Source organism: Chlamydotis macqueenii, chromosome 16 (assembly GCF_036417535.1).
Source record: "Chlamydotis macqueenii isolate bChlMac1 chromosome 16, bChlMac1.mat, whole genome shotgun sequence".
In the NCBI taxonomy this organism is placed as follows: domain Eukaryota; kingdom Metazoa; phylum Chordata; class Aves; order Otidiformes; family Otididae; genus Chlamydotis; species Chlamydotis macqueenii.
Window position 1 is genome coordinate 10,214,916 of NC_141571.1, and position 140,711 is coordinate 10,355,626.

General features: G+C 42.7%; 7 protein-coding genes and 1 long non-coding RNA gene across 14 annotated transcripts; 6 read left to right on the forward strand and 2 right to left on the reverse strand.

The window, feature by feature from the left end:
- Window positions 1-26,426: 26,426 nt before the first annotated feature.
- Window positions 26,427-34,828, forward strand: MIMS2 (mitochondrial inner membrane scaffold 2). The gene is made up of 3 exons (XM_086761005.1): window positions 26,427-26,611; window positions 29,840-30,012; window positions 31,479-34,828. Exons 1-3 carry the CDS (start codon window positions 26,438-26,440, stop codon window positions 31,693-31,695), a joined length of 564 nt encoding a protein of 187 aa, XP_086617131.1. The 5' UTR covers window positions 26,427-26,437; the 3' UTR covers window positions 31,696-34,828.
- Window positions 33,056-42,134, reverse strand: AURKA (aurora kinase A). The gene is made up of 9 exons (XM_086761004.1): window positions 42,098-42,134; window positions 41,700-41,787; window positions 40,330-40,612; window positions 39,640-39,739; window positions 38,814-39,005; window positions 37,970-38,108; window positions 37,442-37,590; window positions 36,660-36,834; window positions 33,056-36,044 (listed from the first exon to the last, which is right to left on the reverse strand). The coding sequence occupies exons 2-9, from the start codon at window positions 41,775-41,777 to the stop codon at window positions 35,859-35,861; spliced, it is 1,302 nt and encodes a 433-aa protein (XP_086617130.1). The 5' UTR covers window positions 41,778-41,787; window positions 42,098-42,134; the 3' UTR covers window positions 33,056-35,858.
- A 147-nt stretch (window positions 42,135-42,281) lies between these two features.
- Window positions 42,282-51,892, forward strand: CSTF1 (cleavage stimulation factor subunit 1). 3 transcript variants are annotated; one of them, XM_086761002.1, is made up of 8 exons: window positions 42,282-42,555; window positions 42,699-43,423; window positions 44,020-44,190; window positions 44,892-45,087; window positions 46,537-46,814; window positions 47,636-47,833; window positions 48,411-48,801; window positions 50,296-51,892. In XM_086761002.1, the coding sequence occupies exons 2-8, from the start codon at window positions 43,304-43,306 to the stop codon at window positions 50,553-50,555; spliced, it is 1,614 nt and encodes a 537-aa protein (XP_086617128.1). In that variant the 5' UTR covers window positions 42,282-42,555; window positions 42,699-43,303; the 3' UTR covers window positions 50,556-51,892. The 3 variants fall into 3 exon arrangements, with proteins under 3 accessions (XP_086617128.1, XP_086617129.1, XP_086617127.1); XM_086761003.1 differs by having other exon boundaries at window positions 42,899-43,423; XM_086761001.1 differs by having other exon boundaries at window positions 42,282-43,423.
- Window positions 51,893-52,586: 694 nt separating this feature from the next.
- Window positions 52,587-76,102, forward strand: CASS4 (Cas scaffold protein family member 4). Of its 3 annotated transcripts, XR_015260357.1 has the most exons (7): window positions 52,587-53,072; window positions 64,986-65,414; window positions 68,492-68,596; window positions 69,598-69,747; window positions 71,454-72,788; window positions 74,361-74,929; window positions 75,293-76,102. XR_015260357.1 is itself a non-coding variant. In XM_086760962.1 (6 exons), exons 1-6 carry the CDS (start codon window positions 53,028-53,030, stop codon window positions 74,772-74,774), a joined length of 2,478 nt encoding a protein of 825 aa, XP_086617088.1. In that variant the 5' UTR covers window positions 52,587-53,027; the 3' UTR covers window positions 74,775-76,102. The 3 variants fall into 3 exon arrangements, 2 of the variants coding, with proteins under 2 accessions (XP_086617088.1, XP_086617089.1); XM_086760962.1 differs by having other exon boundaries at window positions 74,361-76,102; XM_086760963.1 differs by lacking the exon at window positions 52,587-53,072 and adding an exon at window positions 56,050-56,225 and having other exon boundaries at window positions 74,361-76,102.
- Window positions 76,103-76,498: 396 nt separating this feature from the next.
- Window positions 76,499-104,123, forward strand: RTF2 (replication termination factor 2). Of its 2 annotated transcripts, none has more exons than XM_086760829.1 (9): window positions 76,499-76,644; window positions 77,798-77,892; window positions 77,996-78,089; window positions 78,285-78,424; window positions 79,720-79,798; window positions 96,846-96,959; window positions 99,937-99,991; window positions 100,077-100,160; window positions 102,638-104,123. In XM_086760829.1, exons 1-9 carry the CDS (start codon window positions 76,576-76,578, stop codon window positions 102,823-102,825), a joined length of 918 nt encoding a protein of 305 aa, XP_086616955.1. In that variant the 5' UTR covers window positions 76,499-76,575; the 3' UTR covers window positions 102,826-104,123. The 2 variants fall into 2 exon arrangements, with proteins under 2 accessions (XP_086616955.1, XP_086616957.1); XM_086760831.1 differs by having other exon boundaries at window positions 102,641-104,123.
- LOC104487735 (putative beta-1,3-galactosyl-O-glycosyl-glycoprotein beta-1,6-N-acetylglucosaminyltransferase 7) lies at window positions 85,608-88,218 on the reverse strand. Of its 2 annotated transcripts, XM_086761046.1 has the most exons (4): window positions 87,208-88,218; window positions 86,665-86,760; window positions 86,087-86,134; window positions 85,945-85,987 (listed from the first exon to the last, which is right to left on the reverse strand). In XM_086761046.1, exons 1-3 carry the CDS (start codon window positions 88,181-88,183, stop codon window positions 86,100-86,102), a joined length of 1,107 nt encoding a protein of 368 aa, XP_086617172.1. In that variant the 5' UTR covers window positions 88,184-88,218; the 3' UTR covers window positions 85,945-85,987; window positions 86,087-86,099. The 2 variants fall into 2 exon arrangements, with proteins under 2 accessions (XP_010129094.1, XP_086617172.1); XM_010130792.2 differs by lacking the exon at window positions 86,087-86,134 and having other exon boundaries at window positions 85,608-85,987.
- Window positions 104,124-106,259: 2,136 nt separating the features above from the next.
- LOC147598714 (uncharacterized) lies at window positions 106,260-110,968 on the forward strand. Its single transcript, XR_015260362.1, has 4 exons — window positions 106,260-106,638; window positions 110,109-110,234; window positions 110,522-110,726; window positions 110,811-110,968. It is a non-coding gene; the product is annotated as an uncharacterized LOC147598714 (long non-coding RNA).
- A 19,215-nt stretch (window positions 110,969-130,183) lies between these two features.
- On the forward strand, window positions 130,184-138,607 carry TFAP2C (transcription factor AP-2 gamma). The gene is made up of 7 exons (XM_086760721.1): window positions 130,184-130,231; window positions 131,461-131,940; window positions 132,170-132,221; window positions 133,654-133,876; window positions 134,523-134,641; window positions 136,089-136,230; window positions 138,049-138,607. The coding sequence occupies exons 1-7, from the start codon at window positions 130,184-130,186 to the stop codon at window positions 138,332-138,334; spliced, it is 1,350 nt and encodes a 449-aa protein (XP_086616847.1). The 3' UTR covers window positions 138,335-138,607.
- Window positions 138,608-140,711: the final 2,104 nt, after the last annotated feature.

The window sequence follows — 140,711 nt, forward strand, 5'->3', positions numbered from 1 at the left end:
AGTAGCTAAAATGTCTAGTTTCACATCCCATAATTAGTACCTCACAGTAAAAACTAGCAGTTTAAGAACTTTCCATCATCATGAGTTAAACAATATGTATATTTACATATATATATATGCATTTATATACATATATGTACAAACCATATATTTGTTTCCCTTATGAAGGCACACTTTGAGTCAGACTGACAATTCATGGAAAATCTGGAACTAACTGGTTTTTGCAGCCACGTTTATTCTTTGCATGTATGAAAGTGTTATTTGCTTGTGCTCCTTTAGTAAGAATTTAAGCATCCTCTGTTCTGCTGCCTGCCTTACATCTAGATAGTTTTAAAATGTGAAAAACAAATGAGATCCGCAGATTTACAATGGTCATTTTAAGACAAACTGGCACAAAGCAACCCACAATTTACTTAGAAAGATTAACACTACCTACCTCTTGTGGGAAGCCTCAATCTCAATGGTTCTCAACCCTCAGTCAACTTAATCCAACTGCTGTTTCAATTTTTATCATATTATTTTGTGGAACTAGAAAATACAACTGTTTTAATTGAGAAATTAGAAAACAAAAGCAATTTTTTTGTTTTGTTTTGTTTTTCTTCCTTTCAGTTCTTCTGTGTATTTAAAGGCATGCTGGGGCCAAATTTCTTCAGAAAGCAGGGAACATTGAGTTCTGGAAGAGCACAGGATCTTGATCGTAAGGGCCACAAGATGTCAACTGCTGAGTGTCCCCTGTGCAAACTCAGCCAAAGTTTGATTGCAAATCTAACTGAGCAGGTCAGCATTTCTGAAGAGCTCAAGGCCCTGTTTTGGAGGAACAAAGGAAGTTACAAGCCTTTTGAGGAGCTTGGCACCGCTCCGTGGCAGAGCACAAACCTGCAGCTCAAGCTCAGTGGGGTGACTTGTACAAGCCCGAGAAGGGTGATCTAGGTTCTGATCTGCATTACATCTGCAGAAGGTTTGCTCATCTTTTCCCCAGATTGTCACAGAGCAGGCCGTTCACAGACGGCCACCATGAGCCAGCTGATGTGGTGAGCAGCTTGCTGTGCCACGCCACGGGCAGGACCAGAGGCGCTCAGCAAGAGCAATGTCTTGCAGGAGTGCCTGAATTCAAACAGGTCTAATCAGTGGTTCAGACTGGGCTGCCTCCTCCGCCTGGCCAGGAGTGCTATAGACACAAACAATATGCTAGTGTTTCCCTGACATTCATGCTAATAAACTGTGGAAGGAAATCAGCATCAGGAAGCAAAACAACATATAACTGCAAAACAGCCAATTTGTCTGTGATTCAAATGAAAAATTACTATTACCCTGCCTTCATTTGCTATATTCTGTATCAGAACCTGTTATTAATCATATCCACAGCCCAGACGCCAGGAATAATACAGTTTAATAGCCAGCAGGAAGTGGATAAGTTGACATAATAACCAAAGTGTATATATTTTCGTTGAATAATCACTTACTTACAAGGGAGGAGGGTTATGGAGCCATCGTGAATCTAGCTTTAACAAAAAAAACCTCCATTCTAAACAGAGCTAGACACCACTATGAGAAGAGTCACTCAAGTAGAAAAAGATAATAATTGGATGCAATAGTGTATGTTAAATGACAATTAGGGAAGATTCTTATTTAAAAAACAAAAAAAAAACAAAAAAAAAAAAACAAAAAAAAAAACCACAAACCCAAGACAAATTACAAATCAATTACCTCTTACTGTCAAGCACATGAAAATTAAGGCTTTCTTGACACCACACTGTGAGATACTGGCAGAGGGTTTTCTATTCTGTATAAGCAAATGCTTCAAGCCCTGACTCATTACACTGGCCAGCTTCATACCTCCAAATAAACTCCAAAAACAGTAACAAAAATGCTTGAAAGTGTCACCAATAGAGTGAATTATTAATTGAGGGGAAAATCCTAATAATCAAAAATCCTCTCTGGAAAAATTATCATGGTCAGCACTCTGGAACCTCACTGTCAGGGACCTCTCCATCCCGTTGCCAAACAATCATGTTCAAAAAGGAATTTCTGAAAACTCCATCTGTGGCTGCTCCTTTGCCTGAATTTGGGATCAATCTGCACTGCTACACAGCGAGGGAGCCAGCTTCCTGCCTTCTCACTCTGCATGGAGCAGCACAGCAAGTTCCACAAAGAAAAGGAAACTCTACCTACAAACAAACTAGGCTCCAGCGGTGCTGTGAACTCACACCGTTTAACCACCTGCAACAGTCAAAATCCGAGAGAGCAAAAGGCAGGAGAGAGACACAAAAACCAGGGTGCTGTGATTCAAACCTAGTGACACGACAGTATCAGGGGTATTGCCCTTTAGGCTTTGCCAAGTCAGATTTTTCAAAAGAGATCATCTCCCATGCAAGTATCTAAACAGCAAGTTCACTACTGAAAACATCACCACTCCCAAAAACTGTCAGTATGCTTTCCAGAGGGCCCAGCCTGCTGACTGCTTCTGGGAGAAAAGCCCTCCCAGAAACACTGACCAGTGGGAGTGGGACCACCTAGCAGATACAAGAGCAGTACAGGTGGCCCGTTTCCTCATAGACTCTTCTGAATTTGGTTGATAAAATGCAAGTCTCTACAACTGCTTTCTCAGAATAAAACCAAAGTGCCTGCATCTGATTGCCAAGTGTGTTGAAGGAAGTGTCCATGGAGAATGAATGAGAGCAAAGGCATTTTCAATGCATCAGTGTTTCTTATAATCATTCTAATTTCTTTTCATGCAGCTTTTATTTTCTTGGTTGATACCAATTGTACCTTTCCTGTCCTTTCTTTAAGAAGCAAAGATCTGCGCATTGGTTGTCTCCTGGCTGGTCTCGTTCATAACATGCTGCCGTAATTCCAGATTCATGCTTCTAATTCTATTGTTCTTGTTAGAAATAGTGTTACTTTTTGACAATAGATGATCATTTTGTCTCTGGGGTGCTCCTACAAAGCAAAAAAACAGATGCTCTGAGGCTCGCAGTGTTGTTTCTAAACAATGGAAAGAGGTCATGCAAGCTCACTCCAATTTACTCAGACTGCGCCAACCTGATAACACGCTCATCTCGGAGATGCTGTCACTGAAAGGTTTGTCATAATGCACTTGAAAGGGATTTTTTTCTCCAATTTTTTTTCTTCCAAAGGAAGAAAGACTGGAAAGATACTGTCATTTCTGTAGACAAAAGCAGACTCCGTACACTGTTTCCCAAATTGTATGACACTTCTTAAAATAAACAGCGCAGCAGGACTTTGATTGCTGCTACCAACCAGTAAGGACTGAGAACGGAGAGACCAGCAGAACTGTCAAGTGGATGTGCGGGATCTAATCTTCAGTACCATTATAATTTAAAAGAGGAAGGCCTGTGTCATACACAGTGAATATTTCATGCTGGATTTGTTGTAAAAGACCTGTTTTCCTCAATATCTTGTTCCAATTGCCATTGTAGAACAAAGGCAAGAGCTACAATTCATTCAGGGGTTTGGAGAGGGGAGGTGGTTTTTTGTGGGTTTGGTTGGTTGGGTATTTTGCAACACTCCTAATGACATCATTTCTCATTTGGCAGATTGATTAGTTAAAGATCAGTCCAATTTGACTCTCAATTTTCCATAAGAGTTCAAGACAGCTCACTTCAAGAGGAGCTGCAGAAGCGTTCCTGATGCAGTAACCAGAGTGAGTGGAGAGGCTCAAAGCACAGGCCTCTCTATCCCCTTTGGAAACTGAAGAATTAACTATTTTATTGCCCAGTGTTTTCAAAGAAAACTTGTTTTCAGATACCTGCTGAGCACCATAAATACATTCATTCTGGTTATGCCAATGCAGTCACACACAGACCTCCAACGGGGACTGTTCTGCTCACTGACAGGTGCTGAGGATGCTTTCATCATCTTTGAATATAACTCACTAGCAAATATTTCTGGTTTGGCGCAGTCCCAGAAAAACTCAGAGTGTCCACCTGGTGCCAGATTACACAGTTCATTTTCAGCATGTAGGAAACAGAAACAAGCGAAGAAAAATAATTTGTGTAGATTGTTTTTCATTATGGTGAAAACATGATTCTTCATGGCAGCTTCAAGTCAAGCGCTAGTTCAATAATCATAGAAAAAACTAAAGATGGGTAAACATTTGCAGCCATGTAGTTCTGTTGCACAGCACAAGTAATTGACCTCCACAACAAGAAAATCAGGTGAGTACTCGCAATGCCAGGTGCAAGCAAAACATGTAGAAGATATTCCAGCCTAACCAACTCTGGGTGACCTCGTTCATACTGTGCTAGAGGTTGGTTTTGGGGGAGCTTTGGAATATGTCTGGACCTATTTTGCAGACTGCATGTAGGCAGTATGTGCGTCGTTCTTTACCAAAGGAAAGGAGAAGTAGTTATATGTTTCCTATTGCTCTGAAAACCTTCCAGCTTCTCTTCCATCAGCAGAGGTCTCAACAAAAGAAAAAAAAAAAAAAAAAAAAAAAAAAAAAAAAGCTTTATACCTTGTCATTTATGTGCATCTCCTCCTTTGAGGACCTCAAGACAGAAGAGGGAAGAGTCCTTGTTCTCTTCCAGTGAAAGCCCCCACACCATAAAGTGACCCTATGGTGTATCACTTTACTGTATCAAGACATGGTACTTAAAATGTTAGCCACCAAAACTGAGGAATTTCTGTTCTTTTGCTCAGGCTTCTTACTCACTAATTTACAATCCTTAAGTATAGCTTTCTGATGTCTTTCAGAATCACAAACACATTCTAAGAAAATTACCTTTTTCTGTTTTGTAGCATGTAAAGATAAAGAACTTTTCATGTAAAAGTCAAGTGCTAGGCCTTCCCAATGACTTTTAGATGAATGGAAACGTTCCAGACAATAATGCTTTTTGTTTCCTGTGCAGATGACGTAGATTTTATGGCAGACTGCAATCTAAGCCACTTGCAGTAACCATTTAATGCTTTCATTTCTTCCATTATATGTAATTTGGGACTCTGGGGCAGGGAATTAGGGAGTGCATGGACAACCAACATAGCTAAAAGCTTTGCAATTAGCCCAGTACATAGTTCAGTGCAATTAACATTAGAATGAGTTTGGATTTATAGTTTTTTAAGCCAGTTCCTGAAAACAGCATGCAATGCTTCACTTTTGAAATAATTTAAGCATACAATACTATAAAAATTCCCATTGCAATGAAGAAAGTCTGAAATAGGTTTCTTTCCACTAGCATCAGTACAATTACAGTTGCCATAATACTTCCACAGCAAGTCTGAGGAGAAGAATGTGGACCTTTGATTTTCTGTCTATTTGAAACCAAGGTCAAAGTTATGAGGCCCTTTCTCCCTCTAAAAGCCTCAGGGAAGTAGGAAGTTTTGTGAGAGAAGTGGAGTAATAAAATGGAGACGTGTTAATCCCCTGGCCCACTGCCCTGTGCCACACACAGAGATAAAAGTCTTAAGAAGAAAAGAGGTTAATAGATGTCAAGGTGGAACATATGGACCCATCTTCTGGGGATTCCTACCCAAGGTTTCCTTCAAGATGGCTCTGCATCCAGGATGTTGACCATTGCTGGCGAGATAGCAAAGCTCCTTGTACAACATGTGGGAAAATGAGGTCTCTGAATAAGACGGTAGATTGCTTTACAGGAGCCCTGCAGTTTCTAAAGTCACACAGAAATGAGCAGACCATTCTTTTTCTCTGAGGCTAACCAGTCCTGCTAAGAGCAACAAAAGTTACCAGCGAACTCACTAAAAGCAATGCTAGATACTGTTTAAATATTTTGCATTATTAATGAGGGGAAAAAAAAAAAAAAATAACAGTTTCATTAAATGTCATTGCCCAGTTAGAAAAGTGAAGCAATACACAAAGATGCAACGCTACTTTGCCTGCTGCAATAGCTCATAAAAGAATGTGCTGTGTCCCGATTCCGAGCATAACATGGGATCTGTGTGAGTTTGTACAAACTGCCACTTTGCCAACTTGTCACAGCATCCATTATTCTTTTTGCAATACAATTGATCATTTAGCTGCAGCTGATGCTCTGCTTTTATGTGCTGTCCCCTGGCTGCAGCAGCTTTCTCTTTTCCCCACAGAGCACCCTTAATTAAATCACTCTGCACTGTATCCAGACTGCTCAGGGATGGGGAGCTAGAGCTAGGGCACAGCTTACATTCAAGCAAGGAGGAAGCCAGAAACAAAGACTGGCCTGTCTGGAGAACGGTGCAACCCCTGTGCAGTAGATTTGGGTCTTCCTGTGGGAGAAGACAGCCTACAACCACAGAGTACCCGGCTATAACTAACCTGGGAGCAGGACAGGGCTTGAGATATCCATCTGAAACCAAAAACTGGATTGGAGAGTCTTCTGGTACTCGGCTTCAATCTCTGTTCCCTACTAACCACATGGAGCCCTTATTGATATGATGGGGAGATGATAGAGTGCCTTGTCAGTCTCACTGCTGCTGTGGCAAGAGCCCACTGCTGAGAGCTTCGGTTAATTCTGAAAACTTGTACAATCTTTCCCATCATTTAGGAAACGGCCTCGCAAATATATCAGGTGCCTCCTTCAGGAGCAATAGCAGTTACCAACTAGCAGAACATCAGTCTCGGGGAAACAACACACATAATGGAAAATAAATATCCTCAGAAAATAATTTTTTCAGACTTGGTAAGGAAATGCTGGAAAAAGGTAGCTAATCAGGGTGACTGTTAGCACAAGCAAGTTCAAGTCTGATAGTTCAACCCATTTATTGGGCTTCTGGACGCAAAGCTGAACTGATTTGCATTGATTTGCATTAGCTTAAACATCTTGATTTAATGCCCAAAAATTTACTCAGAAGTTCAGTCCTATGATTTAAAATATCCTGTCCCATTCTCTTCCTCCTCCAAGTTTCCAGCACTGTGCCCTCATAAAGAACAGCACTGTATTGCTTGAACCTTAGCAGGAGGCCTCTCAGAGTGGGACAGCTACGCAGATTTAAAAAGTTTCTGAATGAAATCAATCAGAATGAAGGACATAAATGGAGATAAATGAGAATTAACTCATCAGATTAATCAAAATAATAATTTCACCACATTACAATTCAGACAGAAATAACACCCAGCACGTGAAGCAGTACATAATTAGACCTACTTCCAAGTAATATTGATGTTTCTAACAATCGGGTTAACATAACTGCTTTGAATACTCATTGATGTATGTAAATGTAATGGTTCTATTCTCATTAATGAATTTTGAGAGAAAACAACAAAACACGTTAAAATTAATGATATACAAGGTTAAGTATATAGCACTGACTGCACTTTTACCAGCCTAAATCAGAGCAGACTCACATATTCAAGCTAGATCAGTCAACTCTTGCACATCTCAGCAACAGATGTTTAGGACTCTTGCCTAACCTAGGAAAATGAACGGGGTTTGGCCTTCATTTGCACTGAGTGGAGCCTCAACCACCTGTTAATAGTTTAAGATTCCTGCTGAATTCTGAATATTGCCAGGATTTCACAGCAAACACCCGTTGCTGGTTTTCAGGGAAGATGGGATGAGATCTACAGAATAAGATGTTTACACAGAGTGTTCTAAAAAGCAGTAAAAGAAATCCTGCATAGTTTTAAAGAGCAGGAGAGAACAGAGGAGAAATGAATTCATCAGACCTAAGATGAATTTATCATACAGGTAAAAAACTTCACAATCTGATCATCGCATAAGAATCATCACAACATAAAAAAAACCCCACCTCTAAAATAATTAAGCCAATGCACATATCAGTTTCTGAATCAAGTAATTTTGCTAGACTAAGCCTAGAATTGAAATTATCTTGTCTGTGTATGACTAAGGGTCACTGCTCTCACAATTCAAATGGAAAAATGTATTCATCAAAACCATATCTATTAGCTTCACAATAGTAAGCACTCTGTGAATGCAAAGAAGTTTCTTAGGAATAGGTAACACTGAAGGGTTACCCAGAAACTACATAGCTGCCAATTTTCAGAAACAATTACTCAATTTGCTATCAAACATTTTTTTCCCCTCAGTGCTTTGGAAGGAGAGGCTTGGTTGTACTCACACACTAACGTTTGTGTTTGCAGCTCCATATACTTCAGTATTTTTAATTTTCTGGTAATTTGTCTCAATATAATTTTAGAGATTCTATTAAATATTTTATATAGCATCCCATTGTAAGTCAATCTCCAACATAATGTACTATCATTTCATATACAACTTTTTCTTCAGATCAAAAGCATTTCAGTAAAGCTCTAAAAGCACTAGTAATGACAATATGCTGTGTTGTTGTGCATCACCATGGCAGTGCTTCAGAAAATCGCTTTGATTTGGGATCAGAAAGATCAAATATTATAATAGATTGAAAGTACAGAGTTCATCTTGATACAACCTAAAACTATCATGCTCTCTTGTGTTCTCAGTTCCGGAGATTTGCGCAGAAGGCTAGATTCAGACAAGGATGCTGATAGATGCTAAAGGGATTCAGACCTTCTGTAAACAGGAGGCATTCAGAAAGTTTGGGAGCAGGGTTAAGGTCCAGTTTCCCAGAGCTAGGCTTTCAAAGTTTGAGCCAACCTATATCAAAAAGTAAGATTATACTTTAAAAGAAGAAATTCTTATGGATTGCCTGTTGTTTCATGCATCTTTTAATCCTTCACTTAATCCTTAAATTATGCAGCTGGACTACTCTAGGTGGTTAGAGTAGACTCTATCCTACAGCTAAGTACACTGAGATAACTGAGGTCAAGCATCTCTCTCAAGACAGTGAAATCTGGAAAAAAACTTTGATTCCTAAACCTGTAAGCTTCCCGTGGAGAGCACTGCTCTGATGATTGGCCATACTGCAAGAGATGTTCTACGTACGGAGCTGGCACAGCACTCTCACCAGCGTCATGCTGTGTTTTAGTTAGTAAGACCTGACCCTGGGCTAGAGTAGCTGGATTGCCCAGCATTCAGGTAGCTTCATGACTTGCCAGCTCAGAAAAGCCTGGTGAAAATGGTCCTACACTTGCAGCTGGAGTGTTACAACAATAAGAGATCTCTCACATCTGTCTGCTCCTGCCACTGTTGATACATCCAGCAAACCACACTTGTACATGAAGAGTAGCTTTGGGATTGGATCTTCCTGCTCAACAGCCAATCTCAACAACAAAGCCAAGGCCTTATCCCTTAATTTCAACAAGCCTCCATCCCCCACCTAGTTTATCAGACAGCAAGGTAAAGTTTTCAAAGGACGCTCTTTCAGTGGATACAGCCTCTGCCCACAACTCAAATGGTAAAAGCAAATAGCGTACTGTCACCTAATTGGGAATCAAATTAGGCACCTCCACTTGAGGAGTGCTCATGATACATGTTCTCACTCACAGTAAATCCATGCAGGCTTATGATTTATTTTGTCATTTTTCCTGTGCCGGTTTCTAGTCTGATTAGCTGTAACTCCATCTTAGTTCAGCCCCACTCGGGACTAAGCTACACAGTCTCTCACTCCCCACACCCTCCAGTGAGACAGAGAGGAGAATTGCTAAAGGAAAGCCAGCAAAACTCATGGGTTAAGATGAAACAAAAAATAAATTTAAGATAAATAACAGAAGAAAACAAAACAGAGATAGAAAACAAAAAGGAGACAGAAAACAAATATAGTATAATAGCTCACAGCAAAATCCTGATGCCCAGTTTCTCAGCACCCTCCTCACTGATACACTGAGCATGGTGTTACATGGTGTGGAACAGCCGTGGGGCTCATTTGGGTAAACTTACCCCAGCTGTTGGCTAATTAGTAACCTATCCCAGCTGTGTCCCCAGCTGGTTCCCCTCCCAGCTCAAGTGAATGTTTACTCTGTCCCAGCCAGAACCAGGACAAACTCAAAATTGGACAATTCACTGTCTTTACTACAAATCTATATTGTGTCTTGAGAAAGCTGCTTAGCCTTTATTTGCTTCTCTGTCTATAAAAGAGGGTTAAAGATTTTACCCATGTTTAATAAGTACTTTTAGAGTTACAGGTGGGGAAGGCTATCAGGTGTTGGCTGTAAGTGATGTTACTTTGGGAAAGGGCTGTGACACCGCGCTTGCTTTGGATGTGAAACTCATCTTCCTCCCTTAGAAAATAACATGTTATATTTTACACTTTTGTTGACCAGATCCTTTTTTCTTTAAAAAAAAAAAAAAAAAGGCACTTTTGGGCTTACAATAAAACAAAGGGTTTCTGTCTCAGGACGGGTTTTGTTTTGCACAGATGTTTAGCGCTCTGCTCCCTCTGCTCAGCCACTCCACCTCCCTCCCTGTCTCCACCGCCTGGAACAGAAGAGACTGCCGCCTGTGCCTGGCTGCAGCACAGAAAAGCTCAGCTCTTTTCTCTCTAACATCCCAGATTTGGCAGAGAACAATTACACTCTTATTCTCATAAGTTGTTTGTCTGGCTACCTTCCAGATTAACTGAGGGAAACACAACATAAAAGACTAGTGTATCTTGCAGACCTCTATATTAAGGAATTAATTTTGTCTTGCTGCCAAATTAGCTATGCAATTATACGGTAATACACCGTATCATTAGAGGACTGCGGAGTTATTTGTACGACTGAAGCGATGTGATGCCTAATGTTCTGTGCGTATACCGACTGCAGCACTGAGTCATTTAGCAGCTATGTTCTCATTCTCCTCACCCACTCTCCTACCTCTTGACTCAGTCCTCTCTGGATAGCCCCTGGATGCTGTAAACAGCCCTGGTGTGGCCTTGGGCAGAGCCTGGACGTGGTTTTTGGTCCTTCAAGTGCACTATCCTGAGCAGATTCCAGTCTGAATGCTTCTGAAATTCAGCCCTCTGAATTCCCAAACCCACAGAGATCTCCCCCAAGCTTTCAGCCCACAGTTAATCTCAGCCCTACAAAGGCATAACAGCAAGAAAGTAGGTGTTTTAGAAAGGCTGTTAGCTGAGAAGTTTTGAATGTTGTTTTATTGTTGGTTGGTTTGTTATTTTTTTTAAATCACAGATCCTTTCTAAAAAGGAAATTAAAAAAAAAATAAAAATCCCTGTTGGTGGGGTCAGGGTGAGTGAAAGAAGACCAGAGATTATTTCTTTCTTCTTCCCTCCCCATCTCTATGTGTAACTTTACCCCTTGATTGAAAGAAACAGTCACCACTTCAAGTTTAGTGACATTCCTTCCTGCCTTCTCTCTCCATGGCCATGGATTGGTCTCTCTTCATGGGAAGGTTCCCTCTTCAAAACTTTCTGATTCTTCCACGCCATGTCCAGGGCACCAAACCTCAGTGTTTCCCAGCATTAAGAGGCTGTTGTTCTGTGCAGACAGGCTGGTAATCAAGGAATCTCTGGCATAAATTTCTCTCTAGTCAGTCATGCAAGTGCTTTTTAAGCACTTTTCCAGAACTGGTAACCTGCTGAGGTCAGTTTTGTAATCCCAGGGTACAAAAGTAGAGGCAGAACAGAAAATGGAAGAAAGATACAAAAAATGGATGTGGAGGAGGCAGGGAGTCATCATTCAACAGTTACATCCCACTTGTGTGTTCTTTTGTGGCTGCTTAAATTAAAAAACTGCAAATAGGGGAGGTGAGAAGAATCCTCTCTATGTTAGTTTGGTATCGGATTAGCCACCCTTAGAGAGCCGGTGCAAGCTTTCATCAATGCAATATGAAAATCAAACACAAGAGACAAAGAAACAAATCATCAGAAGGGAGAATTCATCAGTAATATTTAGCTTCAGATTGAGGGTGATTCAGATCCAGAATATATAAAAGAGAGATGTCAAGTTTGTGGGAAAAAAAAAGCATTCCATTAAAGTAATCACTGGTTCTTCCAAAAGCTTATAAAGTTTCTCATCAATGTATTCCTTTATAAATACAAAAACAACTAAGATGATAAGAATTACCTTCAGCAGTATGTAAAGCTAGAAAGTAGAAGTAGTTTTAAGGGCACTTTCCAGCTACACTCCCTCCCAGATACATCAAGTGAGATGTGAAACTTCTAATTCATTACTGTCAGCTCTGCAAGACAAAGAGATGATTTATTTATTACTATTCTGTAAGACTATGACTTCTTCATGGAAAAGCTAGGACTTAATATGAGCTTTGCCATGAAGACTGTTGCAGGATCAGACATTCAACTTGTTTCCTCCCTCAAGGTATTCTAGGTGCACAGAATATCAATACGTATATCACTTCTTCACCTTACTTATTCCACTATAAATGAGTGGATGTTTGTCTAATTTCTGACAGGATGGGAAAGCTGACAAATCCATTAAATAAAGCATTTCTATCTAAAGCCAAATGGGAAAGAAAAAAAAACCTTATTATCGATAAATCCTTGAAAATAAATGTCAGGGTCTGTAACCATGTAAACTCTAGTTATTCCCAATTAAAGCTGTTGTGCCAGTCCACAGATCTTGTTAACAGCCCTCAGCACTCAGGCTACTAGCTCTCTCTGCTTCTTGGTTTATTGAATGTTAAAACCCAAGAGATTTTACAAAACTTAAGTTCTAACATCAAACATCAGAAGATGGATGCAACTGATGAAACAGAAACAAAACTTACAATCAATAGATGTCAAGCCATGTCAGGCGAGCATCTGCTCATTTTGAACATTAAAACAAGTCCAAGAAATGTTCATTCCATAATTATTGTTTTTGAAGGGGAAAAAGAGGAAAAGTTAGGTTAAAACTAACAGCCAGATATACCAGCTGCAGCCTGCTACTTTGCACTCCATTAACAAAGAAGCTGGAAAGCCCATCTAAATGCACAGTAAATCAGATTTCCTTCTGCTTTGCTTCCACTGAGCAGTCCAAAGCAGCTAGATTTTTTTAAAGGTTGAAAGTGTTCAATTGACTTAAAATACTTTGCTCGTTTCTATGGGAAGTTCTCTCTGTTGTAGGAGACTGGGTTTTTGTCTTGAACTCACTGAATTTAAATTATTTCAGCTAAAGGCAGATTATCTGATAATGGATGACTCACCTCTGGGTCATCAGCAACTGTATCTCCTAAAATTTGCATTGAAGTGAATTCCAAGTGAATTTTAAAGGAAACTTATGTTTTGGTGGTAACAAGAGCGTGCGTGTTCTAAGCCAAGACCTCAGCAGATCAAACACAGCATGAAAGTGGCAGCTGCCTTCCATGGAGGCTTGAGCCAAAGCCTGACGGAAGGTACAGTAGCTGTACCTGCGGGTTCAAAACCTTCTGCCTGAAGGTACAGTCAAGCTTTTGTGGCTTAGCCACTACCAGATAATTAGCCTTTCAGATCTTTCAGGATCTGCATATCGCATTAACTCTCTGAAGCAGCCGGCCAGCAAGAAACCATCCCACATCCCCATGTTAAAGCAGCAGGTTGAAAGGAACTCAGCACTATAAACAGCCCAGAGAGCACATTATAAAGCCATCTTGTTTTTTTAAATAAGAATAAAATTTCATATGAATGAGGAAGCAACTAAGTTCAGAATATTTTACAACAGTGGATAAATATTCTTTCTTTTTTTACAGAGCCTCAAATACTGCTATAAAGTACTTGCTCACTAATATAATATTTTTTATATTATGTGCTTTAAGAAATGTGCAAAAAGTCACCAAATTCTTCTCAGGTACAATGAAACATCTGCCTGAGAGCACACAGTGGTCCTATACTATGGTTTAAAAAAGAAAGTGAAAAATAAATCTGAATCTTTTTTAAATCAGAAGACAAACCTGTTAATCAATCAGACTTTTTCTCACAGTGACACCAAAAAAAACCCTAGTATTCATTACAAGCTATTGATCTAGTTCTGTTTTCTAGTTTACAAGGATCTTAACCTTTGAGCATGGAAATGTGCAACCATCAGGTCCTTTCATATTAAGGCAGATATGGGGATGGTAATGTTTCAAAATCTGTAATATTTATTAAATGTACAACTATATGTTTACAAGATAAAAATATTTGGCAGTGTTCCATGATCTTCAACGAATTTCCAGAAAGTTGAACACCTTCCCTGCTGGGCATTTGTGTACCCTACTAATATACAAATGCTCCAACTGCAAAAGAAAAATGTCTATAGCAGGAAATAACAAGCTGGACAAGATGGGTTTTTTAATTATCATTAAGTATTTTTCCTAATCACAAAGGTTCCTTCCTTCATTTGGAGCATTTCTAACTACAAAAATAAAAGCATGCAATACAGGTCTTAGAAATGCAATGCAGATGTCGATAACCACAAGTTAAATGTAATGTCTGTTCCGGAGAAAACTATTCCAAATCTTATCTTCAGTCAGTTCCATTTAGAAGATTTCAGGAAATTATTTTTTAGCGTTTTTTTAAAGCTTCCGTGGCTTATACAAGAGCTCCTATTGTTAATCTAGATGGAAAGCATTTTTCTAGCTAGCATTTTACATCATTTAAAAGAAATCTATTACCAAGCAAGAATATACAGCTAAGAATTTCAATTTGATTGGTATTGTCCACTAAAGTACATCCTGTGAACTGATTATCTCCTCATTCCTCTAAATAAAGATCTGAAAAGTCCCAAGGTTTTTTAAGCATCTCTTCCAGCACATGCTGAGCTGGCCACAAGGTCAGGCTCTAATTGCCCTGTTTGGCAACCCGTACGGAGGCAAAAGTTAGCATGTGCTTCAAGGGTCACATTTTTATATCTCTTTATCATAAAAGGGAAACTTTCTGAAATGAATGAGTTTTCCCTGGCCCAGTTCCAACCTGATGGTGTTGCTCAATGCAGAACAGTTCAAAGGAGCAGGCGGGAGATGCTGCCTGCACGGCTGGGCAGCTGGAAAGCTGGACGCAGCCAAAGCTGCACCTCTGCACCGGTACCCTCTGATGCCTGGGGTGAACATCCCATTCCAAGTGAAACGGCTGAAAGAGACTATTTCAAGACTATTTCTTTCCAATCGCACATGTGTAAAGGTGCTTGTAGGTGGCTGAGAAAATTTATTAGATAAGCTATTGATCTGGGGTCTATCAGCTCCTAAAATTAGTGTCTGCCAATGGCATGTGAGAAAGTCTATTCATGTATCACAGCTGGACCACAGTGTCACTGACAGAAAAAGACAGCTGGCCTTGTTTATAGTTAACATTCCTAGTTTCTGTTAGTTTCATCATTCACCAAGAGGGTGGTCAGACACTGGAACAGGCTTCCTAGACAGGTGGCCAAGGCCCCAAGCCTGTCAGTGTTTAAGAGGCATTTGGATGATGCCCTTAATAACATGCTTTACCTTTTGGTCAGCCCTGAATGGGTCAGGCAGTTGGACCAGATGATCACTGTAGGTCTCTTTCAACTGAAATAGTCTAGTCTGTTCTATCATATCCAGCACTGATGATGACATTCACTGGACCCAATTCAAGATGACACTGACAAGGCATTTTTCAGATCTTGCTGAATTAATCATTTATAGTTTCTGTTAGCCACTCTTCCCTGGCAGCCTGCAATGAGATTCTACTTCTGGAACCCATTCTGCCCCCCGTTCTCACCCTCTTTCCCTTCCTTGCACCCCGCAGCTCCCCCCTGTAAAAGCAGAGTGACTCAGAACCGCACAGGCTGCTTTCCCCCTTGCTCACGGTCGGTTTACATGCTGGATTATTATTCCAGGGTATTTGTGAGTGCTGAATGCCCTGGTTGGTTACTCATGTTACTCAACTTCAAAAAAGACCAGAGTTCATATTTTCTTTTCCTCCTGACTTCCTGACTTTATTCTGACAATAAAAAGAAGAAAATAATCTGAACTAAGCCTGAGCTCTTTCTGTTCACTGAGAATTAAATATTAATGTTTAATACTGGTTTAGGAAAGACTGCAGTGTTTATCACTACAGTTCCTCTGCACGTAAAGTGAAGACAGAGCAGAGTTATAAATGTTCATATAACTTCTGTCTGCACAGTGTTTGCCTGTCACAAGGATTTATAGAAACCCCCAACAAAAGCAGAATTAAACATCTCTGTGCACCATTGTGTCAGTGTGTGAACTGCTTCACACTAGCTTTTAGGATCAATTATTTTGGCATAAAAATCTACAAAAGATGTGTTCATTTTTCTTTCATTCGTTAAACAGCTTTGAATGCTATTCCTATGGAAACTGCTTACAACCACACGCCTAATGTTTGTGGGTTCAAGCATTATCCAGGAACACATTCAAATCCCAAAGGCTGCATCAAAAGGCTGAATTCATATGGACCGTTACCAGCAATTGATAAACACTGCTGTTTATTTACTTCATGAGTCAGTACAAAACAGAACTGCGTAACCTAGTGAAGTTTTCAGCAGACAAAGTATATTGTTAGATCTTTTTCTCCAGTACAATTACTTTGCCTGCAGTCCTGTCAGAGGCAGCTGAAGGCTTTTCTAATAATGGGCAAAGTTAGGTTTTGTATGACAAATACCTTATTTTCAGGCCAGCAAAATTCAGTTGCACTTTGGCAGCAGAGCAGCTTCCCAAAAACCGTTGTATCTTGGTTGTCTGCGGTGCGTGTTGCACCCATTAAAAATCTGACCCTCCTAAGAACACAGCAGATAGCACCGTAGGACGCTGATTGTTTCTGAATATTGGCAAAACCTACAGATTTGCAAGGGGTCAATATGTCTGACCCCCAGTTAGAAGCAAAATGGCCTACCAATGTATTATTTTTCTTAATTATCTTGAAAGTATTTCTAAAAGGCAAATGTCTATTAGTACGTGGGGGATGACGTACCACGCAAACCACTTGGGGTTTCCATAGAACGGAACCTGCTGCTACGGCAGACTGGTCATTGAGGCACAGATCACTCTTGGATTTATGTCAGTTTTATACTACTGCAACACTACTCACTTCACTTAACTGCATCCAGCTAAACAAAGAGTGTTATCAGGTCGAGTTTCTTTAGGAACTTTTGGAATCAAGTTATTTTTTTAAAACTCATCCAGGCTTCTGGAACAAGAGGATCTATTCATAGACAGCTTTTCTTCTAACCTTCCTCTTTCATTTTTTTCTGTCTCTTCTTTTCTTTGAATGCTTAATAATCTTCGTAGAACATCCAAAATCCTTACTGTTTTCAATTTTTCAGCTCTCCTTTCTGATTCCCCATTGAAATTCCCATTACTATATCTCCTTGTTCTTCTCTCCCGTTTTACAAACTCTGGGTTTATAAGTATGTAATTAAGAATTTGCTTCAGTGAGCTCAAGCGAGAAGCAGTCTATAATAAACAGATAAACTTGCTAAACCCATGAATAATAAGTGAATTCTCATGTACTATCCCACAGGATAACAAATAATGAAGAATGTCTTATTCATTATTAACAAGAAATAATGAATAATGGGAATGGCTTTCCTCTCTCTGTCCCTAGAGCTCAGGATACCTCTGAGTCCTCCTTCCTCCAGGCTTTCTACTATAGCAGATTTCATACAGTGGTCCTTGAAAGCAAATTTTGGCTCCTGGATGCACATCTGAAGAACAAGTAAAGAACCTTCTGCAGCAGTAAAAAAAACATTCAGCAATTTAGTTCCCAGCAGATATGTTCATACTTGGCAGCGGCTCCAAGTTTTATTAGAAATCAAGTAATCACATTAGCATGGCATTGAGCCTGAAATAATACAGCTTTTTCTCAGCAGAGCTCATTAGCTCAGCTCAGCCCAGAACAGCTACAAGACTCCTGGTTATCTCAGAGCCCAAGCAGGCTGAGTTCCTATCAGTAAAATGACCTGTAGGCCTTCTCAGTAAAAACAATCCCACTCTGTTTTCTGGACCTACACAGGATGAGGCACAGCAAGCCTTTTTCCTAAGGAGAACTAGGGCCTGTTGAATGAGGACTGGCCGGGGTCTCAGCTACATTTCCCTGACAGAGCTCCTCAATGGCCCACAACATCTGCAACCTCTTTGTTCCAGGGGAGCTGGCTGCATGACTACCACTGAAGTAACCACTTTGCAATAGCAAGTTTTCAGACATGGTTTAAACTGAACAATGAGTCATAGATGCATTGCACAAGCCAGTTCTCAAAACCAGCCTAGCTGTGAAAAGTCAGCAGTGCCATCCATTGACTAAACTTTGTAAGGCATGTGCTTGGCAGGGGAGGAATAGCCATCAGAGAACAAACAACATCCCTCCATTCTGCCTTCTTGCTATTGCAGATAATTTGCCAAAGAAAGTCTTTATACATTGGACTCTGGTCCCAAACAAGCCCCTACAATGCCTGCTCTCAAGCAACAGCTGCCAGACATGTTAAAAGATTTCACTCATACGGAGAGAATATCTGCGTTCACACTCGTTGGCTCGTGATGGATGGGTGCCTGTGCCAGCTAACCAGTGTCACAAGAACATGACAAGTCACAAGGTGATCACATGCCCAGAGCCAAAGAAAACAAACTCTTTTCTTTTCTCCTACTGAGATCGTACAAGCATCACCATAATGCAAAATCAGCGCCAGGTACAGTACCATGACACGAGTAATATGGCCAGTAACAGGGTGGTCACATGCCCAGCGCCCAAGAAAAGGCTCCTTGTTTCGTAAGAGCTAAAAGCTGACAACCCTATACAGAATTACTCTATTTACAGTGGTCCTACTTTACCAAATCACACTTGAAAATATTACATGAATCTTTTATAAGCGATAGGTTAGATGCTTTAAAAGAATATTCCCCATTGATGGGGCTTGTTAGAAAGGTCAGCGGACCAACAGGCTGCCTTTGACTGTGGTTTGTAACCTACAATGCTCCCTAGTTATGGGCTCATATTGTCAGCTAGTCGCTTCTATTAAATGCTTCTATCAATGCAAGTAAGATTATTATTATTTAAGGTTTGGTCATTTAAAGTAGTTACAATTTGGGGTGTATCTCAAATTCTGGCTGAGAAAAAAAGAGAAGACGCCAAACGAAGGCATGCTCTCCTCCTGCACCTGCTCCTTAGACCTGAAGCTAAGTCTCGGGAAGCTTATTGATGCAATTCTTCTGATGCAAGAACCGAGACCAGGTACAAACATGGGGACCCACCCTTCTGCAAAAGGCTCTCTTGTTGCTCTGCTCCTGAGCGCTGGCTCTGCGGAGCAGGCAGGAGTTACGGACCACCTTGGCCCCTTCACCCATGCTTTTAAGGAAGTTCAAGAAAGGTTTTTTTCTTTATGGCCAGTCACCTCAGAACCTCTTTAGCAAACTCAAGGTGTATATCCAAGAGCTGCAAGGCAACTCACATGTATTAGAGTACAGACCGGGTGCGTCACTCCCTTTGAAAGGATGTGTCCCAGCGCAGCAGCACAACCAGCTGAAAGATGTGGGAACAATTTCCAGTAACCTCGTACAAACAAGGGCTAATGACTGTATTTAGTCATCCACATCAGCCTTTTCTGAGTACACTGCAGATTGAATACTGCATGGCACTGAGCTGTTCGGCCAGAATCTCATTATGGCATTATGCAGTGAGAGGCAGAAAAGAGGGAATCTGGCCTTGGCTGTTACTTATTTTGTCTAAATAGGCTGACAATTTGCTTTATAGCAATATTGGTAAGGAGCAAAGGGTAGGAAAATCTGTATTGAGAATCTGAGTCATGGGCCACTACAACAGAATGTTATCAACTATTTACATAGCTTTTAAGCCTGGAGGGGAAGAGGACAACTGGCTTTTTTATTTGCGAAAACAATTTGAAATTGCTGAACATTTAAAAAACAAACTCAAAATATATCTCTTGCCTAATTTTTCCAAAGTGCTCATGAAGCTCAATTATGACCAGTACAGTAACAAGACAAATCAAAAAGCAAATCTAAAGGAGTCTTTGCAGATTTGAATGTCCATGGGAATCAGAAGAGGTATAGAACAACTTGAGCAGGCAAAGCAGTTTAAATATTCAGCTTCCAAATTTGACCCCATAATTTTTCACTTCTCAAAATAACAATTCACCCATTTTAATTGCAGTAGACATTTTTTTTTTAAAATCGCTAGACAGCATCATCTTGCGTCCCTCTCTGTTACACTCATCAGCACGAGACACTGTACTTTCGCTGAGCTAGCTGACTTAATCCATTTTAAAAGTCTGATAGCTCTTTTCCAGAGGTAAAGGTCTAAAGCAGGCACCTCTCCTCAGAGTGGGCTGCACTGAATGATAAACTAAACAGCCAGCTGAAATCTTACCCAAATGCCAAAGCCCAGGTACCTGGATGAATTGTTTGCACTTCACTGCAAAATAAATATCAGTTTAAGGGCAGAAGATGGTAACTTCTTCACAGATATGAGGAACAGAAACTTTGCTGGATACTAAAAAAGGTGGCTTGAGTTAAATGTTAAAGCCTGTCTTCCAAACTGTGAACGAGTGCATGATAACATGTCGCAAGGAACTGGCAGTGGGTGCAGCAATTATTGCTGCTTCAGGTGTCACCCAGGTTAACCGTTACTGAAAGGTGAGAACAGCCAGTGACTTCTATGAAGTAAGTTGTGTGTGTCTTCAGTGGCAGCATTACTGCATGGAGACAGGGCAAAAAAGCCAAGAGATGTTTGGACATGGAGACTGAGTTGGAGCACCTCTCCTGTGAGTACAGGCTGAGAGAGTTGGGGCTGTTCAGCCTGGAGAAGAGGAGGCTCCAGAAAGACCAGTACCTAAAGGGGGCCCACAAGAAAGAGAGAAACTCTTCAGCAGGGCCTGCTGTGACAGGACAAGGGGTAATGGTTTTAAAATAGAGGGAGGTAGATTCAGACTAGACATCAGGAAATTTTTTTTTACAATGAGGGTGATGAAACACTGGCCCAGGTTGCCCAGAGAGGCGGTGGATGACCCATCCCTGGAAACACTGAAGGCCAGGTTGGATGGGGCTCTGAGCAACCTGATCTGGCTGGAGATGTCCCTGCTCCGTGCAGGGGGGTTGGACTGGATGGGCTTTAAAGGTCCCTTCCAACCCAAACCATTCTATGATTCTATGTTAGTGGGTGCCAAGGAAGCTGCTTCTGCTGCCAGTCCCTGTAGCTTATCTGTTCCGTGAACAAATAACCTTCTTTCTTTGCTGGGGCTATCAATCTCACACCCAGCAGGAGACATTGGATGTGATTTTCACTCACACACCCAAATGGCTATACATCACACCATACAAATGAAAAAAATGTCTCATCAGATTACTGGAGAGGACTCTTGTGGAGAGTAGAATTAATGCTGCTGACTTGTTGTATCAACTGAGGCACAAAGATCCTGAAAGAACTACGCTTCCTCCATGAAACAGAGAGGGACCTTCACTGCTCAACAGGGACAACCTGCTCACCCACATGCGTACGAATGATGGGTATATGAAATCATCAGTGGCTCACATAAATACAAACAATTTGGATGCTTTCACTTCTATTTTCTTCTAATTTTATTTTAAAACCCATTTTGCTCAACAAGACTAGGGAGTCAATAGCAAAGAGCAAGATCTGCTTAGTAGGTGAAATTCATCTTTGTGCAGAGGCTCCCACAAAAGTCATCACATAAATTGCCAAATTCACTTTTAGAAGGATTTGGATTGAAGCCGTAGTTCCCCTTGCTTGGACAACCAGAGCTCTGCAATGGAAGTTCCCACACATCTCCACAGCACTGGAACGAAACAAGGTCACACAGCCCCATTCTTCAAAAATTTGCAGGTAAATAAAGCAAACCATTCCTTCTTTTCTGTCTTAGTTGGAGATTTTTCTCACCCTAAGTTCCTCTCTCATACAAAAATGTCTGGCTGGCTTCCTCTGGATTTGGCTATCCTAGCCAAATATTGGGAACACATATCCTAGTGTTGTCCCATTGAACAGAAGTTACGGAGTTTTAATGATTTTCCACTGTTTTTGCTAGAGAAGGAAGATGTCCCTGCAAGCTAACTGTATGTACTCCAGCATTCATGACACTGAAATTGTCTACTAAACATGTTTATAAACTGCATATGAATTCCTCAAATAATAAACAGGCACTGTGTTATTCTTTGCATAGATACAAATTTTAATTTCAAGGAAAGAAAATTTCCAGATAGTCCTTTCCTGATATAATTTTAATTCACGTTCATCTCATCAACTACCCACACTATCTCATCTTCATAATTTAAGCAACCTTGGAACATGATGTGAAAAAGCCAATGTACTAAATAACTGGGTCACTTAAAACTCTAGTTCACATGCCATGCCCTTAATTTACTATAATGTAAAAAAAATTCACCTTAGCTTCTTTTCTGAATGAGGTTCATGATCAGTTCCCATCTTCTCTCATTATATTTATGTACATGGCATTACTACATTTGTAGTAACACTACACGATACAGCTTCCATCACGTATAAGCAATTGCCTCCCACTCTCATACAGGAACCAATTCCTACTTGCCCACTAGAAGGCATTATATTTTGGAACTACCACATTCACGATCCCTGAATTATTTGTAGATTAAATGATTTTAAAAACGTGTAATGAATTTGCTCTCATGCAATTTATAAAACTTGGAAGACTTCTAAGATTTCCCCACCAACAAAACATTGCAGTTTGATTAAGACATTACTAAAAGTAAGCTGTTACTGAATTACTAATCACATTTATCCTTACAAATGAAGTTAACTCCTGAACTAGCTGACTGCAGGGTCCCAGAAGCATCAATGGCAGTACTCAGCTCGCGCTGTTGGCAAACCACAGATTGAACAATTCTGCAACATGGATTTCTAGTTACAGAAACTGCATGTTATAGCATACTTCAGTTCCATCACTGTTCCTACAGCGCTGTGAAACCAAGAGAGATTTTCACTTCAAAAAGTCACATCATGGAAGGCTAAGTGTCACGTAAGGGGTTTATAATAGATGTCTTCATAAAGAGTATCCCCTATAGTACTTAATTAAAAATGTTCTGATAAAAGCATGAAAAACATTTCTGGAAAATTATGGAAAAGTCTTTGCTTCACTGAAATCCAAATGCACCTTCCGGTGATGTTTTACTTACTGCCTATTTGGCAATCTCTCACCTTAATTCCCAGCTTTACTCTTACTGATGATAAACAATAACAATGCAATAATAACATAAATACCACAAAACTGTGTTGGCTGTTGGAAAATTGCAAAAGAAAAACAATAGTAAATGTACATAGCAACAGGCTGAGAGATGAAGCAGTGGTGCAGGCAGGACACAAATGTGGTAGATGAAGTGCATCATCATTCTCAGTCTATTTTTAAACAATAGATCCCTCAGCCATCTTGATATGGGGTTCACATCTCGACACATCATGGTCTTGTTTCAGGACTGCTGGACACACTTTGGAGATCTGTAAATATTTTAGCATTTGTACCATCCATTTTTTCAGTTTATCTTCTATTTACTATAGATACAAAAACATTGTAATACATGAGTGCTTGTGAGAAAATGAATGACAGAGAAATAAGTATATTTACTTAAGATAAATTATTAAGGTATTGCTTGAAAAATAGATGTATTATGAAGACTGATATTCTAATTATCAAAGAGCAATAGGACAATTTGAGTTAATTTTAGGAAAATGAAAATTGCTGGTCAGTTCTGCTCACTAACAATAGCAATCACCCCTATTTGCATGAAAGGTAAATGCACTGTATGAATGCAATAGAGAAATTCAGTAACCAAAAAGTGAATCTCTCCTTCACATTCAACTGCTATGGTGCTCACTCTGGGGGACACCACCTCAGGTCCTCCCATGGGCTTTGGTGTGTTAACAGCTAGGAAATACAAGTTCAAGGCAGTTCTTTGTGTTCTTTGTTAGGCCTAAAGTCTTGTTCTCCACACAGCCACATGAATTGCAAGTGAATTCTCAGGCTCACCAGTCTTTTCTTTAACTCCTTACTTGTCAAGTTGCCTGTCAGCTGCACCATCAGGATCACTTGTACGTCCAGGTTTATAGGTAAGATTCCAGGTGTCCTGGCAATGCCTGAAGATTTCAGGCTGTAAATAACAACTTGGTAGAATTTGCAAATGGAAGATGGCCCCAAGTCCTACTATTGCAGGCAACAAGAGGTAAATATAGTGACATGCAAGGAGTAACCATTGTTGTACGTATTACAGAGGGACCTGCGCACCCAGGATAACACAAATGTGTGTTTGTACAGAAATATTTTCTTGAGCTGTCTTTGAAAGCTGTACCCCTTTGTCATAGTTACAGTGAGCAGGATAGAGCTAATGTCTTTTCCTCTGCACTTGTAAACTATCCTCACATTAAGGTATCTTAAGCCTGAGTGTTTGCTTGTATTTCAATGAGCATATATAGAATAGAATTATAGACTATTTCAGTTGGAAGGGACCTACAGTGATCATCTGGTCCAACTGCCTGACCCATTCAGGGCTGACCAAAAGGTAAAGCATGTTATTAAGGGCATCGTCCAAATGCCTCTTAAACACTGACAGGCTTGGGGCCTTGGCCACCTGTCTAGGAAGCCTGTTCCAGTGTCTGACCACCCTCTCGGTAAAGAAATGCTTCCTCATGTCCAGTCTAAACCTCCCCTGGTGCAGCTTTGAACCATTCCCATGAGTGCTATCACTGGATAAGAGGGAGAAGAGATAAGCACCTCCCTCACCATTTCACATCCTCAGGAAGCTCTAGAGAGCAATGAGGTCGTCCCTCAGCCTCCTTTCCTCCAACCTAGACAAGCTCAAAGTCCTTAGCCGCTTCTCACAGGACAAGTCTTCCAACCCTTCCACAAGCTTTGTGTTTGATGTTTATGGTATTGTTCCTTCCTGATTCTAAGTGAAATCTCCCACTGAGATTCTGGAGACAACAGACAACCAGACTGTACATTGGAAACTGTTAACCCTAATGCTTTAATGCCTCATTAACTGACCTCTTGCTCTTTTCTCCACTTGCCCAGGATTTCTACACATCTAGCAGCAGCATAACACATGTGCCACAGGAGAGCAGCTCTGTGTTCTCTACCATGCAATGGCTCTAACGAGTCTGCCAGACAAACACCGGGAAGTGTGCAGTGCATGTGTGCAGAGCCCAGTGACAGTCCATGCCAGTGGAACTTGACTGACATCTCATTTACTGAGACCAGAATTAACTCCTGTGTTTTTTTATAATTTAGAAAAAAAAATGACAAAACTGTAGCGTGCTATGATTAGAGCATTGCCATCTTAATACCATCTGTCTACTCAGCTAGTGCTGGTGTATAAATAGTCACTGAAAACACATCAGCAAATTGCTTTGGAACAGTAAGAAACATAATAAATACATGAACACAATAAATATGTGAAATTGTGTTCTGAGAAACTATTCTTCTACAAAGCATTCAGAAAGAGACTAGATTTATGAAGCAAGAGCTGAAGTGTAAAACCCTGGAACTGGCAGTGCTATTTGTTGTGCCCAGAACAGACTCTGTTTTAATGCATGTAAAGCTCTCTCTCTCTTCCTCCAAGATACTCCTTGAAACCCATCTGTTCTGTGGCGCATTGCACTTAACAAGAGCGGCTCACCATGCCGTTTCAGCGTGGTACCATTCAGTGTTGTCCTGTGCAGTTCCAGCTCGTGCTCTTGAACTGCAAGCTCTTCCGGAGTGAAAACCTCCTATTTATCCCACACGGTTCTCCTGTTGTACTCAGCCCTGCACACTTGCCTCACTGTAAAAACAACAACGCGCCTGAAGAAGAAAGGCGTAGCAACCAGGAAAACAGAAGTATTTTATTGCCGGAGCTTCACATTCAGGTGCATTGTTTCAGGACATTAATAAAGCTGTGCAATATTTAGCCTCCCCCCGCGGTGAGCAGCCTTGTCCGCGATGGCAAGGAGCCACCATTTCAGAAAGCTGCAGTAGTTGCAGTTATGAAAAGCCTCGGCACTGTGCTGGGTAGCAGTCAGCTTGCAGATATTAAACCACGTTCAGTAGCACAAACGGCACAAAAGGTCTGGAAATCACCCGAGTTATGCACTGACCCAGTGTGGCCAGATCTTTCCCGTCAACCGAAGCACTGCTGTCGAAATAGAGCTCCCCAGGGCACTGGGATTCACCTGCCAGGAATATCCCCACCACCACCACCCCCACCCCCTCCACCAGCTGCAATTCTCCCACAGCGATGTTATTTTTCAACGGTATTTCTAATTCCTACATTTTTTGTTGCAGTTTTAACACAGAAACAAGGCTATAAATGCCAGACCTTCGTAGTGTGTGTTGGAAGACTTCTCATCTCGTTTCCAATAAATGAGAATGAACTCTTTGAGCTTGGAAAATGAGTTGCTATGGACTCTTTTGGGCCTGGAAAATTAGTTTATATGAACCCTTCGGGCCTGGAAACCCAGTTGCTATGAACTCTTCTGGGACTGGTAAAGCTCTGCGTTTGCACTCTGCCCTGTACCACGAAGCCTTGGCCAATTACTAGAGCTCTTTCAGATGAAGTCAGTAATTAAATAAACACAGCAGCAGCCATGACATTTGAACCACTTCTCCTCAGATTAAACGCGGGCAGCAACGCCTGCACCGCCCAGCCCGCCCGGCGGCGGGCGGGGCTTGGTGTTCGGCTTGTCAGGTCTGGTTGCCCGCCCCGCTCGGCGCGCACAGTCGGGGCTGCGCCGTCGTCGCGCCGTTGCTATGTACCGCCTGCTGCGCCTGGGCCCGCCGCGGCCGCCGGCGGTCCCGCGCGGCCCCTTCCCGCTCGTCACCCTCCCCCGCGCCCTCTGTTGCGGTCCCCGCCTCGGCCGGACCGGTTTCAGCCCGTCGCTGCCTCTGGTAACGCTGCGATCGGCCGCCGGCACCTCCGCTAAGGTATTGGGGGCGGGAGGGGGACGCGGCCTGGAGGAAGATGTCTTGGTGGGGAGACATCTTCCATGTTCGAACCACGAACCATGTTCGTGGTTAAAGCACAGATTGTCCAGGCCGGGAATTGTTATCCGGTTTTTGGAGGGGGTTGTCAAGATAAGGGCTGCGGCCGCTCTGCACCGCCTCAGCGGTGGGGGCTGCGGTGTGGTGTGTGTGTTTTCCCTGGAGGCTGCAGAGTTTGAGCCCTTCGGGTGAGTCAAGAAGAATTTAAAAAAAAAAAAAAAAAAAAAAGGAGGGGTTTCAGTAATTCAGGTTGTCACAGAGAAGCCCGGCTGTGCCCGGTGGCCGTGGCCGAAAGGGTTTTATCGAAGTGCCGTGGGTTTCAGCCCCCGCAAGTGGCAGCGGGTGGCAGCGGCAGAGAGGTGCCGTCCCTGGCTCTGCGCCCTCTCCTTAGCCGAGAGATTAACTGCGAGCATGCACCCCGGCACTGACGTGTTTTACCGTGCGTTCCACATTCAGCTGATTTTTTGGAGATGGGGAAGGTAAAATTTTAATTAATTTTTACCGTTCATTGTTTTGGTTTTAAATTTGAATTGACCCGGGGAGAAAAGCAAATGAAGGCCTCACATGTAACTGCTGTTTACACTGGAGTAGATTTTTAAATCATGTTTGTGCTGGATTTCTGTAGGAGGCAGAGACTTTCTTTACACCTGCTTGCACCAAGACCATGAATGTGAGCTTTCTGTACAAAGCCTCATTTACAGCTTAATTTTCAGGTTAAGTTCTGTAGCCTCATTACAAAACATACCGTGATGTTTCAGATTTGTTTTCATGCCTTAGTTCAGCCAGAAGCTGAATCTCTGCCAAATTATGTGAATAAAATTGGCTTTCTAGCAGAAATATTGTAGCAGAATTACATGGAAAATAGGTAGCTTTCATTGCTCAGTTGTACATTATTCGTGACATGACCATACTGCGTAGTCCAAATAGTATCTGTTGAAATGGTACTTTTTTTAATATTTTGCTTCGACACCATTAAGAAATTGCCTGGCACGTGAGCCTGAGAGCACGAGTGAATTGAAATGTACTTGGATGATGAGAACAAGCTATTTTTCGGTCCTTGTGATCCATTTTGCAAGTGTGACTGTAAGACACAGAGTTCCTCTGAGGCTTATGTGTCTCTGTAGTTTGTCAGCACTCGTTTTCGTGGCAGCTGTCTGAAGAAAATCTTCATATTTGGCCCCTTGTATCATCTTTGTTTGGAGGGAAAATTGACTATAAGCTATTAAATCTTAAAATACCGTGCGAACCGCACTTGGCTTTTAAGAAAATCACACTGTTGAATTAATGAGTTTTCTTGGCTAAGTATGTGATGCTGATTGAATTGTTAGGACAGCTTTTGGCAGGAGGTATTATGAGACTATTTTGTTCAGTGAGATCCATTCCATCACCCAGTATTTAAATTTTACAGAATGGGAGTTAAAGCAGCATTCTTCCCACCTCGCCCCTGCCCCCTCTTTCCTGTGGTAAAACTGAGGGGTAAGAGGAATGAGTTCTGAAGCATGGTGAAGTAGCGGCCGTGTAGTATAGCAGTGTATGGAAGCTAGTTACTTCCAGTGGCTGAGAGTAATTAGGTTATCTAACTATGAATCCATTCTTTTGCTTAATGAGCTTGCTTAAAAAGATAAGTATTTGAACATTTTTTTCCTCATTTATCTTCTACTGTTAAAACTGCTTGGCTTAAGCAATAAGGGATTTTTATTTTTTTTTCCCCACTGGATGCTTTTCTTTCTTAGTCAAGTTTTGGTTTCTATTCAAATATTACTTTGGCTCATGAGCTAAAAAAATAACCAATATTATCCATTGTGTTTGAAAACTTAAAAACTGCACCAATCCTAATAAGTTGAGCTACACAATTCCCTAAATACATATTTATGTATCAGTGTGATTTCCTATCAAAATGAAATGCAAAGTAATGCAAATTATGATTAAAAAAGAGAAAAACGGCAGCAAACAGGTTTCGAGGGGATGTGGGGGGTGGTGTGGTTAAAATCACTGATTAAAGCGAGTTCATCCTACCATGATGAACTCCTACCAGGAGCCTGTCTTGTATCCTGATTTACAGTCTTGCCAAGTCGAAGGATTAATCAAAAGTATTTTTCTTCTAATTTGTGTACCTTGAACCCAGTTTACAGTAGGACAAAGTGTTGCCAGGCACTCAGTAGCTGTACCTGTCCTGTGGGCAGCAGTGGCCTTTAGTCTGGCTGTCACATTGTCACAACTGCTGCTGAATTCAGTTGGAAAGAAAGGACTCTTCTAATCTTTCCTGGCAGCCGCTCACTAATTAGAGAAATGTCCTGAGGTCTTTCTGGAAACGTTTTTTCTCCGGTTAGTATTTCTTCTATGCCAAGTATGAGGAGGTATTCGAGGGCTGTCTTATTGCTAGCAGTGCATATGCCTTTCTTTGCCTGCATTATACTATTGGATTGCTTTGGGATGTATTTTAGTATGAAATTCTGCACTTTAAATTTACCCAGAACAAAAATTGTCAATACATTTTACTATGACAAACACTTTCAGTGAAGTTAGGCTATTTACACCAGCACTGGCATGTCTTTGTCATGCCACGTAGCTACTGTCTACACCGTGGCAACAGTATTGTTCGTTGCTGTCAACAGTAGGAGTTCCCCCATTCTTCCTTTTTTTTCAGCTGATCTACAGAAGGTGATTTATACGCACTTAAATGTTGGGCCTCTTCTATCACTAAGTTGTTAGGAAGCCAGCACCAGTGTGGTGTTGTGTAGGCTTCCAGTGCCGTCAGCTGCTTAGCTCTTGAACAAAAAGCTGTGTTACAGGAATCCACTGTATGAAGCTGAGCAGTGGGTGAAAGCAAAGATCTCTTTGGCACCTCAGTCTCGTCTCTCAAGCATCTGTGTGGGTGTGCCTTGGCACACATTTGGATCAAATGGAAGACTGGGACTATAATAATGCTTTTTAATTATGAAGCTTGCATTGTGTAAGAACTTACACCAAGCTCAGTTCCTCGATTTGATATGAATTGTTGGGAAAAGGGAGCTATCCTGATGTGAAAAAGCAAAGGTTACCCTCTTCCCAAAGCATTCTGAACAGCACTGTATGCAAGCCACTTCTTTCATTATTTCAGATTGGTTCAGCTGACTGGAATGTGATATTGCGCTTAATGCTAATAACAACTTTTAATTGTTTTCTTTTTAGGATGCAGGTGGATCCCCCAAAAAGGCAGTCACAGATCCCAGTGGTGAAAACAAGAAACTCAAAAAAACCCAGCAGCTGAAACAAGTTTTTAAAGAATATGGTGCTGTAGGGGTTTCGTTCCATGTTGGAATTTCATTAGTATCTCTAGGAATCTTCTACCTGGCTGTGTCAAGGTGAGGTTTGTACAGTTGCCTGTAGCCTCTAGGTAATGGTTTAGCCAAGAAAAATATCTTACATTGTACTTATTTCTGGAAAGAGAAATGTACTCTATATTGGTTTGATTTATACACGGTAATCTTCTGAATTTTGAGTATAGATGGATCCATAAACTGATCTAATCCCCCATAACACATGGGAGGTGTATGTGGTCTTTTTTGCACAAGTTCATGACCCATGGTGGGGAGGTAAAAACAGCAGAGTGGAGACTGCACCAGAGTATCTAACCAGATGAGAGAACTTATTTTTGTTCAGCAGAGGTATCTTTTGTTCTCAAACAGTAGTATGGTCTGTAGAGATAGAGCCGTACAAAAGTGCTGGAGCTTGGAGATAAATTTATTTTTCTGGACATTGAAGTCAGTTTTTGCAGTTGAACTGCAGAAGGCAACAGCCGCTAAAACAAGATTAGATTAAAAAAGAAAATAGTAGATACCCATATAGGAGTCAGGTGGGAAATTGTCTGTGTAGCTGGGAATGCGTTGGTTACAGATCTGTCTGTCGAGTATGAGGTATTTCAACTGAGGAGACAGGGAAACACGTTGTGTCTCAAAACACTCCCTGCTGCTTACTCTTGACTTAAGTAGGAATGTGTGAGTGCCTGATTTCTCTCATTTACTAAATGATAGCACAGGATGACAATGGCAGTTTTTTTCCTTCAGGTATGATTTAACTCCCAGTTACAAGATACTATACTGGCAAGTGAAGGGGGGAAAGTTACAGTAACAACTTCTTTTGGAAAATTACTCCAAACATGGAAACCTTGATGAAAGCTGCTATGTCTACAGAGAATTAAAATATTAATGGATTTGGTGGATAATGCTTATTTGAGATCCATAGTACTTCCTTCACTTGCTAGATTTTAGATAAGATACTTGTCATTTTAACAGCTTCGTACTCCTCTGTTAGAACCCCCTAAGGCTAAAAACAGCTCCTTATTTGGTTTGCGTTGACCTGCATTTATGTGATAAATTTTGGCAAGACACAGAATGGACTTTATTGTAAATTTTGGGAAGATGAATTTCCAACATAAATTCACTAATTTCTGACTCTTTTAAAATTCAAATGTAGAGAAATAGATTATTTTATCTCCAGAGGCTGAGCATGGGGGCTGAGTAATCTCCATGCACATGCTGCAGTTATACGGTTGTAAAACTAAGAACATAGTTGACTTCACAGGGAACTTGTCAATTTAGGGGAAAAAAAGTGAATCTGAAAACATTGCATGTGTTCTTGCTAAAGAAGTAACTTGAGCTGTTACTAGTGAAATAATTCATTGGGTTTATTATTTAACATCAAATTTGAACATAAATTCCAGAGTTGGAAGTATGCCATGTTAAATTCCCCTGAAAAAAATAGTACTTTGTATTTTTTAGTGTGCAACCTTAAAATAAACTAAAGAAATCTCGTTTTCTTTTTTCCCCAGTGGTGTGGATATGACTACAGTTCTCGTCAAACTTGGTTTCAGTGAATCATCGTTGCAATCTAAAATGGCTGCTGGTACAAGCACATTTGTGCTGGCCTATGCTATCCACAAATTGTTTGCTCCAGTACGAATCAGCATTACTGTAGTTTCTGTGCCGTTTATTGTCCGATACTGCCGGAAGATTGGTTTCTTCAAACCTCCTGCTCCAAATCCATGATGATTTCTTACTGGGTTTTACTCAAATTTTTAAAATGCTCTATATCCATGTAGCTTTTCAGGTTGTTAAATTTATTTCTTCCTTGTTCTTTCAGGTAAATGTTACACTGTGAAAAGTGCTGTCCTTACCTCCTTTCAGTGTTGCCACATCTTCTTTAGAAAAACCTGTTAAAATGGTATCTTGTTTCCACTGCAAATGATAATGTAAATGCTTGACAATGAGCAATCTCTTTAGAACACACTGTTTTAAGTCTTTATAATCTAGCCTTTTGGGCCTTATTTTTTTTTTTCTTCTTGTCAAAATAGAGTGGCAGCATTAGTTTATTACTCTGTAGTTGGGAAACAGAGTAGGGTTCTCTCCCTAACAGTCTGTGGAATAAACAATATCCTACTATAAGAATAGTTCTTTTGGTGGGTGTATATATTGGAATCTAAGGAGGTAGGTGGGTGTTTCTTTTGCTGTGAAAGGCATATATTGTGATCCCAGTCTTGCAGTACAACACACCTGCTGAACTAACTTAAGTGGAAGTATCTGTGTACTTAATTATTGCACAGTGATAATTGTTTTAGCCAAAATAGGCGATGCACTGTCCTGAAACTACAGCTCCTTTGTGGTGCTTCCACGTTTCAAGATTTTATTGTTTGAAAATGTGATTTATTTATAGGCTAGGAACTGGCCTTACTAAAGTCCTTTTTTTTAATTTTTATTTTTATGCCTGTAGACTCAGAAGGAATCCTGAGTCTACTGAAATCAGTGTAACCAGAATTACCTCCTATGAGAACATATTCCAAAGATTATCAAGTCAGAGGCGAGGTATCTGTGGGTTTTTAATATATTGAGATCTGGCTTTGTACTGGAGACACATTTTTATTTGAAAACCCTAGCAGCTTTCTGCTCCTGTCAGTGAAATTCAGATCTGCGCCTGAAGTCCAGACATTACAATTCAGAGCCCTCAAGAGCAATTCCTGTGCTTTTGTCTGACAGGCTGTTGAATGTACCATTTAGAGGTGCTTTTCATTTCCCTATTTGGATACTATTCCTCTTAGAATGTAGTTGCACGTGCATATATTCACATACCACCTTTCACTTAACCTAAAAACTGGATCCCAGAACTAGGTAGTCAGCCTAACATTCTGTGATAAACCCGGGTTTCAGACTTAGGACTGTGGTTCTGTGAGATAGCTCAAGCCAGATCTATCAGTCTTCTGGACCTGTTCCTCCTTCCAGGTCTGCTCTTTCTACATTGTCTTTCTCTGTCTTTGTGCTTGCACTTACCCGAAGGTGGCTCTGACACAGGTCTGTTCATACAGGAATCTGATTAAAGTAAAACAGCAAGAAATTACCCTGGTGATGAAAGGTTTTTGTTTTTTTTTTTTTTTTCTTCTGAAATCTAGTGAATTGAGAGGAAGGAGTCACATGGTTAGGATGAGAGTTGGCCAAGGAAGGGAAGGAGGATGAAGCCATTTATTTTTGTTATGAGCAACCTATCTGCTCCACTCAGCTGGAACATTAAATTGCACATTAATTCCTTTCCCATTCAAGGAAGTCCAGACCGTAGGCTAGCTGGATGCTCTGAGGCTTGCAAGTGAGCGAGCAGAATTTGTGCTCTAGGAAGATGAGTCACAGCCACATATGCCCTTGTATCTGTGTTATTACTACCCCTTGGTTAATCAGAGGCTGTCTCTAAGACAGGGGAAACAAAGAGGTGTAGCTTACTTCCTCTGCCCTGTGGAAGGAAGCTGATACTAGAGACTGCCACCTGAAAACAAAGGACAAGGACTTGGTCTCAGGGGGGCTCTGCTGTCAGCCCAGATGAAGGTTCAGTATCTGAAGATGGGAACAGCTGCAGCAGCAAGCAGGTACACATGCTAGAAGCTTGATGTATCATACAAACACAGCCATACATGGTGTAAAGGGAAAGATGCATTACATAGTTAAACACTGCTCAAAATAGCAACCTGAGGAGCAGGACATACAGAAAACCTTGCGGTGGGCCTGCTTCTGTGGGAGCTGTAAGCTGTGTCACTATCGGAGCTTTTGTCATGCACAGCTGCTCAGCTTGCTTGTTAAAATACAGAGCCAATGGTCTGCTGCTTCGTGTACACAGGTGTGCAGGAGGAAGGGCTGTCAAGTTCATTTTTGACTAGCTGTTTATTGAAAAAAAAGTGGACTGGATTGTTCCTGTTTTGTGCCTGCGTTGCTGTATGGCTGCTTAAACTTGCAGCTTGTCCAGAGTACTAGCTTCAGCTTGCTGCTCTCTGAGCCAGCTCTAATTAGAACACAAGTTTCAAGTCAGCTTGTCCCCTAAGGAAGCTCTGCCTTTACCCTTCACTAATCTAGCAATTATTATACCAAATACATAGATAGAAGCTTATTGCTGAGTGGTCAAGAACTGCACTATCTGTACAACAGTTGAAGGGTTACCATGGTGTGACAATGTGCAGCCAACACTACTGTAGCTTTCTATGCCCTACCACATTCCAGAACCAGCAGTCTTTCAGATTTCACGTAGGCAGTCAGTATTTCTTAAGAGTAAGTTTACTTGGGCTTTTTTTTTTTTCCTGCTCACAGAAGCCTTTCTGTATTTGGGTTGGTTTTTTTTCCTACATGTCCGCTTTCTTTGTATCAGTTATGGGCAATGTTCTATTACCAAGGATAACAAAAGAATTCCAGAATAATCCTGAGGCATCCTTGTTTTCTTCACTTAGTCACTTCTGATAAGTGTGTTTTGTCCTAAAGTCAATAGAAGAGGAATATTCAAGCTGCTGCTTTTTCAAAAAAGCAAAAAAAAAAAAAAACAACTTTCAAAAAGCAGGAATAATTTAAAGCAAATGCTCCTAAAAGTTATGAAAAGGCATCAGCACTAACTGGAAATCTTCTTGCAGTAAAGAAATAGAGCTTCATTTAAATTATGATCAGAATTCACATAGCCTATTAAGATGAGTTGTATAAACTACTGGCAGCTTGTTTAGATTAAGTTTTTTTGGAAAGTATATTTTAAGTTAATTTGATAATATATTTTCAATTCTAGAGTCCTTGCTTGTAAAAGGATCATTTTTTTAAAGTGGTTTGTAAAATAGTGAAGATGACCTTAAAGTCTTATAATGAAAATACAATAAACTGCTTTCTCTTAGTTTGGTTGAAGTGTTTTACTGGAAGATAGTTGGGTGGTATGTTTTGGTGAAGAGTGGCCTGACCCTTGCTCCATTTTAGGGAATAACAGCTTACAACACCAGATGTTGACATTAGTTCTTGTTACATATCCTGTTTGATAACAGTACTTTCCAGACCTCTCTTAGACGTGCTTTCAGATGATGTTGTCTATGAATAACTGCATTAAATTTAAAAAACAAAAAAAAAACCACAGCAGCCTAGGTCTCAATGGTTATAGAAAACCCACAATGTAAACTTACCTTGTCATCCTGTGTTGTGATTGTAGAAGAGTCAGTGACCACCCCTAGTTTGTAGTGCCACCACTTTGAGCCAGACCTTTATACCGGCTTCTTTTTTGACATAAGCAAGAAGTAAATTTATTTTGTGATCATAGACAAGGAGTCAAGCTGTACTAATGGTAAAGACAAGTGGTTAGAGATAGCCAGTTGAGGTGATAATGCCATAAGGAACTTTGCTGTGCTGCTGGTAGTAAATAACAAGTCTTTATTTAAAAAGTAGAGTACTCACATTTAAGACAAAATAGACAATAACACATACATCATTTTTAGGACACTTTGAGAAATGCATTCACCTCACTCAGTTTCAGATTACACCACAGTTACGATACCCTTAGCCACCCAGTAAGTTAGGAGGCAGGTATCTCCGGGATATTGCACTGTTCAATAAGCCAGAACAACAGCTTCCTCTTGTTGTTGCAACAATGAACCATTACCAGGACAGACCACATCATAAGAGCCCTGAACAGCTTAATACTTACATCAAACCTCGTCCACGTGTAACTGGATTTCAAGTATATTAAGTATTCCACAACCTCCAGCTAAGAGTCAAATAATTTTACATTGCAATTAGAGTTTAAGACAACTGCCAACCCAAAGATTTGCATTCCAATTGCCATTAGATTCCAAGACCTGCTTTTCATATTGTAAGCACTACAGTAGTCACAGTACAGGACTCCTCTTGTTGATCCCATGAAGTTACCCCCGCCAAGATTATGTTCTGGATGGGGCAGCAACATCACTCTTTCTGCTGTTGGGCATCTTCGTAGAGTTCGCTGTAATCCAGGGATGAAGTAGTACATCTTTCAGGGGCAGTCGATGGAATGGGTTATGCTTCAGAAGCTTTGAAATTAAATCCCTCGCACCTTCTGTTACAAATGGAGGAAACTTGAATTCCACCTAAGGAAGAGGAAGGACACTAAAGACAATGCAAAAGTTCTTTGGCAATAACCAAGCTAGAGAGACAGAGGGCTCAACCCTCCAAGGTAGATCTAGAAAGGAAAGCTGTGTCAGCCTTGTGGGCTATGCACGTTATGCCCTATTGAGATGACATTAAATCATTTCATTTCATGAAAACTTCCACAAGCAGTGAGAACCTTGTTAAGCTACTGTATTTTTCATTGTACTTCAAACAAGATTAGTTTGCTGGAACCTTTCTAGGTTATGCAACAGGAAGAGTTAAGCTCATGTATTTTTAGCAACACCTTGAATGTTAGACACTTGTTTTATAAGTGAGAAAATTAAAGATGTGGAGAAGATTAGTTGCTTTATGAAAGGCAGAAGTAACAGAATCAAGGAAGTAAGGCAAGGTATCTTCAGGTCTCCTATAGTTATTCTACTTAATGACTGAAGACAGCTTTAGGGAATCTAGTTTTATGCATATCATTATGTCTTGCTACAGTTCTAGTTATAATAGACACCTTTCTTCAAAATGACCACTTGTTAAGCTTCAATAAGACAACAGAACTGAAAGGCAGCACAATTCAGCTAATCTAAATAAGTGTTGACACATACCCTGGAAATAGCTCTGTAGGTTTCCTGATATGTTTCTGCTTCAAAAGGTGGCTTCCCTACAAGGAACTCATAGCACAGAACTCCCAGGCTCCAAATATCCACCTTTTCATCATGCGTTCTTCCCTCAATCATTTCAGGAGGCAAGTAATCAAGTGTCCCACAGAGAGTTGTTCTCCTGCAGAAAAGTCTCAGTTAATCATTTACCAACTGCTACAATTATAAGATCTATTTCAAGACCCAAACAGAAGCCAGTGCTGGCAATCAGCTATACCTCAGTGCAGTCTACCCTGGACAGACTCAGCACCACCGGAATACCTGGTAAAGAAGTGCCAGCAGTAATTTTTCACTTTTGCTTTAAAGCATCTCAGTCACTGCTACCAGTCTTGTCCCTCCTTTTTTCATCCCACTTGCTAGATCAAATGCAGTCTTCCTTAAGATAAAACATCTGCTTTGTCAGGTGCAATTCAAGTATATTGCTAGTTTGAACACAAGTGTGGTCTGTCAGCACAGTGGCCACTATAACCCTACAGCAGTACGCTAACCTTCTTCACTTGTGTCATGTTCAGCAAGTTTTGAACTATACAAGTTGAAAAAACAGAACAGCGCTTTTCTCTGCTACATCAGTTGACTATTAAGATCTTTGCTGTAGTGCCCCAGTTCTTAAAGGATTTTTTTCAGCCAGTGTTTTAGGAAATTCACATTTACCTCCATTCCACAACTATAACTGTGACAAGAAAGCTACAGAAGTATTTCTCTACATAAGATCTATATTGCATTCTCACCTAGAAGACGGAGCATGCACAGACCATCCGAAGTCAGCAATTTTTAATTCTCCATTTGAGCCAAGCAGCAAGTTTTCTGGCTTGATGTCTCTGTGAATCACACTCTTTGAATGACAGTATGATAGAGCATCTGCTAGTTCTGTGATGTACTGTATTTAGAAAGAGAACAAATTTTTAAAGTATAAAGACATTATCATTCTAGCTTATCTGGCTACAGTATAGCCTTTTCTAGGCATAATTAGTAGTTTAAGTTAGAGCAATTATTCCTTAAACCCTTGAAGTCAATAAAGGCTCTGCTTGAAGTGACCAAGCACTTGCAATATTAAGCAACGCAGAACATGATTATTTTAGTGCTGTGCAGTAATTTGTCTTCCCAACTTAGTCCTTGTTTCAAGTGCACAAGGAAACTAGCATCTAAGGAATCTTTCACACAGCAGAATACAGAACTTTATCTGAAGAGCTAACTTTACGCTGCAGATATTCCAGATACAAAGAGCAAGTAACACATGAGAAGTTAGAACAACCTACAGTAGCAGTTCTTTGCTCATCAAACTTGGTAAACTTCTGAAGTTCTTTGTAGACTTCTCCACGAGGTGCATACTCTAGAATAAGGTAGACTCTTGTAACATCATGGAAGTAGCCATATAATCTGAGAATGTTGGGGTGCCTGCAAAAAGATTTAAATACTCTTTTGAGCAAGGTATTTGTCCATGTAACTTTAATTTCCCTTTCCTGCCTTCCCCTCTTTCAAGGCAAGCATAGGAACTTCATCTTGTACGTACTCCTTCAGCTCATGACATATCCATTGAGAGCTTCGTAGCAGACAGATTGTGTTCATCAAAACAGCATCTTAAACTCCCTGCTAGCAAGCAGCTAGCTAAGAGTTTGGATAACTCCTATCTTCTTGAACATGCCTTTCTACAGCAGCTGGAAGGGTAGGTTGCCACTGGAGGTGCCAGTTCTTATGAGGTTTGGGATTTAAGCTTAAACACTTTAAGAAAACTAATTTCTTCAGCAAGTCAAGCTTATTTTCCAGGAAGCAGAATACCAGAAACAAGCTCAGACTCTTGAGAAATTGCAGTTACCCACATAAATCCAAGCAGTAGACAAGGTGGGGTTTGCTTGTTTTGTTTTGTTGTTTTTTTTTTTTTTTTTAATAGGAAGATTTGTTACCAGAGTTTACTTCACTGCAAGGTAGACAAAGGTAAATCTTGGTGCAGGAAGGCAAGAATCCTAACTAGCAATTTCAAGGTGTCATGTGTTTAAAAATAAACTTCTGTTTTCTTCAACAGGGTCTGTTATCATAAACAAGGTTACTTTGTTTATTTGAACACAAATGAAGCAGACAGTATAATTGGTCATTAAACTTTACCTAAGATGAGACTGTATTTCAACTTCTCTTCGTAGTTGATGTTCTACACCAGCTTCCTCAAGTTGTGTTTTAAAGAGCACTTTCAGTGCAAGAATAAATTTACTCTGCTTTTCACGTGCCAGGTACACATTTCCAAATTTTCCTTTTCCCAGAGGACGACCAATTTCAAAATCATCAAGAGACCATTGCCTTCTGCAAGAGGAGAAAGAAAGTTACAAAAGCTTGTGTGGGCTTTGACTCCTAGGTTTACAGTCTATAACATTCCTGTTCAATAGATACTTAGTGATCTGAGCTAGACTTTAGTCTTCAAGAGAACACCAAGAGGATAAAATACTCTTGAAGATTTCGTGGAGAGTTCTGAACACTCTTCCTTCCTAAAGTTTATGTACTGAAATATTAACATCAACCACCCTACTACAAAATCAAGGCTGTGTACACCAAGGCAGGCTCATTTCAAATCACTACAGACACATTACTAGTGCACATCAGAACTGTTTAAGGTAGCTGTACTACAAATCTAACTTCAGCCTTAGACTCCAGTCTCTTGCACGTACGAAGGAAGCTTTGTTTTCAAGTGTACTATCTTGCAATTGGAGCAGTGGCTCTCAGTGTTCTCTCATGGGAAGAGCCATTATTCATTTAGCCAAAAGTTTTCTTGAGATCAAAGGAAGTTCCTGAGAATTATCAGGAATTATCTGTGAAGTGTAGGGCCACTGGTCTCCAGAACCAAGGGACTCAAGTGGCCTTCAGCTCAGTCCTAGAAGTTAAAAACAAGCCTAATCCAACAGGACTCAGTTAGCTAGAACAATTTAGGCATGCAACTTACTTTTTAGTCTCTTCATTTTTCTTTTTAGTCTCCTCACTTTTCTTTTTAGCAGTCTCTTCATTTTTCTGTTTAGAGGTGCTTTCTGCTTCAGAGTTTTTTGCTATGTATACAGAAGTAGATCAATTTTGTGAACCAGACATGTGAACGCAATACAAAAATTCGCATGGGAGCAAATCTAACCTCTGTGCAGTATCTGAAGGAGTTCTTAGAATACATTCAATGGCATTTTAAACAACCTAGCATACCTTACTTTTGGCAAAGCCGCACAGCAGTTACCAGTGCTCTCAAAATGTAATTGTAAAAGCTTTCTTAAATTAAAAAAAAATAAGCTTCCCTCAAAAAAAAAAAAAGTAGTATTCTTGTGTATAAGAGATTAACATGAACACTGGAAAAACTGTGATGTATGAGTGCCAATTACATTAACTCCCAGCTGACTAGTGAGCATCTAAATTTTTAGACAACCATATTGGCTTTAAATGGGTAATCCTGGCAACAAGGACAGTGCAGTAACATTTAAGTTGAAGTATGTGCTGCTACTGTGTTTTTATTCTGTTTTGGAGCACAACTTCTCTACAGGACTGTCCCACATCATCAGCATCAGCTTTAGGTTTTCTGCACTGCATACTACTTCATAGAAGTATCCCAAGTGTCACAACTGTATAAATACACGTAAATCATCTTCAGAATTACCAGGTGCTGGAACCTGTTGAGGTTTTTCACTGTTCTTGCTTGGAACTTGAGGCCTAGCAGTTGCTTGGACCAGAAGCTTTGGTCGGGGCTGCTGCGTTGTCTGGTTATTAGACAGTTTTTGGTTTGACAGTACAGATTTTTGTGATTGTACAGGAACTCGCTGGGGAAAGTTTGAAGGACACAGAACACGTTGTGCTTGAATTCCACTGTTCAGTAGCCGGCTCTGAGCAGAAGGCTGAGATACAGGGACACGTTTCGGGCCATCCCCGATGGGATTAGCAGTCTGCAAAAAGAAAAGATTATACATTAATTGTGAAATAGCATACTGTAACCTTTATGGCCCCGCTTAATAGAGCGAAAAAAAAAAACAAAGCACAGATGATGTTAGGGTATTCTGATCTTATGTTTAAAGAACAAAAACATTCTTAAATTTCTACATTGTAGAAAACTGCTAACTTTTTCTTGTCAATAGCATGCTTATTTATAGCTAGCAGAAGAACTTTTCCACACACAGCCGAAGCGTATCAGCCAAAGGTGGTAAGACAGCAGATCCATACTATAAAAACGGACACTGCTGTGAGTCATTGCCCCCTTTAATGCCCTTCATCTTGATAAACCTTGCACTGCAGCAGTTCAGCAGAACAAAGCAAGTTTATTTAGTAAGGTTCATCTATCTACTTTTAATCTTTGGCTTCCAGGAAGGGAAGGTAGTTTAGGCTTATATTTAAGAAATTTTTAGTTGGTTTAGGATACTTTGCCTACAATCAAGTTCAAATGCTAACAAATAGTTTCTCACAATTTTAATCTTCTGATGGTACTTATGTAACAATCTGTACTTCTCCCTTCCCCTAGATATTATTTAATATTCTGGTTACTTTCATTGAAAGTGATGTATTAACAGCTTGATCTAAAAAATAATTGGTTTTAAGTTAAAATAAAGAGAAAGTGCCTGGCTTTCTATATACAAAAATATGTAATCAGAGTGATCTTGAGTACTCCTGCACAGGCATGAGAGTAGTGACATTAACACGATACTTGCTTTTGGAAGCTATATTTGAAATAAGTTGCCTATGCACACTTGCTCTCTTTAAAGGATCTTAGATTATATTTAAAATATTAGGAGGACTTCCCAATTGAAGATATACCAGTATTAGCAATTTAAAAAAATATAGCCTTGGGCACTGTTAACTCCAAGACAAAACTACTAAAAGATAAATTTGGCAGTTGTTTCCTGCACACAGATATCGTTGTTTCGAGACAGTTTTCCCACTTTTTGTAATTTAGCACAGTTAATAATCACCAGAGAGTCTGAAGCCTGTAGCTATTGTGCGATCAGGAGAAATACACCCCTAATCTAACAAGCCACTTACTTTCATAACACGACTGGGATATCCAGAATGGTTCTCTTTCGTATTCTTGTCCATAGTGCCCGCAAAGAAGAGCTGCATATAGCTTAACCTACGGATGAGACGGAGCGCGCGGGGTCAGTTCCACAGGGAACAGTACGTCTCGGAGCTCTTCCCCAAAACGCGCCCCCCACCCCGCACCCCTTCGAACACCGGGAGGCCCCAAGGCAGGCCCGGCCTGGCCCGCAGCCTCATGCCCCCGGCCCGCAGCCGCCAGCCTGCGCCCGCAGCCTCCCACGGGCCAGGCCCCGGGGGGCACGGTCGCGCCCCCGCCGCCGAGCCCGGCCGTGCCGCTCACCCCCGGCCTCCGCTCCCTCCGGCCGCCGCGGCTGTTTGAATTCAAACCGCCCTCCCTTAAATACCTTTAAACTACCGCCGCTCGCCATTGGCCTCTCTCCCGCCATTCGCGCCCGCTGATTGGCTCCTTTTCAATCGGCCCGCCCGCCGATTGGCTCTCCGCAAGCTCCGCTCGTTACGAGGCACGGCCTCGTCGCCGCGAGCCTCTGGGGCGCATGCGCAACGGCAGCCTGCTGCGTATCCGGAGTAGGTCCGACCCGCCCGCCCCGAGGGCGGTGTTTGCGCTACATGCGTATTCTACGTACCGTCGCTCCGCCGCTCGCTCCTTCCGTACTCCAACTGCGTGGATCGCCGCCCCGCTTACACACTTTTCTCCGCGAAGTCTCTGCTCGGCCGGGTCTTCCGTTACGCAAATCGCGTACGCCCAGACCACCCACCTGTGGCAACGCTACAACTACCGTCCCTTCCGCACCGCCGCCGAGGCCTGGGAGTGTGTCGCCGCCGGCGGGGGGCCGGGCGTCAGGTTAGTCCCGCATCCTGCGAGGCACCGGCCTCTTCCCTCTCCTCCTCCGCACACGCACCCGCCGCCCCAGGCCGAGGGAGAAGCGGTGCTGCCACCTCGCGTGAAGCCGAGCGCGAGTGGGGCCGGGGGGCCATTGTGTCCAGCCGGCGAGGTTAGGTGCCGGCGGGTGGCGGCGGGCGGCCCCGAGGAGCGGGAGGACGGGCGGAGGGGTGAAGCAGGCCTCAGCCTCGCGCTCATCGGCCGTGCGGCCCAGGGCAGCGCTCCACGTGCCGCCAGCTTTTGAGGACAAGTGCGAAGGGGACGCCCGCCTCGCGCAGCGCCTGGCCTGAGGTACCGTCGCCAGCCCGTGCACCCCTCGTGTCACACCGGTGGTGACCCCCCCCCCCCCCAGCCCGTGGCAGCTTCCAAAACCGCACGGGGTTCCTGAGGAGACGCTGAGCAGCGGCGGGACAGCGCTAGCAGCAGACGATCAGTGAGCGCGGTTTGTGAGTAGCAGCGTCAAAGGAGCGTGCAGCTGCTGTGCTGTCTCGGCTGCCGGCTGCCCGACTGGTCCTGCTCACACCCGTGAGGGGGACCTTGGCCGCTGAGTGACAAGCGGCAGCCGAAACCAGGTTCAGTACTTCGGGCCTCTGAAGAACCGTGATCAAAGGCAACTTTTAACTGTCTCTGCGGTGCTGAAAACAAGTGCGAAGGCGACCTTCTTGTGTGTGTTGGTGTTTACAAGCGGTACAGGATAGGTAAAAAGAAGATGTCAGGTCGCCGGGTGGCTGCAGCGTGCGATAGACGTCAGCTGCCACGGGGCATGGGTAGCATGGCATCCCCCCTCCTTGACCCGCGGCCGCTTCGACTGCCGTTTCTTGAGGCTGACGTGAGTAGGACTTCGGGGAGGGTGGCGGTGTGCTCTTGGGACAGGCGCTCGGCCTGCTGAGAGACCCTGCAGCCTGGCAGCGCGAGGGGCTTGCGACGGCGCTGCCTGAGTGGCTGAAACCGTCAGGGAGGCCTGCAGCGCTGAGCAGCGGGGCCGGCTGCTTGTTATTTCACAGCCCGTCCAGCCCCCCGCCCCCCGTGTTGGGCGTCTCACGGGAAGCGGCGTTTCGGAGCTGTGCGGCAGGGACACAAAAACACCCCGGCTCCCCCCACCACCCCGCCACCCTCCCGTGGGGAGCCGGCCCCTCGCCGCTCCCCGGGCCGCTCAGCCGGCGAGGCCTGGCGCCCGCATTCCCCCGCTCTGCCGGCCTCGGCCCCGGCCCCGACGTCCCCGGAAGGCGGAAGGGGGAGCGGGACCCCCGCGGGCCGCCGCCGCCCCCCCCCCCCTTCACCCCCCCGCGCCCCGCCCCTCCTGCCCCCGCCCCTCGGGGCTCCCTGGGCGCGTCATCCGTCACGTGGCGCGGCGGGACCTGCCAGTGCCCGGGCGCGCGCGCGAGGTGTCACGGTCATGTGATGCTGCCGTTCTCTCCCTTCAAGAGTCGCCTCCAATCGATTTGCGGGCGCTCGATGCAGCAGCCTTCGCGGAGGAGCATTCTTCGGTCCCGGCCGCCGCCGCCGCCTCCTCCCCTACCGCCGCCGCCAATCGATGCGCTCAGGGCTCCGGTCGCCATTTTAGGGGGAGAGCGAGGGAGGCAGAAGGAAGGGTCGGTAGGTACCGGGGCCGCTCCGTGCTCTCTCGCTTTCGCTTCCGCTGCCTGGGCCGGGTCTCGCCCGCCGCAGCTCCCGCCCGAAGCTGCCTGTCCCCGCGCGGCGTTCGAAGCCCACTTTCTGTGACCGCCGTGCTCCGGCTAAGCACTCCCCGCCCTCATTCAGTCCCGTTCCCCCACGCCCCCTCCCTGCCCGGTTATTGGTTTTGCAGCCCGGGGCCGGGAGAGGGTGTAGGGGCGGGTGACCGGCATCTGCCGGCCGGGCGGGGGTGCGGGAAGGATGCGGTCTCCCGGGATGAAAGGGAGGGAGCGGGCTGGGGCTGTGTGAGGGTGGCGAGGCGTTTGACTTCCCGGCACGTTGTATGCGGCCGCCCCGGTCCGCTGGTGCTGGCGAGGCTGAGTGAAAGGTACCGGCCCAGTCGTTTTGCTAACTAATGCCGCATTTTCTCTGTCTTCTCTATGGCTCCTTAATACAGTTCATGTTCAGCTCATTGGTGAGATTTTCATTTTTACACCAAACAAGTGCAACAGGTTTTTCCTTTTTGTGTGTGTGTGTTTTCATTTCTACGTCTCTGAATCTTACCTAAAATATGGTAGTATTTGGTGTCTGCACTGAAATGGAAGAGGATGTGCTTTATTTAAAGATTGTGGTTGTTTCATGCAACTCTCTTGTATGTGATTTTTCTTATTTATTTGTTTCAGGCCCCTCCAAGGCATTCCTTGCTTACAATGTATAGAACAAAAGTCAGTTTGAAAGACCGTCAGCAACTTTATAAACTGATAATTAGTCAGCTGCTATATGATGGATACATAAATATTGCCAATGGCTTGATAAATGAGATAAAACCACAATCAGTGTGTGCACCATCTGAACAACTGCTGCACCTAATTAAGTTAGGTAAGCTGGAATAAAAAACTAACATAAAAGTCTAGTTTCTAAATCCCTAGCTTAAATCCTTGTGAATTAAGAGGTTAGTATTACTCAGAAGACATGTTTTAGGCAAAGGTTGTCTCTCATAATAGCATAACACTTTTGTATATTTAGATACAGCCTTTGCCTCTGTGGCTTTTCTTGAAAGGCTTTCTAGTTCTATGTTTCATTCTTTATTATGCATTAAAAGCAAAACTGATCACTGGGTGTTTTCAAAATCTGTTTGTTTGAACTTCTTGTAACATGTGAGAATACCTGCCCAGGGTCCTGGATGACTGACAGCCTTCTAAAAATATGCTCCAGTAAACGGAATCATTGAGTCCACAGACCTAATAGAAAACTGACCCACACAGTTCTCTGCCAACTTTAGAAATATTTTTTATATGATTCTTCCTGGAAGTGTTGTAAAGGGAGCAAGCCCTTCTACTGGCAGTCTTCACTGGCCTTGTATGTCAGCCTCAAGAAAATAAGCTTCACAGTCTAGGGTCTCAACAAAGGTATCACCTGTTCTCTCTCTGTATCTTCCTCTCTGTAAGTACATCTGTGCTGGAGTACGTAGTCAAAATACCTGAGCTGCTGTTGAAGCAAGCTGAGTAAGGTACTGGAAGAGGTCTAGCCGTAACATCATGTCTTCTCTGTATTGTAACTGAACTGGTTCTGCTGCCTGAACTAGTTGAGTTCCAAGGGTATAAATATGTGAAGCCTTGTGTCTGAAATAAGAATGCTAGACCTGCAATTTGTAGATGAAAGCAACAAGAACTTTTATATTGCATTTGATCAGTTGACGGTCACAGTTGGGCACATAGCTGAAAATTCTTCTGTCTACCCTGTCACCACTGCCAGTGCTGAACTGTCTTTGTTCTGTAGAAGCATTCTGGAAATAAAAAACAAAGAATATCTGTAGAATGGGTGAGAAGAGGGGTGAAAACTTTCATTTGCAATGCTGGGATACTTCTTTGTGATGTGGGGTTTTTTCCTTCAGTGCGATAAAAAAAAAGAAAGGAAAAGAATTGGTAAATGCTTCCCGTTTTTACTTTAAATCTCATGTAATAGTGTTGGGGTTTGTTTCTCCCTCTGTGAAAAGCCGGCTAGAGGCCTGATGATGGCTTCAGTAACTGATTGTCAGTGTATTTATCAGTACTTACCGTCCTACAATATTTGTTGGTTGTATTTCCACAGTTAATTTTAAGAGCTGTGTTCTGCTCTACTGTAGCCAAAGTACCTCTCATTTCTCATGAGAAGTACAGCTGTATAACTAAATCTGCTCTGCTCGCGTAGCTTTGGTCAGCAGGGGCTGCCTCTCTTAAAACCTGACTCATAGCTGTTCCAGAAGCCTGTAGCATAGATCTGGCCACAGCCTATGTGTCTAAAGAGGAGGTTAACCTGGTTTAAGTGCATCGACTTCTCTCTTTTCAGGAATGGAGAACGATGACAGTGCTGTTCAATATGCAATTGGACGGTCAGATACGGTAGCTCCAGGCACGGGAATTGACTTGGAATTTGATGCAGATGTACAGACCATGTCTCCTGAGGCTTCTGAATATGAGACTTGCTATGTCACATCTCATAAAGGACCGTGTCGCGTAGCCACGTACAGCAGAGACGGACAGTTAATAGCTACAGGATCTGCTGATGCCTCAATAAAAATTCTTGATACGGAGAGAATGTTGGCCAAAAGCGCTATGCCTATTGAGGTAACATCTCAATCTTGAATCGTAACCACTTTGTGAATTCTTGAGGTGCTGTCTGTTTCATGCCATGTCTGTGCCTTGTGGCTGGCTCAGACTAAATATCTATGTCGCCGTATTTCCTACTCCAACAGCGGCTTGTAAAGTACTCTTGAAGAAAAGGAACAAGAAATAGGGCAAGTATACCTGTGCAGCTTCTGGCAGTGGTCTAGAGAATTGAGCCAGAAATTGCTTCTAGTAGTTGCTGATAATTGCTATGCCGTATTTTCTGAACACGGTTCATTTTTGAACCCACTTACATTTTTGGCCTCTACGGCCTCCGGTGGTGGTGTGTTTCAGAACTGTTCCACAGAATACATGTTTATTTGCTTCAGTTTTCCTCAAATACAGTTATCAGGTAGTAATTTAAAAGTGGGTTGTTTGGTTGGTTGTTTTTTTTTCCCGCAGAGTGCATACCAGATTCTCAGTAGTATCCTGTGTGAGTAAAAGTTGCTGTTTTCCCAGTTGGTACAGCTTCCCTTAATTCTTACAGCAATACAGTCTCTTGATTCGGACTGTTTATGAAGAAGGTGCTGTGTTTTCATGCATCAGTGCTCTGCTACTGAAACTAGTTTGTCCTTTAGCAAATCAGTTGACCTTTGTAAAGATACAGGGATCTTATAACAGTATATAATGGGCCTTCAAATAATTAGGATAATAGTGATTATGTGCCTAGTCATGTGTCAGAAAGGTGGCTGTTTGCCACTTGGGCAAGTATAAAACCTACATTTCCTGTTAAAAGCGTGTTCTGCTTGCTAACGCTCTAACTTGTTGAATGTTCTTTGTAGGTCATGATGAATGAGACAGCACAGCAAAACATGGAAAATCACCCCGTTATTCGGACTCTATATGATCACGTGGATGAAGTTACGTGTTTAGCTTTTCATCCAACAGAACAGATCCTCGCATCTGGTTCAAGGGACTACACACTTAAATTGTTTGATTATTCAAAACCTTCTGCCAAAAGAGCCTTCAAATATATACAGGTTAGATACCAGTTCAGAGCAACTGAAGCTTGAATGTATAAGTACTGAGGTATCAGTGAGCTGAACTGTGTCTGAGTTTAAGTGGCTAGGTATGTAGGAGCACGCAGCTGCAAATTTAACAGACACTGTGGTAATTACGTGTTAAGAGTTTGTGCATAATGGATACCTATAGTCTTTAAATCTAGTGCCTGTCTGGTTTTTGTTAATCTAGACCAAATCTCATATGGGTAACTTTGAAGTCAATCATATTATCTTTATTTTGGAGGAGAGTTTGGGATTATGTGGTGGTGGGCTTTGGGGTGTGTGACTGGCTGGCAGAACCTCCTGTCACTTTTGTGTGATATCCCAAAAATGAGTGGGCAATTGCAGGCTACTCTAGGACAAAAACTACAATACATTTAAAGGTAGCCTGTCATTTTAATCCTATAGGAAGCATTTTCTGTTTTGCAAAAACAGAACGCATTGTGCTAACTGATACTTTAACTATTTTTTTAGCACTGTAATGCCACCAAAATTGACATTTCCATTTCAGGCTTTTTTTCTTTCTTACACCAATTATGTATTTTTGATCAAACAGGAGGCAGAGATGTTGCGCTCAATTTCTTTTCACCCTTCTGGAGATTTCATACTTGTTGGTACCCAGCACCCTACTTTACGACTGTATGATATCAATACTTTCCAGTGTTTTGTGTCTTGCAATCCTCAAGATCAGCACACTGATGCCATATGTTCAGTTAATTACAACGCAAGTGCGAACATGTATGTGACAGGAAGTAAGGATGGATGCATCAAACTGTGGGATGGTGTCTCAAATCGCTGTATCACTACTTTTGAGAAGGCACATGATGGAGCTGAAGTCTGTTCTGCTATTTTTTCCAAAAATTCCAAGTATATCTTGTCAAGTGGAAAAGACTCTGTAGCTAAACTATGGGAGATATCCACTGGTCGAACGCTGGTCAAATACACAGGTATGTGGCAGGTGACCTTCCAAATACCGTCTTTTTCAGGTACTGACCCACGGCAGGGGTGGCAATGCTGTCAGAAGAATAGTAATTCTTAAAGGGAATTGGGAGACTGCAGCTTTGAAAATAAATTGCCCCAAATTCTTGAAAATGCTTAATGCAGAGTAATTCCAGAAGAAAAGCTATGATTGTTTTATGTCAGTCAGTGTAAACGTATTTAGACTGAATAGATTTTGGAGATTTTTCTGACATTGCTCCATTGTTTTGGAGGGAAGTTACCACTAAATTACAGAACACTAAAAAGGAACACTGCCCGAAGAACTAGGGCATTTGTGCAGAGGATTTTGTTCTCTAGGTTTTTTTCAGTATGTTTTAGAAACCGTAATTATTAAATACAAACCAGCATCATTGCTTTTCTTGCTGGTGATCACTTTGATTTTGTGGCTTTTCTATTTATTGCTAGACAAGGGACACAGTTTAAACTGTAAGAGTCAAAAGTGACACCTAATCCATTTCTGGCTAGAGTAGGCCACTTCACTCTGCAGTACCCACCCAGACAGGGGAACTGAACCTACTTTGGGGCAGTTTTAACCATAAGAATCTTGTGCAAAAGATGACTCTAGTCAGCCACGGCAATATTCTGAAAAATAGCTACAGCTGGTTGGTGGGTTTGTTTGAAGGATGCATTTGTGTACAAGGTAGTCGTACTTGGAACACGCTGACAGCACCGAGCTTTGATCTCAGCAGGACTTAAGAACTGGTGAAGGGTGTGGAAGCTTTGCATGTGACGGGGAAGCTTTTGGGTCGAGCAGTAATGTGCTTAAGCACTAGGATGAAAGAGAAGAGGATGTTGAGAATGGTGTGTATCAGCTTTTGGGATGTGTGGTCCGTTTTTGTACGGTCGCTCTATTTTGCTCTCAACCAGCAGGGCGCAGCACCTCCTCGATAAACTTTTGCAAAATACCAGGTAGGACACGGGTGTGTGCATAGCAAAGTAAATGCCTATAGATGGAACACAATTTATTTGAAGGATGTGGAGGGATGGTATGGCCAAGGTAGGTCATGCAATGTGCCATATGATATATGCATTAAAAACAAAAGTGTCCTTGATATTGAGAATCTGTGTATTCTACTGTCTGTGGCCTTTTCACTTAGTTACAAGTGTAAGCCTCATACAAAAAATGTAAGGCAAAAGTACTCTTAAAGTTATGTGATTGCACTCATACTGAGGGGTTGGACTTGACTGACACAGTTGGAGTAGTTAATCTTTCTGTCCTGTAAGAAATTTTAGAATACACCATGAGTGTAACTATAAAAGAAGATTAATTATTGATTCACTTGATGTATGTGGAAGGAGGATGTATGTGGGAGACTAACTGGGAAAATAAGGCTCCTTTGCCGACTGCCGAAATTGATACTTATGGGAAGTTCATTCTTGGGTCTTTGGAGACTTCCTAAAACTGATCCTATTTGGGTTAATATTTTGCTGCATATGTTTAGGAGCTGGTTTGAGTGGACGACAAGTACACAGGACACAAGCTGTCTTCAACCACACAGAAGATTATGTGCTGCTTCCAGATGAAAGGACCATTAGTCTCTGCTGCTGGGATTCAAGAACTGCTGAACGGAGAAATCTTCTTTCTCTTGGGCACAACAGCATTGTCCGTTGTATTGTCCATTCTCCTACTAATCCTGGCTTTATGACCTGCAGTGACGACTACAGGGCTAGATTTTGGTACAGAAGGTCAACAACAGACTAAGGACAGCTGTATAAAACAGTGATTACCCAGATTCATTATATCATCTTGTATTGATTGTACTGCCAACAGATGCCTAGATGAAAGCCGTGCTGTGTCTGTTTTTTTAATTCTGTCACATGTGGCAGAAAAATATGAAAATACTGAGACTGAGTTTTGCCGCACGCTAATTTTTTTTATTAGTGTGTGTGGCATTAATTTTTGTAAGTCATCTCTAATCGTGCTCAAGGAGTGTGGGGAGGAGAATAAAGTGATCCTTGCAGGAAGGATTAAACTCGTTCTCCTGTCTTTCTAAATCCCGCGAAAGATAATGTGACTGTATCTTGCTCAAACTGGGCAGTATGAGCCAGTTTTGCTCTGCATCGTATCTGTGCAATCCCTCTGAAGTCTGTTTAAAGAATGGATTACACAAGTAACAGCAGAACTTGGCAAATACTTTAATGAAGCCTTAAGCTGCCTTCAGTTCTCATTCATTCTTTGTAAAGCTCTGTTTTGTATCTTTTAGTCTGAGGAGTTTTTGGTGCTTTTTTTTTTTTTTTTTTTTTAATTGGCCAAGTGGACTTTCAATTCTGAGCCAGTCTTGTGCCATAAGAATTTGAAACAGGATTTTAAATTGTTTAGATTAATTCAAGAAATGGTGTTCTAGTTCTGGTATTAAAGCTCAGACTTGAAATCTTGTCTTTTTTTGAATTTCTTTTAACCAGTAGGATCTCAAATTCATAGTATTTTCAAGGAGTATCCACATTGCATCTGTAAAATGTGACAGTGCTGCAGCATGTGAAAATGAGAAGAATTTTGCCATAGTGACCTTTAGTATCCTCTCAAAGAAGAAACTGTCACACATATTAATTTTTGTGTATGTACCTCAGATGTCATTTTGCTTCATTTTATTGAAAAATTTTCATTCTGTTTCACAGCACTTGAATTACCTTTTTTTTTTTTTTTTAATTATTCAAAAACCCAGATTCACTGTTTCTTCTCCCTGTTATCACTAATAGTCCAAGTTTCCCAGACCTCACCCTATTCAGCAGAACTGCAGATCATCAAGAAACTGTACTTAAACCTTCTCTAAGTTTGAAAATTCACTACTTATTTTTACAGATAGTTGCCTGGGCAAAGATTTACATGTGTTCATTCAAGCAACCTTGTGCAATGCCTCACATTTGGGAGGCTTCTTTCAGTCAAAGGTTCAGCACTTGCTTTCATGGGGATTTTGAAATGTGAGATTGTTCCTACTGCTGGATTAACTTTCCATTACCACTGATGAAGTGTCTTGTCAAGGGCTGATGAGGGTACAGGTTTTGTCTGTATTTAAATAAAGATTACCTTTTAAAAAGTTATTTAATATATAAAGAAGGAAAAGCATTTGTTTTCTTTCCTCTATAACAAACGAGAGATTAATTGAACATGGGAAGGCTGTGTCCTTGGGGACATGTTAAAGCTTGATGAATTTGTTTGTTGTGTTACATCTGAACCAGATATAACTATAGATTTACAGTACAGAATGTGGGGTGGTTTTTTAAAAGAGGCAGAGAATTAAATATAATCTTCCTCTTAAAAGCTACTGCTATGCAAAACATTTCTTAGGCTTAGCAATCTTCTTTGTTCCTCTTCTGCCTCTCTTCAAGTTTGTAAAACTTTACAAACATTGGAGGCATGAGATAGCGGTTGTGGTGGCTTTTTTGGTGCAGAAACAAGGAGAAACAGAGCTTGGTGGGAGGGAAAAGGGAAGTCGTGACACACAGTTAAAGCAGACTGTACTTGTTCGGTGACAGCAGCCCTCTGCTGCGACAGCCAGCCTGCTAAATTAATAGTGATGGCAATTTGTGAGCCGAAGCCCACACACTTCCTTGTGTGCGTATTTGGGCCTTGGTGCAGCCGGGAGTCGTCATTCACACAGCATTCACCCCCCAGGTATGGATGGTAATACGTAAGGTCTTTGCAAAGCCCCTTTATAACAAAAAATCTTATTGATGCCTTAAAAGTTAAAACAACTTTGAAAGGCTTGAAAAATGTTGTCTTTGAAATCCCAAATTGATGTGTTTGTGGCAGTCTTGCTTCTATCAAGCACTCTGCAGCCCCTGGTGGTATGTAGTATGTTTGTATTCAATACATTTCTAAAAGAGGAAATACAGGAAAATGTAGCAAAACAGAAGAGTGAGACTTGTGGCTGCGGTTAATTGCGACAAGTTGGTGACGGAGATCAAGGAACAGTGCACTGGCAGACAGACTTTTTCTCACTTTTAGACACTAACAATGTTCTGTTTTGCATTCTATTCTTTTTAATCTTGCCTGTTGTCACCAAAATTATCCTTCATGAGAATCTTTTCTACAAATTCCTAAATGCTTTTAGGGGTATAGCTGTCAGATGTGCTTTCTTGAGATGTAGTTCCTAACACGCAGTGGCTGTGCAAAGCTGAAGTCTCTTCATCCTGCCATAATCGTCTGTATTGCTCCAAGTGACGCTGCTGGTGAATGACAACAATGGATGGAAACGTAACAATCAACAGAACTGTAAAGGTACGTCTGGTTTTTTTGAGTACAGCATATAAACAATTAAGAAAAAGGGTCCTAGAGTCAGGTTTGATGTTTGAATTCAGCGAGATTCTTGGCGATGTTGGAGATGTTTGATATTCTCGTCTCGAGGTGGACGGAAGGCTCTTTACAATGCTCACGTACCTAATGGCTCCCTGCACTTTTTGCTGTGACAAAGCTATTAACTGGAAGAAGGGTCTTCTTGGGGAGGACTCTGGATAAAGCAGGATTCCCAAATAGCGAATACCTGTGAATAAATACATTTGTGGAACAGTAACTGTGTAACTTCAAGGTTCCACCTGTCCTACTGCTGGACACGGTTGTATTGTCAGAGACTCGGTGACGGTCCAGGTGACCTGCTGCATGATAGGTAATTTCCCTCTTATATGCAAAACAAAAGACATTTTGAACTTCTGTATTTGTTTCTTTGGAAAGACTGGAACTAGTTTATGAGGTTTTTTTACATCTATTTGTGTATTCATATTGCATCTAGTATAACTTTGTATATATACATAGATAAAAGACCCTGCTGCAGCTATAAGGGATAGAGAACGCTGAAGTCTTGATTCCAAGTCAGCGCCTTGATTGTCCTATGGTCTGCAAGTCTAATAAGCAGCGTAATGGAATTATTCTTTTCATCCTGGATTATTATCTCAGTGTCTACTGTAAATAAACTGCCTTCTGGATATTTGATACAAAATGCAGTTGGGGAAAACCACTTAGTATGAGCTCCAGGAGTCATTTTTTTTCACTCAGAATTTTCCATTGAGGCATGGGAAGATAAGAGGATTATTTTTCACGCTAAGTCATCAGAAATTGATGCAGGACATTTTGCATTTCTATGCAAAGAGTTTCTAGATATGATATTTTCTGTTTTCTTAAATGGACTGCCAATGGCTAAATAAATGTAATGGTAGCAAGCTGTTTTCCGATCCTGCTGTGAGATCTCTAGGCACATCCGTAGCACACCCAGTCAAATTCAGCTGAGTAACCACTGAAAAAGTCCAGTTTATTTCTGCTCTATAATGTATGAACTGCTTATAAGGCTCCTACTACCCTGGCAGTACAGTTTGTTATAATATCTGAATGTTATACTTAATACAAAAATACTAAGGGTGTGGTTTTTCTACTCTCTGGACTTCTTGAAGCACCATCTGCCGACCATCAGCAGCTTTACTCTGACAGGTAACGCTTTGCCATTGTCACTGTGCCCCAACTGCTCCACCTCCACAAGGAAAACGGCTGCTGGAAGTAAACTCAGTATATGAGCGTAGCCAGAGAAATGATGTTACTTCTTTCCTGTTGCGTGTACACCTGTGACATAGTCTGCGCAGGAAACATTGCACCTCTTGGTGCAATTTAAAACACAATTAGCACGACGGGCTGCGCTTGGGAAATGGCTCACGTACTGTTTGACAGCGTTTTCTGTGCTGTTGACAAAGGACAAATAGGAGCTTAATGTCTTTTAAATAGACATTAAGATGATCTCAAGTTTGTCTCTCCCTCCACAACGCCCAGTTCGCATATCCCCATCTTGTCCACAAACAAGCGTGTGAAGAACGACATGAGATTCATTTCCGTGAGCTCCTCCAACCCAGGAATGTGTGCGCCTGCAGCCCCGGGGGCGAGGGGGCCTGCTGCCACCCCCACCTCAAACACCGGGGAGCAAATACGTCCTTCAAAACAGAGCTGCCCAGAGCCAACATACTGAGAAAGGAGCTACTTCAATAGCTGTTCCTCTGCTTCTCCGTCCTTCTGCCCCTGCCCCGGTGTGGGTCACCCGCACTCTGCGGAGGGTGTCCCTGGCCCAGCACGGCAGGGATCCTCTCTGGAATTAATTCCAGAGAACATTCAGTTGTATTTGGATGTAGTTTTGTGGGTGCAAGTTGTGGCTTTGTCACTTGTATTTCTGGATTATTTCAAATGCACGTAGCACCTGAAAAATTCCAGAGTAGTAAGCGAACAGCTGTTCTTTATCTTCTGCATGGAGTGTTCAAACCAGTAGAACTGCTGCTTGTAATAGTAAAAAAAAAAAAAAAAAAAAAAAGGGAAGAAAACCCCAGGGGCACTCAAATGAGCCACCTTGTGCCAGGAATTCTTTCCCATTTGGACAACTGTGTTAGCTGCTTGCCTGCACCTAGCTCCAGCCCAGAGGTGTGGATTTTGTTGAGAAAGCATTTTCAATTCAGCATTTTCTATTCAAGACGTGTCGCTGTTCTAGATACGTGATTATGAGTTTGGGAGTCAGTGTCTAATTTCATCTTGAAGCTACCGTGGAAAGAGGAAGGAAGAGACATTTTGCCAGAGAAAAAGCAGCGTGTACAAAGGCAAAACCAGTAAAAGTTTGCAAACCCCCGAGCTATTCACAAGTACAAAGCAGTAAAACCTGTGCATTTGTATAGCATAACCTGAGCAGAGCTGTTGCTGAGCAAATGGCAACTAGGAATAATTTTAAATAACACTATTATTTAATAATACTAATGATTTTTTTTTAAATAATGAAAGAATGAAAACACTTCAGCATCACTTAATGTTTAGCTTTCCTCCTCAGGTTTTCTGCCTGTGAAGAATGAGACTGTTTTGCAGGGATTTCTGTAACTACAAAGGAGTTCAGCTTTCTGGAGACCTGAACATGAAAATATCAAAGTTTATCAAACCACTTTTAAATACAAAAAAAAAAAAAAATCAGGAGTAAAACAATGATGCTGTAAAAGGTGCAAAAATGCTTCCAAATCCAATCCCGACTTTCTGGTCCATCCCCCTGCCCTGTGCCCCCGGTTCTGCTGCAGAGCAGAGGCGGCATTTCCCGGGGGTCTCCGCAGGAGGGACGGCTGCCTGGCCTGCACCAGCCCCTCATTACCATCAGCAGCTGCAGCCCAGTTGCACCCTAGAGATAATTTTGCTACGTAATTAGCTCCCTTCCTTCCCAATAGCTGCTCTGCTCTGGGGCTCCCAGCAAACGCAGGAGGAGGCGGAAGGAGGCTGGGCATTTGCTCTTCAGGCTCCCAGCCAGACCCCCGGGTGCTCCTGCCGGATTCACTGAGCTGAGGTTGGAGAGAAAGGGCTGGGAGGGGTCCCGTCCTCCTCCTCAGGTGATGGAGTAACGGGGAAATAGGAGGCAACAAAATGAAGGTCAATGTAAGTACTAGATTATTTCATTTCTGCGGCAATTAATTTAGTGGCTTTGGTTGTTTCATTTGTATGAAGGGTATGGAGTGTAAAACCTGCATCTGTTGGGATCGCTTTCAAAGCGTGCTGTTCAGCCTGTTTCACATTACTAACAGACCACATGGTCTTAATTTTTAAAATGCTATCCAAGTTAAACTGAAAAAAATGCTTTACCAAGAACAAGAGTATGGTTAAAAAGGGTAAGGTTTTGTACCATTCATAGTAGGCAATAATATGCCTTGTTAATAAAATTACCACTAATTACTTCAGCTGGCTGTTAGGATAACCCTTGCTTTCCATATTTTCTTGGAAATAATTAGCTTAAATGATTAACACTTGAGCTATACGTTGTCTCAAAAAAAAAGATATTTCTTGCACTGATAACTAGAAAATGGGTAACGGAAATATTTTAAGAACTTGAGTCACTCTTTTATGAAGAAATGTCAAGTAATTTCAATATGAGTGATGTGAGCCCGGGGAAGTCCGTGCACTCTAGGACAACGACTGACCACGTCCCGCTGTGCTCTTTGCAAAGAGAACTGAAGCGCAGAAGAGGAAAGGAGTGGTGGCAGCGTTCATTTTTAGGAAATCCTGCTTTGCTCTGGGAGGACAGGGGAAAAAGTGGATGGCTCAAATCCATTTCATAGTCCCAGCTTAGTAGTTTTGCCCAGCCTTCCAGCCCAGCACACACGCAGACACCCACCCTTAGCATCCTTTGTGGTAGGCAGTTTCCTTGGCTGGATCTTTCAGCCCGAGCTTACAGCTGATCCGGGGCAGCTGTGACTCGGGGCAGGGTCTGCGCGGTCACCGTGTGCCCCGTGTTAACGACAGGGGATGGGGCAGCGTACCGCTGCCGTGCCGGAGCCGTGATGCACGCTAGCGATTTGGGCAGGCGAAAAACAATCCGCTTCTTTTCCCAGAGAAGTGTTAACATTTCAGATAAATGGAACTTTGCCCAAAAGGGTGGTCTTAAAAAAGAATTAACGTTTTTGGGCAGATAACGGCAATGAGAGAGCTGGAGGCGGCGGCAGCCTTTGGCAGTTGTGGTGTTGCTGCTGATTCATTATGAGTCAAAGCACGCTCATCCCTGAGCCGCTGCCGCTTCGTCGCTGTCACTTCTGCCACGTCCAGGGAATTGGCAGAAACTCAGATGGGATGGATGCAGGGACAGCATCCTGTCGTGCTTCTGTACCCGGGAGGAAGAGTATCCCACAGTCTCCGCAAATGAAAAATTTGCTCCTGACAGCCTGTCCTAGGAATTTCTTGTCTGTTCCCTGGGCAGGCAGAGGAAGGAGAGCAGGGATCCTGCTCCAGTGGGTCTCTGTTAAGCATCTGTTGCTTAGGAGGCAGAAGGAGAAAACTCGTACTCATTATACTTTTCTGTATCTCTGAACCCATGTTTGGAAATAAGTGTTGTAGTAAAACGTAATTAAGATACTAAGAGATTTAGAAAAGTGGAAAAAAAATAAATAATTTGGTGCATATGGGTAAAAACCTTTGGTGAGCAGGAGGAACTAAAGCCCAGAAATAGATACGTAGTCAGGTTTTTAAATATCAGGAAATGGTAGTTTATTTTTCCTTGAACGTGGGCATGAGACCACACATGCAAAAATGCTATGAATGGGAATGAAATCCTGATCGCACTGAAAACAGTGAGGGTTTTCTGTTCGTTTTAACACAGCTAGAATTTGATTAACAGCATTTGTGGAGAAAAGGGTTTGGGGAAATCTTACAGAACTGGCTTGTAATTCCCACCTCTGCAGCCCTGACTAATGTGAAGCTGCACGATTTCCACCTAAGTGGTTCTGCTTGAAGTTTAAATTTGGCCATTCAGAATTTAAAACCTGATGAGAGGCACCCAGTTCCACCTCCCAAAAATCAATTAACTCTGGAATAGGCAATAAAAGCAAGACCTGACAGATGAGAGCACTTAATGTAAAAATCTTATTTCTTCTGTGTATGTTGACCGTGTGGACTCTGTCTGCAATTAACTGAATTGGGCAAAACTGAAATTGCCTCCACGTGATCTGCCAGTTAAAAGGGAATTCTCTGGGATGCCCGTTCCCAGCTAACGGGGCAATGGAGAATGTTTATTTCTTCAGCTTTGTTCAGAGGTGAAGAGATTAACTGGAAACAGTTCTGTAAACATGTCAGAGGGTGCCACTGATGCATGAACCGGACTGTTTAGCAAACACAACCCACTGCATTAACTTGTATCTTTCCCTTCTCCTTAAATATTTTAAGTTCCACTCTCCTGCAGTAAAAGTGCTTGCAGATTTTGTTTTTATGTGCACAATGTCACAAAAAATATTTATCTTCATCTCTTTTTTAGATTATTTCAACAGTTTGTTTGGTTTTTTTTTTTTAAAGAAGCAAATTTAAGAGAATAGATGAAAATTTTTTTTTTAATTTAAAATGCTGTGAAGTGCTACGGTACCTATGTATCACAGAGTAGTAAATTGAAATTTCCAAATACAAACTGAGTCAGAAGAGGGAGTACAGAAACTATTTTGTCAGACTTGCAGGCAAGATGCTGAAATTATCATTTGATAATCATGAAGATTTTCCTAGCAACATTTGCTTATATTTCATGAGAGTGGGTTTTTTCTGTTGTGTAGTACCATAGGCTGAGGACAGAGACTGGGATAGGAGAGGGATGAGGAAATCTTAGTAACGGCGAGAGGTTTTTGCCCTAGCACAGGTATTTATTGTGTATACAGAGTACAGACGTCAATCCATGTGAGGTTTTTGGGTAACTCCCATTTTGAGGTTATGGAGTTTTATATTATAGAATTACACAGTTTTGTACAATTATTAGCTTTACTGACTTAATTAAATTTTTCCCTCTCTTCATTAATAAACATGAGTTACCAGCTTTCATTTTGAAGCCTCCCAAGGGCTGTTAGGTTTTGTAGTGGGAGCATTGCTGGAGAAGGATACACAAACGATAAAGATGTAAAAAGTGGGATTCGTAGGGAGAGTTACTGTCCTGACATCCGATCTACAGTCCAGTAAAAGGAGACGCGCTTCCAGCTACACAAGAACTTCTCTTCACACCTAACTAAACTGAACCTCTGCTACCAGAGGTCTTTTACTGTAAATCCATTCAGTACAGTTGGCTCAAGATACCGAGTAATTTGCATTGCCCTAACGAGGTCCTGGACTCTGTAGGGGGGAGAACAGCGGCTCAGAAAGAGGTTGCAGAGGACACAACATGGCTTTCTAGGTCTGTGCTCTGTCATCGTCTTGTCAAAATCTGCTCAGTGAGAGAAGAGTAACAGTGCTGCCTGCCGAGGTGCTTTCTCATGGGGCGGTGAACTGGCTTTTAAGATGTTCTTTGTCTTGGGTGACTTTTTTCAGGGCTGCCGATGGGCTGACAGGGAAGAAGCAACAAACGTCAAAGAAGGAAAAACTCTTTGATCTCATCTGTGATGCTTTAGTACTTATTACACATTGGTTATTGTAAGGACACATTAACAAGATCGCATAAAGTAACAAAGAACTGTCCACAGCTGGCCCTAGGTGGCATTTTGTGGATGATAGCGTTAGACAGCCAGTTTCCGCTCCTCTGGTAATAAAGAAAAAACGCAGATCCCATCGGCCCCACAGCACAGCCTCCTCCTAGCTAAGCATCCTGCAAGGTCTCTGCGATCCTGGGAATGCAGTACTTGTTTATAGTTACTGGCAGGTCAGAGAAGCTTCTGCTTACATGACAGAAAGGGGCTGCCACGCTGATTCTTTACATATGTCCTAGAGAGCTCAAAGCGTAGATAGGGCCCGAGTTCTGACAAACGAGCCAGAGCTTTTACTACGAATAACCTCGCTCCATGTAACTGGAGATGGACTTGGTAGACCTTAGCTGTTGGATGAAGCACTCACTTGCCGTAAAGCTCCCGTAACTTTTGTCTGTAAAACTGCTCCTACTGTTACTGGGATCACAAAATCAATTGGCTGGGATGAGTTCTCTTCAAAGTGTCTCAAAAAATGAGATTTCAGTGGAACACAAATTGGAACAGCTTTGGCATCCCATGGCTTCTCAATAACTCACTCTGTTTCTTAGGATGAGGAGCTGGAGCCTGCGGGACGCTGAGCTGGCTGTGGGCTGGGTGCGGTGAGGGACAGGGCACAGACAGGACAGCGGCGGTTCCTTACCCAGCCTCCCAGTGCTCTGGTTTACTCAGTATGGGCATACCCTCCTCATGGGAGTGTTGCTAGGGGTTTAATCACAGTGGAACATGGACATAACCAAGCTAGCTCTCATCACTGACCCAGCTCAGCAGCTCCAGCACGCTTTTCTAGTGCTGTGGGATTCAGTACCACCTCAAACTCCACTAGAAAATCAGCTAACCTACAGCAAGCTCTTTGCTGCCGGAACTACAGCGTTCCCCAGTACCAAAGCTAGCTAGTTCAATGCTTGCTTTTAAGTAAATCCTATAAAATATCTAAACACATCAGCACCTGTGATGCTAGGCGTTGCTGTGGGTTTGTTACAGTTTGTTTTACCAGGATTAGGCTGATCTTCAACATCTGTTTCAGCATTCTGGGCTAATATTTGTTGAATCCACAGCTAATACTCCTTAAAAACCAGTGGAGCTTCTATGAACAGTATTGCCTACGTTCCTTTGGCAATAACGCTACCTGAAGAAATGCTTCACAGGTCCTTCCACACCAGCGCTGGTGTGATCAGGTCCTGTGAGGCTGGGTGAGCAACCTGAATGCTTGGAAAAGAAACGAGAAATAAAGGGGACTTAGTAGTCCTGTGAATAGAGAACACAGAGCAACACATAAAGGCAGATCTGTTTGACCTGTTGGTTTTGCACCTTGTGAAAATGTTCCTCCTTCTGTGTTTTTGGGGAGATTAGAATTCAGCAGAAATGAAGTTACTTCAGCAGTGTGGTGCTGCTTGTACTGGTTTTTCAACGTATTGCTGCAACTTTCTGCCAGACTGCGGGCATTGAAAATACACAGAATGGTCTGTTCAGGGAAGAGGTGAAGATGTTGGTGGTTTTGGTTTGGGTTTGTTTGGTTGGGGTTTTTTTATCCTCATATTGCACTGCAACAAGAAGCTGTCTTTTGAAAGAGTTTTGCCTGGGACCTTCCTGTAGTTTGCTCATTACAAATTGTAAATATATTCAGTGTTACACATGCTTCTACCTTTTACAAATTAATTCAGAGACTAGTTCCAAGTCGAAAGGATACAAAATTGTCACTAAAATACCTTCTTAAGTTTCCCGACCCTTTTTAATATAGACTGAAAAATGTCACCTGGCTGCAAGCCAGTTAGACCACTAATGCCTTCCAGTGTCACCTGGAATGGGATCTCTACCGGTGCCTGGCCTGGTAAGCCAGTGATGGGCTGGTGCTCCTGAAAGAAAATAATGACAAATTGAGTGATGTTGCTGTGCACTTACACAATACTGAAACTGAGAGTGGATGGAAAAGATTAGCTCTTGAAACCTGAAATTTAATTGAGCACTGCCTTAGGTCCTTAGGTGGAAGAAGCAGCTTTGCTTTTCTTTCTCTGCCCTCCCCTGCTGTTTGAGAGCTCTGCTGCCCTGCAGAGGTCTGACAATCTTCCAATCATATTCTACAGTCTGGAGCTTGGAGACTGTCTCCATCACTTCTCTATTTGAGGTCTTAAATTTTTTTGTTCCATCCCTACAGATGGGATATCTGATGATCTATGAGCAAATTTGTTGTTATAGCTAGGTCAAGTATTCCAAGGTGTCCTATAATTTTTTTTTTAATCCGCTGCTTGCCTTGCAATTGAGAGGATTTCAAAGGTTCCTGGGTATTCATGTTGCCTGCAGATGTGAGCCCACATGCCCTAATTTGAGCTCCACAAATTGGAGACCACCTCTCAAAATCTGAACCACTGTGTTTTGAATTGGTATCTCACTGTGGGCTACTCGCCCGTGGCTGTTTGCACAACTTTACTGGCAAAACCAAGGAATGTGTGCTGTGCTTCAAGCAGAGGCCCCTATAAAAAGGTTTGTGACTTTCATGGTATCAGTTTAAAATCTAACTCTTCATTCAGTGTGGATGCCCTGAATATATTCATCTGAGTTTGCCAAATGGAATGTTGTTCAGTTGAGTTTTGACAACCTTTCTGTGCAATACCTTTCCTGTCAAATGGAGCTTAGACCTCCTTGTCGCGTTAGCTGTCCTGGCTGTTCCCTCACTTCACTCATTTTGCAGTAAAGCAGACCTAGCAATGTCTAGGAAAAGAGATGAGAGAGTAGGTGGAATTATTTCTGCTGTTAATACCTGCTGCAGTCAGGTTTTATTGTTGCTGAAGTGTCACTGATGGGAAGAGTACCTCCTTGCTCCGCAGCTGTAGTCTACAGTAATTATTTGCAGAACTTCTCACTGATGTGTACATCAGCAAAAATCAGCATATTTACTCTAAAACAAATGAGATTTGAAATCAGACTTGGGCAGTTTCATGCATAATTAATTAAAGAATTAGGCCAAATAATGTGTTTAATATGGTGTTTCCTCAAGAAAGAATTAGCTGGGGAAATGTCAACATTTGGATGCCTTTTAAAACCACACTGTGCATTAATTTTTTCTCGTATGTGTGCTGGTGCAACTGGAAGGACGGTCTTGTTGTCTGCTGCACTAGGCAGGGGCTCGGTTCCTGAGGTCAGGCTTCCTGGCTCTGCCACGATTTCCTGCGTGCGCCTCGATAAGGCTCTTCACACTTCAGTTGCCTGCTTGCAAAAGGGGGAGAGTGTCCCTCTGCCCACCCTCTTCAGCTCTGAAGAAGAGGGTCTGTCCTTCAGCGTGTCTGTACACTGCCCAGCAAGAAGGGATCAAGTGTTAAGCCACATCTAGAAGCATTGCTGATGAATAATAGGAAAAGTTGGCTGTTTTCCTTTTTTCACAATTGCAGCAACATCATGTGAAGCCCAAGTCCACCCTGAGCTGCACACTGTGGTGGGATTCCTGAAGGCCTGACTTCAACACAGGTGGTTCAGAGCATTTGGCATTGTCCACATAGAAAGTGAGCTCCCATGTTCAAGGCAAGAAGACTGTTTTAACCAAGCTAGGACATAAGGTAAATGGGACTGTTGTCCATCTCTGGCAGCTGCTGATGGACAAGCCCATGCATCACAAAAAGGCCATTGTTCACGGCCACCCTGACGAAGAAATGCGTGCTGCTAACAACAGGCCACTTTCATCAGCTGAGCTGACGAATTGGTTTTCTTCTGCTGCAACTTCAGGCCAGCTGTTGCTTTACAGCAAATGCTCTGGACAAAAATACAAGGCATCACGTTTCCTATTTGGGTACTATCTCTTTGGACAGTACTTGCACTTTCTGATAAGAAGCTAATGCTGAAACACAGCCAGTGCCCCACTGACTGGGAAGCAGCCAGTCTCATTTCAAAGCCGAAAGCAAATGGTATCTTGTACCGAAAAACACCGCATCCACAGCTCGCTCTACCCTTTGCACAAGTGCCTTGGTGAATAAAGCTACTTGCTGCTACTACTTTTCATCTTTTTAACTGTCATCTTGTAATGAGTAAGCAAATGCCCAAAATAAATATGCTAAAAATAAAACGTAGTGACCTATGCACGCATGACTGCCAGAAACTTACAGTATTCAGCAGAGACAGGTAGGGCTGCCCTGTGGGGAAGAAGCTGGGAAATACGAATATTTGCTATCTCATAGATTTTTTTTCAGTGATCTTAGGAAAGTCAGTTACTCTATTCTTCCTTGGCTTCCTGTCTAATAAAAAGGACAATGAGAGCAGCATATGAAGATGCTGAAAGATATACTGGAGACAGAAGTATCCAGATACAGGTGATTTCTGTGTGATGGAGAGACACAAACGCTGTTTCGGGTGTGCCTACCTGAAGATAAGCCCACAAACGCACTGACCTGCCGTGAAGACTTACCAACCAGCAGAGCCATTGGTTTGGTGTCACTGTGTGCACAGTTAGATTTACCCCTGAGCCGATGTGTCACATAGAGCATCAGCCTGGGATGCTCTGAGTCAGCAGGATCCAACTCTCTTGTCTGGGGTGGACATGCACACAGCTAGCTGCAGTCTGGGTCTTCCCAAGCACCGCAGCCCACCGCTGCTCTTCAGCAGCGTTTCTGCTGCCGCTGTTACTGCTGGGCACTTACTAACCCCCTTAGCCTTGACCTTACTGAGAGGTCTGTCTTCATAAGGCTCTGAGAAAATAAAAAAAAATTAAAGGAAAATAAGCAAGACTAGGTGTTTTCTTTCTTTAATTATTTCTTACCTAAAGAAAAAAAAAAAAAAGCCTTTTTCCTGTGCAGTTGAAGTCCTTAGATAAATTGGGTAGCAGGCAGGGAGGCATGAGTTTTATTTTTGAATGAGTGATGCATTTCCTCTACAGCTTCTGACAAAGAATTCACAGAATGCCAGTGCAAAAAAAAAAACCCACCTATTTTTCATATAGGGATGTTCATAAGTAATAAGTCTAAGAAATGAACGTTAGCAGCACTCTTCAAGAGCCTCAGGGGGAAAGGTGGTGAAGAAATACATCACAGTATTGTTATTGCCTGTTTCTTTACTGCACTGAACACAGCGGATACAGCCTGCAAACATTGAACTTTCTGAATCCAATGGTCTGAGAAATGTGAAAAACAGTGGATTTGAATTAAACTGAAATTGAGGTGGAGATAAACCAAACCAGAAACTAATTAACATTTCTGCTGGTGTAACAGTGCAATGCCGGTGCTTTTTCTCTCTCCAGAGTACCTTGGCAAAGGCGCTGTACGACAACAAAGCGGAGTGCTCCGATGAGCTGGCCTTCCGCAAAGGAGACATCCTGATGGTTCTGGACCAAAACGTCATCGGCAGCGAGGGCTGGTGGAAATGCTCCCTCCACGGCAGGCAAGGCCTGGCCCCTGCAAACCGCCTCCAGCTCCTCGCAGCCTCTCAGGCTGTCCTGCTGCCTCCTTCCTCCCAGAGCGACTCCGCAGAGTCGCCAGCGGGCCAGCAAAACATCTACCAGGTTCCCTCTGTCCCCAAGCCTACCGTGTTGTCGGCTACCTACGAGAAGATGGAGGGGTGGGTTAAATCTCCAGCGAAGGTCTCTACCCTGCCTGTCCAAGCAATATATGAGGTACCAGCCTTGGCTGCACAGCTGCTCAGCGAAAGGACCAAAAGCTCAACAAACCAGGTAGGAACGTAAGGAACTATAAAAGTAACAAATGCTATTATTAAATCGATAATTGGGAGCAGGGAAAATAATAAAGGCTATTGGCCTGAGCATTTTGGTGGAATTTGCAGCAAAGCCATTCAAATCAATGGTGTTTAGGAAACTCCCATCAATTCTACTGCAGTTTATAGCATTGTGTGAGCAACGCTGCTCTGGGCAGCAGAGGAGAGCCTCCGTATCCTGTGGTCTCTCACTTTTTTTGACAGTTTAAAGCAGCTGTAAAATAGGGCAGGAAGTAAAGAACATACCATTTGTTTGGAAGAATCTAGAAATTATTTACAAACCTAGCCCAAAGTTAAAATAACAAGACACAGAACTTTTTCCTCTGATGGTCTACAGCATGCGTCCCTCCAGAGTCCTCTGGGCACATGTGGGGTCTTTGCATCTGCATAGGAAGATGATTCAAAAATTAAAAAAAAAAAAAAAAACAAAACAAAACCCACCCTTTGCTGTGTGATTGCTGCCTTTAGTCTAGTTTCTACTGTTTCCAGTGCCTCAGCAAGCTCAGAGCGCTGCTGCCTGACTCTTCTGCTACTCAGTGTCATCACCGCGCTCGCACAAGGTAGCAGCACCTTAGACAATGCTGGAGGGTGCAGGGTTTGGTTGTACGGCCTGGATAAATGTATTTCTCAGCTTATTTTTGCTGCTGCTGAGACAGTGATCAGGGTGTATGGGATGAGGGCAGCCACCAGTCCTCCCCAGTTACAGAGGAGAATTGCAAACCTGATTTTCCAGGGTTTCATTACAGCTGTCTGGCCTGGCCTCTTCTTTCTCCCTGTTCCTTGTGTTTGGCGTTCAAATGAAACATGTGCGTGGAACATGTAATTTGGCTAAATGTTGTATCAGGTGTCTCAACATCAAAAACTTGTGCTTTCTTCAGCATCAAATGAATGGGGAATCTTTTACAAGGAAATATAAATAGGGAAAGGAAATAAATATAGCACTGAACTTATAGCCTTTCAGGTTGATTTAATGATAATTTGATTTATGGGGCTCTGTCAGCCACCTTTCCCCCCGCTGTGCCAAAAGGCAAGTTATGGAAATTGAGGCATTGGTTCCTTCTGTCTGGGAAGTGGGTGCTGGAGAACAGACAAACTCGGTGCATCTCTGGTGACTGAAACCTAATTTTCAGCACTGCAGCTGCACATCCAGCCTTTGTGTGCTGATACCATAACTGCAAGCTCAAACTGAGGAATAGCTACAAAAGACCCTTTTGCACTTGCTGTGATCTGATTTCTCCACATTCCTGACCCTAAAGAAGGCATTTGCAAATTGAATGTGAGATGGATACAAATTCTCCACGTTGTGCCAGCAAATCGGGCTGATAATCTCATCTATTAGTTTTTTATCTGAACGAATGGTCCAACAGAAGAGCTCCTTGGCTGTTCCTCTGTCTCTCTGTCACTTCATGAGTTTATATACCTAAGCCTTGTTTATTCTATCAAAGAAAGAAAAAAAAAATGTCCTAGCATGCTTTGATTATTTAGAAGCTCAGATTTGCCCGAGCTGCCTCTTGCCCAGCGTCACAGCTGTTCCTGCACCAGCTGTACCGCGGCGGCAGAAGCCATACGCAGATGCACGGGGCTGAACAGCCCGTGCGAGCGCAGAACGAACCGCAGTGCGCCGGACCGCCCCGCGTAGATCCTGTGGGACAACTGGCAAAGTTCCTGGCATACTCAGCTGTCCCCTGAGCAGCTGGGTAAAGCCACTGTAAGTCTTTGAGGGAGCTGATTGAAAGCAATAAAACAAAACAAAATCCCTCAAAGCCTGTGTGCTTTCACCCTGCAGAAAAGCCTCGTCGCTTCTGCTGAACACACAGGGCACCTCCTTGCTTCACTGTGACTAAAAGTACTTTTAAAAAATATTAAAATGTGATATTCAGTGAGTTTCCTTTTTGCTGTATACTGAGTAAGATTTGTCCATCTGAAAACAGATCTGGGCTAAGGGTGGCTTTCTTGAGATCACTAACATTTTACCCTTTCTACTCAGGAAAGTCCGTTTTATGGCTCGGCAGGCAAGATGGCTCATACTGCAGAGCACTAAAGCGATGTGTGTTCACTCGGCACTGCCTTTCTTCAGATGAGAGCTAAGAGCTCTCACAAAGATGAAGCAAGCAGTTGCAAAGCTGGAGTCTTGTTCCTCTACCATATTTCTCCTAAATTTAATCACTACAGCACTCACTCACACAATGGAGAACACTACCTCCAGTTTTAAATAGTTTATTGTAACACAATGGTGTTTCTGTGGGTCAGTAGTTTACAATACTCCATTTATAAACCAGCTGTGGAGAGCCAGGCTAAAACCATGCTAAATAAATAAAACTCCAAGGTTTTGGGGTTGATTTTTTTTTTAAAAAAGTCCTTTCCCAATATTTATATCTTGGCATCTTAACTAGTTTGCCCACAGATCTGGTCATAGCTCTCAAAATGTTTTAAGCAAACAGAAGAATTAGTCTGTAATTGACCTAAGGAATCTAATTCCCATATCAGACTTCTCTGTTTATGGAGCTGGACAGGAGATCAAGGTAACTCTGTTTATTCCTTCCAAATGAGTCAGAGTCTCATAACTGCAGAATGCACCTCAGCCTGCACCTTTTTGCTGCTCTTGCTCCCACTAAATATGGCTTGACCTAAAGGCTCTGCAAGACTGCAGAAGTAGAAATTCCCCTGCTTTCTTTTTTTAGTGGTTCTGCTTTTGGGTAGTGTAAAGACTTAGGTGATAACTGAAGCTGGATTTTCTCCAAATCTTTCCCCTCCCTTAGTTAGTACAGCAGATTGTCTTTGATTTGTATGTGCCAATTCTTATCTTATCTGAAATAAAGCAGAAATGTTGGCAAAGAGAACTATGGGGAAAAAATACCATGTCTGCTTGTAAGGTCAGTTCCTGTCTATCACCATCAGCGAAAAGCTGAAAGGCTTTTAATCACTTACGAGTGATTACTCTAACAGTGGCCTATTCAACTAATTGAGTTTTCAAAGATGTCCTGAGCTTACTGCTCACTGCAGCTTTCTCATTATTGTTTTTTCTTCCCCCCTAAGCATCTGTTTACTCTCCCGAGAACATGCCGGGCTTCAGTCCCAAACATCAGGAGTGAAGTGTACGATGTCCCATCTGCACAGCACCGGGAGCCCTTACTCACGCAGGTGAGTCCTGCCACGGTCCCCCCACAGCTGGGACCCTGTAGGACCTCAGAATAGATTTTAAGGTAAATGTTACCGTTTCCCTGTTCACTTTTTGTAAAATTTGGCAGAAATTCATCTATTTCTAGGGAAGTCCAAAGCCTGAAGCAGTTCTCTTTTGAATTCGTTAGACATTTAGAGAAAAATTTCTTAAATCTGGTACCTTTCTAAAAAACACTTTTTGGTTTTACCGTTACTGAGTTCAAGGGCAGAGATGAATTCCCAATATCAGAGCGTCAACCCCTCTGTCCTGGTTTAGTCATCAGGAAATGTGCGTTGTCTGTGTGTCATTTGATTGGGAAGATTTCAAGATATTTGCAGAAGAGTCACTAGTGCATGTACAAAAAGAAACTGTCACCCGCAGCACCCATTTCCTGGGCAACAAAACACAAGGGATTAAATCTTGTAACCATGACAAACTCGGGGTAAGGGCCACACATTGATTGCTGAAGGGTCCTGTTACACGATCTTGCTGTCAACACCCTGCTTCCCTGGGGAGAGTGAATGTCACCACCTTTCCTCTACATCTCGCTGCAGCCTGTGCAGGTCACCGGGCTGGGACAGATCCCAGGTTCTGACCCTGTCCCATCACCTGCCACACAGAGGTGTGTGTGGGACTGCAGCACGTCTGTGGAGCCTCCCCACGCATCCCGCCCTCCTCAGCAGTGTGGGGTTCACCCCGTTTTAATTCATTTATTATCAAGTTATCTACAAACTTCTCCATGTTACCCACTCTATAGAGTGGGGTGATCCCTGCTTGGACCCAAAGCCAGGCGTGCAGGTGGCAGCTGCCTTGCAGCACTGCGCAGTGCTGCGGAAAGGCTCTCCAGCAGTTTAAGTTTGACCCACACTGTCCAAACCAGGAGCTACGCAGTATATGGTCCAAAAGCCTTTGATTCCATTGAAGTCTTCAGTGGACTCTAAAAAGGACTGAAGTCAGCCTGTTTTTTTTCCCCTTTGACCAGAGCGGTGCCACCCCACCCACCACACGAAAGGGCTCTGTGCTGGTCCGATCCACCGAGTGTTTCCAGGAAGAGCAGAAGCAGCTTTACAACATCCTGTCCAGCCCAAAAAAGGCAAGAGGTGTTATCCAGAAAGACTCATCAGTGGGCAATGTAAGTAAGACTCCTTGGACACAAGAGAATAATCTCTCATCACTGTGACACTGGGCACGTGTGCTGAACCTCCCTCAAGGTGACGGCGAGGATAAGACCAGCACATCTTCAGTGCAGTACTTTGTCCCTCACATTGAAAAGACAACTACTACCTGACTGCTGGACGGTCAGGGTACCTACCAGGATTAGGAGTACCACTGCGGTTGCATTTGCTTTTTAGACTGCAGGCACCAAGATCTCTTGCCTTAACTTCTTTTTATGACAGTGTGAAAAGCAAGTTCAATACTCTAGATTCTTAAATGTGTGTAATATTTAAGCAGATGGAAACTAACTGTCCCCATTCCATGCAGCACTCTCCTGCCGTCTTTTTCGGGAGTGGAGCACACTTGGCTTTGGGCGGGGAGGGGGGAGTCAGGCTTCCCATCTCTTCCCAGGTTTGGCAAGTCCCATTCTCAAAGAAAGGGATGATCTGAAATTTCAGAACAAAGAAATTGCCTTGATGGATAGTCTTTATTAGTTGAGTGCCAAATATTTCAGGTTTTCTGAATCGTTTTAGGATTCAAGAGAATTTTGACAGGCTCAGGGCTCCGGTGTGGGACCTCAGGGCAGACCATCTCAGCACAGGAAATCTGAGGCTTCCTGTTTTTGTGTATTTGAAGAGAAGTGCTGTAGGTTCAGGGCTACACCAGTCCTGCACAGAGTTTGTTCAGCAGGGACAGTAGCACTGGTGCTACCCAGAACTGGAATCCTGGCATAAGACAATTGCTCATTGAAGCTGGCATTCCTGACATCTTTATGGCTGTTAGCAATTATACCAACCAGCTGCAACAGCCTGGGAGCAGATTTTCTTTTGGAGACACGGTTTATCATTGTTTCCAAAATCAAATTTTCTTAGAATTCTTCGTTCACAGGAAATTTGGAAAATTCTGGCTTTGGTCTGAAACACCCTTGTCTGGGTTTCCCTTCTCACATACGTCTTTTGCAGATGGGGAAGCCTGACCTGGTCAGTTCTTTCTAAAATTTTTATTACATAGTGGCACTTTCAATAGTTTCTTGTTGCTGCACACTCCTATAGTTCCTTGCACTCCTTCGTGCTTATACTCCATGCTAGTCAGACATCCAGGCACAATCTGTCCTAAAGTGCCTGTTAGTATTAGTCTGGATTTTCTTACATAAGAAGTGGTCTTGCATCAACCTGTGCCAAGCAGAAATTTAAACTCATTGTAGTTATTTGAGAACAGTCAGCTGTATCTGTTGGTAATTTTTTTTTTTTGTCAGGGTATGCGTATGAATGTGGGTGGGGATACTGGAAAATCAAGTGTTGTCTTAAGCAGAGACTAATAAAACCTTACCTCCTTCATTCTGTAAAACTGAGTGTTCAACGTTACCTACTATACACTGGTATTTAACTTTTCCTGTAGCCATCTGAAGTTTCCCACTCCAAAGGAGTCAGGGAAGAGCTTGCAGATTTCACTGGTTAGGGACGCTGCTGTATGATTTAATTACCTGTGCTCAAAATGTTTTAACCCTCATATGTGCAGCTTGTGCATTTTAGAAAGAAAATTAAAATTGTGGGCTAGCCTTTTTGTGGTGCCGTTTCATTGACATTACTGGAGTTGCATACATTTGCATGCTCTGAGAATTCAGTTTTGTTCCTTATTTCTTGTATAAAATGCTGCTTATAAATCCTGTGTGCTCTGTTGCAGTTATATGATGTGCCTCCCAAAAGAGAAACTGATGTTTCAGAAAATGAATCTCAGAAAAAGTGCTGGGGCCATTACAATACCTTGCCAAATCCTCGAAAGTCAGAATGGATTTATGATATTCCAGTATCACCTGAAAAAACAGGATTAAAACAAAACCCTCCTGGCCATTCCTTGGAGAACCAGGTGCTATACGATATACCACCAGCCAGGTACAAGGCGCTAACAGCAAATGCTGAAGCCAAAGTAGTAAATCCACAATTATATGATATTCCACCAACACAACGGAAATTAACGTTTCCAGATATCCATCTTTATGATGTTCCACCCTCACGGGACGCACTCCTTTTACCACAAAATGGTAGCTGTGATGTACCCCCAAGTCTTCTGGCTCCAAAGGCTGAGAATCAGATCTCTGAAGAGAATGTTTATGATATTCCGAAAGGTTTGCCCACCTCTCTGCAGTCCAAGAAAGAGATGGAAAAAGCCAGTGATAGTTCTGGAGACCAAGCGTACAGTGCTCCTCCACAGCTCTCAAGAGATGCCAACTTGGAACAAGACACATTGTCTGTTTCTAGCGTGGACAGCAGAAGCAGCACACTCTCTACATCCTCAAACTCTTCTGCTGAGTCGTCTTCTACGTCATCATCAGAAGAGCCTGCCAAAGAAATTAAACTGGAACTTGAGGTAGCCATAGAGACGCTGACGGGATTGCAGCACAGCGTATCCAGCTCTGTTGCGAGTTTAATGATCTTTGTGAGTAGTAAATGGAGATTACAAGAGCACCTAGAGAAAACCATTGAAGAAATCCATAGAGCAGTTGATCACATAAAAGTATCACTGGAAGAATTCTTGGCATTTGCTCAAGTCATAAAGGCAAATGCCTCTTATGTCACTGATAACAAACTTCAGACCAGAATTAAAAAACAGCTAGAAATTCTTATGAACTCATTCAAAATCTTAACAGAAACAAGAGAAGCTCTAAACAACGGCAACTGGTCACTAGAGGCTTTGGTCCTCAGGAAACCTCAGAACAACCCAGATGACCTTGATCGCTTTGTTATGGTAGCCCGCACAATTCCAGATGATATCAAGAGGTTTGCATCCATCATCATAGCCAATGGAAAGCTTCTCTTCAGAAAGAATGAGAAGGAACAAGAAATGAAGCAATCAAAACTGAACCCAGAATACAAAATGGCAAAACAAATAACAGTGACAAGAAGAACAGAAATAGATTCACTTCAGAGAAACACTTCTGATAAACCCAACCAAAGTGATGTCTCTTCTGAGAGACCGGAGGAAAATGCCACTGAGGACTGTGACTATGTTCAGTTACAGGTTAGTGTAACTGGATTTTACCATCTGTATTCCTGGTCGTTTGCAGATATTAAACTATTAGCACTATTTTATCTTTGCACTAGTGTCAAATTCAGTTTGCACTACATGCTATTTTCCAGAATTTATGTGAATTCAGGATTTTGTTAGTGTTAGACAGCACATGCAGAACGATCGGTAATTTTAAGAACTGGCATTTGAGAATTTATCCAGGCAGACAGGCAGCACTGAGAAAAGAGTTCTAGCTTGCTTGTTTAAATTCATTTTTGAGAGACAGCTTTTAGCTGGAGGTTAGCGACTTCTTTCTCCTGACTAGTAGTTCTCTTCTTGACAGTACATTTTGTTTGTTGGACTCTGACGTGACTGTACAAGAGATGTTAACTTCCTAACTTGAAGTGTATTGAAAAGCATGCTTTTGTAGAAAATTTTGATTTAACAAATTAAACTCTTATCATGAGTTATCAAATTTATTTGTTAGAATAATTTTGGATGTTTGTTAGAATCATTCTCCTTAGAATTACTGAAATGTCTATTAAGAATATAACTCTCTTTGTTTCACAAAAAAATGCTGGCTTGTCCTTAGAATTTAGGAAACGTTATGTTTTGTTGATTTTGGTTTCAGTCTTACATCTTGCAGGATCAGACACTAAAGTTTTAGTAGGAAAAATATACAGTTCCTTCTAATAAAAGTACCATTGTTGTCCATAACATGAAGGCTGCATAGCAAGTAGTTGTTTCCCCTGAAATGATAGAAAAAATGCATTTATATGTAAATATTTTATGTAAACCATTTCAACTTTGCTTTCATTTTGATTTGTAACAGGTGTAGAAAATCAATTCAGGTAAAGAAGTAGTAAAGAAGAGTACAGATGCAACACCAAAGATATTTCTGATCTTGAAAACTATTACTTATAAGGACTTCTAGTCCCTGATTTCTGTGCCAGATTTGCATTTGGACACACACACCTCTATACAGAGTTCTATTTATTTTCTCATAGTTCATTTTCCCAGAATTAGTTCTTAGAGTTACTGCTGAAAACCCATGCAAAACATTTGTTTTCCTAAAACGTAGCAAGCCGCTCTAGTTTAAAGTCACACTATTTATTTGCTTGCCTTTGTGTATCATTTGGGATAAGGCTGTGACAGTATTTCAACATCTCTTGTCATGCACTGGGATAAGGATTGGCTCTCTTGTTGTTGTAGAGTTTTAATCATTCATAACCTTCATGAAGTCGGCACCATTAAAGAGCAAGTCTGAATGTTTTGTACTCTCTGAAGTGCAGACTGCATAAAGGACTGATGTTTAGCTACAGCGCTTTGCGTGCTATCCATTATTAAAATTGTGTTCAGGAAAATTTGTTTGGAGAAAGGGCTGTCAGGAGAAAATACCACTTTGAAGTCCAATACTTTATGGAAAGATAAATGATTGTAAAAGACTCCTGGGCTGGGGCAGTTGGACGCTACTAACAAAACTCCCTGTAAGTGAAGAAATATGTGAAGAATATAGGGTAAAGCAAACAAAGGAACAATCAGTGTACCACCAAGCTGAGTCTATTTTTTTTAACCTTTTTCCAGGTTTTGCCATCTGCAAAAAAGACTGTAACTGAAAGCAACCAGGACTCTGCCAAGAAAATCCCTCTCTCAGAACACTGTAAGCTGTGTTTCAGTGCGCTTCACAAGGCAATCGGTGTATTTACTAACAGTCTGAGCAACAACCAGCCACCCGAAGTCTTCATATCCCACAGCAAATTGATCATTATGGTGGGACAAAAGCTGGTGGATTCTCTCTGCCAAGAAACTCAAGGGAGAGATGCTCGGAACGACATCCTCCACAGCAGCAGCCGGTTTTGCAGCCTCTTGAAGAATCTGGCTCTTGCCACCAAAAATGCTGCAATACAATATCCAAACGCAGATGCCATGAAGGCACTTCAGGATCAAACTCAGGAGCTGTCTAAATACACGCAGCAGTTCAGAGCAAAGCTGGAATGAAATTCACTTCACCGTTTTTACAAATTCTCCATTGTTGCTGCTCCTCTGGTGTGTGGCAGCCGAGGGGGGCAAATGCAGCTCAGTGACGCCAGCTTTCAGTCACCTCTAAGAACTCCTGCCGGGCAGTTCCCTGGGTGCTGGTGCACTTTTAACAGGTGAAGATCCACACAACAGCAGATGCAGAAGAGGAGTTGTAAAATGAAATTTGTACTTTCTCTTCTCCACTGTTCAGATTCTGCCTGGAAATGTTGTCATCTTAGTGGCTGGGCAGGAATGTTTGTTGTGTATTAGGGCAAAATTATTTTTATTACCTGGCTGATTTCTTATTTTTTTAATTTCTATATAAGTCAGATAAATATATTTTCTTTTTTTTTCCTTTTTCTATTTGGTATGTAAAGTTTCTCTTTAAATTTTGCTACACAATGTTCTGTAAGTTATGATATCCCATTATCAATTGTTTCTTGAGGACTTTACTCAAAATTTGTAATTACAATTTATTCCTTTTTTTTTTTTAATAGCTGCAAAGCTAACTTTTGTTCTTCATGTACAAATGTGATGAATGTGTTACAGGACAAAAGCTGGCAGGTACTATGCATCGCCTAGATGGTGATGGGAAATGCTCCAGCTGGTATCTGAGCACAGAAGGAAAACTGACTTGGAGAAGTCCTGGCTCCCAATAAATCTATGGGGAGTGACCTGAGCCATCCTGTGTCGCAGCTTGAAGCCATTCAGAGCATTGCTCCAACACAAAAAAAAAAATAATTTATTTTAGTCACTAAATAGTGAGCAGCTCTTCTACAGACTGGAAAGACGACGTTATTTCTTGCTGGGCACCCAGAGCTCCACGCTGGGGAGGCTGCCCAGGGGCTCTCAGACCGGTGTTGGTCTGTGTTGCTCATTAACTTTATCCCCAAATTTGCTGGATCTGAAATACAACGATGAAGGCCCTGCAACCACCCCGGTAGCCTGTTTGTATGTCTGTGTTATTTGTATTTTTCCTAATTAATTTATTTTAAAGGTTTTATCTGAAATTTCAGTCTGACCTTTCTTGGAAACATTATATCTGTGTCTTTGCCCTGAAAACGGACAATTAGTTTTATGAGTAGTTACAGCTAGTTTGCACTGCGATAGTGCTCACGCTCCTGGTGTGTCTGTGGAAAAAAACGACTCCATCATCATCCTCCGTTTTAATTGTCACTTGGCACTTACATGTTTTATACTGTTATTTGAACGTCGGCATTTGTAAATATTACTGTTTGCACAGCTAAATGCAGTAACTGCATTTCACCTTGGCTTTGTAATTTTTGTATTAAACTCACTTCTGGCACAACCGAGTGTTTGCAACCGGCTATCGCCCCCTCCCGCCTCAGGGCGGGAAAAGCGAGCGGCGTCGCAGCGGGGGGCCCGGCCGCCCTCGGGAACACTTCATTTAGCCAGAAATCCCCCAAAGTTGGTATCCTCTGGGGGGTTTCCTCACAAAAAAAAAAAAAAAAAAAAAAGGGAGAAATCTGCTCTGCTGTGGCGGGGCCAGGCTGCGCCCCCCGCCGCCGGGTGGGGGGGTTGCGACCCCTCCTGCGCGCAGTGGCACGTTCCGCGCCCCTCCGGGACCGGCCCGATGGATTCGCCCGCCCTGCCTCGCCCCTCCCGCTGTTTCTCTGGTAGCCCCGCCCCCAGCCGGCCGGTTGCTATGGCACGGCGATGACGCCCTCAGGGCGCGCCGGAAGTGCGTCCCTAACCAGGGAAGGTGTCGTCTGTGGGGGACGCGGACCCGGACTCGGAAGCGTCGCGCTGCGGGAGCGAGATGGGGTGCGATGGCGGCACCATCCCCAAGCGGCACGAGCTGGTCAAGGGGCCCCGCAAAGTCGAGAAGGTTGGAGCGGGCTGCGTGAGGGCGGCGGTGGAGCGCGGCTGGGGGCTGTCGGACCGGCTTTGTGAGCCTGGGCCCTGACCGTGGGCCCGCGGCCTGGGCGGGGAGAGGCCCTGCGGAGGCCCGGTCAGTGCCGCCCTCCCCGCAGTGGTTGCGAGCCGGGCCTGGCAGTCCTGGCGCTGGCAGCGCGGAGGAGAGAGCCTTTCTGCGTGGCACTGGCCGGTCTGCGCGTACCGCCTTAGGGAAACTGTGGCGTTAGTGACAGCCACAGTGGAGATCCCTTTGTCTTCTGGAGGGATTTCTGGACATAAGTCATTCAGCTGAACGCATGGGGTTTAGGGGACTCCTTCACCTAGGGGTATGGTGTAATGCTTTTGGTAAATAATTTCATAGTATGAGCAGACCATTGGCCATTTCTGCATTCCATCTGCTTGCGTTCTGAACATTGCTTGGGCTCTCTTTTTAGGATGTTTTAGGGTAATGGATATACAGTGGCATCACGTGTGTGACTAGGTGGATGAAGACTGGGAAAAGTCTCACAGCAAGTGGCAGAAAACTTAGGCAAATTACACTTGTTCATGTAAAATAAGTAAATAAAATCCATTCCCTCCCCACACCAGACTATCAGAGTATCTGTGAACCTCAGCCTTTCATTTCTGGCCTCATTTGTAATAAAATTGGTGGGTTTAGACTGGAGTTTCAGGTAGCATCCTGACAACCCCAGATTTGCTTTTCTTGTTATTTTGTTCTTTACAGAGAGTGGACATGGTAGTTAACCCAATCAGGGATGAGATGTAGAACTAGAGAGAAGAGGGTAATGGAGAAGATGTGAAGTGCAAAAAAGAATAAAGAGGGAAGGGGACAGGTGGAAGTGGCGAAAAATAAGAAAATTTGAGTTAGAGTTAGGGAGATAGGTCCCAAGTCCCAAGATGCAGAAACACATTCGTAGATAGAGGCAGACCCTCAAAACTGGTCATGAATTTTGCCAAAAGGTTTTATTAAAGTTATTTTACAGATTAACTCTGAATGCAGAAAGTAGGTTTGGTAAGATACCTGGGGATTTGATTAATACTTCAAATATTACTTGATTTTATGTTTAAATAATTTGCAAATATAACAGCTATTTTAAAATCACGAGTATTTTTTTTTCCTTCAGGCTGACAAAAATGCTGAATTGGTGGCAAGATGGTCCTACTGTGCTCTGAGTCAAGAGAAGTTACGTCGGCCAATTGTAGCCTGTGAGCTAGGCAGGTATGAATGGTTCCATATAGACCCCTATGTTAAAATGTACTGATCTATAAATAAGCAAGTGTTATGAGAATCAAATATGACTCCTAAAAATTTTATGTTATAGGTTGTATAATAAAGATGCAGTCATTGAATTTTTGTTGGACAAGTCAGCTGATAAAACTCCTATGGAAGCTGCGTCACATATCAAGAGCATTAAGGTAAGCAGGTTGTGTCTAATGTTCAAGAGTGCCATCAAAGTTAAAAGATGCTACAAAACCTCCGTTTGCTTGTGTTCTCACTTATACTAAAAGTGTTAAAAAATAGCAAAGCACAATGAAAAAAATCTTAGGGAATGTTATAGTGTCTCAAAAATGATTAGTAAATAGCTTAAGGCTTGCATTTTTATTTTTCAGAATGTGACAGAACTAAACCTTGCAGATAATCCAGCTTGGAGCGGTGATAAAGAGTGTATAAAAGGTGACAAATACGATGACTTCCAGTCTGCACGCTTTATATGCCCTGTGGTGGGATTGGAAATGAACGGAAGACATAGGTCAGTAAGTTTCTGGATTTTGTTTTTAGATGCGAGTGCTGTGCTAAATTGAATACAGAGCAGGTAAAAATGTTTGAATCGATATGTTGTAACTCATGTACTTACTCAAGCCTTTGTGAGAAGTTTGTCCTCCTTTCAGAAGGAGGAAGTTCAGGAGACTATAATTTTGTGTTCAAGAGGAAAGAGTAAAAGTTAACCCTTTCCTAAATGGGTTTGTATGTGTAATAAAGAGTAGAGGGCTGTGTTTGCAGAGAAAAAGTGACTAAAAGTTGTTTGGGGGCTAAACCATGGGAGGTTGGTATGGGGCAAGCAAAGGGAGATTGGATGAGACCTTCCTTTATGTCACATCAAGCAATTCTACCTCTCCCTCCATAAAGATCAGAATGGATTTGGATTGTATGTCTGTTCTAATCCTGCAATAGTATCTGTTTTTTATTGGGCTGATGAAGGACATTTCTTTGCATCCTGGTTTGGACGAAATAGCAATTTATTTTTCTGTGCATGTGAACTTTGATGAGTGAGAAGAGGTCAGGATTACAGCTTTGATAGTTGAGCAGTATTTTTTCCTCCAGAGGCTGGTAAGCCAGGAGATATTCAGTTGGAATTGCAGAGAGGACTTGAAAAGTAAACACATTTTTACCGGAACTACCTTAGTATTTTTTAATTTAGTTGAGGATGATAGAGAGGAAAGGATTAATAGTAGCTCTCAAGAAAGGGAGATCACATGAACGATGTGCATAAATGCTTCACACAGTCTTGCAAGAATCTTTCATGTGGACAGCAGAGGTGTGGGAGAACAAGCACTGCCTAATGTCGCTTGTGACAGCTTTGCCGGAGAGCTTGAGTCAGAGTAAGTGAAGCCCGTGAGCTTGGTTACACATTCAAATAGTGTAACTTTGGAATCACCACCACAATCTGTTTTTCTACAGAGAAGCCTGTGTAGACCTTTAGCAAATGTACAAAAACATCTCCAGAGCTTCTGTTTTGCTAAGATCACCTTGAGAGATAGACATAAACCTATGCTGAATTATACAGACAATGAAATAACGAAATACGTGTTGTGTTTTAATGTGCCCAATATTTTTAATTCAATTCTTACATTGTGCAGATTAATAAGGACCTACTTAAAGGTGCTGATTCCTTAATTAGCTGCAAGAATTTGTAAAGAGAAAGTTAGTTGTGTCCTGCTAGCCCATTGCAGTATTGTTGCTGTGTTAAATCAGAACTGCACGTCTGCCTTTTAGACACAGGGTTTCTTAAAAACGATTGTATGTCTTGTTGTCTTTTCTTCAAAGGTTTTGCTTTTTGAGGAACTGTGGCTGTGTGTTCTCTGAACGTGCTCTCAAAGAAATTAAATCAGAAGTTTGTCACAAGGTAAGTTTTTCTTAAAACAATTAAATTAATCCCACAGGTTTTCTGTATTTTTTTAATAATTGGTATTTATAATAACCTCATTTGCATGCAGCTGTTTTCATGTACATGTGAATTCTTCAGAGTGTTCAGAAGGATGCTTCTAGAAATAGTGAAGTGGATGTAATATAATCTAGTCTGTCATCTTTTTTGGATTTTGGTGCACAAAGACAATGGAAACCAGATGTGAGAACATGTTTTAGTCCACATTTCCTTTGATTAAAGTCAGAGTGATTTGGTAGAGTTTTTTAATATATACTGATAATGTTCTCATTCTGTATTCAGAATCGGGAAGGGGACCAGAACTCTTCTGAATAGGACCGTGAGGAACTGGTTGGCATGCTTTCTGGTAGCTAACAGTTTATATCCAAAGCATTAATTAGCAGCATTTCCCCAGCACATTCTATTTTTATGCAGCAATGGGGCCTATAGTAAAATGAACTAGAACAAATGAAGAAGTGAGAAAATGAAGTGTTGTGTATTGTACATGCACTAGAATTAGGAATTGTGTATTGATAACCAGAATCCTCTTCTGGTATGCGTTCTTTAAAAAGGCAAAATCTGCTGAAGTACAGAATGTTTGAATGGTGTGGATTGCCATACATATGTTTCTACTGGTGCTAACTGCTGTATTTTAAGAATTACAATATGATTTTTGAACCAAAATCCAACCTATGGGATCCATGTGGGCCACAACGTTTTTTTTAGGTTTTTTTCATGGCCTTGCCACCTTCTGTCTACCAGTATGTGCACAGATGCCCAGCCCTGTGTGCCCCTGCCATGTCTGTGTGTGCGGAGGCATTGCTATGTGCCTTCAGAGAGTGACATGATGAGAGTAGTTCAAAAAGAATAATCACGTATTCAGACTGTATTCAGTCTCTCTTTTCAGCTGGCGGAATCTGTGTTTTCACTTAATCCCAGGGGACAAGGTTTATAGCGTGGATGTAAACTGGAGAAGTGTCAGTCTAGAAGCTGTGTGGCAGTTCTCTTCCCCACTGCTATGAAATTCAAGAAAGCTCTTTCAAAACAAGCTATTCTTGTCCATTAATTTCACCTGTGAGCCTACAGGGCAATCTTGATAATCTGCTAAATTGTAAACAGCAACGATTTCCCAAAGGACTTTGTTTGCACTGCATCATTACAGCATCTGGTTGACATTCACCAGAGAATACAGATATCCAGCAGCCCAAACAGCAGTTCTGCAGTCCTCACCTTCATGCTCGTGTACTTCCAATTAGATCATTTGAACTAGATAACAAACATGTATTTACATGTTACAAGATGCATATCACAAGATGTTGTGCTTCATGAAACTGTAGGAAATTACTTTCCTGTGCTCAGAGCAGAGGGTTGCTTCCTTTCCAGGACTGGCTCACGGGAACGCTTACCACTTTGTGAGAAGTCCCACTGCTCACTTTTTTCTCATTTTTTTCTGTGGCTGCTCATACGAGAAACAGAGCAATCCGTTTACCCAGTGGTATGTGGATCATGAAATAAGTGTTTAGGAAAAAAATTGAATGCATATGCAGATTTTGTCAAATTCAAGGAAATGGAAAACCCCAAGATGAAAAATTCAGCATTCCTTGTTTTATCTCGACAGTATTTGCTGTAGTGCTACATTTGAAAGGCTTTATGGAATCTAGGTACTAGGAGGATAAAGTGGTCTTCCTGAGTTCTTTTTCAAAAAAACATATTTTGCCTTAATAAAAACTTTACATGAAGAGCTGACAATATTAAATACATGTATTTATCTTTTTTTTTTTTTTTTTTTTAACTGGAATTGTTAAGACTATTGATGTCAGGGAGAGGCACAAGAATGTGAGACTGTCATGGATGAAGGACCTCTAGTAAAGCAACTGTAGTTAATGTGTGGGGATTTTTTCTAAGTGATTTGCCTCCCTTGGAAGGAAGGCAACCACACCATTCTTTCTAGCTTCACATGTTAAGTAGCAGTATACTGAAGGATTCACGTTAAAAAATAACATTAAAATGTGAAATCTCTTAAGGCAAACAGACACTGTAGCAGTGTTGAGAGAGAGAGATTGCCTCTTATTAACTGAATGGTAAATGCTTTGAACTGTCCTGCCAAAATATAAAACTCCCTGTCCAAAATTTTTTTGACAGAGCAATGAGAATTTTTTAGTGGTGTTTTATGTGGGAGAGCAAGCTTGTTAGATGAAGTGCTTGGGACAAAGCACTAACTGCTTAGACTGAAAAGCATTAAAAAAGAGCTCTGTCTAAAACAGAGCAACTTAGGAATACAAATTAAACATAATACCTTTTTACACAGGAGTGTATTCTGTTTCAGACATATTTTTGAGGTTTTGTACAGTAAGAAGAGAAAATTTAAACAATCAGTACTAAGTCACATGTCAAAATATGCAAGATAGGACTTTCAGTCAGCAGGAAGAGAAACAACTTCCAGATAAGAGAGTTTGGTGCTGTGTATTTTGTAGCAGAAGCACTGAAGATCAGGAGTTTTCTGCCGTCTTCTGCTTCGTGTTCTTCAGGAAGATTTACATGTGATGTGGAAATTGTCAGTTTAAAATGTGGACTGTTGAATAGGATATTCTCACCTATTGCATTTAATTATCCAAAGAGTACTAAAATTCAAAGCCCAAGCAAGACTTTTTACTCACTCAATTTGTATTTGATGGGATCTGCAAGATTGTAAATCAGTGCTAATCTGTGTTGGTCTGCAGATTTTGGTAGGGCCCAAAGTGATAAAATGTTGTATAACTTCTGTTCTAACTGCTGCTTGATTCTTCCATGGGCAATCTTTGATGCCAACTTGTTTGGAAGTCTGCCATTTGACAAAAATTTTAGAAATTATAGAATAAAAGAATCATCTAGCAGTGTGTAGCATCTACTTAACCTCACTTTTGAGGGGTTGAAGAAGGCACCATTACCAATTTTTGATGTTGACTCTCCTAAGAAGTTACTATTAATGTAAGAGGTAGTTTGGAAACCGGGTAGTTGCTATTGAGTCTGTGGTGGAAGTTCTTTTTCAAGTTCAAGTAGTCACTCTGGAAGTTAAAGACAAGATTACATTTTAAAATGTAATTTCTTGTATTGCTTAAAATACATTGTTTTCAGAGTCAACAGATTCTAATACACACTTGAAACAGACCCTAACTTTTAAAGTCTGTGCCATATAAAGCACTTAATCAAACATTTAACTTAAATACAGAGCTATTGGACATGTGCCTTGGGCTTTTTGAAACAGAAATTACGCATATTTTTTTCTTTCAGGTACAGAGTTAATGTGTGTGCAGTACGATACAGAGCATGGTGTTTCCTTGAACAAGGTCACATTGACACTATAAGCTCTTAGATCAACAGTCACCGAAAGTTAGTAAACATTGGTTGCTGACCTAAGAGTTGTGATCGATCTCCTTATAACATGATAACACATACAGATCTTAGTGAACACTTACGTATGTTTAAATGCTCTCAGCTTGCACAGTTTCATTACTTAATTTTTTTTTTTACTGTTGTTAGAAGTAAAAAAGTCTTTCAGGTTATGATCACTCAGTAATGAGTAGAATACTGTTCCTTAATGATTGAGAATGGAGTGGTTTAATCATTTTAAAATACAAAATCTTTTAAGGAAGGAGGATCACACTCCAGTGATTTTCCTGGATTGACATGAGTAAAGTCATCTCTAAATCATATTTCAAGAGGGCTTTTTGTGCAGGTTTTCCCAGTTCGACTGGTTCAGTTTCTGCAAAACAAGCCCACGTTACATAGAATAGTTTGGGTTGGAAAGGACCTTCAAAGGTCATCTGTAGTACTTGCTATTGAATTTATCCTTTTAATTCAATTCAGAATGAGACAACATTTGTTCTGTGTGATGGTGATGAAAGGTGAAAGCTAGATACTGGATTTGCTGCAATGACAGTAACAAGGAACGTTCCATTCACTTTTTAAAAGACAACATGGAGTAGCTATATGCTGACAGTACCCTACAGTGGACTGGATATGGTTTGGGGAGAAATTAATTATGAATATTGCTACGATTAATACATGCCAGGCACCCATTAGCTTCAGTAATGGTTTTCAGAGGGAGTCTCAACAAGCTCAGTGTGAACATGCTGAATGGTTGGGTTTTTTTCTTTTGTTTGTTCCTCTCCATAAAAAAAAAAAGCATCTCCAGCAATATTTAGCCACAAGTCCTGGATTATACATGAAACTGAGTACAGGCCTTTGGATTGAGTTTGTAAGTTTCTGTAAATAAATAGGAACCAGATGGTCCTTCTTTAGGTTAAAGTTCATTTTCCAAGAAACGCATGTGGGAAAACAAGCACAGTTCCAGGAACCTGGGAATAAGTTTGTAATAAGAAACTTTAATGTTCTATTGTTGGGTCATTTGTTGATTTTTTTTTTTTTTTTTTTTTTTTAAAAAAAACACTTAGTCTGTAAGTCAGTTTTACTATGAAAACTGAGGGATATTTTGGGTGCGTATTGAGGCTTATATCTAAATTGCTCCTGGTCATTTATTTATAACTTGTAGTTTCTGATCAAGTGAGGTTTAAGTAATAGGATGTATTTTACTAGTTCCCATCAGAGTTCATGCAAAATAACTGGGAGTTTATTTGGATTTACTGGAATGGAACTTTAATCTGCATTCTTGCCAAAATACTTCTAAAGGAGGAAGAACAGTTTGAAATTACTTCTCACAATGCAGGTTTCTCCAAAGTCTCTTTCAGTAGTAGCACCTAACTAAAGACCTTTGGAGACAGGGTGTAGAGATGGTCTTGTAAGACATTTAATCCCATGGAAAAGTTGTCATATTGTATGAAAGACCACAACCTGCAGCCTCTCTGTTTCCTCATATTCCCCTGATCTTTTTGGTTGCACAAGTGAAAGGATTACTTTAAAAGAGTCCTGAAGAGGAAAGGGCAACTTTTGCCTGCAAAAGGACTGGATCCTTGTTCTTTTTTTATTACTATTCCCTGGTTTTGCCTGTGTTGTGTATTGAAAGCCACTTCCTTACTGTAGATCAGGAAGTGCTGCCTTTGGTCTGCAGAGAGTTTGGGAAATTAGATGCTCATCCTGGTTGCTGCTAAGTGTTGTCTCCAATTGCAGCAGACTGTTGCAAGGTTCAGGGAAATTTTTTTTTTTCCCCTCAATCAGGCACATTGGGATTTAAAGATGGCTTTTCATTAAGCTTTCCTTTGTTCCTTTGCCCTCAAACTTCCTATGTCTCCTTGCCGTAAACTCCTGCAGTGACTCAGAAACACGGACTACAAGGTAAATATGCATTGCAGAAGCCCTACTACTGTTACTGGCACACACACCCTTTTCATTAGGAGCAAAGCCTGAGTAGTGCAAGAGTGATGTTGCCGTGCTACACAATGAAATTAGAGATGCAGCTGGCCATGGGGGGAAAACCAAAACAACAAAAACAAGTGAAATGGACTGTGTCTGAAACTGGTTGTCGCTTGCTTATCTAAAAGCTGTGAAATTTTAGCATGAAATTTTAGTGTGAACTTATTTATTCAAAATAATCTATTTCATAAGACATACAGTAGATATGACTTTAACTTATGCTCTTCATATTTTATCTTTGTTCAGTCATTGCTTCCATTTTGTTATTTTCATACCAGTTAGTCTGTTTTTTGGCTGCAGACATGAGGAATGTGCATTTTTCCAGTTAAATAAGTCACTTAAAGGATTATTAACTTTCCCCTTGTCTTCAGTAAGTTATAGATTTAGACATGTCATTTCCTTTGAGAATTAACCCATTAGCAGTTGTTGTTCTTTATCTTACTGTAATAAATAAAAACTGTTTATTTCACTGGCAGACTGGTAGTACAGTATTGTGCTTACCCTCATGCTGTAATGCACACAGTGAAGTCTAGGGCTAAAAACGTTAATTTTTTTCTGTAAGTATTTTGAACACTTCTTTAGATGTTAGTTAAGCTCAAACATTCAGCTTCATGTTGAAGTAGTTCTCTTCCTGAAAACGCCAGTGATCTTCAATCGGGACTTCTGCCTGGTGCAGCACTTCAAGCCTGTGGCGTCTCTCTAGGCAGTCCATAACGAGTGGATATGTTGCAGCCTCAAATTTGTTGGCAAACAAATGAGGTGACTCAATAATCCACTGCAAATCCCCTAGTCCATAGACACAAATGTCTCTGACGTAATGACCTACAAAGACAAAATGAAGGTATCTTAAAGTAGCAGAAGCTGAACAGAATCATTAAAAAAAAAATAGTTTCACTGTAGAATGTTGCTAACAAAAATTACCTTTTGACTTCATTCAGAGCATCACTGAAATATATCTGGAGGATAATGCTAGACCTTAAACATAAAGGCAGTGGTTTGGGTTTGTATTTTACACAAATGGATACCTGTTTAATCATGCAGTCCTTTACTGTGCTGAGTTTATACGGTTAATATATTTTAATTTTTTTTTGCATTCTTTCCAAACTCTCAGCACTATTTTCCTTTTTTATTATTGTTCAAATGGAAGATTTAACCCAGTGTTGATGAAAGCATCTGACAAACTTGATTGTCGAGTAAACCCCCTACTCTTCACTGAAAACTGCTCAGTCAAGTTAATGCATTGGTAATTGGATGCTGAAAGAAGGGTTGTCAGTATATGGATACTGTGACAATCTTTGCAAGGATACATCAGCAGCTATTTAGTTTGGATACAGTGGAGTAATCAGTAGGACATCTTGCTGTTTTGGCTGATACTTCCAAAATAAAATAGGTATGACCACTGTGGCACATTTATTAGCTAGTTTAAGGCATAATATGCAATTTGCAATGAATGGTAGCCAGTGAACCAAACTTGAGTTCATGAGCAAAATTCACATTACCTGTGCAGCCTTTGTGTTTGGTTCCTTCTTGTTCTTTCCATTTAATGGCTCGTATGTTTCCTTCCCAGTGTGCATTCGGTGTAGCCCCTGGAGCATCTTTAAAAACATAAGGTTCTAATAAGATTTCTTTCTACTTACCACAGACAAAAATTTTCACTGCTGAAGACTTTTTAAATGTAGCTACCTTAATTATTTATTTACAGAAATTTTGTCATAACAGACACTGTTCTCAGATTTATTGCTTTTTTTAATGACTTGAGAGCATGAGCTCTTTTTAAATCAACATTTTTGTAGCCTTGTAGCTAATGGTCTGCACCGTAAGTAGTGCTTTTCTGGAATCAAGCTTTGTTTCTCAGCTGTCAGGTGATGCAGCTGTTTGACAGGGCTCCATCAAGGCCAAATAAATGACAGTATTTATGCAATGCAACTCACTTAAGTGGTGATGCTAAGCTCTGAATTGGAGCTCACTAGCTGTCCATGTCAGAGACCTCACAATGCTGTTGGTCCAGGGGTTACACATAGTAGAAATAACATACATCTTACCATTTAAACGATTCAGTGTGACCCAGTAGTGTTCATCCGGACTGTACGTGTCTCTTGACCATTCAAGCAAATCTTTTGCTCGTGCATCAGTCAATGTAAACTCTACAAATTCTTTAGTGAGTATGTAATAGGCACTACCAAAATATATTGTCAAGTTATGTGGAGGCTTAGCTTTTATATTCTTTGTTGGATATACGTATGACATTCCAGAATGTACATGTTCTCGGTAACTAACCTGTGTCCTGTGTTTCATATGGAGAGGCTGGACTACCCCAGGAGTCATATTTTTACCATTCCATTTACTTTTGATGTATTGTATAATGTCTTTGTTTGTTTTAATGGGATAATCTTGACCACATAGATTAATAACATAATTCCACTGAATTTTGGAATGAACTAGATCTCTCATGCAATTAATATCAGCTTGTAATCTTGAAAATCCTGCATAAACAACACTTTCTCTTTTTGAGGAAATAAAAATATTTTCAAAGCAATTAACAATGTTTTGTACAGCAGCTTTATAATCTTCTGGTGACTTTTCATCAACATGTATGCAGTAAATATTCTGAGGCATATAAATAGCTCTTAGCAGCTTTACAAACATTTCCAGATCCTTGTGAATTGTGATGATGTATGCCAATGAGAAATTTCCTTCTTCATCTGACAGTGGTCTTGTGATAAAATGCAGAGTCTTCAAAACTATGGAGCAGTTGCATGAAGTCTGAATGCAGCTGAGTGTTCTGGGTTGGTATGTAGTCTGACAAAAGTTTCCAATTTTAAAGGCAGCAGCTTTCCCCACAAACAGAGCTGAACAAAGTTCATCTGGGTAAAAACCACACTCTGCTATATTTGCAGTAAATTTTTGTTCATTTGGCTCTTCAGAAGTTGTATCCTTTAGGTAGATGAAAGTGTAGATGAACATGCAGACAGCGATGCACACTAAAAATCCTGATTTTGCTGCATCAAGTGTGTTCATCTTTTATTTTCCAGATACCATCTTCTCATCATAGTTTAATTTAAGCATCAGATTATCTGAAAGGAAAAGTGAGATAAAGAGAGGGAGAGAACCTTTTATACTTTTTTTTTTTTTAAATAGATGACATATTGGTGATGCGTTTATAAATGTTGAGTTTATTCTTTTTCCAGTTACTAGGAGGGACTGTGTGTGTGCTCGTGTGCGTGCTCACGCTGCAGTGTACTTTGCCACTGCAAATGGTACTTGCAGAGCCGTGAAGCAGTCTTTCTAGGACAAACAAAAATCCAAAGAAACCAAAATGCCTTTTTACACTTCAGCAAGGGGAGACCTAGCCCATCAGATAGAAGTTTCTGCTACTTTGGAGGAATGTTTGTGGCAGTAGGTGAGTCCAGTGCCATAGGCTGGTCTAGATCTGGCTCTGGAATAGGGAAGGAGTCTGAGCACTGTGTGCTAAGGAACAGCTGCTGCTGACATTTCCTTAAGGTCTGGGAAGCCTTAAGTTCTGCTGGAGGACCAGAATTCAGTAAATTAAATCAACAGAAAATGTATTAAATAAGCAAAAGGAAGAGACTAAAATGTAATCCACAAAATACACTGGTTTTATCCTTAAAGTCAGCAAATGTTTCTAACTCTTTGAGAGAGGTGGGGTTTTTTTTTGTTCCCTGACATCTTTGTATTAGTGCTTTGGAAAACAGAACATGCAGACAACACTCTTCTTATTTTTAGCATATGTGCATATCCTGAGATAAGTACACTCCTGCCAGTATTAGCATTCAGAGATAACTGTGTAATTTACATCAGTATTGGCATAGGAGTTTTTCCATTGTGATTTTTTTTTTTCTTATGTATACTTTGTTGGAAAGTCAAAAGAATGAGAGTGCAGCAGTCCTGAATGTCACAGCAATTACATGAAGTCTTTATCCTTGAAGCATTTGGTATGGAACTTCCTAGACAAAATTCCAGCGTTGGGGGAAGGGTCCATCTACTGCCATTAAGCTTCGTAGTTAAATTAAGAAAGATTTTATTTTTAAGATAATTTTCTCTTATTTTATTCCATGAACTTGTTTTTAACAAAATTTGTATTTCATCTGTAAATATTTCATGCTTTGCAGCTGTCAACATCAAATGTATTTGCTTTCACATAGGAACAAAGAACAAGGATATTTTTATGAAGATAGTTTCTTTATAGGAATGCTGTTGTAGTTAGAAGGCTCTACGTTTTCATTAGATAGAAGCAGAAAATACTTTTTTAATGAAAACTCAGTATACCTTTGTCTTAGAAGCTTGAAAATAGAGGGCATTGTAGTTAAAGTAGACATAAGGCACAGAATTTAACAAGCATTAAAAATACAGAATATGAACCAAGAGAATGGATATTCTATAATGCTACAATTTAAAAATCTTATTAGGCTGTTGAGAAAGAATTTATTTATCTTACTGTCCTTACTGGTATGCACTGGATTTCATGCTGGAAGAATGCCTTTTTTCCACTTAGCATTCCAGAAAGGAATGTTAAGTTATGTTAGGTGGAGGGTTCATCCATTTTGCTTCCATATTCTGTCAGCAGTGCTCTTCAGTCTGCATTGAATGCATAGGCCAAAGAAAACATTAGGAAATCAGGTCCCAGAAGAATATTTTTTTTTCTTCACAGCTCCTAAGGGATACATTGACTGGGTAAACAAGCATGATGTGAGTCTTTCATCCATTTGAAAAAAAAACTTCAGCAAATCAAATGCACATCAACCTTTCAATACTGTGTGGAAAGGAGGAGTGAGGGAACACCACTGAAAGGTGGAAGCCAGGATTTTCACAGTAAAAATAAAATACACCAGTGCTGTAGCCTGCTACCAGCTGACTCCTAGAGCCGAGAACAGATTTGCATAAGGACCATTATGTACCCAACAGCAGAAGTTAGCGAGAGGGAGTGTCTGTTAGGGGAGCACTGATTTTTGTGGACCTGGAGTCAGGAAAAACTGTTTTATTCTGAGTGAAAAATTACAGGAGGAGCATTGAGGTTGCTCTGAATTAATAAATGTGGTGTGGTCTCTACGGTACGTTCCAGGGAAGGTTCATTCTGGATGTAAGAATTACACTGAAGACACCGGGCAGTTAGAGGAATATTTGGAACTTCATAACTGTGTGCAATATAGAACTGCTGTACAGAATGAGCATGCTCATCAGTTTTGGGGTTTTTTAAATGCATCTTTGTAGACAGGTTGCAAAGAGTAGTTCCCTATGGAACCAAGCTATAACCTATTTGTTTCATACACTTAAATTCTTATTACCTTTCAAATAATAGCTCCCAGAGATGTTTCAGGTTGCTAAGTGTTTACTATGGATTTTTCCTATTGAACTGCATGGCATCTAGAAGCTATATTTCATATGGCAGCATAAAAGTGCAAAAACATCTTTCTGGGAAATGACTAAATGATGAAGCCTTGCCTATGAGAACAGAATTTGACATGTTTCAGCCTCAGAGTGTAATTACAGAATGAAAGCACTGGCTTTCTGATAGTGTTTTACCAGATTTAGAGGTAGAATTGCAGCTGTTATCCCACTGTGTATGAAATTTGCTGCTTAGAATGATCCTCTAGCCCCTACGCTACTGTCTGCTGTCAAGGACTATACTACCGTGTTCCCGCCTGTCCTTGAAAAGCAAGATACTGTACTGTTGAGAAGATGCACTGCCCAGGCCATAACCCAGTCTATGCATATCTTGCCTTTTAATTGTATTATGCAAGACTCCATAGTTTAATTTCATTGTGCAAGATAACGATAACTACTATACTCAGAACGTCTCTCTGAAACTCAACCTTTTCTAAGTTATGGACAGGTTTGCTAGATCTGGCGGACAACATTGTCTTAATTTTTAAAAGTGCCGAGAGTAGTGTTTGACATTCTTCAAAAACCAACCTGTTTGTAGGGGTTTTCAAGCACCTTTGTGTCTGCTTTTATGGACATTACTTAACAGAAAATTGTTGTTGTAAGCCTAAGCTCCTCCATCTGAATTAAAAAGGTGAACTCTAGGGAAAAGTGGTATTATGTTTATGCCTAAAAATAAGCCTGTGAAATATCATCTCAGTTCATCAAGATCCCATTAGCTATATACTTTGCTGTGCCCTTCACAGTAACAAATCATTGTACAATTCACTGGTTTTCGTACGTTTTGGACTGCATCACCTCTAAATATTCTATTTTGTCTGTACTCTGTGTTTGCTTAATGTTAATTAGATAAATTTAGTTTGTATGACTTTATAATTCAGTGAAACAAATACTTCATCTTCTAATTAAAAAATGGTTAAAAGGCATTAACTCTTTATTTCCAAATGTTTTTGTCTGTTTTTGTCTGAAAGGTGTTTATGCAGGCATTGCTGTAGACATTTTATAAGCAAGTGAATACTCAGTCCTCTAAAACTTTAATGTTAAAATTGGTACTTTTAACTGCTTTTTCCTTTGCTTTGCTTTTTCCTTAAGCCTGGGCAAGTATAGAGTCTGCTTCTGTGTTGTGACATGGATCAAGTAAAAAAAAATTTCTTCATCAAACCCAATTAATACTGCCTTAGAAATTTTAAGTTAATCTTACTTTAAAATATTCCATTGATATTTACTGATAAATGTTAAACAGATTTATAGAGGTTTACCTGTTCATCTTCGTTATTTTTTTGTTTCCTTGAGTTTTTTCCTTGCGCAGTGTGTTTGACCTCATAACAATTTAAAACAAATACTGTGAAAGCTATATAAACTATTAAGTTATAGAGCTGTAAAAAAAATTAAGTTGCCTGCAACAGAGCATGACAAGTACTCAGAAGTACTGTGATTTTTATGACAAACAACATTGGTAGGAGTGACCTCCACCCGACTGTACACCTATGACAACATAATAAAAAAAAATAACACTTACTGCAGATTTGAGTATTTTTCAAAGTTGAAATGGTCTCTCTGAAGTGAAAAATGTTTTCACTTCATCAAAATTAAAACATGTTGTGTTTTAATAAAGGAAAAGCCAAAACTTGAGGCCTTACAATCTGATTTATTCAGGCTTACCTTGTACAAAATTAACCAGGAGACGGCAGCATAATAAAAATAAATAGAAAGTCCCATTGTCCTTCAGCAGAATTCTGGCAGCGTTCTTCGTCCTGTCGCTTGTGTGGAGATCTCACGTCGGTGAAAGGGGTTAAACATTAACGGGCGTGTTTTCAGCTGCGGCTTCGTCTGGCTGCCCGCAGTGCTCCGCCTGTTTATTCCGCAGTAACGCGGCTTCGCTTCAGAAACCGCCTCTGCCTCACGACAGGGAGAGAAAACTGGAGCTGCTCCAGACTTCTGCTGCCACTTTCAGCCTTTAAAGGGCTGAAATCAGACTTTCCAGTATGTAAAGTACCTTTTTTATAATGATAAATGGTAGTGCTTTACCTCTGCGCTGCTCAGAGAGCATGCTGGATGGTGAGAAGTGGAAAGGAAACGAACTCCCTCCTCCTCCCCCCCCCCCCCCTCCCCCCTCCCCCCGTAGTTATTAACTGTTTGCCTGCTGAAACTTTCCAATTTGCAGCAAATAAGTGCAGCAAAGAATTGCCTCCTGTCATTTCTAGTAGCTGGAAGCTTAAAAGATAATAAATTAACATCTCCTCCTGAAATGGAGTGTTTACCGCGTTACTGCTTCTGTAAGGGTTCTCGGGGTTTTTAATAAGTGAAAAGTTAACAACTTAAATTTACTGGAATTAGGAAGCTTTGGGGTTCTAGAAGTGAGTCAGAAGGCTGGTGTATTTTGGACACGTTCAGCTAAAAATAGCATGTTGGTCAGAAATAAACAGAGAGAAAACCTCAAAGTAAATCCAGGCGCAGCTGCAGGTGTGGCAGATACAAGAGTTGGCCTTGACTTTAAGGGGAGCTCTGTAAATAGAGGCTTCTGCTTAGACAATATTTTTGTAGTAGGTGCTACAGCTTCTGAGTGACAGTTCACGCTCTGAATTAGTGTGTAGGAGACTTTCTACTTTTCCCAAGTTATCATTTAATCTGCCCCATCGTACATCTGAATAGGGTGGTAATGTCAAAAATTGTGTTCATCAAATCTTACACTGCTGAGCTTCTCGTGAGTAAATCTCTGGAAGAACATCTCTTAAAACATGTTTTTAGTTAACTGTTACAAGAGACAGTAATCTTTAATACATAAGCTTGTGTGGCTGGTAAATGAAGGGTGACATGGTCCTTGGTTGAAAGGATGCCCGTTAATCCTCCCTCTCTGTGTTTGATGGGGACAGTCAGGTTGTGGTCATACACATTCTGTAATCTGGTGGGAATTGTTTTGGAAAACTGTTCATGTCTTTATGTGTTTCATAGTCGTATTTAGGAGGACTGCAGGAGTTAACTTAGTGTTTATAATTTGGGAAAGAGGTTTCAGGTTTCTTGTAAGACATTAAACTGTAACATTGATGTAAGCATTTGGATATGAAAAAAATATTTGCCTGTTGTTTATTTGTATTGTATTAGGACTGGAGTAGTCATGCGAGGAACTACATCATAGTAGTACCAAAAAAAAAAAAAAAAATCACTCTCTCAAAAGCAGTTTACAGCAAGAAACATGGTACAACCATTGTCTTGTAGAGATGAAACTTAAGAAACTGTAAATTTTAGAATTCAGGAAACCATCTTAAACTAAGATTTCAATATTAATAAAAAGAACTCTTGTATTTTATTTACAAAGAAAGATAAGATAGCCTACTATATTGAAATAACTTGAAATTTAAAAGGCCTTCATTGTCTGAAAAAGTAATTTCACTATTTCTTTTACTAGTTTAAAAGACTATATTTATGCTTAAGCTGATATGTCTTTTGCAGCGTATAATACCTTTATTGTTCTATTGATTGTAAGTCTTCAGGTTGGTTTTAGTTTTTTGTGAAGTTGATTTTTGTGTGTGTGCATGTATGTATATACACATAGGATATGTAAGGTACATAAATTTACGAGTATCAGGCTTTGAAGACTTTTTGATCATACTTGCACACCTTTTACATAATTCCTTGATGCAAGCATGTGAAGCTGTTTAGATATAAACAGTTTTGAACACGCTTTTATTATTGGACCCTGAAAGGACTTTTAGACAGAAATCAAGCTGCTTGTCCAACATCTCTTTCATTTGACATCCCATAATTCTTCAATTACAGATTGAATCTTGCATTCGAATCTGCACGCTGCTGTTCTAACACCGTTGTTTATTGCAGAATAGTTTTCAGTCTCATGTAGGTATATCTTCTATTCAAGGTGCTGCAAAAACATCAAGGAACTACAGCAAGTACCTTCATAGGTATTTGAAGTCCCAATATAAACAAGGTACAGCAAGGGAGACCCTGTCATAATCATAAAACAAAAATCTGCCCCAGAAGACCTTAATCTGAAGGAACAATCTTTCTGAGTTTGCAAAACTGAAATTTCTTTCTGCTTTTTATCTTGACATTTCAAAACATTGAGATAAAAGTCTTTCTTTTTGCATGAAGGGGTAGCGAGCATTTTTACAAATCAGAGTTAAACCTTTGCATCCAACGGTACTGACAATTACAAATGTTTGGTGCACGTATATGGTGCAACAACAAATTGTACCTGCTGGAGTTAGTGAAACCTGGGAAGGTGGAGTTGGTTCTATGCCTATAACTTGCTGTACTTAAAGTATGTTTAGAAGTGTTTGGTCTCCGTAATATAATCTGGCTGTTGTCATGGCAAAAAAATTACCTGTTTCAGTGAATGGTAAGAGGACGTTGTCTTTATTTCCCTGTTTCTTGTAAATACTTTTCATTTTATAACAGTTCTGCCTGTGTTTTCCGGATGGGAACCTGGATTTTCTTCCTTTTTCAAAATGCAGCATTTATTGAAATTAGAGTCCTTTGACACAAACTTTTACGTGGAGGAAACTTCCACTTATTTTTGTATACTTAACAGAATATGTTTTTTAAAATTATTGCAGAAATTTACTTTTAAGTCACTAGCCTGTAGGAGGATGCTGGTCTTTCACGCTGTATTCTGAAAACACCCCACTAGAAGTGAATGTGTACAACTTCTTTAGAATCAAGACAGCTGCTAGTTGCTCCTCCCTCAGTATGAAGATTGGTTGTCTGCCTTGACTTTCTAGACTTCTCACTCACAAGTGTCTCAGATCATACCAAGCTGGTATTTCTAACAGTAGCTCATTGAGTAGCAGTGGAAAAAATTTGGGCTACTCACCCATTTCTTGTGTGAGACTTATTATTCTGCTTGAGTTACTTAATATGCATCTTTATAACCCTTCTTCTTCATAATATCTCTGGTCGCTTGTGTTCAGATTTAATTTTTTAAACTGTGTTCATCACTCGAGCAGACTGTAGTCAAAGTACTGTCCATATGTCCTTTCATTTGTTTCATTCCTATTGCAAATGCACGAGTAACCTTTCTAAACAAAGGCAGGATTATAAACTAATCTTGCAGATTAACAGAAAGCTTCTGGATTTAACAAATAACAACAACAACAACCAAAAAAGGTAAATTGAGATTTTAAAAAAGAAAACATCATAATCGATGTGCTGGCTTCACCAGATGATTGAAAATGTCCTTAGTGAAACATCTGTGTCTTCAATCAGAAGACAAATGTGGAATTACATGAAGCACAGTACTTATCAAGATTAATTTATAAATATACTTTGAAGCTTGGTAGTTTAATATTTAGTTTAATAAATCAGATGAAGGACAATGAGAAGGCAAAACTGAGTTAATGAATAATGCTGCTTTTATTACTCCTTTTTATACCCATAACCATAATAATATTTTTAAAAAGTAAAACAGAAAACCCAAACAAAGGAGATTTTCCAGTCTAGCTGTTGGGGAGAAAAATTCCCTGGAGCTGTCTGTTCTCCATGTAGAGGAGTAACACCTTTGGTGTTCCTAGTCAGTGTAAAGGAACTGCTCCTGTCAGTTGTGGTGTCTTGTATTACTGAGTTGAAAGACAAATTGTAGAACAGAGTGGCATAATGCTTGGATCTTAATCAAATGCATTCATAACTTTAAAAAATCAGAAAGAATCTTAGTGTTTTGGTTTTTAGCTGTGGGGTCCAGAAAATTGAGTAGATTCTAGTTAGGACTACTTTGTTTAATCTAGTCACTGTACCTTTTATGCTGGTAAAATAAAGAACCCATGAACAAAAATACAGAGACCTTTTCTTTAAAGAAAAAAAAAACAGAATTAGTGAAGAGTGTTGTTTATAAGGGACTGATGATGAAATAAATATGCAATTTCCGTAGCCCTATTACATGGAATAGGGCTTTGAAGAGAACAAAATATTTTTGTATTTCTGAAATTATTTTATAATTTGCTATGCAGATTGATATGTGAACCGCTTTTAAATGTAGGTATTGGAAGTTCACAATTCACTAGTAAGATGAGTATTTATTCTTTTTGTGGAGAGGGATACTGTTAATCATTATTTTGCTCAGTGGTGAAAAGAACGGAGCTTTTTCCTTCTACATTTTAGGTGAGAAGATGTATTAGACTGTATGAAAAGAGAACTATTGGAAAAGACAGTGGCAAGGGGAAGGATTGGAGAGCTCCTTGGAGAGCTTAAACAAAGTATTAATTCTAACAAAGGTTCAACAGCATAAAGATACTGAAAAAAATACTAGTTGTGTCCTTTTTTTTTCTTGAAGTGTGGTGTTCCCTTTCAAGAGGAAGATGTGATTGTCATTAATGGTAATAAAGAAGATGTGGAAGTATTGAAGAAAAGAATGGAGGATAGAAGACTTAAAAGCAAATTAGAAAAGGTAATCTTTTTATACCCTGTTTAAAACAAAATTGAAAGAGTTCTCATCTGTAATGCAATCTGCTCTCAAATCGCATAGCTTTTTCTGCTTGTCTTCCTGCAGACTGCAAGACTTACTCAGTAAGCTGTGTTGTACTTCAGTGCTACTTTTAGAAGTAATGAGATTGCATGCATATTTTCTAATAGCATATTGAAGTTGTATATACTGAAACTGCTTTTTGAGTAACAGGTAGTGCATAATGCTCTGAAAATGACAGAATTTAATGCTGTGGGTAAAGTGGACAGTGTGCCAGGTTTTTCTTGAAACAAAGACTTTGTATTAGTTAATTCGAATAATAAGCAAAGCCTTCTCTGTATTTCATTCAGTAGTTCCTGTTTTAATGTGATGGTATGTCATTAGTTTTTTCATCTCTAAGTATCCTTTACTGGCCACCGTCAGAAACATAATACTGGAATACGTAGATTCCTGGTCTGATTCTGTAAGACTACTGTTTGGAAATTTTGTTATGTTCTGTGGATCTCATAGCCCTGAGTGGTTACTGGTGATGCTAATTCTCACCATGCTGTTAAGGTCTTTGGTGCTTTTTTTTTAAACAAACAAACAAACTTCTTTTTAAATTTTATCTGACCAGGCAAAATGCCATGGAAATAAAGTCATTGCAGCTCTGCTATACACTCTACTGTCTACTACTGCTCTGTGAAGTGGTAGTTGTTCTGTGGTACTGCACAGTCAAATGACAGTCCTGCACATGGGACTTTTTTTCAGCATTGCTGTTTTTTTTCTGAAGTAGCATTGCTGTTCTGGAGGATGACAAAGCAAGCAAAAACTTAGTGTTGACACAGTCTAGAGTGCAGACAGATTAGTTGCATCTCAAGAGTGTGAATCATCGTTGTCTGACACTTTCATCAACTGAGAGTTTATACAGAAGTTGATCATCTCACCCCTATTACTGTGCTTGATTTTGTCTACCTGTAGGATTTGATGGCATACAAATGTTTTTCTAGATTGTTTTGAACATATGATTCCTTCTTATCATAGAATCTGTATTCATTTGTACCCATATGACATCGTTGGGGCTGGGCAATAAAAGAAAAAAAATCCTGCTGTTCTGTTTCCTGTCTGTTCATAGGCTGTGCACTTAGTGTCCTGTAGCTTCTGGCATAAGAGCAATGCTGCAAATCTTACGCTGTCTCTTCAGATGTTGGGTTTTTTCTTTTTTTCAGTACTTTGTAATTAACTGTTTAAAATAATTTTAAAGATAATTTGATGATAGAACATTGCAGATCGCAGATGAATAATCAACCCCCAAAATACTGATCATTTGCACTCAATTTTCATTAGGAAGGTGGCCCTAACAAAGCACCTGCAGCTTTGGTTCAAATAATTTGAGACAGTCTGAAAGCTGGTGCTGTCCCAGCTTCTGTGCAATAAAGAAAAAGTACCTAAGTGTGCTTCAGTCTCTCACGGGGTCAGCACAGTCACTCATGGTGGCAGATGAAAGGAAGTAATGTTTTGGTCTTTGGGCTCTATGTGCCTTAGGTGAATATGCAGATATTTTTTGTTTGTTTAGTGGAGTCTTACATTACAGGCAGGTACAGTATTTGCAAATCTCTCAGCATGCATCTTGCATTTCATCCTCAAGTTCCAATTTTTTTTTGCAATGCTGCCTTGCCTTGCTGCACCAGCTGATTGTTTTGCAGCTAGAACTAGTCTTCTCTGCTGTCGCTGGCACCATTAGCTGTAATTGGAGGTATGTGAGCCCCAGCCCCAGTATCAGAAGTCACTTCAGAAGCAGAAAGCATAAGGAAGACACAGCTAGCACTAGTATAAAAAATTATTCAAGTTCAACTTATGTAATGTGTGCCCATGATGAAATACATACAATATATATTCATTATGTATAATATATATGCATACATATATTTACAAACATCTCGTAGTTCAGATGCCAGATACTGGGAGGTAACTTTTCTTGGTAAATCCACCCATGGTGACAAAGGTGGAAACACCCTGAAAATAGATTTTTCATGTACGGTGAAGGACACCAGGAGAGCCAAGTCTGCTTTTAGAATAGTGACCCTCTGCCACCACCTTCTGGCTAAGCTTTGCAGCAACATGTGTATGGCATTTCTTTCCTCAAGGAAAGAATGTATGCTTGACAGCATAGGTTCTTCTAAGCTTTATAACATATGTTAAATATATTTATTTTGTTTGAGTTTGTGTAGCTTTCTTGAAATACGTACGCCATTCTGAATGTATACAGAGTCATTGTTTGTGATAATAATGCCAATGACTGTTTTAATACATCTTTCTTTTTCAGCTTGGCATTTATATAATCAAAGCCAGTAATAGGATTCTTATTGCTGTTGTTTGTTTTTTTCGTGTTTTTTTTTTTTTTTTTTAATCTGGATAAACATAAATTAACTTGGAAAATCTGGTCTGCAGATGCTTTTAAAAAATTTACATTAACTGTTTGCATCTTTTCTTCCCAGGCAATCCAGCAACAAAGGGCTCAGTTATTGAAAGTTACCCAGGAGGGATTTTTTTTTTTTTATGAACTAAATAAAAAGTGAATATGAGATGCAGGATTATTATGAAATTTTTATTGAAAAATGTCTTTATTGATTACAGTTAACTGTGTCCTGTTTAATGTTGTGCAATTTACTGTCCTGCCATGTGGGTTCAGAGTATCAGATTACCTTAATGATGGTAACACACACACTCCCTGCAAAGTATACAAACCAAAATATCTGGATAGTTTAGTTTTGGCCTGTGCTATTTTCTTTAAGCTGCCTTCAAGGTTGCCAAATTGTTATTTTTCTGTACAGAAATAATACCAAAAGTATGGACCAATGTTGTAAAAGGAAGACTTTCACTGTGTAAGACATAAAAATGAACTAAATGGAATTGTGTGTCTGTCAAATACAAGTTGGGAATTATATATCCTTTCATAATAGTTCTGCTTGTGTTGTTTCAGAAATCAAAGAAATGTAAGTCAGCAGAGTCCGCTTCTCGCCAAGAAACCGCTGAAGGTAATATCATAGCTACAAGTTACATGTAGCCTTCTGAGTCATGAAGATTAGTTATTTCATTTTTTTCCTTTCGTTGATTCTCCAGGTCCATCAAAGGCTAAGAATGGAAAGGATTCTATCAGTTCCAGTTCTGGAGAAAAGAGGCAGATTATCTTCACCAAAAGTTCAGGTTGGTGTTTATTCTGTTATCTAAATGTGAAAAATGTGAACAAATACTTCTGCCTGGAAAAATATTGTAGGAGAGATCCTCCTCTGGCTACTTTGTACCATAGTTTTCAGAAGCTACCCTCTCGCTGCCTTTTATTTAATCCTTCTAAGTAATAATAGGTCAACTCCTGACTTCAAGGAGTTGCTCACTTTTTCGAAGAGCTCCCTCTTTCGAAAGTCTGTCCTAAAAAAGTGCCTTTCCAAGCTTTTCCACACTGCCTCTTGAGCATGCACAAAGCTGCTTGTTCAATAGAAAACTGTAGTCAATTTAACTTTTTCTTAAAAAGAGCTTTGTTTCACGATCTGCAAAATCTACAAAACTGACTCTGCAGAAAGTGTGCACGGCACTCTGTTCGTCCATTTTTCCTTATTTCTCATCTGCTGTCCATCATCCTGTACTTGGAGTAAATAGTCCATAGAGTAGAGATTGACTTCTTGTTACACTTTCACAGAATAGCTGAAACAACAGGGTCTCTGCTCACGCTTGTGACTGGCAAGTGCTGTAGTGATGCAGATAGCTAATAAAAATAATAAACATTTTTAACCACATTGCTTTTTCTTTCACTGTGAAACAAACCAGATTTGCTTGTTTATGTCATTTCAGTGTTGCTGTGCTTTAAGTTGGTGGGAACCAATTTGAGTGAATGACATTAGAGATTCACAGTGACGTAGTTGAGTGTTTGGTATGTCTGGTTTATTGGCTCGGAGGTAGTGTGAGGAGAATTAGTTGTTGTTTTCCTTAAGTACGAGTGGTCAAAAATCTATTATGGCAGTTTATTTCAATGAAGTATATTAAAATGTCCCAAGCTGGTGACTTGACTTTTAGTCCTCCATTTTAGCTTCTCATTTGCTATGTGTCACTGGGAGCAGTGGAATATAACTTCAGGATGTTCTGATGTACCTACAGTACTCATGCAGCCATGAGTAAACTTGGCAGTCCTTTACTCCAAAGGATGGTGCCCTCTCTTTGTGTAATACATATGATGTGGTTTAATGTCTCCAATCGTACTGATTTTTTCATACAGGACTATAAGAATGGGTACCTTTTTTAAGTCACTCTGAGGTTTCTGTGTGAAGTATTCAATCGTGTACATTACAGCCACAGAAAAACTCAGTATAATTTGTTTGAAGAATCTGAGAACAGCTAAATGATGAACTGTATATAAACTGTGAGAAGATGGGAGAATTTTCATCAGAAATGCCTTACCTGCCCCCTACTGTCTGTTTTTGTAAAGGATAGACTTTTTTAAATAGTTCATTCCAGAGGATTGTAAATGTTCTTGGATGTTTAGGAACCTAGTAATTCTAATAATGTTTGATGTATTTTTATTTTCCAAGAGTGTAAAAGGTAAAATATGCCTTTTGAAATGCCAGATCGTTGGTTTATGTTTCTGACAGCAGTTATATTGACCAGCAAGAGATTAAGAGGAGAGTTGGAAAATAAAGGAAAATCCATGGACTGAAGAATGCCAGTAGCGTAGGAATTAATTTGTGAACATGGCACCCTAAGGTTTCTGGACTTGCAGCATACATATTCATTCTTTCAAATCCAGTGTTTGGTAATTCTTTCCAGATGACTGTTGGTGGCATTAAAAGCAGCATTCTCCAAATATAAAAAGGGTCTGATCTATGATGATCCAGGGTTGCACATATAATTCCTATGACTACATGCAGCAATCGGTTAAATACATTTTCAGTCAGGCTTCCTGCTGGCTATTTACATGCCATCGTGCCTAAGTTAATCTAAAAATGTAGAGTTTCTGTAGACTTCAATGTGTTCATTTCTTTGCACAAGAGACTTGGCACATGCTTTTTTAAAATACTGTCCTGCAACTTTGGAGAAAGTTAGAGAGTTGTTAAGAAGGAGAGGGAGGGTGGGTTTTTTTTGTAGCAGTAGATACAACACACTGAGAGAGATGGTATCAGAAACAGAGGGATGGGCATTTTCCTATCCCAAATATAAAATGATGCAGACTATTGTTATTGGTCCTAAATGAATTTGCAAAGAATAAAGGGAAGGGAGAGATTCCCTGGGGACAGTATGTCTCAAGTTTAGCTTTTGTCACTTGATACCTAATTTCCAAACAATGCTTCAGGGTGGTGGAATATTTTCATGTTTCTGTATTAAGACTAGAGTTCAGAGCCATTTTTCACTTAGAGAAATAAATTTTGTCAATGCTGAATTACAGTGCAAGGGTTTACACAAGTAGCATGGAATTCCTTTCTCTCCAAGATTTCCAAATGCATTTTGAGCATGAATTCTAAAAGGTAGGAACATGTTTGCTGTTGAGTACAATTATATTTGTGATAGCCCTGAAAAAATGTGTATACTTCATCTCTGTACATGTTATTTTTTAAATACTTTTATCTATCTTTATTTAAATAGTTTTATCAACTGTAAGCTTTTGTACATGCTTCATGCTATTTCTTTTTCTCTAGCAGAGAATGGAAATTCATCAGTACCAGGAAAAGTCAACAAGGCTGCTTCTACTACCACGAAGAGATCCATTGCAGACAGCGAGGAGAAATCTGAGGCATACAAATCTATTTTTACATCACACAGCTCAGCAAAACGTCCAAAGGAAGAGTGTTCCAATTGGGTTACTCACACAGCATACTGTTTCTGAAACAATGATGAGCCTGATTGTAGCATTCATTACTGCTTTCCTTCCCTAAGGCTTCTTCTGTACAACTCTGATACAGACCTTCTGTTGTAATCTGATGTTATCTGGAATTATTAAGTTTGTAAGTTGTTTATAGACTTATGAATAACTAATGAGCTTGTATAAGTTGCAACTTCTGTTAAATAAGAAATAGGTCACCAGAATCCATGTTGTATCAGCAGACCTCATTCTAAAATGATGGGTTATTTGCAGAAAAAAAAAAAAAAAAATCTTTGTTTCTTCTGCCAGTGGGATGCTGTCATTCTTACTCACACTACCTGCTGTCCTCAGTAGTAGCAGTGAGGGTAGAAGGATGTGGCTGCTGCCCTCGTCTATTGATATTTGCCACAGCTGTAATTACAATTTTCCACGTATTAGTACAGAAATTTAAACTTTTTGAAACTTTCTGATAGTAAAAAGAGCAATAATGCTTTTGTTCTGTACTCGCTAACTGGGCCCTCAGTAGAACCAGTGTATGTTTCTTGAAGGTTCTGTAGGTATTTGAAAGTAACTTACCTTTTGATGGAGTGTATGAAAGCATAATCTCGCAAATGTTTGTACAACATTCTTACTGTATGTATTGCTGTAGCCTCTTTTTAATAACAGGGTATTCACTTGTAAATCACTATCTATAAAGATGAGCCTGTAGTAGTAAGGCTGCTTTTTTAAGAAAAAGTTTTTTGGGATTTTCTTTGGAGGGGTGTGTTTTAAAGCTAGAAGTATCGGGTCTGAGCTTGCTTTCTTTTGTCAGAGGATCAGAATACAGTGGAACAAAAGCATGAGTTTCCTTTTCTGCTGAAACAGTAAGGTTCTGTGTACACCTCTGAGGAGCAATTTGCCATTTTGAATTCAGCAGCTTACATGAAAATACGAGCCTTTGGACTGGGCCAGAGAAAAACATGCATGGTGACGCAATAGGAGCGGGCAGATCTTAACTGGCTTTTCAGGGAGAAACGATTGGGCACCAGTGCCGTGTGAGTCAAACCCACTGGTGGCTGATGGAGGGAACCCTTTTCAAGGCTGGAGTTAGCTTCTGAGAACGTTTCTCTTTCACTTTGCAGGCAAGTGAAATGTGCTGCTTTCACAACATCTGTTGTACACATTGTTTTATTTTCTGACATAAAATTCTTCACAGCAAACAACTATTTGATTGTTAATTGCTTGTTACAGGAAGATGCGAAGCATAGTATGTAATTCGATTTTGCTTTTATATTTGTTTTTTATCCCTGTGCTGTTGATTTAAATAAAACTTGCTCCTGTCATGTGACCGTAACACTTTATGTTCAGTTGAACAGAGATAGAAGTGCTTATTTTGTCAGTGTTGGAACAGAATAACTTCTTATGGGCTTTCCTTTGGCCCTTTTATTCTTAGCTTTTTTCCAAGCAGAGGAATCCTTTTAAAATGTTAATGTTCCATAGCAATGACTTAGTGGTTCAATGTTTGAATACAGTATCTACATGAAATGACCAGAGGGAGGGATGGAAGCTTTTCACCTTCTTCTCTTCCTCTTTTAAAATTAAAATATGCTTTTATAACCTTGGCACAAACTATCCAGAATAGAAATGCAGAAAGTAGGAGGCTTTTAAAACCACTGCATGATTACCCTGTTACCTTTGTGTGTGAAGATGATTAATTATCCTCATAATTTATTTTTAAAAGTGTCCCCATTTATAATTGGCAATAGTTAATTGGAGATTCAAATGCTCTGTTTATATTTGCGTAGGTGGTCTCCATGATTTAAGCATGTTGAATGAAACTGCTAGGATTTTATTATTATTTTGATAGGTATAATTAAAAATTGGCTTGTTGTAGAATTTATATGGTGGTAAGCATTTTTGTTTTCCAAAGATGTGAATGCATATATACATCACATCAAACAGTTTGAGGTTTACTTGAGCTTCCAGGAAGCACTCAGCCACATTTTGTATGCACATCTCGTAGTCAGCTTTGTTCTCCCCATTCTGTATTCTCTTCCTCTTCATTATTATCCTTTTACTATTTTTTACTTACAGATACTGAAATTACTGCACTGAAAGATACACTGCAGTAGGTACTTTATTTGCAGTCTAATTCTGTTTTGACAATACATGTTAAAGCCCTATTAGTATTTTATAGGAGTGCATTTTTCTTTTATTTAAAACAGTTATAAATCCTAAGGGGAATTAACTTAATGCTTTTGGTTTAGCTATTACTTTGCTAAAGAAGATGAGAAAACATAATAAGCAGTAATACATCAGCCTGCTCACTTGGTTACAGGTTTTCCTGCTCATTGGGGCCTAATAGTGGCTTCTTTTTTTCTGTCTGACCTGCTCATCTATTAAAAAAAAAAAAAAAGTTCAGGACTACTGTGATTTGGTTAATGTGTGGGCCCTTCATATACACCTGGGTTTATTATCTGGAATTCCTCGTTTGTTCTATGCCACTTTGTTAGGATTTTGTTTGGTAGTTTACCATCCCGACTTTGTGGGTGGAGTTCTTAAAATGTTTATGGTTTATAGAAATGTCAGTGACTGATGAGGTCTTTTCCTTCCCTTTACAAAAAACAGCTGTGAAGGAATGTGATATATTGTCGGCATGTGATGCAATTCATCGCCACAATTGACTTTTGTTAATGTAAAATAGACGAGCAAAAAACTGACACTTCTGTTGTTGGCAGGCTGGGGTAGGCAGTTGAGACTGGAACGTTGACTTGGCAAGTTTTAATGGATTCAAGCGAATAGTTTGCTGGAGGATGTTTGCTTTGTTGTGGTTTGCTTTTTGTGGGGGAGGGCAATTTAATTTTCTTTTAATGTAGGTGAATTTGAATGTTGGTGAAAGTTGAGGACTGCAGAAGTCTTAGAATCCAAAACCTATATTTTTTGAGATGCCACATAAGTCTCCCACAGCATTGCATCCATGTGTGTCTGTTCTGGGGAGTTCACAGAACAGTTAGTTCAATTTCCATGATGTTCGAGCCTTGGCCTCTCTTCTGAAGAGCTTAAAAAGGATCCAGTTAGTGTCAGTTGTATAATAGGGATATTTTTTTGTGATGTGGAACCTGCCCACTGGGAACAGGACTGAAATTCAACAATTTGCTTCACGTAGCCCAGTAATCAAACGCTGATCCTGAAACCTGACCCATAGATGCACTAGTGCAAAGGGACTGTAGAGCTGTGTCCTGATTTACAGTCCTGTCCGCTGTCTGTCTCTGCACACATGCAGAGCGTTCAGTCCTGTCAGTACTGGTGCCTCTCAAACTGAAAACCTGAGGGTGTTCACACGTTCAGACTCAGCGGAGATCAGCCGGGTGTTCAGTACCGCAGCTGAATTCCCCGGTCATACCAGATCGGACATGGTGTTTCCTGCTGTTTCACAGGACACCCTGTAAACTACCTTTTCCCCTTGTCCCCAGCGATCCATAACAGCATCGGTAGCCTCAGGTGCTGTGGAGCAGCTGTGATGCCCCACTGCAGCTGATAAACTGACTTTGGTCTCACCTGTGCCGAGTGCTGACTTGTGAAGAGGACTGGAGCTGCCGACACTGTGGCTTTTTGTCTTCAAGGAGGGCAGTGAACCTTGCACGCCTTGAACCTTGCAGACCTAGCATCCTGGAGCTGGCAAAGGTGGGTTTGGGGTGGATTGCTCTTCCCTGGCTCCTGCACAACGCAGTAAAAAGTCACTTCCCTCCTTTACTCCCTAAACTCTAGTACCTCCGTTCTTTGCGCGTCTCCTGACCTCACTGTACTGCCGGTGCCGTGGCTCCTTCCCGTGTGTTTTCACTAGCAGTTCGGCTGGAGGTAGGTGCCGATCAGCCTGCTGGCAGGTAGCGGCCGAGCTCTGCAGCCTGTCCCTCTGTGTAAGGGCATTGCTGTTGGACATCTTGTCTCTCCAGCCATCTTTTTCCGTAAGACCTCTAAGAACACCATGTCCTCAAGGCTTTTTTAATGTGTCTGTGAATCTTAGTTGAAATTAAACATTGGTTTATAATGTTGCTGATACAAGTGAGGGTGTAGCAGCACGGAATCTCTGGAAAATTAGACTAATGTCCTTCAGATAAGTCCTTCAGAACCTCCAATACTGACCAGGAAGGCAGAGCTGAGAAGGAGGAACGCATAGTATCTGTTCTGGAAAGACTGGAACTTAGTGACATGCTGCTGATAAAACTGTGGTTAGTGAATAGTAAGCTTCAAGGGACACAGTTAATTCTCTAAGGGTATTTTAAATTTTGTTTCCCTCAACTATTTTTTTTTTTAAGTAATCATAGAACTGTTTTCTGTCTAATGGAAATACAGTTTGAGAGGTGTACAGTGGGAAAATGCATGTGGCTTCCTAGATGGTTGGGAGATTTTATTGGAATCTCGGAATCTCTCTGCTTTGGTCTCCAGCTTCCATGCCATGAGATCATCAAATGCCTGTCAAATTAACCAAAAAAAAACCTTAAGAGTTCCCTGAAAAACAAGATGCTTGTTAGATTAAAATATTTCATATTAATGTCCTATTTTAGCTGAACTGAACAAACACAATTGTCTGTAAGTGTCCGTTCTCGCTGGCTTTGCAGCCATGACGCCACTTGCAGTTGGTGTATTTTGCTCAAAATTCAGAGCTGCAGTGGCCCTGCCAAATAGTTTCTTGGTTGCATTTAAAAACAAAAGGGCTGTTTATACATTATGATCCACAGAGGGTCTGAAATCAGTATGTCCTAAGTTGAATACAAATCATAGACAAAAAGTGTTTTGTTGGAGGGTTTCACAAATATGGAACCGATTACTGCTAGACAGCACAGATTTCCTTCTGTAAGATGGAACTGATATAATTCCTTCCTGACAGCTAGAAATTATAACTGAGTTGGGGTTTTTTTTGTGTGTTTTAAACTTCACCAACCTTCAAAATGAACAAGAGGGATGGAATCCTAATCCATCTGCAATTGATGGGAATTCTGCCTCAAAGCCAGGATTTTAATCTAAATATCCATCCCACTGCCCAGTTACAGTGGAGGTACTGCTAACAATTTCATAGCTGTGGTTTCATCAAGCATTTAACTTTGTGTGGATTAAAATATCTCTTCCAGGTCAGTGACAGAATTCAATTTTCAAATTGACCACAGATCTTTTTTGGGGAAGAAACTATTTCACTATGACATTGAATAAAATGAAATTATGTTTTTAAAATGTTGCCCTACCAGCTCTTTGTAAGACATCCAGCAGAACTCAACCTTTTTGTAGGATTCGTGACATCTCTAAGAGGTTTTCTCAAAAGTTAAGGGTGTGAGTTGGTGAGAAACAACCCCTTCCCCTTGTAGCAGCATTCATCTGTCAGACCACTACTTTTTTTTTCATCCAGTTTTTTCCCTTGTTGCTTCTCATTTGCCTCCTTCATTTCTGCTGCCTACAGAAATCAGAGAGGGCTTGGTTTGATGATGACCAGGAGAACAGGGAGTAGGGAATGATCGGGGATCGATGCTCTGGTTTTGCAGCCCTGTTTGCGCTTTGGGGCCGATTCGCATTTGTTCCGCAGCCGGACAGACCGCCTCACTTGGTGGAACTTTCTCCGTCCTCCAGGCCACAACCTGAATTTGATGGCAGATGGAGTCAGGATAGGCTTGTGGCTTGTCACGGTACAGTTTACTCATTTTGTTCCCTGTGTGGCAGTTTTTTAAGAGCAGTGTCCACAGTGGAGAACATCAGAGATGTTCAATCTTTTTCCATGTTAGTGGTGAGAAGGTGTTTCCCTTATCCTTCTGTGATCTGGGATGGGTGTCCAAGCTTTTGCTCCATTCTCTCCTGTGTAAGTTATTTCCCCACTGTAGGAGGGTGTCTTAAGACTTAATTATTACGTTTGAGGGACACAAGATATCCATATCAGGGTACAGTCTAATTTGTAGACAGAAGACAAGGAATGATTTTCTGTGGGCTGTTAAAGGCTGACGTGACTCCGGGAAGGAATATCTTGTTAGCCTAAAATAGAAACAATTTGACAGTGTAAGTTTTCCCAACAGTCATGAATGTCACATTTTAATGCCGTGAGTTTCCTCTTTTTTAATTAAAAGTAATTCTGAGGAATCACTTAGTGTTGAGTGGGGTTTGCCGTACCAGCATTGGAAGGGCTGCACTGGACGGGATGGGTGTAGCTTTCTTCAACTGGGTACAAAGCTAAAGAAATGCAAAGCAGCTTATTGCTCAATTCTGCTGACTTTAGCAACTAGGTAGGACAAATTAAAAAAAGAAAAAGGGAATATCTAGTCTCAGCCTGGGTAGTTAATGGGTCCCAAAATGTGCTGAACTCTTTAGTCTAAATGGGCTCTTTAGTGTGGTGTCAAATAAGTTAAAAAGCAAGGGAGCTTTGCAAAGCTTCCTTCATTGTTTAAACTTGTTTAACTCATGTTAAGGCTAATGTACATTTATTCAGCCTGACAAAGTGCTGAATTTACACAACAGGGATAGTAATAATTAGGTCAGATACTTTCTAAATGGCAATGGGGGGGTGGGAATACTTAACTCACATGCTTATGAATGGAAGTGGTTGTTAGCTCTGGCCCAGGCTGCAATGCCTGCATGGGCTCCTCTCCCCAAGGGATCCCCCTTCCCTGGCCGGTGCCCAGCGCCAGGCCCCAGCTCCCATCCCGCCTGGTCCAGCAGCAGCTGCCGTCAGGCTCCGCGTTGTATGGCGCTTGTGAGAACATGGCATTCCTGAGGTGGTTACAGGTGGTTTTAGTAAGCCCGTAACTGTCCTTGGGAGCTGGCTCTCCTCTTTCCTGCTGGGATCTGATTGACACCAGTGAATTACACTGAGAGAGATGAAAACCCAGTCACTGAAACTGTGTGGTCTGTTCAAACTTACGCAGTTAACTCTAATCTTTCACGATGTCCACTTAAGACTACCTTGTTCTTATGTACTTCTGGTAAACCCTTCCCCTAACTATTAACACCCCTACGGTTGGGAGGTGAGATGAGGTGTCCGTATCTGGCACCTTTCTCAGGGATGTTTGGTGCTGGTGACTCCTACGACAGAATCCTGGATTGGTTAGTCCATGGAGCTGATCCAGTACAGCAGGATTTGTTTCTCCAGGAACGTGTTTTTTCTTGGCTTTCCCAATATTTGAACAAGCGCTGTTGTTTAATTCAGAGGAACAGAACCTGCTTGCCTTTGACCTGCGGTCAGCAGTGGCCGTGCTGGGCTGGTCGGGTCTCTTACGCTGCAGCCACTGACATCTCCATTGGGATTTAAGCTACTCCCAGCTCATTCTGTTTGCATCTTTCCGTTCTTCCAGGAATCACTGAACACCCTCAGACCGGCTGCAGCTGCTGCCAGCTGAGCCGGGCAGGGGCGATGGGCAGAAGCATCCCAGCTCCGGTGTTTGAGAACCGCAGGAAAGAGCTGGAATTTGAGCGAATGGGTGAATATTTAGTGTCGCACACCCCCGCTACCTGAGAACGAGCACCTGGAAAATGTGTGTGCGGTGGTGCACGCAGGCTGCGGAGCAGGGGCAGGGCGCAGGGGCGGCTGTAGCATCCCCGGGCGGGATCGCTGGTGCTGTGACCGCATCTCCTGCGGATCGCGGTGCGGGGTCCGCAGCTGGCGCCGCGGGAGGCTGGCTCACCAAACCGCGTCTGTTCCTTAAGAAAAGTCTTTTTTTTTTTTTTTTTTTTTTTTTTTTTTTTCTCCTCTCCTCCTCTGTGGCAGGGCCGGAGCCGGAGCTGCACTCGGTCGGATGTTCCATGCGGTGGCACCAAAGGCACAGCCCGCAGATGCGGGAGGAGGCGAGGCTGGGAGGGCAGAGCCGGCCCGGCAGCACCCCTCCCAAACCCAAAGCCGAACTTCTTCCCTTGGAAACGTCCTTGTTCGCTTTCTCTGCCGCCCAAAGTTTCCGAAACTCCCTAGCCGTGCTGTAAGTCATCTCCATTTTTCAAGCTTAATAAATGGCTGCAGCTAATAACAGCGTGGCTAAAGCTTTCCCTCCTGTCACCCACAGAAACGCGCAGCGATGTCCTGCAGCTCGCTGCAAGCGGATGATGATACAGCGCTGCACACAGCGCAGAAGGAGCGGCTGCGGAAGGGCTGGTAGCACAGAAATTTCCCGTAGTGTCTGCCCTCCTTCCTCTGGTCACGGGATAAATCTGTTGTCCTTTCCTTCTCTCTCAGTTGTTTTCATACGTATGTAGTTTGTACGCACCTAGTATCAGGGAAAGTATCGTAATTATGGGTGGATAAATACTAACAGTAATAAAGAGCAAAAAGGGGAAAGCATCTCTAGAGGGAGAAGACAGCAGGGAGACAGTGCCCGTCTTTTAACAGGGTGACTCTCAGGTGAAAGCAGCAGGATTTATTTGTCTGTTTAATACACTGATTTCTCAGAGAGTTGGTCAGAAAATAGAGGGTTTGTTACACAGAAAATCCCAGTGCTTTAGAACTTGTTTCCATTCCAGATCAGAGCGAAAGGCGCAAACTGCTCCGCCTAGCAATGTTCTGTAAAACGTTGATTTGGGATAGTTCAGCTGGGCCCGTTGCTTGAGTTGTTCCAGCTACGTTCAAATATTTTCTTTCTTAAAAACAAGCTACTCTCAGAATTAACATTTAATATATCTTAAATTCGAAATGAAATAAAATATTTGCTTCCATCGCCCCCTAAAAATTCTGCAAATAGCTGCGTGTTTGGGATTAAAATCCTATTTTCTGGCACCTGTATTACTCTGAAACATTTTCAGCAGTTCTCCTTGCAATGTTTAGTACTCCACATCTGATTTGGAGAGATCCCCATGTCAAGTTGCCTGTAGTTGGAATTTTAAAAGCAAAAGAGGGAAAGAAAAACTCGTCTTCTATTTTAGGGTCCTGCAGTACTGGAAATGCAAACACTGCAGAGTGAATATTTAACTAGTGCATGAGAATCTAAAAAAGTGTAAAGCAAATGCAATGCAGCAGTCTATTTGCCTTGTTCAACTACAGCAGCATTAAGACATTAAAAATAGATTTACAGATTTCATAATGTGATTGCAACATTCACACAGGTTGGGATTTTTAATTTAACTTTGAACTGGATAATGCAGATTGCATGGAGACCAGAATGGACTATATTCTAATGGGAGAATTTGCCTTATGCAGATTAACATATCAAAGGTAGAGAAGGATTTTTTGAGAAGATGGCACAACGATTTGGATCTGGCTGGCTTGCCAGGTTGACGTCCTACTGAAGCTGTTGGCCTTAGCATGTGGTTTCAGACCATTTCAGGCAGTAGGGCACTGGGGAGGCACTTGCTCTGCTCATGTTCCTTCGTGTTGACCGCATGATACAACTGGTCATGGTACAGTCTGGTAAATTTTGCTTCTATCTTCTCTCGGCCATAGAGGTCTGAGCAAACAGCATCCTGCTGAGCAGCGGCACAGCGCCGTCCTGGAAGGGCCAGGTGCTCCACTAGCATGCTGTCCTGGTGGAAGTCACCTTGCCAACAAAAGCAGATTGCATTTTTGGTGGGACTGCCCAGACCTCTCGCACTCGGTGGTGGTTAGCTTCCATGCCCATCCTTCTGGTTATTTTGTGTTCACTCAAACTAGAGACCTTTCCACCTGGAAGCAATGCTTGATGTGAACCCTCTCATGTGTTTGAGTACACGTTACCGGTCTGCTTTGGGAACTGGCTTAAGTTGGGATGATTTAGCAGTAAAGTTGGAATGTGTGTATCTCCTGGAGTGGAGGAGCGCACTCACATCCCTTCCCACATTTGCTGGCTCGGCAGCGCTGTGCACCTGGCCCCGCGCTGCAGTGCTTGCCAGGCAGTGTCACCATCTGGTAGAGGTGCTGGGCAGTTCCAGGCCAAACTTTGGGAAGTTTACAGAATTTGCTGTTACCAGGAGAAGCCAGGCTGTGTCTGCGAGAGATTCCAGCACTCAGCACCAAGTTACTTTAAAAAAGTAATTAAAAAACTAAAAAAAGGTTTGGCACTATTGGCCAGGTAAGTGAGTAGATGTCATCCCCTCCTGTTTCCTCCCTAACAGCTGCCACTGCGCTGTGACTCAGGTCTAGCTGACAACGTTGGTTTGAATGCTGGTCTAAATAATATTGCTGAAAAAGGAATTCCAGGCGAGTAGGTATTCAAAGAATTTGTATCACTAACCAAGGTGGATAGTCGCAGTGCAGATTTTGGAGGTGCAGTGGAAAAGGTGAACAGCAGAAAGGGCAGAGGCAGGTCCTCAGGAGCTGCTGCTGGTACGATGGCAGGACAGCACGTGTTGCTGTCAGTTCACCTCGGCACCGGATGCTTCTCTTGGAGCTGTGCTTGTCGGTGCAACTGGGACAGAGATGAACAACTCCATGGCCAAACAACAAGAATAATGAAATTCTTTGCTGTTTCACTTCAGAAGGATCAGGCCAACTACCACCACCTGTACTTGGAAAGGCAGAATACAACTCTGAGACCCCTGTGCTAGCAAATGTGTGATTCTGAAGGTGCTGTGTCTGTCACAAGCTATTTTGCAACCCAGGACAAGGACAGCAGATGGTTCATACCACCTGCTATCTCGTAAGATGGTACATGCATTGGCCCAACCCCTATCCATGTCGTAGCAGTATGTCTTATTGCAAAAATCCCACTCTGAGCTTTGTCTCTTTGAGAAAAGCTTCTCCTCAACAGCTGAATTCTCAGTATCACATTAGTTGGCTTTTTCTTAGTAGAAGTGGAATCAGGGTATTTGCAAGTATCAATAGCCCCGTATCCCTCCACACAAAGACATTGCAATCCTCCGCTGCTGTGGCAAGCTCTGTGGTTTTTCTCTAGGATGGTGACATTTCATGATCACAAGGATTATCCCTGCTCTTCAACAATGTCAGAAGATGGTCCATATGAAAACAACTGAGTGATGGGATGAACAAAAGGAATTATGAAAACTATATAATTTCATCTGAGCACTCTGATGCCTTCTGGAAAGTATCATATAATACCCAGCGTGAAATAGCCCATCAAACACGGACAGCACAGACATGGAGCAATGTTGAGCAAGAAGTTTGACCAGAGCACCGATTATTGATTTCAAAACATCCCGGTGCTGTGGCCACAACAATCCGAGGCAAAATTGGAGTAGTCAGAGAGAACAAAAGTGGTGCAGACATGCTGCTCACACAATGACTGTTGAAGATCACTTAATGCAGATATGCAACAGCTGCAAAAAGTTTCATGCAGAGACATGCCTTTATATTTAATTTAAGTGCAGGCACCGGCACTCGCAGGGGAGGGAATGCTGTTTGAAAGTAGCAGTGAGCCTTCTGCATCTGGAACAAGAACTCACACTGAATCATATCAAAAGTGAAGGAGCGGTGAGCAGCTTCAGTGCCGAGACTTGGGCTGAGGGTTGTCTATGAATGGGGCTATCTCCTTACATCTTCAGAAATGAAAAACGAGGTTATTTGTACGCTTGTGTTGCTGCTGTTGGCATGATAGTTGTCCTGAGGATAAGGATGCTGCGATTTGCCAGAGCACAAATTAAGCCATTGTTTTTACACTCGGCATTTTTTTAACCTACACTGCTGCTTTCCAGCCAGCTGCAGCGGCTTCTGGGGTTCATGGGCTATTTCCAAGTGACCTGCACATGATAACAGAGAAAAATAAACTTTTATTCACTGTATGGTGATCCATAGCATCTGCTGGGAAATGTCTGGAGACCACCAAAATTAAACATGCTGAGAACTGGCCTCCATTAGTAGTTAGTCAGATACACCAAAGCCAGCACATACCAGTTTGCGTATTCTGGATGGAGTTTGAGTGTCTGAAGGGCACAGACAATTCCCCAGGGTGGTCATTTTTAACACCAAAGTATTGGATTTTTATGGCACAGCAAAACTATCAAGAAACAGATTATGCCATAGCATGCATCCAAAATGTCACTTTGAAAGTCACTGTGTTTTTACATGATCCCTTTGCCTTGCTTCTTCTAAACCAGAAGCCATCTGGCCAAGGACTCTGCTCTGCCTGCCTGTGATATTGACTGGGGCTGAGGTACGTTGGGTAAAATTCACGATAGTGTTTACAACTAAATCTTGCTGGTTTTATCTGCTCTTCTTTTCAAGTTACACTGTATTTAATGACAGGTCTTTTTTTTTTTTTCTGAAATGAAGTTTTAAAATTATCTGAAACAAAGCAGCAAGTGGTTGAGAAAATGATTAATTCCTCTCTATTATTAGCTCTGGGTTCAAGATTTGGAGATCAGTGAAACTATTTTCACTAATTCAGCCTGGAGCACTCCTGTTGTTTTTTTTTTAACCTTGGAGGATGCTTCATCAGCAGGTATTGCAATAGCCTGCAACGACTTTTTCTCCTTTTGGGCAAAAATTAAATATGAATGCGATTGCATTAAGACTTCAGAACTGTACTGCAAAAACGAATCTATGTTGCTGTGATCTCGCTTGCCTTGAGATTACAGGCAAATAACACCCCATTGATATAGCTAAACTTCCTATAGCAAGCTTGGATGGTATAAAAATGCACTGCGGCTCAGTATTAAGCTTCTCTGAAATTATTTTCAAAGGATAAAAACCTAGGCTTAGCTAGCTACAGAGTTTAATGGAGCCAAACTGTTACCCATCGTCTTTCAAGAGCGTGCTGTAACCTTTCTGCTAAACAATCCGCTCTGCTGTTACCGAGTTTTACCCAATATTCAAATGAAACTTATTCCTTTTCAACCTTTGCCAAGCTGAGGTTATTAAGAAAGAGATACAAATTAAAAGGATTAAAAATGCAGCTCTAATTAAACACATATGAGCAGTTAAGAGTCGGCTCTGCCCTGGTTATCTGTGCACATAGAAATATCACACACAACTTAAAACAGCCGTAGTCTCCATTAAGTGCTTGCTAAAGGCACCACCAAACACTGTCATAATACGCTAGAGCTTTTTCTACGTATGTCCTAAAATGTTTTTTAAATTAGATGAGCCATTGCCGGCCTCACTCACAAAGGAGAAGATGGGGCAGAGAGCGAGGAGAGGAACATTCCTCTGCTTGCACCTTCCACAAACTTGAAGTACGTTGTCCCCTCCACGGAGAAAATCTCCCGGTCATCCCCAAAAGCTGTGGCAGCGGCATGAGACAGGATGGAGACAGCTCGCCTTTCCAAGCAGACCTGATGTTTCTTTTCAGAAGAATGTAAAGTGCAATCAAAATACATCAAAAATTTTGGCTTTCTATGACAAAGTAAGTTGGTATCTCTTATGAAGTATCTAAACAAGCCCTTGAAGACACATAATCACAAAACAGCATGTGCAATCAGAGCTGGGCATTTTAAAGGATTAGAGGGGGATTAGGACATTTGTAAATTCCTCACCAACCTTTTGTAGGCACAGGATGGAATATTTTTTAAAGAACTCACAAGCAGCCACTGTCTGTTAAAAGCCTTTATTCCCCTGATTTGTGCTGGGTGTGGAGCGCTTTGTGATTTTTTTAAAAGGTAGCGTAGTACAGCTCATCAATCTAGGCTGCACATAAATCCTGCTTTGTATGATTCCTTATAACTTTCAAGGGCTTTATGCTCCTCATGAAGAATGGGAAAACATCCTTGTACCAGAGTATAACAGGTCCTTTCATTCTCCTGCTGGTGTTGCTGGTTTAACACACCCACCCAAGGGAACGGTATCACTTGGGGGAAAAAAAGGAGTGAATTTTTATCACCAAGAAGCTTTCCGGAAAAGCCACTCATATTCTAGTACTTCTGGGGCCAACATATCATGATCGGCTTGAAAAATCACAGTAAATAATCAGGGTTCACCAGACAGGATAACAGGACTTTCCAGCTTTTTCTGGGAATGGGAGATGAAGCTGGACAGGAAAGGAGAGGAACACCCTGACTTGCACCCATATCCAGGTGAGATGATCTGACAGATCATTTGGATACGGTGCGTATTAAACAGGGCTGCTCAGAGCATCCCTCGGGCAAAAAGGAATAGGAAATACTATGTAAAAAAAAAAATCTATTTTCTTGAATGTGTTAATTTTTCAATATTATATCTGGCTCCTTGTTGATGGGAAACGTTCCAGGGAGAGTTGTCCAATTGTCCGCAGGTAGAGAGCAGCGCGGTACCCAGTGCTAACCCTCATGGTTTTTGATGGAGGTGAGGCTTTCTCTGTGTTCATATCTCTTTCTTTGCCCAAGATTGTAGCTTGGTTTGGGAGCATGGATAAAGTTCAGGAATGTTGTAGCTGAGGCTGCAGGCCAAAGCTGACTGCTGCAGGATCCGTAGGTTGTCATCTTCTCAGCAAGGCTGCTGAGGACAGAGATTCTGTGCTGCCCCGCTCTACCTGCTTCTAGCAGGGTGCAGTAATCCTTGCCTATTGGCAGATCTGCCAAGGATAGGTCAACAAAAAAGGATTGAAAACTTTGGGCCGAGCTTTTACATTATTTTTTTTTTTCCCCAAAAGCCTGACCGCTCCAAGCTCTGAACCTGGCAATTTCTTCTAAGTCATTATCTTATCACTGTTTCCTTAGTCAAAAGCTAGTCTTGACCATGAAAGCTGCCTTGGGTTAAGGATGTGAATTTAAAACATCCTATCTAGTCCTTAACAGTCTGTGTACGACCACTTCCTACTACTTGTCTGAAGAGGTCTTTGAGCGGTCACCCACGGAGGTCCTTGGGAACTGGCAAACCTTTCTAGACAACTCCGTACACGAGCAAAGAGATGCAGCAGCTCTGCCTTTAACAACTGTGCACATTCTAATAAACTTCTCTTATTTATTTTATTTTTACTGCCTGCATTTACCAAGGTCCAACCGTAAGGGGATTTGCCTAGATCAGTTTGAAGAAATACATGCTGGATTTGGAGGAGGGAGGGAGAGTCCCTCAGCCGCAGTGTCAGGCTTCTGGCTTTTTGCTGTTGTACGGGCTGGTGACTCCAGTATTGATGGACGGGACTGGGCCACCACTCAGGCACCAACAGCATCCTCCCTGAAAGGAAAAGGGGAGATCCCACCCCGCGTCAGTCTGACTCCTTCTGTGCTCCCTTCTGGCTCTTCGCTCGCTTCTCAGTATATTTGGAGTGGTGTTCGTTTGCCAAATCCTGTGTGGATAAGTAGGGCACGGGGATGTTAATTTTTTTGTTGCTACTTGTCCTTCAGACCTGGCCCGTGCGTTCTGGCCCAGGGCCAGGCTGAAGAGGTTAACGCGCTGCCGGCAGCCCTCTCACCAGAGGTGCTTCGCTCTGTGGAAACACAAACACAGTATTTCGTACGGTCACCCCTTAGGAAATACAGTAATTCACATTAGTTTAGTTTAATTAAGCCCGAGAAGCCATTGTACTGAAACGCAGCCACCTGTAAGGCAGAGGAGAGCAAGCACCATGGTGAAATGGGAGAAAGGTCCCAATTTTAAACCAGAAGAGTAGGTGTAAATCTTTCCCTTAGAAGTGGGGAGGGATTAGTACATACAGGCCCAGCAGGAGCCCAGTTTATTGCTAATTGAGTCTTCGCATTTTAGCCGTATTAAAAAAAAAAAAAGATAATCCTTGAATATTTGATGTCCCATGTCTTCATGAGCACGGAGGTTAATTGGGAAATGGAAGTGACTGGAAGAGAAGGGCAGAGTCCAGAGCAGCTCAGGGAAAGCCCAGTTCCTGCCCCTGCTCTGCTGGGTGGTGCGATGGAGAAGCTCTGGCCACCTTAAAAGATGAGGATTTGGCTCTTCTCACCCTGCTTTTCTCCTCCTCCTCCAGGTTTTAATAATTCCTGGGTGACTGATACTGACCTCGAGGTCAGGAGTCTCCAGTTAACAGCCAGGAAATGCCCTTCCCATTGGTCATTGTTGCCTAATTAACAAGTTGAAATATTTCACAATCAATGTCAATGACACAAGATGGCCATTTTGAGGGGTGGGGGCTGCAGAGCACTTGGCAGCATCTGCATGTGAAAGGCCGGCGGTGGGGTGGGAGGCTGGGTGCGTGCCGGGGCTGCTGCGCTCCGCCCTGGGCTCCAGTGTTCCCAGTCTCCCTTACACCAGAAGAAAGTTTTTCACAAATGAAATGACTAGAAACGGCTGGGTTTAAGGGCAGGTATCTCCAACCAACGCCAGAAAGAGCTTATAAAAGCTGGGAATGATGAAAAGGGCTCAGAACAGCACGTTCCCACCCTGGGACAGGTTCTGGCCTCAGACAATGAATCCTTGGCTGGAATCAACACCAGGCTGGGCTGAGCCAAGGTCTCTTCTCGGCCTGTCTGGGGCCGTGAGAGAGCGGGAGCAAGTCCCCATCCTTCACCCGCCCTCGTCTGCCGGTCAGGATGGTCTGCCAGCAGGCGTGCCCTATTAAAATATATATGTATTTTTTGTAGGGGATGCTCCCTATCCAAGGAGTTTTACAATATTTGTGGCATGTTGAAAGTCTTGTTAAAAAAGCTGAGTTTTAGAAACAGCCTCCTCTTCCTGACGAGGAAGGCAATGGGAGAGGGAAGTGCCTTTTAACGGGTGGCTGGCATGGAAAAGCAACGCAGAAGCTGCTGTGGAGTAAGAGGACTTGAGGGCTGGAGCCAGCTGCTGGGTGCCTGGTCTCCATGTGCCACAAGTCTCTGATCTGGCAGAAGATTCACACAACAGAAGCAATGTGTGGAGGGGTCCAACAAATACCAGGAGCTGGAAACTGCTGCTGGGAACCCAAGAAAATGAGAAGGAAGAGACGAAAGAGAAAGTGCTGCCTCTTTTTGGCACTGGTGAGCTGCATTGGTGCAGCTGTCAGCAGAAGAGCAGCCTGAGGCCACATCCAGTGTAAGTGAATCCGGGCACCGCTGCAGTGCCCAGCATCACGCATCCGATGAGCACCGGGAGTGCAAAGACACGTTTATCCCTGCTGAGACAGAGCACGTAGTGTAGCACGTACACCTGCATGGTGCTTTGTCCTGCTCTGGTATGCACTTCACCACTACCCCAGCCAGTTCACCCCTTAAAAAATAAAATAAAATTGAACCAACAGGGGGAAATTGTGTCAATGTGGACATGGAATTGGCTCATCTAGCACCCAGATGCCTTCAGACTGGATTTGGCATATTCTGGCAGCACAGCCTTACATAGAAATTAATATGGAGCAGCAAATTTCATAGCATTGTCGTTTAGAATTAACTTCCATCAGCAGGCACTGAGTATCATGGTGATGTATCGATAGCAGTATAAACATCTCACCTGCCTGTGTAATGAACACAGCTTAGACAGCCGCTCCTGGTGAAGGTGTTGTGGAGGGAGCCCGGTCCGAGAGCTCGGTGACTGTCCTGTTCCTTTCGGGGAAGGATCATGAGGTGTTCAAACGTCCTCCCATGTTAAACCACCAAATTAAAGGGGGCGAGCCAAACACAAGTACTGCTGAAAAAGTATTTACTACTATAAATGATGCTGAAAGTGAATATGGATTAAACACAGCTGAACCCTTCTTTAATGCATTTTGCTATTTACATTTGTTCGTTGGGGATGCTTGGGCTTCAGTCAATGTTGCTGTTTCCTTTGGAGAACCAGAGCCCTTTTATTTATGTTAGTCATCCACCTGCTCTAAGAGAAAAAAAGGGTCGCTGAGCTGAGCAGCGAGGATCGGCTCTGTAACTCTGGCACCCTGACAGCCCCGTTCCTGCTCTGTTCGTCACAGCAATACCTAAACCCCGAATAAATCCCCGGGTATTCCTAGGTCGTGTTTGCTATTTCTCAGACTACTTTCCCAGCTAATGCTTTCAGAAACTGGTTTGAAATTAAGATTTCCATATTTATGTTCCTATTAACATAGATACATTAAAAAACTTAATGAGCTTATGTAACAAATTGCTACATTACGTTGTTAACGACTCAAGAGAGGATCTGTACTTAGGTAGATAAGAATGGCATTTGCAATGGCACCAGCTCTGGTAAAATTACAAGGAGCATCAATTGCATGCTTCAGGTAGACAGTAGACTGTCCTGAGACTGGAGCCTAAAGGTCTCTGGCATGGGCTGGTCCCGCCGGCGAGGTGTGTGCGTGGGGAGCTGTGTGCCATGATCCACTTGCAGAGCTTAAACAGGGCGATACAGCCCGCAGCCTCTGCCCAGGGACGTCCCGCGTCCGAGGGACGAGGCGAGGCTGTGGTCGCAGCCCAGGTCTCGGCAGAGCCGGCATCACCTCTTCGCCATCACGGCCTTCCTGCCTTGGGCATGTCTGCAGAGACTGAGCTTTCTCTGTGCCTGCTCTGAGCTGGCTCCGTGTGTCAGCGGGTTTGGGAGGCCGCCAGCCATTGCTCTGCCGGAGCCGGTGTGCCTGCTCCAGTAGCGAGTTGGTGTCTCAGGCCCTGCGAGGGCTCCTGGAGCTCCCAGATCACATCTGGCCAGCTCGGGGCAGGGGCAGGGCAAGTTGGAGGTGTCTGTAGCTCGTAGATACGCTTTACATTTCCATGTTTCCTGCTTCCTCACCATAAACAAAGAAATACCACATCCCCAAACGTTTAGGACAGGAAGACAGCATGCTGCCTACGTGCGTCGGTAGTGCAGAGCTGGCGAAGGCCAGCGGAGCGTGGCTGAGGTTCAGCCGGTCCCAGACTGCTGAAGATGTAAATTCTCCCCGGCCTGTGCACAGGCGTGGTCTGCGCTACTGACCAGGTTCACGGGCACAACACGCTCTCCAGAAAGGCTGAGGCATGGCTTCTAGGAATGGATGGCTCAGGGTTTAAAAAAGCAAGTACTCAGACTCTTCCCCTCCCCAGTTAGCGCAGAGTTTTGTATGGACCAGTCAATAGACTGGGGCTCTTTCGCCCAGTGCCCTGGGAGCCCACAACTGGCCAACAGCTGCGGCAGGAGAAGCGTGAACTCGTCCCTCCCTCCCATTCATTGCAAAGCCTCCCTGTGACTATTTACATGCCGTCATTATTAAGCAGGGCCAGGTTCGGGCTCCAGAAGGCATTGAGGGCTTGATGAGGTTTGGCTCACTTTGCCGGAAGAAGCCACAGGTGTAAGTGGCAACTGGTGCCCTGGGCACGGGCAGGAGCCTGGGCGCTCCCAGGGCACTGGGGGCTCTGGGGGGCTTTGGCCTTGTGGCCGTGTTTTACTGGCCACCGTGGTGGCTGCGGTGGCTTTATATGCTGGCTGGGAAAGAGCAGGTGATACCTGCCCCACCAGAACACCACTGTGCCTTGGAAACCTGGGAACAAACTTGAACTGGCGAAAAGATTTGTGCTGTTTGCGGTGATGTTGCTCTGAGCGGCTCCTAATCACGCCGCAACAGATTTACAGTCTTGCTGAAACGCAAGCGAGGATTCCTTTGGCAAAACTATGCTGGGATAAGCTACGCTGACAGAAGAGCACTTTAGCTGGTGTATTCTGTGTTTACACAAGAGGAGTGCTTTATCGGTCTGGCTATACCGGCAGATCTCCCCTCGGGCTAGTCAGTCTTCTCTCTGCAGCTTTGCTGCATGGCTGTATGGGCAGAGTCTCCAAGGAGGGATGCATTTGACTTTCGGCGAGGGGACCTGCGACAGACCCTTACCCTGAGAGCCTCGCCGTACCGGCGCAGGGCAGTTTGCCAGGTTCCCCCCCGCGGGGCAAGCACTGCCTGACAGCCTGGATCCCGGCTGGAGCTGGGGTCATTCTGGCAGCACACCAGCACGCACCCTTGCTGTGGACACCACGCGCTGCTCTGGGGTAACCTGTAATTTGCATGGGTGCAGCTTGACCTGGTTTGAGCCCATGTCTGCCGCTGGATTTGCATCTGTTCAGCTGAGCTGGTTTTGTTTAGCTGCTGTGATTGTTTTCAATTCTAATGCAGCCCAGCGCGAGGAAGTGGTGGCCTCGCTCCTCTCCTCTCAGCATCTGGGATGACTTTCAAAGGCAACCATCCATCTTGCACCAATACAACTCTCAGCTGGAAAAACTGCCTCCCCTGCCCTCCACGTTCCCCCTCATGCCTGGACAGACCCTTGCCCCAGAGCTCCCCAAAGCAAAATTTTCCTGCACCCCATGGGGAGAGAGCAGCTCTTCTCTAGGAAGCCACTCCTAGGCTTCCCTCACCTGCTCGCCGAGGCCATGCTCCCAGAGTCATTAAGCTCAGCTCTCCAGACCACCAAGTCATCTAACAGAACAGGTGTGGACCCAGGGCTGCCCTTCTGCTGAGTCAGTCAAAGCACATGGTTAGGGTCAGCTTGGACCAGGTCTGGCTGCAATGGTGTGGGCAAAAGACATTTTATGTAGCATAAAACTACCACTGCCATGTTAATGTCAGCTTCTTTTTTAATGTGTTTGCGTTGGTAGAGTGACTTCATACTGACTTAGTGCTTTCCAGTGATGGATTTTTGTACTAGGAGTACGAGATTTAAAGCTGCTTGCACTTTGTTGCCTGGTGGTGTCTGGAGTGTGGCTCCTAAATCCCATGGGATGGGAATTCTTGGCTCTTTCCTGAAACAACTGTGTCAGAGGTTGGAAATCCATACCTTTGTTATGGCACTTAAACTTCTCTGGACTGATACACACTGGGCACTTTTCACTGCTTCAGCTGGTAGAAAGGTAGCACAGGTGAAGAAAGAGCTGGGGATTGGGTGTGGAGAGCCATAGCTGCCAGATCGCAGCAGTGCTCCTCTGCAAAACTCTGTTAGTAACAGCCGTGACGGGAAACCTTGGAGTGTGGGGGTGTGTGTGCAGGCAGAGGGGAAACGGGATGACAGAGAAAAGGCTGGAAGCCCAAAAATGAAGATGCTTGAAATGCTGCCTGAATTCAGATTTGAACTGAAACAACCTGAGTCGTATTGCCTCCATTTTATTACTGAATAGAGAAGGGTGCAGGATTTTGATACAAGAAAAATCATCTGAACATCCCAACTCTGCGTCCCTCTGAAATCACACTTGCATGCAATTAGCCCTACATAGGTAGCAGGTTTCTAAGTAGTGCAAATTCTTTCACCTTGGAGTGTCTCCTTTGTGCCCTTGCAGCAGTAGTGCTGCATGAAGTTTTGCAAATAATTTTGCCTGGAAAAAAATAGATCTATTTTAAAAATCCCAGACCTTGCATATACTTCCTACAGTAACCACACAGCATCATCCTGGACTCCTGTCTCTGCAAATACACCTGCTAAATCAAGTCCTTGAGAACACAGCTTGGAGCAGGTTTGGAAGAATTTGGAGGTATTTGCTGGCACCTGATATTTGATAATGCTGACAGCCCTTCACTGGTGCCTTATTAGCATGATTATAAATGACAGAGCGCATTAGGTGCAGAGTTTTGACTGATGTAATTTTTGCCAGCAGTTCAATTTTTTTTTCCCCACACAGCTCTGCTTCATCTTGCCGAGTAATGGAGTCACCACTCACCAGCGTGTCAGCGACGGAGAAACACCACAAAAGAGGAAACATGGTACCACCAAACCCTCTGCATTTTCCAGTGCATCACAATTAAGCGAACACCTGTGGTCACCTAATAACGGGGATATGGAAGGGAGGAGAGTGTCCTTGTGCTCTGCTTTGCTGCTAAGTGATAAAAAGGCCAAAGAGTTTGGGAGTTTTGCATTTGCCTCTAAATTTTTTTGTCCCTCCGAGCTTTTCTCTCGTACGTGACACATTTTGGATTTCATCCAGCCAAGCTTTGATGGAGGACTTGGGGGAAGACTGGCTATTTAGAGGGATTAGGAGTTCTCAAGAAACTGGGCTATGGAAGTAAAAGAGTAACTGAATTTGTTTTCTTTACTTATTTAAATTGCCTGCAGGGAAAATCCTCAGCTTCGACTCACATGACCCATTTCCCTGACACTGAGGTTAGTATGCTGATTTCATCACCCCTTTAAAAGGACTGAAGAGTGGAAGGTAACTAGAAATACGGCATCTGGCTGTTCTGTCAGTTCCTTTCCTACTGTACAGGTACTGTCTGCATCTCCACTGAACTCCTTTAAATTGTGCTCAAAATCATCCTTGCAAGTGGTCATAATTTCTCTATTAGGATTTTAAAGTTGTGCACGTTGGTATGTATGTATGATGTACATGGAGAAGTGGATATTTTAAAAAGTACGCGTAACACACTTGATTCCCTGAAGGTGCACAGGCTGCAGGACCCCTCCAAGCTGGGGATGGAAAAGACATTTTGTACCTGGTGCCCGTCTCTCTCAGTGGAGAAACCTTCCCCAAACCATCACCGTTGTGCCCCAGCAGTTGCTTTCTTAAAACATGGTGTATCACTTGAGGTATCAGGTAGGCTGCATATACCCTGAACGCAGAGGAAAGGACAGAGAGAGCATCTCATGGGAGATGTTTTTACAGTGGAAGTACAGCTCAGTGGCAGCGCCTGCTTCTTTTTCTAAAAAGGCAAAAGGAATGGCAGGCTCATATTGAAGCATTTGTATTAACTACAGCCTGAACTGGGCTGAGCAATTTTTTTTTCAGCTCATTTTTGCATCTGTATTTGAAATATTTGCTTTTCTGCTGGTTTAGCATATGGGATTCTTTCTTTTCTTGGTACTGGGGCTTTTTTATTTTTTTTTCCGTATTGTAGTACAAGCAATTAGCTGTAGGAATGTATGATCTACCAAGGCTTTATTTTTTAAAGCATGAATTATGTATATTGTGCCAAGAACCTGTTTATCTTCTTACTTGCAGAAAAAAAAAAAAGGCTAACTAAATATATGAATCCTGATATCACATTTAGCATTGTGGTGTTTTGACTATTTTTGGTTTTTGATCTTGGGGTTTTTTTTTGATGTGGAGTCTGCTTCCTGCATTAACGAACTGAGTGCAATTACACACAGTCCAGCAACAACAACATCCTTTGGGGCAACACCGGCTAACAGCAGTGAAGTTCATGTCACTGCTGTTTCTAATGGACATATAATGGGAGGGATAAAAAAAAAAAAATCAGTGTATCTCTCCAGCACGGAGTGATCACACCACTGCAGGCAAAATGTCAGAGCCCTGGGAAGGTGCCTCAGGGTCACTGGGCAGAGGTGCAAGGGTCTTGGGGACCACAGCTCCCACTTCACCCTTGGTCCCACCTGGTAAGAACCCAGCTTTCGCCAGCACTGGGATTATTACCCTTGTTTTATGAATGAGGAGACTGAGGTAAATGCAGCTGCAGTCGCATTTGTGGTCATCCCCTGCCTCAAGGATAGGGATAGGCTGGGAATTTGGGTCTTCCTTGTCCCTGTCCCATGCTGTGGCTGCAGGCAGGCTCGTGTGAGCTCCATCCCTCCCAGGTATCCATCTCCTGCCACGAAACATCCAGCTTGACATAATTTCTTGTGTACAAAAGCCAGAGAAACTCCTTGCAGGAGCCCGAGGCAGCTGTGCTTCGCTGCTGAACCTCTGCCACATGCCATGCAGCATCTAACCTGGGGCCCGAAGGTGCCTGGCGTCAAAGTCTGTCACTTCTGCCCGTGAATTGCTAAACACATCCTCTCCGCTGCAGGCTCACGGCACGCTATGGCCAGAGGACTCCGCTCCTCCAGCTCCATCGGGAAGGAGCAGGAAGAAAACATAGCTGGAATCGTGTTTATTAAGCAAATTAATAGGTTGGGAAAAAAATACCTAGCCGTGGTGTGGGCACACTTTCCTCTCACCTCCTGCAGAAGCAGGGGCTGGAAGGAGCTGGGCAGGTGATGAGCGCTCGAGGGTGCGTCCCCTCTGCGCTCCCCATCACTGCTGGGGGGCAAACCCCGGGACTGCTGGGGCCGGCATGCTCACAGCCTCCAATACTGGTGTAATACTGGTGTAATGCTGGTGCGGGTGCCCAGGGCCCTGCCTGAGCCCGACGTTGCCAGCCCGGGGCTGCGGGAGCCTCGGGGCAGGTGGAGGCAGCGCGGGGCCTGAGCCAGAGCCCCCGCAGCGGCCGGTGCCCTCCCGGGGGGGCTGGGAGGAGGCTCCCCTCGCTCGGGGAAACTCCCGGTGCGAGCAGCCGCGGCGAAACACCCCGCCCCACCCCCGTCCCCCGTGGCGCCGCAAAGGGCGGAGAAACGGCGGATCGGCGGCAAAATCCTTCAGACGTGCCGGCTCCGCCGCGGGGTCCGTGCGGGGCGGCCACCGAGAGCAGAGCCCGGCCGGGGAAAACCGCCGCCTCTTCGTCCCCTCCCCGGGGCGGGTGGCTGCTGGGGCCAGGATTTGGAAAGGGGGTGGGCAGGCTGAGGGGGGCCGCGGATGGGGGTGCGCAGGGGCGGTGCTCCGCACCCAGATGTCCGCGGCTCTGTTCGCCCCATGGCTCTGCTGGGGAGGATCGACTGGCAAGTACGTACCTCGGCACTTGTCCCGGGACCACCCCCCCCCCCCGCCGTCCTGCCCCAGCGGGAACCCCCTCGCAGCCCGGCCGGGGCGGCTCTGCCCTCCTCCCCCAGCTTTGGGCTTGCGGTGGGAGGGTCCTGCCCCACAGCCCGGGTGGGGTCCGCTGCTTGGGGTGGAGGGGGGGGGCACCCCGCTTTGAGCCCCTCGGTGCGGCAGTTACGCGGAAAGGCTCCTGCGGCAGCGGGTCCCTTTGTACAGCGCTGCGGGGGCCGGGGCGACAATCCGGACAGGTTGCTGCAACCTCGTTAATGACACAGATACATGCGTGTGTAAATAATTTTTAGAGGAAGAGGGATGTGACTAATTAGCATCCCCACGCTCTCTTTTAATTGCTGCCAAATAGGAAAACTACTGAACGGGACAGAGGCTCGGCAGTGGGCTCTTCGGGTCCCCCCGAAAAAAAAAAAACGAAGCAAGAAAGCACTTCTTCTCGTAAGCAAGGCATGTCCCCAAAATCAGGCACCAACTTTTTTTTTTTTTTTTAATAATTAAATAAAGCAGCCACCTGCCAGGAGCCACCTCCCCGGTTCCCGCACGGCTCTGAACCGCATCTCGAAGGGACCCCGGGAGGTGCTGTGTCCCGGCAGCAGCCTGGGCTGCCCGCGCCTTCCCCGTGTCCGGAATTTCCCTGGAAAGGGAGAGTCTGGCCGGGCGTGAGAGGGCACCGCTGCCGCTGCGCCTTGCAGGTGGCCCTCGGCCCCTCCCCCCCCCCCCCCCCCGCCGCAGCCCCGCTTCAACTGGGTGCGGTGCAAACGGGGAGAATTGCGGAAAATCACGCTTCGGAGGGGCAGCGGCTCAAAAAGCGTGTGTCCTCCCCTTCATACTCCCCCGCAGAGGCCCGAGCCACGATGCCGGGCCGTTTGCCCCGGCGTTTGTGTAGAGCATCCCTCGGCAGGGCCGGGGCGGGGGGAGCCCTCCCTCCCCCTCCACTCCCCTCCCCACGGAGCCCGCAGCCCCGTGCTGCGAGCAGAGACCGAGGAGCAAGTGGATGTGCGGGAAAGTTTGTCCCAAACGTCTCCGCGTTCAGCCTCTTCTCTGCTCTCTCCGTTTGCTTGCTAGGAAGCCAAGTGCTTATTTTGGTCTCCTTGTTTAGGTAATTTCTTATAAATCCCTCATCCTCTTCCTCGCCTCTATTTGTAAATATTATTCATATAAACACAACAAATAATGAAACTGATTTCGTCTTCGCGATTCCAAAAGAAACAAAACGAAGGTGCTCAGACCGTGACAATTCTAAAGAATGAGAAAATTGTGGTCGCCTCTGGGTGACATTTCTGAGCAGAAAGAAAAATCTGGCTTCTGAAGTTATGGTAAACATGACCAACATTGTATAAAACAGGGTCTTCTTGAAAAGAAGAGCTGATCCCAAACCTGGGAAGCCCGACGGTTCCCTTCCTCGTTTCTTTCTAAATCCATCTTGTCCCTTTAATACAAATGAACTTTAAGCTCCCCCTGTCTTTTATTATTTAGATTCCTAGTCTTAATGACGCCAGGAGCAGCGCAAGCACACTCGCGAACTGCATTTCAAAGAAACATCCCTGGAAGAAAAACACCGCCGTTTAAAAATAAATAAATAAATAAATAGAGACTCCACCAAAAATGATAATGCGGAGTCCCTGCTGCTGATGGGCTTAATGCAACTGCTGCAAATCAGCACCTGCGTGCTAGATAAGGCAGATAACACCTCCAGCAGATACTTCCACCCCCCCGTCCTCCTCAGTTTTATTTTTAGATCATTCATTTAGTCGAATGGGGTGGTGGTGGTGTTTGGGTTTTTTTTATTATTATTATTATCATTATTACTGGTGTTATTTTTCTTCCCTGATCCTTAGGGGGGAAAAAAAAAAAAGTGGGGGGAGTGAACTGGTTTAAATCTCAGGCCTTTAATAGCTCGGAGGCGGCTCGTCCCCGGGCACTGCGATAGCCGCGGTCCTCGCACCGTCCAGGGTCAGCTTTTGTCCCCGCCACAATAAACAAACACTTGCTCCTCTCATGTAAATGAGCAGTGATCCGGATGCGCCTTAAAACACTGGGAGAAGTCGTTGCTTTTGAAAACGATGTTCATTTTGTCTGACACGCAGAACTGCATAGATCAAATGGCTGCAGAAAGGTAGCAATTTGGCAGGGAAGTATTTTCTGAGCTTAGATGAAAGTGTGCTCACGGCGTCCGAAAATGCCTGTCTCACCTCCCACCTGCTTCTCCAGCCCCGAGTTTGCGCGAAAAGATAAGACAGGCGGGATTTTCGTTAAAAAAAAAAAAAAAAAATTATAATAATGATGCAAGGAACCCTTGGTACAATTCACAGAGCCCCGAATCGGGGGCGCTGAATCAGTGCTGCTTTACCTACCGGGGATTCAACACAACTGCAATAATCTTGTCGGATAATTAAGTAAATTATACCTTAAACATTGGTAGCTTACAAGTTGTAATCAGTAATTCAAACTCTTGACAATTATGCAAATAGAGCTCAGGCTGGCGCTTGGACTTTCTGGCTTTTGCAAGGACTTTTTCCGAGTTTATTTCGCCCAGAAGCCGCCAGACCCGCCGCGTGTGGGGGCATCGGCGCTGCGCCTGCCCACGCGGATTTAAGTAAAGTTCCGCGTGGAGGGGGAACACTCGATACAGCTCCCCCCTCCAAAAGAAAAAAAAAAAAACCCCACAAAAAAAGAAACAACACTTGGGGGTTTGGGGGGAGGCAGCTTGGTTGCAGCGTGGGTGCGACGGGGGGTTGTCCACGCACGACCCCTTCCCCGCGGGCCAGGGCTGCCCCCGACGCAGGGTGGGGGTGGGGGGTCCTGCTCCTCGCTGCCTCCCCACCCCTCCGCGGGCGCGGAAGGAGTGGCCTGAGGCTGCGCGCTCCCTCCTGAGTGGCTGGCGGCCGCAGCTGCCGAGCCGTCCCTGGGGAGGAGTTATGATAATCCTATTGCCATTAAGGGCGTCTGGGCAGGGAAAAAAACCCGAGTGACCATCAGCGCGGAGGTTTAGTCCGTCACCCGCCTTCATGCCTGCCAACTGAGCTCCGTCCGGGGGGCAGCTCCTCTTCCCCAGCGCCGACGTGGATTTACCGCCTGTGGGGGGGGGCTGAGGTCTCGCCTGTTTTCGGCACCGCACACCTGGTTTGGAGGCTGGACGCCATGTTGTGGAAACTAGCAGATAATGTCAAGTACGAAGAGGACTGCGAGGTGAGGAGCGCGGAGAGGGGTCGAGACTGGGGAAGGGGGGGGGAAGTCCGGCGTGGGGCAGCGCGGAACCCGACCGCCGCCCCCCCCTCTCCGCTCCCTCCCAGCCGGCTCTCCCGCTCCCCCCCCCCTCCCCGGCCCCCCCGTCGACGGTACTGGTCCCTTCCCGAAGACCCCTGAGTTGCTTTTTTATTTTTTTTTTCCCTTTGGAAATCCGATTTTTTTTTTTTCCCCAACTCTTTTGAACTCTTCAGTAAAACGCCGGTGAAAGCCCCGTCTAGGAGAAAGGAGCCCGCGGGGGTGTGGTGTCCCCCCGTGGAGTGGGTTTGAGACGCAGCAGCAGCCGAAGGCGGAAGGGGGCAGCCCGCAGCCCCTCAGGGCCCCCCCCGGCCTGGGGCGCGTTCGGGAGAAGCAGAGGAGCGGTACCGGCCGCTGCGGGGATGGGCCGGGGCTCCCTTCCCACGTCCCCCTCCTCCGCGGGAGCGTGTCGTCGTTCCCCCCCATCTTTGATCCCTCCAACAGCGGCTCCCCCCGCCCCGGCTCCATCGGTCGCGGTCCGCCTGCCTGGCTCCCGCAGACGAGCCGCAGTCCCCGCTTCACGCTCCATTGGGACCCCATTCACCTCTTATTAACCGGCCCTGTTATTTTAATGACCGTGAAGCCAGAAGCTGCTAAATCCCTGGATCAGCTCGGTGTAGACATTTACGCTTTGACTGCTGAGATTTGAGGCCGGGGCAGAAGCAGAGATGGGGCGGCTAGAGGGAGAGAAACGCCGTCCGTCCCTGCCCGGCTAGCGGCCGTCGGGCCGGGGCTGCGCGGCCCCGGGAGGGACGGGCGGGGTGCCGAGGGTCTCTGGCCTGCTCTGCCCGGGGCCCCGCTCCCCAAGGGCAGCGGGTCCGCAGTCCCCGACCTCTTCCCCAGTCGGGGCAGAGCGGCAGAAAAGGAGCTGCGTCGCCGGTGTGATTTTGTTCATCTTTTAATGGTTGCGCGGATGAGTCGCACCAGTGCGGGGTCGGTCTGCGGGACTGGGGCTGAGCGGAGCGGCGGGCGTTCGTGATCCCTTCCCTGGGAGCGGGGCTGGTTTCCTGGGAGAAGACTCCCTGGGCTCCGTCCTCCCCTCTGCCCCAGCGCCACCGCCTGCAGCCCCCCGATGCGACCCCCCGGGCCTAGGCTGCCCCACAGCCCCCCCCCCCCCAGCCATCCCCCTCCCATCCCCCCTCTGTGCTTTTCAGGACCGGCACGATGGGAGCAGCAACGGGAACCCGCGGCTCCCGCACCTCTCGGCCGTCAGCCAGCACCTGTACAGCCCGGCTCCGCCGCTCTCCCACTCGGGAGCTTCCGACTTCCAGCCCCCCTACTTCCCCCCCCCGTACCAGCCGCTGCCTTACTCCCAGTCCAGCGACCCCTACTCCCACCTCGGGGACCCCTTCTCCATCAACCCGCTCCACCAGCCGCCGCCGCCCCCTCCTAGCCAGCAGCAGAGCCCCTGGCCTAACCGGCAGAGCCAGGACCCCCCCGGCCTCGCCCCCCCTCACGGCCGGCCCGGACTGGTCCCCCACCTCTCGGCGCTGGAGAGCGGCGGAGCCGGCGGCCGGAGGGAAACGTACCGGCGGTCCGAGCTGCTGCTGCCCCACGGGCACGGGCTGGACGCCTCCGCACTGGCCGATAACCTGGGCCTGCACGACATGGCCCATCAGATGGAGGAGGTGCAGGTAAGACACCCCCCGGACCCTCACCGCGGGAGATGGGCTGGCAGGGATGCCCGAGCCCCTTCGGCACATCCCGGCTTTCATTGCCCCATTCCCATCTTGGGAGCCAGACCCGCCTTTTCTCCCTTTCTGCCCTTAAAATGGGGGCGCGGGGGTGGGTGTCCCAAAAGCCCCCGGCTTCTTCCCTCTCAGCTTGCAGAGGTGCAAAATTTTCTCCCCTTTCTCTTTGCAGAACGTGGAAGATCAACACTTATTAATGCATGACCAGACAGTCATTAGAAAAGGTCAGTAAGGTGGCACCGCGGTTTACTTTCCCTTGTCAATAGTTAAAAGTTTAATGACGCACCGGTGAATTGACGCCTTATTATCTTTTAGCAAAAGGCAGATCCTTCGGGATCGGGAAGGCGGAGTGGGGTTTTATGACACTCTCACGCCGTCCGAGGCTCCTCGGGTGACACCGGGCTCCTCTGCGTGGCTTTAATGGAAACCGGGACCTTGGACCGAATTTAATGCTGCCCTGGAATACGTGTGCGTGAAGTGACATGGGGCGCCTTTTTTTTTTTTTTTTTTTTTTTTTTTTTTTTCTTCTGGTGGTGTTGTTAGCACTCGAAGACAGTTTGAGGGTTTTTTTGTTTGTTTGTTTGTTTTGGGGTTTTCCCCCCCCTTCTTTACAAGACTTGAAGGGAATGAGTTCACTGGCATAAGCCTGCTCCGCTTTATCTTAATCGAAATGGTTTTGTAGCTGAGGTTTTAAAGAAGAAGGAAGACGTATTGACTCAATTTACAGTCATTTAGGGTTTTTTTCCTCCTTTTGTTTTTAAACAAATTTGTGCTCTAAAAAAAAAATCAGTGCAAGTTTCCTCTGAAGACTTCAAACAAATACCTAACTGAGGAAAAGCAGAAGTGTTTGTCAGAGCGCTGATTGCTGCCTTTAGCTCATGGGAGAATAATTTCGCTGTCAGATGCCCCGCTGCAAAACCTTTCCCCCTCCGGGGAGCGGGGCCGAGCGCGGCGCTTTAACCCTTTCCCAGCGGTGCTGGGAGTCCGCAGCACAGCGCTGGGGGTTAACTGGGCGGACTGGTAAGGGGATGGAAAAGCTGGATCTGTGGTTTGCTCCTCGCAAATCCTTTGTTGTCCCCATTCACCTAAAGGCTGAAGCCGCTAACGAGCAACGTTTTGCTTTCGGTTCTCTCCTGGGCTGCATCCCTCTGTGTCGTGCTGTCTGTTGAATTGGTTGGGATTACTTTCCAAAGGCGGTTTCTTAAATCCGCGTGTGCGAGGTGGAAGACGAATCCCAGCAGGAGCTGGGAGACTTCTCCCTGCCCCAGCTCGGAAGGAGTTTTTGGCAGCAGCTGAAGGATGCCGGTTTGGAGTCCGTAGTTGTATCGGGCTTTTTATAAGCAGGGATTTGCTAACTTGCGGCAGGCTGCTCCCGAGGCTTGTTTTCGTGCTTTTTCTCAGTATTCATAGTTGTGCACGGCAGCTCCTTCAAGTTCAGCGTGCCGAAGTGCCGCTGTGGCTCAGGAGCGGCTGCGGGACCGTTCAGCCGCGCCCGCGGTGCGGGTTGATGCTGGGGACGGGGGTCGGTGAGGCGAGCATTTAACGCAAAACGAAATCCCGTCTCCTGGTCTTTTCTTGTAGAATGGAAATTCACTTGCAACTTCCTATTTATTTTCCCCTTTTATAAAATACCTGCTTTCCCTCCTCCCCTCGCAGGTCCCATTTCCCTAACGAAAAACAGCGCTCTGAGTCTCCCCTGCCAAAAGGACGGATTAATTGGAGTGGTCATCAACCCCAATGAAGTGTTTTGTTCGGTTCCGGGGAGACTTTCCCTCCTGAGCTCCACGTCGAAATACAAAGTGACAGTAGCAGAAGTGCAGAGGCGGCTCTCGCCCCCCGAGTGTCTCAACGCCTCTTTGCTAGGAGGAGTGCTCAGAAGGTAGGCTGCCATCCCCACAGCTTCTATTGTTGGGGATTTTTTTTTTTCCCTTTGTGCTTGTGTGTGCATGAGCAGCCAGATTAGCACAACCAGGAGCTAAGAAAACCTTGGAGCAAATTTCTGATTTTTAAGAAGCCCAACAACACTGAATCCTAATAGGCTTTGGAAATAAAACTTCTTTGCACTTCTGCTACTTCTCGAAGTGCTATTAACAGCTCTGACAGCAATTCTAATTCCCTGTTTAAAGTTGGATTTTTGTCTCAAAAACGGTTCATGGAGCTTTCTGTGACAAACTGTCTCCCCATGGAATGATTTTTGGATTAAATCTCGTGGTCTTGATTAATCATCACAAGGACACTTTATATGTCCTTTTTTGTGTACGCTTAATTTGGCTTGTGATCGTTCTACAGCTGTTGGTTTTGATGGTGCAGTCTGAAACATTTTGATTTTGACCTCTGCTGTGTTTCATCCTGGCTGGTTTGTAGTAGAGTATTTTAAAAGTAGGTCACTTGAAAAGAGCCTGGTTTTTATCTTCCCCCTCAGTAGAACCCTATTGAATGTCAGTAACTGGAATTTCTCATTTTAAAAAGTAAATGTTCCCAGAAGATAAATAAGGCCTCTTTTTTTTTTTGTCTTTTAACGACAGAGCCAAATCTAAAAATGGTGGCAGATCATTAAGGGAAAAACTGGATAAAATTGGCTTAAATCTTCCTGCTGGTAGAAGGAAAGCTGCAAATGTGACACTGTTGACATCTTTGGTGGAAGGTCAGTCTTGAACGTGTCTTGAAAATAAACTTTTTTCTTCCCTTGTGTACAGCTTTCATCCTCGAGGAAAAGCTTGGAAAGGCTAGAAAGTCAATGAACGTAATAGAGAGATTTCGTTTATTTTAAAATGAGTGCGATGGGGACATTGCAGCAGCTAACAGCTGTGTTGCCTTTGAGGGGCTCCTCTCCCCTTCTTTTCCCTTCAAGTCTGGTCGCTAAGTCCACGGCCTCAGAGCCCTGCCTACACACACCCAGCTGATGCTCCTCTTCCTCACGATGCCAGCAGGGATGCAGTAACTTCTGTATGCCAGGGTCTCTAAAATGCATGTTTTTCCATCCTGTGTTTCTTGAGGCAGCTGGTTTGTTTCGGTTTTTGTGAGAGTGTGTGCAGGGACATGCAGAGAAGGAAAAAGAGGTGAAACTCATCACATCCGTGGGTTTGGTTCCCTATGGGGAAAAGTAAAATAAGTCTGAGGCAGCTGACTCCAATGCCTGGCCCTACCTTCGTGGTATCCTCAGAAGGTTTCCTAATAAACAAGCATATAAAGTGAGATTTATAGCTTTTGACTTCCTGATAGGAAACGGGAGCCCCTTTAACCTGTAACGTGTCATGAGGACCCCCTCTATCAGTTGAGCTGGCTGGAAGAGGGTGTGTACATGTACGTGTGTGGTTGGTCGGTGTTTCTGTGTAAAGCTGGTCCTTGTAGTGGTACAATTTAACAGGAACAGAAGCAGCAACTGAAAAGTGAAAAATGTTCTAAAGACACCTTACTGCTATTTCGCTTCTACATCAGCTCAAATAATACAGCAACTTCCATTTAAAACCTTTCTTTGGAAGTTGGGTTTAAGAGAGCTTGTGCCTGCGCACGTGCACATTACAGGTAATGCACCGATCATGCCAATCTTTTTTTTTTTTTTTTTTTTCTTTTAAGCCTGATGGAATTGCCTTAAAAAAAGAAAGTGGCCTAGTTGTACACCTTACAGTTTTATTTTCTATATTAAAATGTTTATTAGCAAGTATTTAGAAAATATATATACTAAGCTGATAAACTCTTTGTTATAGAAGCAGAATTTAGTTGCCAGGTATTTTTTTAATATCAGTGGACAATTTTGATATAGATTGAATTCTAGTCTTTGCTGCACAGTTAATCTGGATAGAGACAAGAGTTTTTTTTCTTTCCAGTTATAGAGGCAAGTTAATTAGTTTTTGTAACAGTCACCATATAGGTTTGTTGTTTTTTTTTTTTCCTTGGTGCAAACTTAAAAAGAAACACTGATCTATTAATTGGAAAATGGTAATGAGTGGTATGGTGGTAAGATAGCAGTGTCCCTTTCTAAAATAGGAAGGCACTTCAAAAATTCACAGTACTCTGCTTAATTTCAGTGATCGCCTTATAATAAATAGATGTAACGACATTTAATAAGCATTCCCTTTTACCCACGCCAGGTGAAGCTGTGCATCTTGCTCGTGACTTTGGTTACGTTTGTGAGACAGAGTTTCCTTCCAAAGCAGTGGCTGAATATTTAACTAGACCACACATGGGCCGCAATGAAATGGCAAACAGAAAGAATATGCTTCTTGCTGCAAAGTAAGTTTGGCGGATTTTTTTTTCTCTCCTTTTTAAAGATGTTTTTGTCTGACCATGAGCATCTGTGACTGAGGATATTTTGGTACGTTTACATGTGTAATTTTAATCAGGGAGATGAATTTATTTTTATTTGGTTTTGGTTTGAATTCAACTATGGCAGCAGTTATTTTAGTCTGAAACAACAATAATAATAACAACCTTGTATGGTAACTCTAAAACAGTTTGTGCTAGTTCTGTTCTTTCTTCTTCTGACTGTAGTAAAAACTTCAGAAAGTCCTATACCAGGACAGCTGTATCTAAGAAAAAGGTGTCCCTAGGTCTGACAGCGTTGAGGACCTGGAGGGCAGGTGTAGCCTGGGAATGTGAACCAGTGTCGGAACTGGGAGGAGGAGATGGTTCACCACCCTCTGTGTATCTGCAGCCAGAGGGGCATCTCCAGGGAGAGTTACTGGAGGGCGTGCTGGCTGCAAGGGACACTCCGCTGCCGTGTCCTTGTAACTTTTGGCAATGGCAGCATGCGGGTTTCCTCCGTGGGATGCAGGAATCAAAAACTGTGGAGGTCCCTTTTGACAACTGTGGCTGAAGAATTTCATAGTTCAGTGAAAGCCAGCCTTTGGTAGATGTGAAAAGTCCCTGTAGTTAATGAAATTCCTATTGCAAAGCTTGACAAACAGGAGGAGGAAGGGTAAAGGAGCAGCTGTCCTGCAGACGCCTGGACCGGTACGTAACCCACGTACTGAACAGGTCTCTGTCTGGAAATACCTGGGTTGAGCTGCACTTGTCTAAAACTGGTGGCTGGGGTGCTTGCTGTCCCCTCCCCCCTCCAGCCTTCCCAGGCTGAGGTTTACAAAGCTTTAGTGCATTATTTGTTCTGGTCTGAGATGTTTTCTGGTTTGGGGTTGGGGCAATTCTTTGCTTTTGAAGTCACCCTGGCTCTGCAGAGGATCTGAGAAAAGCCTGCTGGGAAGAGTTGCCCTGACTTCGGGCTCAGATCTGGTGTGCAAAACACACTCCTGTTGCTGAATTAATCCAACCTTCCCAAAAAGAGACCTTTTTTTTACAAGAATATATGTTAGAAATCTAGAAGTACAGTCTCTCTCTTTCCCATAGCTTGAACCTTATGCTTTTTACTGAGCACTACTCCTTCCGCTCTTCATTGCCATCACTGGTATTGTTATTGGCACTAATAACGATCTTTTGGAAGATGTTTGTGATTGGGAAATTCTCATAGAGCGATGATGCTGTTAAGATTGCTCAGCTCCCGTGAAATCCCGTCAAGGGGACAGATTTACAAGCAGCAAACAACATACGCTGGAGCGTTATTAACCATTCGTGTTTTGCCAGGCATATGTGTTAGCGTCTGCGGGATCAGGGCCTAGGCCTCTGTCAAGGAAGGGAATTTACACAGAATATGCGCTACCAAACCAAATCTCCTATTCAGCTGCTTCAGTCTCTCTAAATCACTGGACTGCAGCTGTGGAAGTTCTCATAGAAACTAGCCCTAAATTCCCACTCTCCCCTTAAAATCTAGAGCAAATGATGCGCAGAGTGCCAGACACCAGAGGCAGAGAGATTATTTTGCGGTGCATGTGTTTTTGTGGCATAGATACAACAGGACGTTCATCAAAAACCGGTGCTGAGAAATAGGCTTTAATTTTAGACACTGTTGCTGACGGAGTAATGGATTTCTGAAAGCTCTTAATTCCCACATAACTGCCAAATATTTGATACGGGCTTTCTCTGTTCTTTTTATTTATTTATTTGCTTTTGCATAAATTCCCACCATGGGGTAAAGTGTGATCGCTTTGTGTCTTGCAGGCAGATTTGTAAGGAATTCACAGACCTCCTCACTCAGGACAGAACTCCTCTTGGAAACACGAGACCTAGTCCCATCTTGGACCCTGGCATCCAGGGCTGTTTGACTCATTTTAGCCTGATCACACATGGCTTTGGGAGTGCTGCCATCTGCGCTGCCATGACATCCGTCCAGAACTACCTAAATGAAGCATTAAAAATAGCAGACAAAACGTACATGAACGCTGGCGACCAGAGCCCTGCAGAAACCAACAAAACCATTGATAAAATGGATAAGCACAGGAAGTAAAAGGAGAGAAACCAGACTTTAAACTCTTCCTCCTAAGCGCAGACTGGGATCTTCTTGCCGGGAGGGAACATAGGGATTTGTTGGGGTTTTTGGTGTTTTTTTTTTTTTTTTTTTTTTTTTTTTTTGTTGGTGTTTTTTTTTTTGGTTGTTTTTAAGAAAGGAGGGGAAAAACATCATCTTATCCAGGATCTTCACTCCCCCTGGATCCATGAGACAAGTCTTTCTAAAAGCTGCAGTATCCCTTATCTGTGGAAGCAATTACCTGAAGATAAGTACTTGGTACAAGTGTATTGAAATCCTTTGCTGTAAAAGTGGTGCTATAAAGGGGTTTTGATGGAAATATACAGATATATTTAGATTTCTTTTCCACATCTAAGTATCTAGTGGTGACCAGCTTCCTGTATAGTTTTTAAGATACAGGTTTTAGATGGAAGCCTGTTTATTATCTGATAAAATTTCAGGGTTTTATTCTCTCTAAATGCAACAGTAACAATAAAGCAGTATTAAACAATGGTATATAGATTTATGTACATTAATTTTTTTTATAAACACCTGAAAATAGTAAGATTATTCTGTGGGTTGTTTTTTTTTTTTTTGTTTTATTTGGTTTTTATTCTATATTTTCAGATTACCATAGGAGAGTACTAAAATCCTGCTAGACTTAAAAGTTATCCGATGGCATTTGACATGCTTATTTTTATGGAAATATTCAGGCTTTTAGAAACTGCAGCAGTGTTGGCTGCAGTGGATATTGGTATTGTTTTAATAAGGAATGAAAATGCTTTTAGAAAATTCACTTTCTGTGTCTAAGGATATTGCAGCTTTATTCACATATTTATATTGTCTTGTTTTTAAATTGGAGGGGAAACTTGAAAGAATAGGCACATAACTTTCTCTTTTTTTTTTTTTTTTTTTTTTGCCTATTATGGCCAAAAATTATTTCCAGGGAGGCTTTATGTGTATTAAGGGAAGCAGTGTGTTGAATGTAAATATTTATTTATGTGTAATTTAATCGGATTTGTAAATAATGGTGAACTTTTTAATACTTTTTTTTTTATAAATGGGTTTCAAATTTTAATTTTGGTAAGTATTTCAAAGGTAATGGGTAAGCTAAACATATCTTTAGGTTTATGCACAGGTATGTTATACAGGGTATTTAAGACTTGGTTTTTTTAAATATCTCAATTCTTGCCACTGAAGATTAAATCTAATCTGAGGTGTATGTTCACAAAGCAATAATTTTGTGCATCATTCACCTGACAACTGACTAGACATGCAAAATGAGTGTGTGAGTTAGTGTGTATGTGAATAATGGAGGTTCTGAACCATCTTTACATATTTGTAAATGTTCCCAATATAATTCTGATGTATATGATAACCATATAATAAAAGTATTCTGCATAGAAGCATGGAATGTTTTGTTAACTGAAAATAGTTTTGTGTTCTTTCTATACTTTGGGAATACGGGGCGAATAGCACTAGAGGACATTATGTATTGAGTCATAATTGCAGCACTTTGTTCGGATTAACAGAACAGAAATATGAAGCTGTTTGCCAGTAAAACTAATGGTTTCAATTAAACACATTATGTATCTCCAAGAATTTTTTTTTATTTCTTCCCAAGATGTCATTACCATGCTAGCTGCCTATTTAAATAGGCAGTTTAAACACAAACTGCAAGGCTTCATCTAAATAAAAATCAGTCCTACTAGCTTTGTCTTCTAGTGAATCTGACTTAATTAGAATAATCTGTCTCTAATGACAAATATTTGCAAAATCCTGGCATGTGAAATTCAATAGGTTTCCCATCTGGTTTCAGCCCAATTTTACTGATTTAAGGAAGTTTACAGCATTTTGCAGAAAGTCCCCAAAGTGCTCTGTGTGGTAGTGGTGAGGCAGGGTCTGAGGCTTTCAGTGGCATTTGGTGTCTGGGATGCAAAATAACCAACCAAACGTTCCTGGGGAAGAAAAAAAAAAAACAGACCACTTTTCCAGTGCTTTCTAAAACAGGAACACCATGAACCTGGGCTTTATTCTGTCCTTGGCATTTCAACACCTGATCAACCCGTCAGGTGTGTGGCTAGGGAAACATGAATGATGACACTGGACATAACTGCAAATAAGGATTTGGTTCACATCACGGCAGTGTGTTTCTTTCACAGAGGTGGAGAAGAGGCAAGACGGACAATTTCTGAATACTTAGTAAGTCATTTTTATGTTCTTATTATTTCCTCTGAAGGGTAAAGGCAAAAGTGTGCAGGAAGAAGAAAGGGAAGGGAACCTCAAAGAAATCAGTGAATGTATCAGTGCCAAGCTGAGAGAAAGCTGGTTTTGAGTTGCAGTCCAATCCCCTTTTCCCCTAAAGACTGACATTCCA

Coding starts and splice junctions, on each gene's coding strand:
- CSTF1 (XM_086761001.1), top strand. CDS start 43,304: ATGTCAGGTCGCCGGGTGGCTGCAGCGTGCGATAGACGTCAGCTGCCA. Junction 44,191..44,891: donor GGAGGCAGAAGGAAGGGTCG/GTAGGTACCGGG, acceptor TATTTGTTTCAG/GCCCCTCCAAGGCATTCCTT. Junction 46,815..47,635: donor AAAGCGCTATGCCTATTGAG/GTAACATCTCAA, acceptor TGTTCTTTGTAG/GTCATGATGAATGAGACAGC.
- TFAP2C (XM_086760721.1), top strand. CDS start 130,184: ATGTTGTGGAAACTAGCAGATAATGTCAAGTACGAAGAGGACTGCGAG. Junction 133,877..134,522: donor CTAGGAGGAGTGCTCAGAAG/GTAGGCTGCCAT, acceptor TTTTAACGACAG/AGCCAAATCTAAAAATGGTG. Junction 136,231..138,048: donor AATATGCTTCTTGCTGCAAA/GTAAGTTTGGCG, acceptor TGTGTCTTGCAG/GCAGATTTGTAAGGAATTCA.
- CASS4 (XM_086760962.1), top strand. CDS start 53,028: ATGACAACAATGGATGGAAACGTAACAATCAACAGAACTGTAAAG. Junction 53,073..64,985: donor CAATCAACAGAACTGTAAAG/GTACGTCTGGTT, acceptor TTCTCTCTCCAG/AGTACCTTGGCAAAGGCGCT. Junction 68,597..69,597: donor GGGAGCCCTTACTCACGCAG/GTGAGTCCTGCC, acceptor CCCTTTGACCAG/AGCGGTGCCACCCCACCCAC.
- AURKA (XM_086761004.1), bottom strand. CDS start 41,777: ATGCAGCTCTTCTTTGCGGGCACTATGGACAAGAATACGAAAGAGAAC. Junction 39,006..39,639: donor AAAAATGAAGAGACTAAAAA/GTAAGTTGCATG, acceptor CTCCTCTTGCAG/AAGGCAATGGTCTCTTGATG. Junction 36,835..37,441: donor GTGCATGCTCCGTCTTCTAG/GTGAGAATGCAA, acceptor ACTTTTCTGCAG/GAGAACAACTCTCTGTGGGA.
- RTF2 (XM_086760829.1), top strand. CDS start 76,576: ATGGGGTGCGATGGCGGCACCATCCCCAAGCGGCACGAGCTGGTCAAG. Junction 77,893..77,995: donor GTAGCCTGTGAGCTAGGCAG/GTATGAATGGTT, acceptor TTTATGTTATAG/GTTGTATAATAAAGATGCAG. Junction 96,960..99,936: donor TTAAAAGCAAATTAGAAAAG/GTAATCTTTTTA, acceptor GTGTTGTTTCAG/AAATCAAAGAAATGTAAGTC.
- MIMS2 (XM_086761005.1), top strand. CDS start 26,438: ATGTACCGCCTGCTGCGCCTGGGCCCGCCGCGGCCGCCGGCGGTCCCG. Junction 26,612..29,839: donor CCGCCGGCACCTCCGCTAAG/GTATTGGGGGCG, acceptor TTTTCTTTTTAG/GATGCAGGTGGATCCCCCAA. Junction 30,013..31,478: donor TTCTACCTGGCTGTGTCAAG/GTGAGGTTTGTA, acceptor TTTTTTCCCCAG/TGGTGTGGATATGACTACAG.
- LOC104487735 (XM_010130792.2), bottom strand. CDS start 88,183: ATGAACACACTTGATGCAGCAAAATCAGGATTTTTAGTGTGCATCGCT. Junction 86,761..87,207: donor CACACTGAATCGTTTAAATG/GTAAGATGTATG, acceptor ATGTTTTTAAAG/ATGCTCCAGGGGCTACACCG. Junction 85,988..86,664: donor CAAACACAAAGGCTGCACAG/GTAATGTGAATT, acceptor TTGTCTTTGTAG/GTCATTACGTCAGAGACATT.